The following is a 123967-nucleotide window of genomic DNA, read 5'->3' on the forward strand; positions in this document are numbered from 1 at the left end:
TAATAGCAGCATCCTCTGTCTGAAGAAAACAGAAGAAGCTGCTCAAAACATGAAAAAACAAAGAAAGGAAATCATGGTAAAAGATGACAGCAGTCAATTAAATTCTCAAGAAAACTTCAATATTAATAAGACAGAAAAAATAAACATGATGCTGTTTATGTTCTTTAAAGGATGTGAAGAGCGTAAGAATGTTCCAGAACAGCTACTGAAAACAAAGTAACACCTGCTGGCTCGGGAATTTTTACATCTCTTTCAACTCTGTGAATAATTTAAGATCCTTTGCATATGCTCATACAGCAAAATTCAGTGATTCAGTGCTTTATTCAAATATACACTAAATGCTCTGTTCACTGAAGCTTTTGTGTCTAATTCCAAAATCTGATTGTTTTTAGAGTTTTGTTGATTTTACATGAAGCGTGTGAGCGCGTCTCTGAGGCACAGTCGCTGATTGAGGCTTTGGCAGGTGAATCTTGGGTGGAAACTAACGTGCACAAATGACTTGTTCGTGTGGAAACTTTTGCTGGGTGAATATTTAGTTTGAATTCCTGTGACTGTTGAATTTTCCTTCCAAGTTTTAGATAACAGTGCAAAATCTGTAAAGCATAAAAACAAACCAACTGTTGTTTTTCACTGAGCCATTGCTAACATGATTTTCTGTCCATGACTCTTCCCAAGTTAATGAATATTCCTGAATACTTGTGTATTCTTGCTGAATATTTGATATTTTACATGCACATAGTCTTATTGTCTTTAGTTGTAGTTTAACTTCTTTTTATACAATTATCTCCTGTTTGAAACAACAAAACCGGAGGATCAAACTTACTGGGCTTCACCTCAGATGGACCATTGTGTAGTGTCTGAAAAACCAAACCCCGGGGAGTCGCTCGTGAACTGGTGGCATCAAGAGGTTAATTCATCTTTATATGCTTTTAGACAAACAAAAACAAAACAAGGCAGGCTAACTAAACTAAACAGCAGAACACTGAGCTTTGTAGGGGAGTAGAGTGACTACACAAAGCTGTGAGTGGGATGTACAGTAGAAACTGTTTTTGTTTTCCAAAACTGTGTTGCCTCATCACAGCAGGATGGTTTTCTGCAAAAACACAGACAAACGTTGTTCTCTACTTAGGCGGGTCCATTCAGCTCCAAAATAACAGCTTAGTCTAGTCCAGGTTAGCACAAGTATATGTTTAAGTTTACGTTTTTAACCTGTGATTGAAGCAGCTTGCAGAGATCAACTCCAAAACGTAATAACTCTGACTACTTTCAAGGCAAAAGCAAACTGTGTCACTAATTTGTCACATTTGTTCCTGTAAAGCTTTTAAAGGACTTTTAAAACAGCATTCAAGTCCTGCTTGCAGCATAATGCAGCGCATGATGCAATCAGCACCCACAAGTTCCCCACATGTTGTATTTTAACATTATCGCTGATTTGCTATTTCTCTCTGGAATATAACAATCATTTTCGTAGTTTCATTTATGCATTCCTCTCAGGCCTGCTGCACCTAATATGCAACGATAAGGTGCAAACAGTGGAAAACAGCTAATTTTGCAAGTGCATTTTCAGATAGTTCACTGTGAAAGTGCTGATGTTGTGACATTCAGTGTCCTGACGTCACATCTGTGTTTTGCCTGGAAACACTCTGTGGGGTTAAACCCCGTTTTTGACAAAGCTGACTGAAGTTACAGTCAGCACTACAGTCACCCGGAAAATGGTGGTTTATTTCTGCTGCTGTCATTGTTTCAGGACGGTTTACTATGAAGCGCATGCATGTAATGAGAAGCCGTCAGCCCCTGCATGTGCAAAAAGCTATTGAAAGGAGATGGTTTCACTGTTTAGTTCTGCAAAGCGTCTTTAAAAAGGCCAAAGTTGCAAAAGCACGTGCTCATCTGATGTTCCTACTTTACACCGCGTAGACGAGAGTAATGATCTATATTGGCAGCTCTGTGCTCAGCTTCAGTAGATTGTGTTGATGCAGCAATTGTAACACGAAGCAAATGCAAAACTATCGAAAGCAGTTTAACAGCTGCAAAATCCCATTTGGTTCCATTTATCCAGTTTTTCGTTAAATGCACAAACGTCTCAGTGATATAAATAATAAACAGACGTCCTCCCGTCAAAGCTGCAGCGCTCCTCAGGCCCAAAACTGAGAGACACTGCTTGAAGCTCCACACTTGCACTTTGCAGCATCTCGACTGGCATGCATATATTTCTACTACTTTACATAAGATTATAAACTTCTCCATCACTTTACTTTCTGTTTTATCTTAAACACATATTTGAGTGATATGGTGATGCTCTGCTTATCATGACAGCAATATGAATCCAGAGTACAGTGTTGCTGTTGGAGAGTTTAAATTGATCATGGGTGTGAGAGTGGAGGTAATGTAGCTTGTTTTAAGTGCTTTGAGAGGTAAGTAGAAAACTGATGCCAATGGGTCTATCCCTGCCCTTCCATCCTAAGACATGTGACTGTTTTGTTTCAGTGTTTTTGAATTTGTAGAGTTCGTTAACGACTAACGGACGACTGGTTCCAAACAAAGAAACGTACCCAAGCCTCTCTGCCTTCAGCTCTCCACAGCTTTAAATCTTGTGTTCATTTTCACCAATGTAATAGCTCAAAGTATGCAGTTGCTTTCTCCCCTCTTGTCTTTGATTCCTGCTGCTATAGTTATACTTACAGGATATAATATTTGCTCTTTTTGCACCGTGATATGTTTGCATGATTGCACATGAGCGATTTAGAACAGTTTGCACCAAATGCAAAAGTGCAGAACTGCTTAAATGTAAGATAAGATAAGATAAGATAAGATAAGATAAGATAAGATAAGATAAGATAAGAAGAACTTTATTTATCCCGAGGGAATTTTTGTCGTACACATGCTCAATGCAGCAGGAGAGACAGAGGAGCACAGGAATAAGATATACAACATATACAATAAGAATAGTAGTAACAGTAATATACAGTAATACAAATATAATATCAAATAACTCTAATAAAGTAACAATATAACTATATCCTGAAAAATAAATAACTTAACTATCAGTGCAGGTGATTCTTGACAGTATTGTGCAACTGAATAAAAGAGAGTAGCAGCGTGTGATGAAACATTCGATGAAATGCTGTTGGGTGATGTTGCAGGAGTGCTGGGAGTGGTGCACTGGTGCACAACAAGCCTGAAGAGGATAGCTGTTAATTGTACTATTTGTTTTCCTTAAATGAAGCTGTGACTCTGATGGAGCCAGTTCCAGGGCTCAGGCTGGTTGTTGCTCTGTCTTTATCTACTGAGTGTGCCAAAGAGTGTTTTAGACTTCCACCCATCAGCATTATTGAGTTTTTAAATAGATGTCTGCAATGAGAGAGAGAAATTCTAAATTACTGTACAGAAACGTTTTTAGGTGAGACCCATGTTTTTATAGGTTTCCATTAAATACCAATCAGCCCTGTTTACAGAACTCAGTAAAGTTCTTTTAGAGTCTCATAGAGAATGTAAAATATAATTATCTGATGATGATGATGATGATGATAATAATAATAATAATAATAACAACAATAATAATAACAATAATAATAATAATAATAATAATAATAATAATAATAATAATAATAATAATAATAATAATAACAATAACAATAATAATAATAATAATAATAATAATAATAATAATATGCCTTGCTATGTGGTGAGTCCGTGATCTGGTGAGTGAATGAGGTGATATCTGTGATTACCTTTTGGATGAGCTGCAGTGTGATCAGCTTTGACTGTTCTGAGTGTGTCCACTGTGGATAATGAAATGTTATAAAACTGGAAGAGGAACACAGGGAAGACACGAGAGCTCCACACACCGACCAAACACAAGAACCAGCATCAGCTCAGCAAATATTTCACATGAACCCAGAGCTATAGCTATCTAACCATGTAACACTGTGGCTATATCTTCTATATATTCTGTCTTTCCCAAACATAATGAAAATTAAACCGTGGTTTACGACAAGGCCAGGAACAGTTTTTCATCTCAATATGCCTGTGACCCAGTTAGAGCCGCCTCCGTGCTGTGGAAGACTGATTTCAGAAGTATGAATCAAATTTTCGATTCTCTCTTTGCGACTCTTAGTTGACGTTATGAGAACTTGGGAAACTAAAAATGGATCTAAAAGATGTGAAACTGCTTTATTTTCAGTGAAATTAGAACTTTTGATTCCTTTATGACAGAAAAAGTACTCGTATAACCGTCTGTGTGTAATGCATCCTTGTATTGCAGCTTGTATTGGAGAGGAAAATATAAAAGCAAGAGACAACATAGTAATAAGATAGAACTTTATTAATCCCTCGGGTGGGTTCCTCTGGGAAATTCGATTTCCAAAAAAGCACAGCACCGACAGAAGTTACAGAGTTGTACACACACACATATATATAAATACAGAGACAATATAAATAAAATATACGAAGGGGATAAATAGAATAAATAGGAATAAAAATAAAAATACAAGTGAATTGCACATTTCAAGTATTGAGTCTATTGCACCGTTGACTATTTACAAAAGTATTGCACAAAAGGTATTGTACAGTGAGGTGAAGAGGCACTACAGCCTAGTTGTTCCCCCCTCCTTTGTCCTCCTGTTTCCCCTCCCTCTCCCCTCCAGAGAGGAGTTAAACAGTCTGATGGCGTGTGGGACAAAGGAGTTTTTAAGTCTGTTAGTTCTTGTCTTGGGGAGAAGCAACCTGTCACTGAACAGACTCTTCTGGTTGTTAATGGCCGTGTGCAGAGGATGCCCGGCATTGTTCATAATGTCCATCAGTTTCTTTAATGTCCTTTTCTCTGCCACTGTCACCAGAGTGTCCAGCTTCATGCCGACCACAGAGCTAGCCCTCCTGATCAGTTTCTCCAGCCTGGATGAGTCCCTCTTTGCTGTGCTGCTCCCCCAGCACACCACAGCATAGAAAAGTACTCCAGCAACCACCGACTGGTAAAACATCGGTTCGATCCCCGGGCTCTCTGTCCTGGTCGTTGTGTCCTTGGGCAAGACACTTTACCCTACCGCCTACTGGTGATGGCCAGAGGGGCCGATGGCGCGATATGGCAGCCTCGCCTCTGTCAGGGCAGCTGAGGCTACACCTGTAGCTGCCTCCACCAGTGTGAATGTGAGAGTGAATGCACAGTGGCATTGTAAAGCACTTTGGGTTCCTGGAAAAGCGCTATATAAATCCATTATGATTGTATTGAACTGTACGTCTCACACGCTGTTTTAAAGATCAGTCTTCTGAGAGCACTCCTTATGTTCTAATGTTACTGACTGCTTGCTACCTGCAGGTCATCTGATTTCTCATAAACCTGGGAATAATAGGAAACGTTTAAAGATACTGACTTGTTCACCTGTTAGAAACAGCTGACACTAAGCTGCACTGTGATTATTGTGCCTTTCACTCGGTTCTCTGAGCAAAGGAACTAAGTTAATTGCTACTCTGAGTAACAAGTAAGTTATTCAGCGACCCTGCAGACTGTATAGAAAAGATGGACACAGTCATCAATCCCAGTGGGACTGATGACTGTGTCCTGTTTCAAAGTACTGAGCTCAGCATGTTTGTGCTGCGATGGCCTTTTGAAACTGGTTGTGAAGATGGAGTGAGGAGTGACTCTGCACACTCATACTTGTCAGTCACAAGCTAGTCCCAGCCTAACCCTGCTCTGACATTTGTGATTATTATTTACAAAGCAGACATCCTGTTGTATTCATTAAGACTGAGATCATGACCTTATCAGGAGTGTCTTTTCTTGAAGCCGGGGGTCATTTATTATACAGAAGTAAGAAATCTGGGCCCCTTTTGAAAGCAGTGAGGTCGCCCCCTGCTGGCTCCTGGAAAGAATGCAGGCTGAAGGTCTGTGTCTGCCTGTGTCTACTGTATCTGTGTTTCATGTTTGCCATGTGTCCCTTTGTTGTTCTGTAAAACACTTCCGGTAAACTGGTGCTTTGCTAAGTTAGATATTTAAAGCCTAAATGTAATAATTACTTTAGATTTTGTTTGAATGGGATACTGGATGTGTACGTGTGTTTAAGGTTTCTGGATGTTTCTAAATATTGTTTTAAGTGAAGTGATGACGGTTCCATGCTATTCAAAGTTTATACTGGGCAGTAAGTGCAGGCTATGCCGGGTAGTTAGTCTACCATGATAAACGATAGTGCCGTGAAGATTTCGACCCTTTCTCAGAGCTGAAAGTTTGATTAAACACATTTTAACATTAGACAAGGATTCTCGAGTAAATGCAATACTCGTCTTTGAAATTCAGCCCCACTGAAAGGCTTTTAGACGTGAACCCTACCAGGGCCGGTTCCCACGCTCAGGTCTCACCTGTCACATCATATGAAAAGCTGTGTCAGTTTTACAACAGATGCAAGAAGCACAGTCTTTCTAAATGTTCAGCTTTTGTCTTGTTGATCTACAGAATGTTTCCTCTGAAGTCTTGGAGATGATGAAGATGTTTCTCTGCAGCCTTTGTGGGATTTCTAGCTCATCCAGAGCCCTGGAGTAAGTCCAAGAAGTGTCAGAGGGGATTTCAGGTCATCACGTGGTTTTAAAGATAACAGTTGGCAATTAGATTGTGTGAATACACAGTTTGGGTAATTAGTAATCATGCAGTAATAATGTGTATACCACAGTGAGGTACATGAATTTAAATCTTTGTATATTTATTCATCAGTCAAATATTCAAGAATTAGTTTTAAGACTGCTGCCCTCTGCACGTATCCCAGACTTTTCCTAAAGCTTCCTAACAATACTTGCTAATCAACAACAGTCAGATCCAGATATTTATTACTACATATTGATAGAGCAGAATAAATATTTTCCATCTGCCCCAATTTTTCTTCAGTGTTAGGATAACTCAGTGTTTTAGGAGGGACACAGTGTGACTCACAGGTGACTATCAGTGACGACAGCATGCCAGTGCTGTGTCTCTGTGAATACAGTGATGGACACAAGTGCAGCGACAGAGATCGCAGTTCTTTCTTAGAGGCTAAGCTAGTGGCAGGAAGGTCTCTGAGGCCGCCTCTGAAACCCGAGGCACACAAACTCACTCATGACATGAGAGCGACAGAGGGGAGGGGGTAGGGAGAGAAAGGGCGAGGGTCCTGCAGGACTGTGACATGCTGCACACTTAATCACTAAAACAAAACGTTTTCGTCTACTTTTTGTGAAACACAGTCAGAAATGTCTCTGTTTTGTATGCAAATAAATCTGCTTTCTACATTAGAACACAGGCTCTGCCCAACATGTCAGCTTCCTTCTTGATATACAGCAGCAAGGCACCTTTGTGATTTTAATGGCTGTTTACACCTTTGAGCATGTTTTGGTCCATTCACATATGAATACATTTGTTTTCTGTGTTTTTGAATGTTATGGAGTTCCTCGTTGATTGTAATTGTGTAATGATGAAGAGTATGTCACCGTTTCCTTTGTTGTCCACAGTGTCCACTGTGGCAGGTGTCTGCTCTCTCAGACGTTACACGTGTGCAGTCGGTCATTATGGATTGGTATAAATAATATACAGTAATACTGCCAAGATGTTGTTGATGAATATGATACAGTTTTTTACTGCAATTACTCATTTAGCCCATTTTTTTCAAGGCTGACTATTTGCTGCTTTTTTACTCTCAGTTCTGTCTGAATCTATTCTAACAGCCAAATGTAACAAGACTCTGAACATATGACAGTATTAATTTGATCACATTCCCAGTAGATACACTGACACAGGCTGATAAACTACATCCCATAATGTCACTAAGGGTCAACACCATCTAACCAAGTTATCTGTAAATAAACAAATGTACAAAGTCAGCCCACATCCACTTAAGTAAGCCGATATAACACAGTCTGGTTTTTTTTAACACCTCACATTTAAAAACTACATCTCAGACTTCAGTCTGTTGTATCTCTATGACACGGTTAGCCTTTGTTGCTAACTTTCGAGTGAAACTAGTGTGAAAACTCGTAAAAACATGACCCGGCTGACTGACTGACAGGCTCTGAGCTCATCATGACGTGTATTTTGGACATATCCATCTTTAATCATTCATAATAAAAATATGTTTTATGAAATTCAAAATAAGTGCTGTAAATCTTTCCTGGTGTTCTCAGACTTTTTGTTGCTTCCACTTAACTAAAGCTCAGAGTCCAGCTGCATCTTGTCTTGCTCATAGGAATGATTCATTCATTTATTTTCAACAGAGACAAACTAAAAAATAAATGAATTAATAACATTTAAATGTTAGTGAGTGACGAGAAAAATATGCAAGATTATATTGAGACTTGAGACGTGTCGGTTTCCTGCAGAGCCATGAGCGCACTTATTCTGAGTAATAAGACATTTGTCATCTTCATCAAAGAAAAAAGATACAGTCACTTCTGAGTAAATCCACACACGCGTGAGGCATCTCTGAACTCACGACAGCATAATGTAGCTGAATATGAAGGAAAATTACTCATATATCAACCAAACAAGAGAAGGAAATAGATTTTCAGCACATCAGTCCCAGAAGTGAACACAGTCATTACATAATGGCAAAATGTTCTAAAAATACACATGATTTTTTCTATTTTAAAACATCTCATGTTTATAGCAAAGGTGTTTACTGTGCAACATGTAATGTACATATACTTCACAGTAGTGGGACAGACTTTATCATTAATTAAACAAGTAATACAACAACAACAATAATAATAATAATAATAATAATAATAATAATACATAAGAAAAAAGTAAAGATCAAACAAAATGTTTTAAACTGTTCTTAAATATTTTAACTTTTAACAACCACCAGTGCTCTGCTGAACCACTCAGGGTTGCACTTAGCCACATATTAAGCAAAGCAAAGCTAAAGGATCACTCTTACATACATTTACACACTTACATACACTTACACTCTTACATACATTTTCAGTGTGCACTTCTTCTGTTCTGGGACTTTCTAGGGTTTCTAGGGTTCAAGCTACAGTGAACTGATCTAAAAGCTGAAAGTGCTTTGAAGTCAGAACAGTTTGACAAATTTGTTTATTTATATTTTCTTTTTGTGTTAAGTTTTGTGTATTGAAATATTTTATTTCCCCAATTCTTTGTCTGAAAGTCTGTTGACATTGCTACATAAGTAATGTGTCTAACTGATGGTTTCTCAGTATACATGTAGTATTTTCAGTTGACACCCACAGAGTCATCCAGAGTTGGACTTTGCTTTGAGTACATGCTAAACAGGCAAATCTTCCAGGACCAGAACATGTTACATCTTGGATTAAGTTAATGTCATTACTGTTGTTTCCATTAAAGTTTTTGGCCTTTGGGTGGTGGATGAATGTCCTACAGAAAGATGGGGATTCTAAGCCCAGATTCTGCTCCCTTACCCTGGATGGGTCATCAGTGACCTGGTTAATATCAACAAGTTTAAATAAGAATAATTAACAATAATTCTACTATTATCTGTCTATACTGTTTTTCCTTTTGGTAATTGTAAAAATTGAAAGGTTTAGACAAACAGCCTTGTGATGGTGTTAGGTAAGCCTAACTCATCACGTGTGCTAATCCTAATCCTACGAAGCACCAACCATAAAACAAATGCCTGAAATCCAGACATACCATTAAATGTGCTGTGCATGTCCACGCCGTTTAGACTAACCATCAGAAAACATACAAACAACATCAAAAAACAACTTGGTAAAGACCCCAACAGGTGAATCTTTTCCATACCTACGCAGTAGTCCTCTGACTTGTACTAAATGGTGTTGGCAGCATTCCTAGGTTTAATACTCGTGATATTTATGGATGATTGCCATAAGCAGCAGTTAAGGTTTGGGAGATTTCCTGGGTCTGGTGTTTTCATACACAACACTTTCCATCTCTTCTTTCTTCTGCTTTTTCTAAGGAACACAAAACCGACAGACATATTGTTGTTGTGTGTTTTTAGATGAATACAGCACACTATACACAGAGTTGCTGCCATGTGTGGCTTATTAGATATTTGCATCAACAGGCAGCTTAACAGGTGTACCTTAAAAAGCGTATAGACACACCTACCCTCTGTGGTTACTTTGATATGAATGGCTCTTATTTACTGCATGACTCCTAATTATTATACACAAATTACACACTGTTAGCAGAAATCATAGACAGTATAAAACATGGATGTAGGTCCTGATTTGGAAAAATGAAGTCAGTGAAGTGGCTTAAAGCTGCATTCTATCTGAAGGCCACCAGGTGGCTGTAGCTGTGGTTGCAAACAGACTTCCAGTCCTGTGGAGGAACAGCTGACCTCTGTAAACACTTTCCTGCTGAGCTTCAGTCACTCAATCTGGGTCATGTCTGCTCGTAAATATTATTAATATTATGTTTGAAAGTGGAGGGTTGTCTTTGGTGTGCACCTAGAGCTACATGCTGTCCGTCTCATCAGTGTGCAGTTTCATCATGACCGTTTTTTGTGACCAAATGGAAATGACAGAAATCCTCACATCGAGGCTTCAAGTGCTGTTTTTACACTAGGAAGAAGGGGGTGGGTTATCTCACACTGAGTGTGCTATACAAAAACACTCAACCGCATAAAAACTGCTTTGGTTTAGTTGTTTTGCAAGCTTCAGCTATCTCAGTCATATTTCAGTGGGTTAGCATCTACAAACTGATATCAGCTGAAAATGTCTGAACTGATAAAATCAGCTACGTCTGCTAAAAACCCAGTGAGAAAGCTTTCCGTCTTCTTGGTAATGCATCTGGTTTCTTCTTCATTACCTCTACCGTTGATGAGTTAAAGCTGATGAGCTCGCTATTTTGAATATTACTGCCTGCAAACATGTGCAGAGAGACACGGTGTCGTTTGCAGATATTTTAGGATTTGACCTCTGCACAGGAGCTGAGGAACGGTTCAGCTAATGGCTCTTACAGAATGATGCTCATAAGAACTAATATCTGTCCTACACCACTGAATTTTGCATTCAAGCCCAATAGAGTGATTTGTATTCATGTATACTGAGATTTTTCTAAAATTGAACATGCTCTTTCCCCAGACAACTCACAACTGCTGAGCTGAGAATGTTAAATTATAGCTTACAATCCACAAATTTAGCTTACAGAGAAAAGAAAGATGATGCCTCAGTTCCCTCATTAGCCCAGTCCACTGCACTACAGCTCTCTCCTCATCTTTCAATCAGACACATATGGACAGTAAACTGTGTCTAATTTTCATCCCTAATGTCGTCTGCAGTTTATGAAGTTTCTCGTGACTCCAGCTGTGACATAATGTGGCAATTTGGTTTTAAAATATTGAATTAATGATATGAAAGAAACTTGTGAGGAAAGTAACCCCCTGAACCCAGATCAGTGATAAGAATGACATAAAAAGGCAGAAACCATCTTTCTGAAGTGAATTCCTGATCCAGTAACATGGATAACCTCACCATGTTTTCTACTGTCAGTCACATATAACTTTGACCATTTCTATTTTGTGTCATATGTTTTCTACTTTCACTAACACTGATCAAGAGAAGCAGGCCCAGGAGGCGTCTGTGTACAAAGGTATCTCCATGGTTACCCCATTTTGATCCTTTTACCTGCTTTGGCTACTTTTATGTGGACAAATGAGTGAAATCCATCTTCTTATTCTTACCCATATAGCAATGGTTATGCAGGTGATTGTCAGGCTGTAGACCAATAAAGCACAAGATCCCGCCCACATCACCACCTCTGGGATTAATGGAGGATTGCATGGACAGTCCTTAACAGGTATGATGCTGTCGTTGATTGATGTCCAATTCTTCCCATCTGAAATTCCATAAGAGTACAGTTTATATTATTATCATTATATATTATATTTCACATTCATGTGGGAAAAGTACCTCTGAAATCCTTCCTTGATGTCCCCACCTAAACCTCACTGTTGGTGTGGTGTTTTGGGGTACTTTGTGACCTCCAAACATGGCATGCATGATGGCATCCAAAGAGTTTTCCAGTTTTAGTCTCATCTGACACGACTATATTTCCCAGTATTGCACAGGCTTGTCTAAATGTTGTTCAGCAAACTTTAAATTCACTTTAACATGTTTGTTTTTACAGCATTAGAGTCTGAATATGGGCGGCTGAGTGCATTACTTATTGTTTTCAAAGGAGCTTGCAAAGAAAAGCGTCTGGACTTCTTTAAGTTGCTTGAAGACGTTTCACCTCTCATCCGAGAAGCTTCTTCAGTTCATGTTTTCTTTGAAACGATCATACCTGCTGATCCCAGGTCAGATGCTCCTTGGCTCTCCTGATCATGCTGTTCATTCTGTCTGAAATCTGTCTGGTTGTGGCCAGTTTATGGTGAAATTATGTTCTTTCCACTTGCAGATTATGGCCCCAACAATGCTCACTGGACCCTTCAGTATTTTAGGAAGCAACAACAACTGGTGGGGAGCAGCAGTGAGTAGCAGGGCTGCTTACCCCACTCCCCTCCCCACATGACTGATTTCAGCTGTCCTGACATCCCGTGCCTTTCACACCTCCCTTTCTGCATGTGTTCAATACTTTTTCAATGTCATTTATGATTATTCCTCATAATCTCATTTGTGAGCATCTGTGGTTTCATTTGTTGGTTTGTGTGGACTGCAGATCTGGTCAGAATTCAAAGTTAGCATTAAATTAGCACCTTTAGAAATATATGTACTTAAAACTGGTGACATCTTTCATATTTATTTTACCCGCTGTGAACCTTTAGAGCCTCGTCAGCGGGGAGAAGAGACTTTGTAATGTATTTGTTCTGCTCAGACAGTGTTCCTGTGCAGTGACCTGGATGTGGGGAAGACCCTCTGCTGTCCTCAATACTGTTTGCAGGGACTTTCAATCTTCTGACCACACAGACATACATGTGGTCCTACCAGCTGCAGGGACTCTGCATAACTATGATCGAATAACCTAATTAAGCAGGGAGTCAAAGACTGAGTGTGAAAAGTCTCTTTATCTGAGTCTGTGATGTGCAAAGAGCGTAACCAGACTCCAGGAGGCTGCAACTCACCAGCACTTGTTTTTGTTTTAAGCTTTGTGAGACTCTGCAAGAGGAATTTAAAAGTTTTTGGATTCAGTCTTACCTCACATAATTCTATGCGGCTGTATGTAGAAAATAAACAGAACAGATAAATTATTGAATTACCAGGTTCATAACTGCTGGATTCATTTTTACTGTTTTTTGCACTTAATGTCACTATTTGGCATGTAGGTAGGTGGGAGGTGCACCCGAACGCAGCAAACTCGGTCATATAAGAAACTAGACATGGAACAAACAGAGCGCACAGCATCAGGCGCTCGCACGACACCGAGGAAAACTGAGGACTTGGACATACATGAGGTAAAAGGACAGAGAAGAGACACCTGGGTAACACACAGACTAAGACATACAAACATAGAGACAATCAGACAATTCATGATCTCACACACAGAATGGAAAGCAATGGTTTTCTTAATGAGTTTGTGTGTACGTGTTTTACCGGTCACATTGACTTGGATTCTCTGACAGCTCTGTTTGTATGGTGGAGGATAAATCTTCTCAGTGATGCAGGAGTACACCCCACTCTCACTCACTGTGACTTCAAACTGTGCAGTGTGGTTCTGTATAAAGAAAACAAGCAATCATTCACCATCATTTCAACTGAATTCATTGAATGGAGTGAGTCCAGGTGTTTCCGGCATCTGGCTGGGATGTCACTCAGGCCGAGGAGAGATGTCTCAGGCATGTCCTACCACATGGAGACCCCGAGGCACGTCCAGGAGATGATTTTTCGGTTTCGGATTTTCCAGTGTCCCACCGGCAGTGTTGGTCAAGTTACTTGAAAAAAGTAATCAGTAACTAATTACTGATTACCTCCCGAAAAAAGTAATCCTGTTTCTTTACTGATCACTTATTTTCAAAAGTAATTAGTTACTTAGTTACTTTTTAAAACATGATTTATCCCCTAAATAGGTAATGACGTCTTGGATCTTTCAGCCCAATTCTACTTTTTCTGCATAATCCATCATACAGAATGTAATCAAATGAAAACGTCTCTTTTTAAACTTTAAAACTTTATGCATCAAGCAAAGATTTAATTATCTGCAACATTCTCTGACTGGAAGAAATTTGTTTAACATCTAAACCTATTTTCTGCACATTCCAGCACATAAGATAAAGTAGTGTTTTGTGTTTACACTCAGTCTTTTAAATAGACGCAAGTAAAACAGCAGAAAACAAATAAAAAAGTCAAAGACTCAGCGGTCCTGTTGCTCTATTTTCACCTGTAGAGCAGGAGTGGGGCAGGCGGAGGTTTGCCCTGGGGCAGGTGTGCCGCGGCGGTCAGTGGAAGGATACGGCAGTTTCTCTGTAAATGTCACATTCCAGCGGCAGCGTATTTGGTGCTTTCTCGGGCGTTTAGGGGTTTTTCGCTGTAAAAAGAAGTTTTCTTCCCACGCACAGCGGACACTAATGTTTTTGTCCCTTTTTATGGAATCAAACTCAAAGTAAGGTCAGTACTTCCACGCTTTAAACGCTGCACGCTCATACTCTCTCTGCACTCGATATGTGATCCATTGTTGATCTGCACACAGCTGTTGTCACGAACGTCGCACTCGCTTACGTCACTGTCGTGAGACATTCTCGCAGAAAAATCACGGTTTTAGTAACGCAGTGTGCTTACGGGAAAGTAACAGTGATCTAATTACCTTTTTTGCAATAGTAATCCCTTACTTTACTCGTTACTTGAAAAAAGTAATTGGATTACAGTAACGCGTTACTTGTAAGGCGTTACTGTAATCCACCAGACGAGGTGGCCATAGAGCGGGAGCCTCGTCAGCCATGTTTAGACTGTTGCCCCACAGACCCAGTCAGCAGCACACAATCAGCTCATGCATGGATGCCTCTGAATGTTCACACTGATTGAAATAGAGCACGTACTTTATTAACTAAAAATAAAATATTTACTTTTCTTATCTACGCTGTTTCTGTGACTCCGTCTTTCTCTGAGTTGATTTATTTGAACTATTGTTCAGATTAACTGCTTTTATCATTTTAATATGGCTCATAACATTGAGTTATAGAGCTTTTTTATATGTTTAATTCAAAGGAGCAAGTTTGAAAGAAGCAGAGCTCATTAGGTTCACACATGGGTTAAACATAGATGGTTGTCATGTGCTCAGACTGCACATGTCCACACCATCTCAGCCTCGCCTCTCCAAACTGCTCAACCTGAACCTCTGATGTTCTCATTTCTAATCCTGTCATTCTGGACTCTCCCAGTGAAAATCTTGAAAACTCTGCCACTTCCAGTCCAGTATCCTGTCTCTTTTGTCAATGCCCCCATCTCCAAACCATACATCAAAGCTCTCACTAACATCTGGTAAACCTCCCCTTTCACTCTTGCTACTATTGTTCTGTCACCCTGCCTCCTCTTCACCACTCTTGTGCTCTGTCCGTTGCCTTGGATGGCTGACTTCAGTAAACTCATCTACCACACATGTCTCATTTACCCGGCTTTACACAGGCTTTTTCCAAAATATTAGAGAAAATACAAGAGGAAAGAGTAATCAATAATTACTGCAGTATGCATTAAGTATATATATATATATAATCACACCACCACACAGTACTGACCCACACATACAGTTCTTACACACACACTGGACTTTCTGGACTTTGGTTTTGCACAACACTGGTCACTATATTCTTCATTTCCGGTTAATACTTGTACAGCTGCTGTTATTGTGTATATATTTATTTATATTTAGATTTCTTCATACATTCTTATATAGTTCTATATTGTGTATTGTATTTTGTTGTACAGTTATTTTATTTTCAACTTTAATTTATATATTTATCTTTATCTTATTCTTCCCAGTTAAATTTACCCTTCATTCTAATTTGTGTTGTACAGTTATTTCATTTTTAACCTTAATTTATATTCTATTCCTTCCTAGTTAAATTTACCCTTTTTAATTTTTCATATTTATTTCCTATCTTATTCATAGCCTTTTCCTTTTTTGTTTTCTTTAGGTCACGAGCAGTTGTCCAAGCATTTCACGACATATCGTACTGTGTATGACTGTGTACGTGACAAATAAAATTTGAATTTGAATTTGAATTTATATATATAGTCTGAAAGTGTGTGACACAGAGCTCAGTGACGTCAGTATTATCTTTTTGTGTGTGGTGAAATGATACAATCATGCCAGTCATGCACATCCTGATTATAGGAGAGACGTTACATTTAGAAATTAAAAATAAGTTACATGTGTTTATGTGTATGTCTTAAAAATATACATAACATACATAACACTGATTTATGAATACTGACCAACTGACTGCAACAAGTATAGTAATGTTGCTTAAAGTGCTATTTACAGGGATTTTGCTGTTGATCACGGGTGGCAGTTTCTATACTTGACCTTTATCGTGAAGAAGAAAGGTGATAATGTTCAGCCACACTAAAGACAAATAACTCAAACTAAAATGTGAGTTACCTGAAAAAATAAAAACTACACTTCAGAAAACAAGGAAAACACTGAAAAGACATTGTATATTCACAATATGTATATAATGCTATGCACAACACACACACACACACACACACACACACACACACACACACACACACACACACATATATATATATATATATATATATATATATATATATATATAATATTGTGACACTACATTAATGAAATAAAATGTAATTTAATGTAAAACATTACTTAAATGTCTTTCTGCACATACTGTTGTGGATCTTTTGCATGAATTTTTACATCAATCAGTTGAATTTGAAGTTCACATGTGGGTTTGGGGGTCTGTGGGGGAGGTATGATCTGAAGCAACCACATAAATTGGTTTAACAGTCAGTGAAACTGTAATACAGCTTTCTAAAGAAGTCAGCCTGACATTTAGTTAAAGGAATATTATACCAACAGCCACTGATTACTGTTTCATCCATATGCTGACGTATGATGTCACCAAGAGCCTTTGACTCAACATGAAACAGTAACCCAACACAGGTACAGCTTCTCCCTCCTCAGTTTGTCCTTCCCATCATTTCTTTCGGGGTTAATAAAGTATTTCTGATTTTGATTCTTTTCACTTGCACTGAACGGTTTGCATACAGTTGTCATTGTTCTTAAAACACAGTGACAACAAAGATTGTGATGATGTTCCTATGCTAAGGCCATCACAGTCCCCAGATCTCAACTCCGCTCATACACCTATGGGACATTTTGAAGTCTCAGACAGAGCTCTCGATTTCTGTCATCAAAGCTTCAAATGACAAAGTGTCTTTTTGAAGACAGGGGACGACGACGGGGACCAAAGATGTTCCGCACAAAGATGCGTAATACCTCACAAAAATAGATATAGAGGTCCATGCAGCAATTTTAATTGTCAGCTTGCCATCACATGTCGATGTCACGGCCTTGATTGCTCACAGCTTTCAAAATTCAGTGCATCTGCATTGTGATACTGCACACTGTGAACAAATAGAAACCCCAACTTGCATGGGATCTCAGTGCAGTGCAGAGGAGACACTGTGGTTTTCCCGTGTGGCAGAGATCAGCAGTTCTTGCAATCTGACTTTCATTTCATCAAAGTTTTCTCTGAGACATAAATGAATACTATGACTTCAACATAAACTGTTTACATTACTGTGGTGCATACTGGCTAGGTGTGCTGCATGTGCTCCAGCGCCTATGACACAGAAATTCAACATATTTGAATGATACAAAAATCTATACTGAAAGGTTTTTAATGAATGTCCTTAGTAAGGAAACAGCTAAAGAAAGCTACAAGCTCACACACTGACCTTATCCAGGCTGACTTTACTGATGGGTTTGTCATTGAAGATTAGCTGATATTTCATCTCTGAGGCTTGGATACGTGGACATGGAAACATCACTTTACTGGATTCGGTCACTGAGATGACAGGTCCACCTGATGGACAAAAACAGAGTCCAAGCAACAAAGGATGAAGTTGTGCAGAGGCTACCTGTCATAATGGACAAACAGCAATGCTCAGCGTTGTAATGTACAAGCATGATGTGCGTGCTCCCAGGACCTGGAAGACTGTGAAACCTGAATACATGTAAGCAGTACATTTTTCTCACCCAACCCCGACAATGTTGTAACCCATGCCAACGTGAACTGTTGCACTTTTCTCTGCTTTTGTTCAATGTTCTGCTCAAAGTTAGTATGAACACAAAACAAATAGTAAGTCAGTCAAAATATTTATGAAGCACTTTTAGGCACAGCTCTCACTGACACAGCTCTACTGTGTGCAAATGTACACACCCCACGAGTAAACAGCTGTATACTGGCAACAACAACCAGAGAACAGCAGGTTACTAATGTAGGTACAGTGAATTATAGCAACACACACAGGGGAGGTCCTAGCCTAAAGATAAGGCTGCATCAGTGTCCTTAAAGACACCCCAGTGTTCAAGATGAGCCACAACAGTGCTTCAATCCAGCAAAAGGTGCAGCCTGGTCAGGGCTGCTTTATCTCCCAACTTTGACACTAGTAACAGATCAGTGGTCACTTCACAGATTTAAAGGAGTGTTTTTGTTCCCTACTGGTGGAGAAATAAAACTCCTAGAATGAAAATGAACAAAACAGAGCATTCAGCCTGCCCTTGTTTGATGTCATTGACACAACCTGTAGTATCATCACTGGTTCTGCAAACTTGCTGGAACATGCTGCTCTGACACAACTCTGATGTCCAGCTCAGGTTTGCCACTCCAGGCTCAAATCCCATCCCTGCAGGCACGCTCTGATCTGTGGTCGAACTGGGATTTCTGTCAGTTGTTGTCAAAGAAGAACTGAAACATGAACCAAAACATTTTCAGCTTCTTACCTGGAATTCCCCAGTTTACAATTTTTCAGTCAACAAGTAAAATATGATCCAGGTTACGTTTTAGGAAAACCAGGGTTAACTAGAGAGTGTCGTGCTGCTGTACCCCTAACACACTTTTCAAACCGCTGTATTTTCTTTTAAACTGTGAGTGTTCCTGGACATCAGACTTGATCCTCTCATGACTGTTTTTAACCTAAATATGATGGCACATGGAGCTTCTATGCACGGTGTTAACCTCAGTGTCTTTATACTGTTGGAAGAAACCAGACAGCCCAGCATGGAAAGGGCAATCAAAACCAGGAAGGTAAGAAACCAGAAAATTGAAGCACCACTGACACAACACACTGAATGAAATGTGTCAGAATGTGTGAAAAGGCTCTTTGACTGAAACCTACGAGTATAATCCTTTTGTTTTCTTTATTTGTCCAAACACAGATTGTCTCCTTAAAATCTTGTACTGGGATCACTCAGCAGCCAGTTTCTCAGGGACGCTTCATTAGCACTGGTTGGACCCTTTTGACTTGATTCAACAAGCTGCTGGAAACAGTCCTTGGAGATTTTGGTCCATATTCCCATGTGAAGGCCATTTGAGTCATTTTTACAGTGTACATACATATCAGTGCATAAACTGTGCAGGAATCACTGATTGATCCATGTTTTCAAATCTGAATTTGTTCTTTCTTTAAGTGCTGCTGACACTGTGTATGAACAAACACTGTCTCAGAAAATTTAAACTCACAGTCTTTTAAATTACTACTATTATCATCATTATTTTTTTTTTTTAAGTGTTTATGATTTGTCACACTTTTGTGACCATAAAAGAAGAAGCTTCTGTTTATTACTAAGAGCTTTGCAACAGTTTCTCTTTGTGTTGTATGAAACAATAAAGTAACTGTTGGATCATTCACAGTCATGGTGTTCTCGGTTTACTCTTCTTTATTGCTAGTATCTCTAGTTTTGTATTCTGGACTGTCTTTGTTTTAAGAAAGGATTTGTGTTCATATGTTTATCTGTTTGTGCTTTAGTCCCTCGCCCTGCTGTGCTGATTGTAGTTTTCTTAGGTACCTTTTGTCTCCATGTCTGCTCTGTGGATGGTTTCGTCTTCTCAGGCAGGTTTCTGCTTTAAATAGCTGGAACATGTCTGGCCATTCTCCTCTGAACTCTCAAATTAAAAAGGCAACGTCGCCCAGAGATATTGTCTCATTTTCAGGGCTGTTCTTTCTGTGGTGCAGCACAGTGTAAAAGTGTAGTTATTCACAGTTTTACTGCTATAAAAACCAGCGTTCCTGTGATTGTGTGTGGCAGAATATGACATCTAGGTCATTCATTCTGAGGTTATATACCTCACATCTGATTCATCCAGTATCCAGTCAAAGAGCTGCACTAAAGAATAACTCACTCTTTAGTTTTTCTCGTTTTTTGAGCCCGTCAGTTTGCATAGTTTTCCGAGTCAAGCCAGCTTATCAAACTTTCCCGTGTGAGGGTTTATGTCAGTGTAGATTTGACTTTCTACTGTTTCTCAGAGTGTACATGTTGTGTACTAAAAGTTATTTGTGAGCCATGTATTAGTATTTCATTTGGTGTCCCACAGTATGCAGTACAAGAAAGAACATTTTGTGTCCATAACAAACTCGCTTTATAACCACTGCAAAGTCAGTAAAAGCACAAGAATCCGACACGCGACAGCTCTGTCATTCTGAAAGTCGTCACATTGATTAATACACTCACTTATACAAATAACTGAAGTTATTTCACAAATTCACTGGTCTTACCTGAGCATTCTGTGCCTTCTCCATCACTGAAGCACACCATCACCACCATCCACAGAGCCCTCAGCCTCATCTTGCTGTCCTCTGAAGCTAAGCTGCCCGTGTTTGATGCTGGTCTGTGACGAGGACAGATTTTGTTTCCTGTAAGGTGTGAGGGGGGTTATCACAGTCCTCACTACGTGAAAGCTATTTGCCACGTGCTAACAAACACCATGTTCAGTAAAGAGAAGTGAGTGACTGTCAGGTAGGAACATTTCCTGTGTGAAGCTATGAAACCATAGAAAACGAATACCCACGTGTCCCCACACACACACACGCACAGTTACAGTTGCTTTTGTTTGTTTGTTTTGTTTTTGAAGCAGTGGGCACTGAAACTAAACCTGCACTTTGTTGTTGTAGCTGATACTGGCTGTCAGTCAGCTTTTATTCGCAGAGTAACAAAAAAGAACACAAAACAGAGACTTTTGATGTGATCCACTTTCACCCAACTGTGTGACTTGCTGTGGTCTGTAGTTCTCCCTCACCCACTAACTGCATGTGTGTTTTGTTTGTCTCGCATGTGTGTGAAAAATCCATTGTATGTGCAAATGTACACTTTCAGACTGGATATGTTTGTTGGACGTGTTTATATGGGTGTACATGTTGCTGCAGACTCACCTGTAAACTGTGTGTGTGTGTGTGTGTGTGTGTGTGTGTGTGTGTGTGTGTGTGTGTGTGTGTGTGTGTGTGTGTGTGTGTGTGTCCACATGTTTCACTTTCACACATTTTTTTAATTCTTTTAAGAAATTAAAACAAAATGGAAAAAAGACCAAATCTGTGGGTTTTGAAAACCAGCTTCAATGAAAGAAACTGACACAAATGAAAAGGGGGGCCCATATGAACCTATCTCTCTCTCACTTTCTGTATTAATTAATTAATTAATTAAAAAGGTAGATAGATAGATAGATAGATAGATAGATAGATAGATAGATAGATAGATAGATAGATAGATAGATAGATAGATAGATAGATAGATAGATAGATAGATAGATAGATACTACCAATTAAGCATATTAGGTGATGTGCATCTCTGTAATGAGAAGGGGTGTGGTCTAATGACATCAACACCCTATATCAGGTGTGCATAATTATTAGGCAACGTCCTTTCCGTTGGCAAAATGGGTCAAAAGAAGGACTTGACAGGCTCAGAAAAGTCAAAAATAGTGAGATATCTTGCAGAGGGATGCAGCAGTCTCAAAATTGCAAAGCTTCTGAAGCGTGATCATCGAACAATCAAGCGTTTCATTCAAAATAGTCAACAGGGTCGCAAGAAGCGTGTGGAAAAACCAAGGCGCAAAATAACTGCCCATGAACTGAGAAAAGTCAAGCGTGCAGCTGCCAAGATGCCACTTGCCACCAGTTTGGCCATATTTCAGAGCTGCAACATCACTGGAGTGCCCAAAAGCACAAGGTGTGCAATACTCAGAGACATGGCCAAGGTAAGAAAGGCTGAAAGACGACCACCACTGAACAAGACACACAAGCTGAAACGTCAAGACTGGGCCAAGAAATATCTCAAGACTGGTTTTTCTAAGGTTTTATGGACTGATGAAATGAGAGTGAGTCTTGATGGGCCCGTGGCTGGATTGGTAAAGGGCAGAGAGCTCCAGTCCCACTCAGACGCCAGCAAGGTGGAGGTGGAGTACTGGTTTGGGCTGGTATCATCAAAGATGAGCTTGTGGGGCCTTTTCGGGTTGAGGATAGAGTCAAGCTCAACTCCCAGTCCTACTGCCAGTTTCTGGAAGACACCTTCTTCAAGCAGTGGTACAGGAAGAAGTCTGCATCCTTCAAGAAAAACATGATTTTCATGCAGGACAATGCTCCATCACACGCGTCCAAGTACTCCACAGCGTGGCTGCAAGAAAGGGTATAAAAGAAGAAGAACTAATGACATGGCCTCCTTGTTCTCCTGATCTGAACCCCATTGAGAACCTGTGGTCCATCATCAAATGTGAGATTTACAAGGAGGGAAAACAGTACACCTCTCTGAACAGTGTCTGGGAGGCTGTGGTTGCTGCTGCACGCAATGTTGATGGTGAACAGATCAAAACACTGACAGAATCCATGGATGGCAGGCTTTTGAGTGTCCTTGCAAAGAAAGGTGGCTATATTGGTCGCTGATTTGTTTTTGTTTTGTTTTTGAATGTCAGAAATGTATATTTGTGAATGTGGAGATGTTATATTGGTTTCACTGGTACAAATAAATCATTGAAATGGGTATATATTTGTTTTTTGTTAAGTTGCCTAATAATTATGCACAGTAATAGTCACCTGCACACACAGATATCCCCCTAAAATAGCTCAAACTAAAAACAAACTAAAAACTACTTCCAACAACATTCAGCTTTGATATTAACGAGTTTTTTGGGTTCATTGAGAACATGCTTGTTGTTCAATAATAACATTATTCCTCAAAAATACAACTTGCCTAATAATTCTGCACTCCCTGTAATATTTCTAATAAATACAAGTAAAGGATAAGTCCGTTTATAATTAACAATGAACCAGTTAAGACGTTATATCCACAACAGTGAAATTCATTTGGTGAGTAGTTGCCCTGTATGTTAGTACATGTACTAACATACAGGGCATGTCAAAGTTGTAACAAAGTTGCCTCGTGAAGAATTAACACGCAATGTTAAAACATTCAGTTTTTCAGAATTTACATAAGTGTTTCAGTAATGTGGATTCAGTTCAGCCACATAAATTCACACGGTGCCAGTTTACAGCAAGAGTCGCTTCAACGTGCTTTGTTGATGATCCCTATGAGCAAGCACTACCTGCAGGTGTGGGGAGGAAGACGTCTGCTCTGTGGAAAGGTTAATAATGTGGTTATGCTTCCATCTCATGTGTTGAGTTGATATTTAAAATATGCATCTTCATAGACGGGTTGAACACACACACACACACACCACACACTGTGTGTACATGTGCAGCCATTAACCTTCCCTTGTTCCTCCAGTGACGAGCTCACAGCTTTGTGCAAGGGGATGAAAATAAAATGTCCCGACATTTCAAATTAGCAGCGTGGGCTGTGAGTTGGAAAGCTCGTCAAAGTACTGAGATACGTAATGCACATTTAAAAAATATACATATATGTAATAAGTGGGTGGAAATCTTTGATTGCTTTTTCCATTGTCTTTCTATTATAAGTCAACAGAGGAAGCCAGCAGGGGACGTCCCGCTCCCGCTGAGCGCACCACCAGGTTAAAGTTCCACTGCCTGCTCGTCTCTGTTTGTCTAATCTGCGGCTCTTTGTTGGCTTTGGCTTTGGAAAATTGGTGTTCTTATTTGGCATGCAGTCTCTTTGCACCCCACAAGTGCAGGGTTGAGCTCTAAAGTTTGAGCAACAATAAAAAAGTTAACCCCATCAGAGATTTATAGCAATGGCTCTCTTCAGCTAGTTAGTGCCAAACACAGCATGCAAGTCTGTGGCTGAGAGCTGCAGCTTGTACCTCCTCCTCTTCCTTCCTCTCTGCAGCAGCCCCAAGTGTTCTGCTGTAAAAAAAATCAACTGTCTTATTGAAGCCAGCAGGTCTCCCATTTAAAATGGTTTAATTCCATCATTGTAACACTGACAGGTGGATTCTTGGGATTAGACAAAGTTTTTTTCTGTGAGTGCAAAGAAAATGAAATACAGCTGCTACATTGTTAAACTCGGTTGTGTGTGTGTGTGTGTGTGTGTGTGTGTGTGTGAGAGAGAGAGAGAGAGAGAGAGAGAAAAGCTAATTTAGCATCTTTTACCCAGCTCGAAATCACAGCATAGTCGTGTCCAACCGGCTCTAATGTTCACCAGCTGGGCAGCACCTTTATCTGGGTGCAGTGATGATAATAGTCAGATGTGACTTTGTGTTCACAGGTTTCTTCGTGAGGCGCAATGAGGACATTTTCACTGTCCACTGGTTGGACCTGGCTGAAGCTCAGGAGGTAGAGTGGGTCATCCACTGACTGGAAGACTGGTGGGTTGATCCCTGGCTGCTCCAGTTTGCATGCCAAATATGCAAATATCAATGGGCAAGAATCCTCTTAAGCACAGGAAAACATGCGGCCTGTTGTATAAAGTGCTCTGTGCGCTCCGGGAGAAAAGAAAAGCAATCAGCCCATTTAACGTTCAAGTCATGTGTGAGGGCGTTCATAAGGGACAGGTGTGCGAGTCTCTCCCATCGTCTCGTGGACCATAACTATGATTTGACACATGGAGAATGTTGTGCTCTTTGTAGCAAGCTGGTAGCTAGAAAATAATAATAATACTAGTAATATTTTCATATTGGCTCCTGATGGGACTCAGCAGATAGTCCATTGTGAAAAATGCACCATGTTTGACTATGATGATGATGCTTGGCAGTACAAACAGAAAAAACAGTAACTAATAACTTTCTGTCACACATTGACAGAGAAATGTCAAAAGGAAGAGTAGAGTGTGTTTGAACGCTGTGATACAGGTGTTACAGCACCCTCTGCACTCCTGGCCTTTCTTTGCTTTCACACAGATCTTTGAATTTTGCTGCGCAGAATGACGAGTCAGCGCAGTCTGACAGTCTGACACTAGAGGGAGCTCTCTGGAAACTCATTTCAGTTCTACATATTTGTCCTATGGAGAGAGCCATGATTGTTTTCCGCTAACTGACGTACCTCCTGCAGACCGTGCTTTGAAGAAAGCATAATATTTTTTCTTTTGTACATATAATGATTGATTTTAAGTGTGCTAGGTGTTAGACCCTTTAAAATAATAATAATAATAATAATAATAATAATTGTTGGGTTGTGTTAATATGAGCTACCAGACATACCAGAAAATAACGTATTATTATTATTTGATCCTGTCGGGGTCTCCTTTTAGTAAATTAAAATATGAAGCTTGTGTGGATCTGCATACATCACTGTGTGCACACCATAGATGGACTGGCCATCGGGCATACCGGGCATTTGCCCGGTGGGCCGCTGGCGATTTTTTGTTTTTATGGGCCGATGGATTTTTTTTTTTTTTTTTAGGAAGGGTATATATAATGAAAGGTGTTGGATTGGCCAATTGGTCATGATCGACTCTGGGCTGGACCAATTACAGCCGAGGAGGCCGGATGCACCCTCCCCCTTGTTTAGCAATCACGTGATTTTCGCGCATTGCATACCGGGAACTCGTGGCAAAACAATCCAAGTACCGCATCAAATGCAAGCATTTGCAGCACCGCAAAACGTTCATTCTCCGGTTCCAATACCTTCTTGTTTCTTCTTTGCCGCACAAAATAGGAATGTACAAAACAAAAGGAGAACAATGCCGGTCCGTACAAAGACAGACTCGACGAAAAGTCAAAGAAAAGATACACAGCAAATCCAGCATGTCCAAATTAACACTGTCGGATTTGATTTCAACACTATTAAAGTGTCTATATGGGTCCACACCAGAGAGTGTTAATTTAACTCTTTTTGGAGAGTTGGTACGTCAACTCTGATTTAGTGTTAAACACCAAATCTGTCTGAAGTTGATAATTTAACACTTGGTGTTAAGAGTTTATATATTAACTCTCAAAGAGTATTTTAGTTTAACTACGTAAGAGTTATCTTCTAATTCATTCTAAAAAGCAGGAATTTTACTGTTCTGAACTTCTAGAAATTTCTTTTGGAAATAAACATTTACTAAAAAGATGCAATGGTTTTTGAAAAACATTTATTCTGAACTGTGCACCACAATTTCAAAACATTTTCTGAAAGATGTAACAGTATACATGTTCTCACTTTCATTAGAATTTTGTTTATCAAAAGGTCTGACATGGTAAATGCAAATAACAGCATTCTCATCATTTATTTCTTCAATACAATATGCATGTCCTTCATTCATCCCTCTGTGGAACTTCAACGCACTTCTGCTCTCCCCCATATTCCATCTTCACAAGCATATCCTGTGCGGAGATTGAATAAAAATTAGTTGACAGTAATTAATGGCACAAATAATCCAGTAAACAATTGCAGCACAGTAAAAAAAAAAAAAAAGGAATCCTCTTTGAGCCATTACTTGTGTAAAGTATTTTCCCAAAAGACAAAGACACAGGCAACAGGTAATACTGAACTAAATGTAAAACCTCAACCTTTTTCATTTTTACCTAAACCGTGTGCACAAAACTCTGGAGGGATCTATGCTAACGTAGAATCCAGTCAGGACGTCAGCTACTGCTGTTTGCTCGTGTTTTTTTTATTTTTTTTTTATGGGCAATCGTTTTCAGGCTTCAAGCAGCACCATTATACCAACATTTCACATTCTAGACATTGTTTTAGGTGTATTTGACCAAAAGTTTGACTGAAAATTCACATGCAAGCTTTTTTTCAAGGCTGTGGTATTTGCCCGCAGACAATACCTTTCAGCTAGCTAAAACAGAATATTATGCTATCAGCGAGCAACATGGCTAATGCCTTTCACACAGCTTTGTCTCAACTCCAAAGAGCCACAGAAGTAAAAGCTCATAATAATAATTGAAACAATCTTTGAAAAAATGACTTACCAAGCATGGCAAACAACTCAAATATGTAGAGCAAAATGTTCTGAAACGGCTTCACTTCAGCTTCGATTGGAGCCGTGCTGGGGGCGGAGTCTGTGAATTTACTCTGTTGGTGTCATAGCCCGTCTAGGAGTTCAGAGTTAAGAGGTCAAGAGTTAATGTTTCCATTGTAACACCTCCAGATTTGACAGAGAAACACTCATTTTTAACACTCGATTTTAACTACTATCATTTTACACCTCAGTTACATTAAAAGAATGTGACTCTGCTTAGAGTAAAATTAACTCTACTTTTGCAAGAAGACTATTAACACCGAAACATTTAACACTTTTGAATTTGCTGTGTACGAGGAAAAAATCAAAGGAGTGAACGGGTCAGACCCTTACGAGCACACAGAGTGGACAAAAGACGTTAGCGTGCTGCCCAACTTTCACCACGCTCAGATTTATAATTATACGGTTCTTGGAGTGAGTGCATACACTCATGAAGTTTAGTAACTTCAGGTCACTGCAACAAGCCCAGGTACAGTTTACCGACGGATGGGTGCAGGACCTTGAAATGCACCGTGTAGAACGAAAGACCATCGTACGTATCATAAGTTTACCAGTCTCACAAATCGTCTTCATAAATACACATTCGTTAACCGTTTATTAATAGGACCTTTGAGCTCAACGGTAATTAATTAGTAGTGGAAATAATTTCTGGTACAGAAATGTAGCAGTGACAATAATATTGTATGCTGTAATCGCACTGGACAATTAGTGATACAAAACAACTGTTTTATCCTGTGAATAAAAGTATATGTTTTTGTCAGTGTACCATAATAACAGAAGCGAAACACAATATTGTGTCAGGACAATTCACTATTTATGCACAATAAATAAAGGAGCATAGCGCGACAATTTCTGTTCAGCGCCAGACTTGCTTGTAACCTATATCATCAATTATGTTAAGAAAAATGATGTAATAACTACTACAAAACTCTGACCTTTGTGGGAATGCTTGGAGCAGACTAACATGTGAGCTGGAGTGTTCTGAGACGTTATATTTGGTATATCCAGACCATCCGTTGGCTCTTACTTCGGAAACATGGCTTAAAAAATTTCTCTTCAACGACGTAATCCGATTAAAAAAAACGATCTCTTTACCCGTCGGCTTCCCGTGGCTGTCATGCGACCGGCTATTGCAGTTAATAATACAACAGCTTCTTGACATTTTTTGGGTTTCTTATTATCGCTGTGTGACTGAGTTCAATTGAAAGCCTGCGTGCGCTAGTACCTCTTGCCACAAGTTCCCAGAATCCTTTGCTGTTTTACCCCTGAATGACATCACATTTTCAATCTTTATCCTGGTGGGCCGGTCTCTAGTCAAAATGCCCGGGCCGATTTTTTGTCCCAGTCCAGCCTTGGTGCACACATGCACACAGTGATGTATCCAAGTCTGACCACGTGGATGTAAAAAGCTTCTTAAATCGGACCAGGTGCCTATTTTGTGTGTGCGTGGTACATGTTGGCCCATTATATTATATTATATTATATTATATTATATTATATTATATTATAAACTTTTCAAACAGATGACATGAGAATAGAATAGAATGAACTCATCAGCACCGATTGGTTAAGGCTGATTTAAGGGTTGGGCAGGACAGGAAATGAGCCACCGGGAACGCGCAGTGTGAGGATACGCGCTCCCACAAGTTTTTTTGGGATCCGGTGTAGCGTCAAGTCAAACTGCAGAATACCGGAAGTGAGGCGTTTTCGGCTTCACAGTAAAAGCTTAATTCCTATTTGTATGGTCCTTATATGCACTTTATTCTCAATCCTTAAATCTAAAATTTGATATACAGAGAAAAAACAAAAACTTCCTTTTTTATGTAATATACACTGGTCTGTGTGGAGTCTGGAACTGGATTATTTCCCTCAGTTTAACTTCTACAATGACAAAAAAAAAAAAAAAAAAAAAAATCCAATCTAAATTGAGATAAATAAAAAATAGAACCTAAAAGTGTTTAATATTGTGTAGCCTAGCCAAATAAACATGAGAAGTGGCATTCTCAAATGTCAGTACTAATAATAATGCTTTTTTTTCCCTAAGGCAAATGAGCTACAATTAATATACAAGAGAGTAGCCCGCTACCACAAAGTTATCATTACAATGTAAACACATAAATATGACATAAATATGTTATCATTATTTATTGTCAGTTATTAAATAATAATAATAATAATAATAATAATAATAATAATAATAATAATAATAAGGGCTCATCTTTCTAGTTTTATTGTGAAAGTCACGCCGGAAGTGCTCCGAGTGCCAGCCTCCAGTATCAGCAGCGGTGTTGGGATTCAGTGTAGCAGCAAGGGAAATCAGTGGAATCTGGGCTATCTGGGAAAAGGGCAGTCGGTGAAAACCGGCAAGAATCCCGGCGAAGTGTCCACCGTGACACCGCAGAAGCTCCCGGCGGACTCCTCGGTCCCGTCTCCCGCTGCTGGCTGCGGTTTTTCCTCCCTGGATCCGCACAGTAAGTAGCCCGATTCCTCGCTCACCTAAACGCATCTTCATCGCACCGCATTCACCCTTTCCCTCTCTCTCGGTAACCTTTGTGGATCAAGCACTAAAGCGGCTTCTCCTGGCTGCTGGAACACCGGAGCTTTTTCGTTTTGTGACAAATGCATCACGATTTCCATTCGTTAACATCCGCTGCAATAAGAGCTAATTAATTCCGTTAGAAGCTGCATGTGTGCAAAGAAAGGAGAAGGATGTGAGGGGGGGGGGTGACAGAAAAAAGGCACTGGGGTGTCTGCATGTGCACACACGGGCTCGCTGCTCGTAGTGTCACACTGCGCCGGGGCCTGCTGCGCACACACTCCCGGCCTGTATGCGCAGGGTCGCCGGGGAACAGCAGCCGGCTTGCATCGCCTTTCCAGGCGGAATATCGGCGTAGCTCCGAGGCCAGGCATGCCGGGCTGACGCGAGCTAGGCGTGGCCTTCATATAGCATTACACAGATATGGGCGTGTCCCCCGCAGCTGCCTCACAACTCACTGCTGTCCTGTTAAATCGCATCCACATATTACGCGCATTGATGTGATTTGAGCATCAGTTTCCATTTTCGTGATGTTTTGTGTAATAAGCAGACGAAGGCTCGCCCCGAGGCTTCTTTAAAAGTCCTTCCAAACGCAGCATCATTAGACATGCAGGCCTGCCATCTGTCTGTCCTCCTCCCGTGCACCGTCAGGGTCTAACTTCCTCTCTTGTCTGTCCTCCTGCTCACACTCCTGTCCGTCTACACTGACGGACCCAGCAGGGTTAGAAGTGGTGGTCAGCCATTTTTTATGTGTGTTGCTGTAAGCTGTCAGGTGTTTAAATGACGTGACTCCACTCCTCAGTGTTGGTGGTTACGGTGTGTGCAGTGTTGTTTGTTTTTGAGTCCGTAGAGATGTGCAGTGGTATTAGGAAATGCTAGCAGGGCGGTTAGCTGAACCCACAACTGTACAACACACAGATTCACATGTCAACAACCGACCTTTTGGAAGCCTTTCCTGCACAGCCAGCCATATTATTGACACTAAATATAGGGGCGTGGTTTAGTTGTGTTACAGCCATTAGAGGTGTGGCTTAGCAGGCGCTGATTTGATACAGCTTCCAACAGGCCATGTTAATAATAATGCTAAAATTACACAAAATGATCTTATTTTTTAATATAATATGCAGGCACTTACACAATATTTCTGCCAAACCACAGTTATTGTGATTGTTTTTTTTATAACCAAGAAGAATATCATCAGTACTTTTTATCACATGCTGGTATTACTATTTGAATTGTATGTTCCATGCTGGTGTGCATGGCTGAATGCGTGTTGTATAAAGTGCTGTGAGTGCTCAGGTAGAGTAGAAAGCGCTGTATAAGAACCAGTCTGTTTATCATGACCACTTCAAAAAGTAGTGAGATGGCAATGACGAAAGATCTTCCTTTTGAAGTATCCAATGGTTACTCATGTCTGTCTTTTATATACAGTCTATGAGAGAGAGCAGAACATGGAGCAGTTTCTCTGATTAACGTGGTTACGGTTAATCTTAAACTCCTGAGTGCAAACCAGACCGAACAGGCAAACAGCTAGAAGGGCAAACCTGCAGCTCCACATGGGAGATTGTTCCAGGAGCTTTGCTGGGAAGATTTCAGGTATGAACATCCTGACGCGTTCACTTGCCGTGCTCGTCTCTAAGGTTCTTCGACAGGCTTCCTCCTGTCGTTTCAGAGCGTCCGTGTCGAAGCATGTTGGTTTTTGCTGGTCAGATGCTCCAGCATCTCCATACAAGACTCATGTTGTTTTTCCTGCTCGTGTCTCCGTGGACCTGTTGCTACAGCTGCACACGTTTTTACACAAGTCTCTCCACAGCTACAAGATCTAAGCTTCATTCACTCACCATTGTAGTAAAAGGAAGGGCTGTGGCACACACTTTGTACCAATGTGTGACTGAAGATGTAGGAGCAGTGTAGTGTGTTCAGTCACAGAAGCCTGATGTAAGTGTACTGATGTAGTGCAACATGAAGTTGTACTTACAACTGATTTTGTGGGAATGAGACTGTGATCACAAACTCTTCTTTAACTGAGGAGTTAATCGCGTCCACTCGTGACACAAGACAGGAAATGATATATAAAGTATTCAGAATGATTTCACCACACTAACAGCTTTAAACGTTTCTCATTCAAATGTGTGATGCCTCATTTCAACCAAATGTTCTTAAAACCACTCGTAAAGGCGTAAACGTCTGGAACTGGGCTCGTCAGAGCTCCAGTCTAATCGTTCTGGCAGTTTTGAGAAGTCCCGCCTCGATAACGCGCTCGCGTGCGGCAAAGTGGGGCAGGATCCCGTGTCTCCGGGTGGTGCTGAGAGTGAACTGGAGTATAAAAATCTCAGATGCCCTAATTCCACTCAAGGCTTCCCCAGCTATGTGTGACCAGCCCCTGGACTACACTGTCCACTGTGCCCTCACTAACATGCTGATTTAGTCGCCTGGCGCCTTTTTAAACAGCGTGACACCATTTTTGATGGTTTTAGCATTGATGCAGTACGAGTTGCTGCTTATTGCTGGCAAGGTGTGGATTACATGTTTAAATTGTTTAAATATCGTGAACATCATTTGGCTAACCATTGCAGGGCTCTCAAAATTTCAAAATCCCTGGTAGCCCTTCGGGCAGGGACTCTTCAGTTTTTGGTAGCCCAAAATAAATGTAAGTAGCCCGAATAAAAAAGAGAGCAATTTTTTGATTGATGTTTTGTTTCCTTTACAATATTATACTTTAAAGTATAATATTGTAAAGGAAACAAAACATTCATCAAAAAATTGTTGAAACACAAATTACAACATTGTATAAAAATTACAATCATCAACTCAAACACTTGGTTCTAATTGAACAGAAATTTCTATGAACTTGTAAGAACTGTGTAGGACATGAATCAGTCTGTGTCAGATCCTGAATTTGAAATTTCCACTGAAGTCACGGGTAAGAGGCAAGTGGAACCAAGATCGAGGCCGTTTGCTTTTTGAAGTTTGCACAGACTGCTGCATTGTGCCAGTGGTAGTTCACTCTTTGCAACATAGTAGCTGTTCTAAACTGATTTTTCAGGTTTATTTTTAGTATGTTATTTGCAATTGGTGTTTGTTCTGGGAAAGATACTGCAGACTGAGCAATAATGCATTTCTTGCATTTCTCATGGGTTCTAATGGGGGCCTTTCTTAAAATGACTGGTCCCAGTAACAAAGGCGCTTGTCGACTCAGAAATCGAGAGAAAACCAACAACACAGCCGGCAGAACATTATGTTATTTACACGGGTGCACATAAGTGGTCCGCATGTGCGCATTCGCTGTCAAAATAAAAGACGCGCACCAGATAAGAAGTTGCAGCGCGCGTTTGCGTCCATATAAAAGGCACTGTTTTTGTCCTAGAGTGGGATTTTCACGGCACATTCTGCACCACATCTCTGTGCGTTCATCATTTGTTTGAAGCTAGCTCACCTCCTGCAACCACTTTTCCAAGAATACGTGCTTCTTTTGTGGTTCGGACTCCTTCTGACATTTGTTTGGAGGTGGAGGAACATCACAGTAATTGCTTAAAGGAGCGTCTTCGACATCTTTAAGAGTTCTAAACAAATGTCTGTCCTCCTCCTGAAAATCTTATGTATGCAAACACGCGTTGCAACTTCTTATCTTGTGCGCGTTTTTTATTTTGACAGCGAATGCGCACCTGCGGACCACTTATGTGCAGCCCTGGTTATTTAGCTCGTCATGTTGCAGCCACAGAAATTCTTTTGTCCATGAAACCATAAAGCTGCACTTTCTTTTTGCCTTATAGTCTGATTTGTCATAACTTCTCCGTTTTGTGGTAAGCTTTTCTTTGGCTGTCACTTCTTCACCCTGACCTGTCCTATTTGGCTCAGCAGAACTAAAATATATATCCTGCTGCTTTTACACACGCACTCACATAAGCTCAGCGATTCTCTGCGCGATCAACCTCTCACATGTTTAAGCTGCGGGAGATTTCACTTGTCATGTTTGCATAGTAAGCTAACGATTAATAAGACGATGTCAGAGGAATTGGTGCACAAATTATCATCACTCACAGATCAGTGCTGTCGCTCTCTATACACAGTTCGCGCGATTGCAAAGTGAAAGCAAAAAAACAAGCGCAAATTCAAACACGATTTCAATATGTCACATATTGACAGTGGCTCACCGATGCCAATGACATAATTACCCAGCTACATTTCCGAAAGAATGCAAAAGCATTGACATATATTTTTCCTTCCTACAATAGCCCGACGGGGAGGGCAGAGAGAGATTTTGGTAGCCCGACTGGAAAAATCACTAGCCCCGGGACGTCGGGCTAGCGATTTTGCGAGCCCTGCATTGCAGTTAAACTCACCTAATTACCAAGCGCATAAACATTATAAACAATAATATATTGTTGAGTAATCATCACTGCTAATAAGTATACTGGTTGCTTTTCTTGGCAAACCAGAACATGAACAGGCTTCGCTGATTTGGTGCAAGGAGCATGTTGCATAAAGCACTTAATGCTGGGCTCACACTCTGCAATTTTTGGCCCATTTTGAGCTGATTTTTGAGTCGTGCGACCTTTTTGGTGATCGGCCCGAGTTTGCCCTTCATCGTGCATCGTGTAGTATACGTGGGGCAACGACAAGCGATTAACACCTCACGACCAGCTCCCGATCATCAATCGCTTGGTCGGGAGGATTTCAAACTTGTTTGAAATCCTCCCGACCGTCGTGAGGGTGTCACCACATGTCGGTGAAAAAATCGCACAGTGTCTGCCCAGCTTAATGAAGCAGCTGTGAAAACCTGCGCATGTGTGGTACAAGTACAACCTGGGGGGAGAAAAGGTGATGTTCTTTATTTCCCAGATATTTTGATCAAATATTACTGATAATTATACTGCATTGCACAAAAGTGTTGAGGCTCTCTTCAATATTTTGCTCCCAACCAGTCAGAATTTCCTGTAGTCTTTTAAAGCAGTGTTGAGCTGCCAGGCTTCTTGGGACATTGGCTGCCTTACCCACCTCAGCTCACCAAGGCAGTACAGGCACTGCCTTTTAATCCAGTCCTTGTACCCATGAATCATCCAAGCATAAAACACCTAACTAGAGAGAGATGAGTTAGTGTTGTGTTTACATGTACCAGACTTAGCAGTTGTGTCATTAGCTTGATTTTGTTCCCATTTCTGTGGTTGAATCCATGAAAAATGCTCCAATGGAGACACTTTGGAAAACTGCACCTCTTCCTCCTGTAACTATATACACTATATATCTATGTGCACTGAACAGATATATTTTAACTTTCATGTAGAGTCTTAAGCACAAGACATTTTGCTTCACCGAGGTTTATTAAGGTTTTACAGTAACAGGGCAGGTAATGTAAGGGGAGAGTTCTCCGGTAACTAACCTTCCCCAATACACACTCAACGTCTTTGAGTGTTACAATGTTACCAAAACAGTAACATTGTAACAGAGATCCTGAACACATCACGATAAAATATCATACGACGATATAATCACACACACACACACACACACACACACACACACACACACACACACACACACACACACACACACACACACACACACACACACACACACACACACTTTGAACTACACTGAAGTGTTTTAAGAACCTATGTAGTTATAAGATTATATATTAGTAATTAGGATTAATGTGTGGCCTTTGACCATGCTGTGACCTATTGTCAGAAGGCAAAGCAAAGGGCTAACCTGAGGGTGTCCCCTTGGGCAGGGCCCTCAGCCAGGGCTGCCCGTACCCTGGCCTGTACCTGACCCCTGCAGCTGTGTTTGGACGGGTGGGAAAGTTACTCAGCAACAGGGGGCGGGGATACTGATCCCTATATATCAGGGGACCAGAGGACACCCCCAGCACTCGTTTCCCCTCTGCTGATGCTCTCTGTCCGTCTCTGTGTTGTTCTGCTGTCTGTGCTTAAGGCTGTACACCCCGGGGTTTTGCTTTGCTTGCTTTCTGCTATGTAATTCTCTTGCTAAATGTCTGTATGTATTTTTCCTGCTGTTCATATGATTCAGTGTATTAAACTCTGTTCCAGAGCATCTTTTTAAGTGTCTTGATTTTAATTGGATCTAAAGAGGTTGGATCTCCACATCCTTGGTGGGAGAAGGTTATCAGGATGGCTTCAAAATTTACGACCACAACCTCAGACACTTATTTCTACTGTTAGGTTTAGAGGTGCTGGCCTCTCTTTTACACCAGCGTCACTACAGTAATGGGGGTGGGGCAGAATGCAGATGGTATGGAGATCCTGTTAGACTGTCGGTTCGAATGAATCAGATTGACTAATAAATACGCATGGTGGTCAGAACAAAACAGTCCGGTACAAACTGCAGCAGATGTTAGTAAATGAGGTCCAATGATCTCAAACATGCTGCCAATGCAGTAAAACATACATGGGTTGAAAATAGGGCTGCCATGATTACTATCAAAATCGTCGACAACTAACTTAATAGTCGATGTGTCGTTTGAAGCTTTGTAAGATCCCGAAAGATACAGGAATAAGTAGTAGGATTTAAGAGTGTAATAACGGACTGAAACAGAAGATGGCAGCACTGCATGTACAAGGAGTCCAGCTGCCGTCAAACCCCGAAGAAGAAGAAGCTGTGTCCGGTATCGTAGCTGTGTCCAAATTCAGGAACTGCATCCTCCTGAGCCCGCATTTGTAGGCCGATTACGTTACAGCGACACGACAGACTGTCCAAATTCGAAGACTCCTCCAAATGTGGCCTTAGCCGTGTAAACTTCAAATATCTGTTCGGTTTATCAAGACATCACATATTTGCAAGAGCGCTCCGACGTTTTCGGAGACGTCTGTTACCGACCAGCTCGATAGTGGGGTTCAAGGCTCACTAGAGCACAGCGAGAACAGCGGACTCCCTGCACATCATTTTCAACCCCCCGCGGCCTTTGGCTACTCAGGTTAAGCATGATATATAAGTCATTTAGATAACTTAAAAATGTTGTTGTTTGGCTTTTTTCAGTATTTGTTCCTGAGTAAATCGGTTTGGCTGAGATTAAAGTTATAGTTTTTACACAGCTGAATAAACGTCAAGCAGAGAACTGATTATCAGAAGTGTGAGACGGTGGAGAATATACTCCTGTTATATTTTAGATAGCAAGGAGCAGACGGCTGAGTTTATTAAACTTCACCAAAACAATCTGCAAACTATCATCTTGATTATTTTTAGTTAGCACAGACCTGAAACACTTCAAGCTGTAAGCTAATGATAGTCAGTGTTGGTGAAGTTTCTTGAAAAAAGTAATCAGTAACTAATTACTGATTACTTCCTCAAAAACGTAATCCCGTTACTTTACTGATTACTTATTTTCAAAAGTAATTACTTAGTTACTTAGTTAGTTTTTAAAAACACGATTTACAACCTGAATAGGTGATAAAGGGGTAGATCTTTCAGCCCAATTCTACTTTTTCTACATAATCCATCATACAAAATGTAATCAAATGGAAAAGTCTCTTTTTAAAACTTGTTTTATTAGTTTTAATCTTTTAACTTTATGCATCAAGCAAACATTTAATTATATGCAACATTCTCTGACTGGAAGAAATTAGTTTAACATTTAAACCTATTCCAGCACATAAAATAAAATATTTTTTGTGTTTACACTCACTCTTTCAGATGCAAGTAAAACACAGCAGAAAATAAATAATTTTCTATTTTCACCTGTAAAGCAGGAGTGGGGTAGGCGGAGGTTTACCCTGGTGCAGGTGTGCCGCGGTCAGTTGAAGAATCCGCGAGTTTCTCTGTGAGTTTCCCATTACGTCGTAGCGCACTCGGTGCTTGCTTGGAAGTTTAGGGGTTTTTCGCTGTAAAAAGACGTTTTCTTCCCACGCACAGCGGACGCTAATGTTTTTGTCACTTTTTATGGAATCAAACTCAAAGTAAGGTCAGTACTTCCACGCTTTAAACGCTGCACGCTCATACTCTCTCCTGCACTCGATATATGATCCATTGTTGATCTGCACACAGCTGTTGTCACGAACGTCGCACTCGCTTATGTCACTGTCATGAGACATTCTTGCAAAAAAATATCACGGTTTTAGTAACGCAGTAACGCAGCCTTCCTACAGGAAAGTAACGGTAATCCAATTAGCTTTTTTGCAATAGTAATTCCTTACTTTACTCGTTACTTGGAAAAAAGTAATCGGATTAACGCGTTACTGCCCATCTCTGCTGATAGTTGTATAAGAGCAGATGCACGCTGGTGCAATAAGCCGTACGTTTTACATGATCTGATTAGTCGACTGTCAAAATAGTCGTTTGTGGCAGCCCTAGTTGAAAAACCAAAGTGCAGCTGTGTCATTCATGGTCTGGCCTCCTCTGCAATCTAACAGAACAAAAAGCAGCTGACATCCAAAGAAGAGCTTTGGAGCGCCCTTCAAAAAGCTTAGAGAAATATTTCTCAAGACTATTTAAGCAATAACTGGAAAGCTTGCCTTAGAGTTCAGGCTGTATGGACGAATGAAGGCGGTCATACCAAATACTGACTGTCAAGCTCAACTGTTTCATACTTGATATTTCCATGGATGTCTGCACATGTTTCAGTAACTGCACCTTTTTCCCATTTTCCTAAAAAATCGAAAGAAATGTGGGAAGACTTTTGCACAGCACCGTACCTGCTTTACATCTTCACCAACTGCCCAACAATAAACTATAATACACATAATAACTGTAAAATGATGTGGTACATAGATTATAATTTAACATGTAATGAGGGCCGTAGGTCGATGATCGATTTTGTAATCGTATCACCAGACCTGCGACCATATGTTCTGGACACTCGGGTAAAGAGAGGGGCTGAGCTGTCAACTGATCACCACCTGGTGGTGAGTTGGATCAGGTGGCGGGGGAGGACGCTGGACAGACCTGGTGCACCTAAACGCGTAGTGAGGGTGTGCTGGGAACGTCTAGCAGAGGCCCCAGTCCGCGAGATCTTCAACGCACACCTCCGGCAGAGCTTCAACAGCATTCCGAGGGAGACTGGGGACATTAAGTCCGAATGGACCATGTTCAGCGTCTCCATTGCCGAAGCTGCTGCATTGAGCTGCAGCCGCAAGGTGGTTGGTGCCTGCCGTGGTGGTAATCCCCGAACCAAATGGTGGACACCAGAGGTGAAGGGAGCCACCAGGCTGAAGAAGGAGTCCTATCGGGCTTGGTTAGCCTGTGGGACTCCGGAGGCAGCCGACAGGTATCGACAGGCCAAGCGGAATGCGGCTCGGGCAGTGGCTGAAGCAAAAACTCGGGTGTGGGAGGAGTTCGGAGAGGCCATGGAAAAAGACTTTCGGACTGCCTCGAAGAGATTCTGGCAAACCGTCAGGCGTCTCAGGAGGGGAAAGCGGTGCTCTACCTGCACTGTGTATAGTGCTGGCGGAGCGCTGCTGACGTCGACTGAGAAAATTGTCAGGCGGTGGAAGGAATACTTCGAGGACCTCCTTAATCCCACTGACACGTCTTCCGAGGAGGAAGCAGAGTCTGGGGATGAGGGGAATGACCCGCCAATTTCCGGGGGCGAGGTCACTGAGGCAGTTAAACAACTCCTTGGTGGCAGAGCCCCTGGTGTTGATGAGGTCCGCCCCGAGTTCCTGAAGGCTCTGGACGTTGTAGGGCTGTCCTGGTTGACACGCCTCTGCAATGTTGCGTGGAGATCAGGGGCAGTACCTGTGGACTGGCAGACCGGGGTGGTGGTCCCCATCTTTAAGAAGGGGGACCGGAGGGTGTGTTCCAACTACAGGGGGATCACACTCCTCAGCCTCCCTTGGAAAGTCTATGCCAGGGTGCTGGAAAGGAGAGTTCGTCCGTTAGTTGAACCTCGGATACAGGAGGAACAATGCGGTTTTCGTCCTGGGGCCCGTTCTTCGTACGTCGCTTACTACATCCAAGATCAAATGACACATCCAAGATCAAATCATCGCGCTAACCGTGAGCTCGCTAATCCGGTTCCCCGAACACACCTGCTGTTGACGATTACTACAGCTGGACGCAGGAATGTGACATCACTGGGTGTCGTAAAAGGGGCTACGCATCGATAGTAGAAACATTGATCGGCAACCCGCTGATTGGTCGGCGAAAATGTCGAAGGGGCGTGCTCGGTATTTTCCGGCAGCAGAGCAAGAACTCATGAGTGAGGGATTTCAGGAGTTTCAGAGTTTAATTAAAACGCAAGAGAACACTGCAAAGGCTGCAAAAGCAAGGAGAGAGGGCTGGCAGAAAGTTGCTGACAAATCAAACTCGTAGGTAATTTAATAATAATAATAATAATGGATTGGATTTATATAGCGCTTTCCAAGGCACCCAAAGCGCTTTACGATACCACTATTCATTCACTCCCACATTCACACACTGGTGGAGGCAGCTACGGTTGTAGCCAGGCTGCCATATCGCGCCATCGGCCCCTCTGGCCAACACCAGTAGGTGGTAGGGTAGATCTATCATATGACACTATATTGTCCAATATCATATGGCATTATATTATATTATAATATGTTATATTATATCCCCTTTCACATTAGAGCCACAACAGGACCCACAAGAAAATGGGAACAAGTAAAAGTGGAATACAGGAGTATTCTACAGAATGGTAATATTTATCTCTTAGATTGCTTTGCGTCTCTTGGCAAGGTAATACTGGCCTGTAATACTCTGTTAGTTTGTTCATAACAGCAACCAAGAAAAGGGCAGAGGAAAAAAAGACAGGTGGTGGTCCTGCACCCCCTCGTCAACAAGTTGGTTAAGTAAATAATACCCTCACGGGAATATCGATATCTCTCTATGAGCACACTGTCGCGCTGAGGTAAAGGATCCTGTCTGTCCCGCAATATACGCTGAATTCTGAGGACTCTCCTTATCAATCTTGCACCTTCCGCAATGGGTTGGTCGCGTATACGGACAGGACATGGCTGCGACAGGCTTCCCAAATCCACCTTCACTTTTATAGCCGTGGTCTCTCATCTTGATTACACGAAGTAATTTACAATTACTACTCTGAAATATGAATTACATCTGTAATAATCACATACATGTAATAGAATGTTAATAGTTCATTTCCCTTTTTTAGGAAATGACCTGTATGTATCTGTGTGACATCAATAAAAGGATCAAGTGCTGCATTACCTTTAGTTACATTGATAATATTTATTTATGGTGAAACAGTGGAAAAATATCGCTGTTGCTTTCGTATAAATGAAGCGGACATACCTGCGTGGCCGCGATCTAATCCTGTTTACATAAAGTAAACCTGCTCCCGAGCAGGTTTACGCTTACGGCTCTGTTGCTATGACAGCAAGTCCCGGATGAGCTTCGGGGAACCGACTGATCCAGGATCACGCGAAATCGTCAACAATCAAATCCGGCTAACCTACTTAGCGAGGTACGAAGAACGGGCCCCTGGTCGCGGAACACTGGACCAGCTCTTTATCCTCTCGAGGATACTTGAGGGTGCATGGGAGTTTGCCCAACCAGTCTACATGTGTTTTGTGGACTTGGAGAAGGCATTCGACCGTGTCCCTCAGGGTGTCCTGTGGGAGGTGTTGCGGGAGTATGGGGTGTCTGGCCCATTGCTACGGGCCATTCGATCCCTATACAACCATTGTAAGAGCTTGGTTCGCATTGCCGGCAATAAGTCGGACTCGTTCCCGGTGGGTGATGGGCTCCGCCAGGGCTGCCCTTTGTCTCCGGTTCTGTTCATAATTTTTATGGACAGGATTCCTAGGTGCAGCCAAGTGGCGGAGGGCTTTCGCTTTGGTGGCCTCAGAATCCCATCTCTGATTTTTGCGGATGATGTGGTTCTGTTGGCTTCATCGGGTGAGGGCCTCCAGCTCGCACTGGAACGGTTCGCAGCCGAGTGTGAAGCAGCGGGAATGAGGATCAGCACCTCCAAATCTGAGGCCATGGTTCTCAGCCGGAAAAGGGTGGAGTGCCCACTCCGGGTCGGGGATGAGTTCCTGCCCCAAGTGGAGGAGTCCAAGTATCTCAGGGTCTTGTTCGCGAGTGATGGGAGAAGGGAGCCGGAGATCGACAGACGGATTGGGGCTGCAGCTGCAGTAATGCGGATGCTGCACCGGTCCGTCGTGGTGAAGAGGGAGCTGAGTGTAAAAGCAAAGCTCTCAATTTACCGGTCGATCTACGTCCCTACCCTCACCTATGGCCACGAGCTGTGGGTAGTGACCGAAAGAACGAGATCGCGGATACAAGCGGCGGAAATGAGCTTCCTCCGAAGGGTGGCTGGCCTCTCCCTTAGAGATAAGGGTGAGAAGTTCGGCCATCCGGGAGGGGCTCAGAGTAGAGCAGCTGCTGCTCCACATCGAAAGGAGCCAGCTGAGGTGGTTCGGGCATCTGACAAGGATGCCCCCTGGGCGCCTCCTGGGTGAGGTGTTCCAGGCATGTCCCACCGGGAGGAGGCCCCGGGGCAGACCCAGGACACGCTGGAGAGATTATATCTCTCGGCTGGCCTGGGAACGCCTTGGTGTTCCCTCGGATAAGCTGGAGGAGGTGGCTGGGGAGAGGGAGGTCTGGGCCTCTTCGCTTAGGCTGCTGCCCCCGCGACCCGGCCTCGGATAAAGCGGATGACGATGGATGGATGGGATGGATGGATGTAGAGCTGGGCGATAGAACGATAACGATATGTATCGCGATATAACTTTTTCTCGATAGAAAAATTTAACTATCACGATAGACCTCGCCGCTCTTGTCCTCTTAAAAAAAAAAAAAGAACAGCCATTCCAAATTACGTAGCGCAGAGCCGAACCAATCACAGCCGCAGCGTCACGTCATGTGACTTGTTACGTACAGCACAAGTGCCAAGCCGCACATGTGTATTTGTTTGGGAAGCAGCCAGCCACCGCACCGCCCGGGTAATGGAGGAAATGAGTGTGCCGACTAGAAAAATCAACCGAGCGTGACCGAAGGTTACCGAAGAGAAAACAGATGATGGTTCCAATGCCATAGAGATTGTCGAACGGAAGAGCCATAGAAGTTCCGTAGTGTGAAGGTATTTTGGCTATTTCAAGTCTGACAAAAAACAGAGTAGCGTGCACTGTAAATTGTGCCGAAAGCAAGTCTGGAAATACAATAAACTGGTGCATGCGCTACGTCCACACGTACCCGGGTATTTTTGAAAATTTTTTCTATGCGTTTGCACCTTTCGTCCACACGTAAACGGCGTTTTTGGTCACTGAAAACGAAGATTTTTGAAAACTCAGTTTTTGCATTTACGTGTGGACTAGAAAAACGGAGAAAACGCAGTGTCAAAGGTTTGCGCATTTTTTGACGTCACACTGTGCGCCACGTTATTGTTTCGGTGAAATGAATTTCTACAATACTGTTACTGTTAATTCTACTCTCTGCAGTGTTTAAATGCTTACATATACACACACAGTTACTGTCCCTCCACACATACGGCTCTGTTCTGCTTCTATGCCCCAGCTTTGTTTACTTTTTCCCACCGAGGCTTCTAGACTTCTGATTGGCCAACATTTCTGCACGGTTAGGAATCTAGCGCCACCTGCTGCTTTGGCATGTTCATAGCAGCGTTTTCCTTCATTTCTGCCTTTATGTGTGGACGGGATTATTTTTTTAAAACGAAAACGGAAAATCTCCGTTTTCAAAAATACCCGTGTACGTGTGGACGTAGCCTCAGTCTCTGACTGGAAGCGCTAATTCGTCATTCGGCTTTTGTCAGACTAAAGTAACTGTTAAAACTGTTTGAAAAGCTAAGCTATACAACAAGGAGAGATTGAGAATTTCCTTTTAGTTCTCAGTTTATTTGATATTGACAAAAGTTAGTCAATTTTGTCTGTTCTTCTGTAAAACAAACTAAGATTTATTTTTAGAATTAATATTTTGTTTCTAAGTGGAATTGACAATTTAGTAGTCTGTTTCGTTTGTTCTATTTTGAAACTTAAACGCTTTAGCGGCTGCCTTTTGTGTAGTTTGCAATATTTGCCTTTATTTATCTGAAAAAGTCTCATGTTCCTTAAGTACATCTACCCTGTTGAACTTATTATGGGAAATAAATATTTAAATAAAAACAAGCTGCTGATTATTTCACATTTTACTTGTGAGCAACGGCACATTTAAATCTTACAAATGTAGTTATTTGGCTTATATCGTGATAGATATCGTTATCGCCTGAAACGAAAAAAACATATCGTGATATGAAAAAATCTTATATCGCCCAGCTCTAGATGGATGTAATGAGGGTAAATGTATGCGTTTTGATGACGAATGATGTCAAAGCTGATCTAAACAGTTATGTTTTGATTGGCTGTTCCCATTCCACGCTTGTATCCACTGTGTAACATGCATTTACAGCATGATGGGCTGTGCACCGTTAGCACAAACAGGAAATGGCACTAGACTTAAGTCAATCAAAGCATGGCTTTGGGATGTCGTGGACAATTACACATTACAAACAAACATGTTTGTACAAAGATGACGTTAGTTCATTCACGAGGCTTTCCAAACACACGGCCACATCATTAGACGCACGCTGACAGTTCTGAGGAAATTAAATTTCCACCATGAATGTTTGCAGCATGGAGCGAGGACACATCGAGTTAACCTGTTATTTCTGCTGCCTTGAGGCCTTTGCCCTCGCACCTTCAAAATAAAAGAAGGATCTGCTCTAATGTATTGACACAATGGAAGGAGCAGGTTGCTGTTCGATTAATAACGCAGACGATGAGTTTGTTTCTTTTAGCTCTCTCCGGTCGTCTGTTGCTGCTTCCACTGTGCGTTCTCATTTTGTTCCAGTTGGACATGCATTTGATTGGAATCATTATTTTGATGAGAGCTCTCAGTGACTGTGCGAGGCTCTGCTTGGTTGCTCAGCAGCACTTAGACCTCTGTTATGGGAATTAGCCCATCTGCGTTTCCGAGCAGCGCAGAGGCCTACGAGCACAGAGTCGACGTTTGGCCTCGTGTGCTTCCTCTGGCATCTGTATCAGCTGCTCTACTGCAGTTTGTCAGTATATTGCCACTGGAGGCTAAGAGAGGTCAAACTAGGTCACCATCTGATGTTTTTGGGGTTTTTCTTTTGCATGTCTGTCCTCCTCTAGCCAAGTGTATGGAAAAGTCATCCCTCCTTCTCTCAGGAAATTCCATCTCATCCCAGGGGTGAGACAGACAGAGGGTGTGACGGAGCAGCACAGCACATCAGCAGGGACACTTTTCCAGCACATTGAACTGTTTGTGTTTAGACAGTTTACCTTGGACTAAGGGAGTAAGAACTCCAGTTTGATTCACACACTGCAGGGACAAAAAGCACTGGACCAAACCTCTGAATCTTTGAATTCAGCTGTTTTCAGTCCCACTGCCACTGGTGTAGAAAATCAAACAGCCAGCCACGCTGTCTGCCTTCACGAGCTGCTGTGAATGTATCGAGATATCCCATAGTCAGCTGTAAGTGGTGAAGTTGAACCGTTTGGAAACGTGGGATTAGTGCTGGGCGATATGACGATATATATCGTGTGGACATTTGTCTTCTATCATTTCTAACATCCATCCATCCATCCATTCGCTTCCGCTTATCCTTTTCAGGGTCACGGGGGGCACTGGAGCCTATTCCAGCTGTCATAGGGCGAGAGGCAGGGTACACCCTGGACAGGTCGCCAGTCTGTCGCAGGGCTAACACACAGGGACAGACAACCATTCACACTCACATTCATTCACACATTCACACCTAGTGACAATTTGGATTATCCGATTAACCTATCCCCACAAGCTGCATGTCTTTGGACGGTGGGAGGAAGCCGGAGTACCCGGAGAGAACCCACGCAAACACGGGGAGAACATGCAAACTCCACACAGAAAGACCCCGGTCTGATGGTGGAATTGAACTCAGGACCTTCTTGCTGTGCAGCAACAGTGCTAACCACCGTGCCACCGTGCTGCCCAGTCCTTGATCCGAGGTACGTTATGCCCGGTCGTTAGTAAAGTCGAGTTGCCTCGCTTATACGATGCATGCCGGGCCAAAGTAGAGCAGGATGTTTGCAGTGTCGTGCATTAAGCCTTGGCTGCTGACCTGTGGACGAGCAGAGATACGCAGCCCTACACGAGCGTAACCATCCGTTTCATTAACAAAGATTGCACCCTCTTCTGCTGTTTACGGACTGCGAGGTGGTGTATCGTGATATATATCGTTATCGTGATATAAAATAATTCATATCGTGATAAATATTTTTTCCATATCGCCCAGCACTATGTGGATCTCAGCCATGAAGTTCTTTGCTTTAAAGAGGAGAAATAACAAAAAGCAAATATGATTGTGTATCATGTTAGCCCTTTGATGTGCCATTATGACAGCCGAGGAAGGCTCTAGGACCTGCAGTCCTAAGCAGCTCAATAGTTCTTTAACCTTAAAGCTGTCACCAGACTACAGCGGGTCACTCCTGAGGCCGTCATCAACCCAACCGGAGCTCTGACGACAGTAACAAAAGGAAAAAATGTCGCTCAAACTCCCAAGATATTGTTCATAAAACAAAGGTCACATGGTTAGAAACCTCAGAGCGGGACTAAAGTGGACATTAACACCACCCCTCAGACGTCGCGGTGCACGTGCAGATGTTTCACCTTTAACAAAGACATGATTTCATGCTAAAGCACCTCTGACATCGTCTTTCCCACATATTTCAGCTGTTTGAAGTCTGATTGGAAATGTCCTTGTGTGCACACAGCGTGTCATAAATGGCCAAAGAGTGAGCTGCAGGGTATTGTTACACACCACCTGTGCGTGGTGCTGTGTCAGTGTGAAGCCTGCAGCCACACATTATCACACAGCGGGATTATGGTCAGCACCCAGAGAGGCTACATGCTGTCTGCTTGGTCACAGCTTGGTGGAAGCAGCTTCCTCCTCAGCTATTTGTTTTCCACTGGTTGTCAACAGCAAGTCTAAAAGTAGACATCAGTCCACTGATGGTATCTGCCCCAATGTTACACCCACACCCACTGGTGATTGTGCGTGTTGTTGATGTTGGTTGATATTGTTTCAAACCCACACACGGGGTTTCCACGTTAACCCCTGATAAGAGCTGGGTTTTTCCTGCTCGTTAACTTTGAGGCTGGTTTAAGACGAGGGTTGGACGACCGAGTTATGCATGAAGTGTTTAAGCTCTGAACATATGGATTTATGAAGGCAGTGCAGTGATGAAGCTGCACGTGTGTGTGTGTGCGCACACTGGTAGAAGTAAATGGTTTTTACTGTTTGTTGTTGAAACAGGCAGCTGGCAGCTGAATGCAATGACTCAGCCTGTGTGTGTGTGTCTGTTTGTGTGTGTTTCTCTGCCTCCCACATAGACACACACAGTATTAATGGAGTATCCAGATGAGTAGCAGTACTCTGGTCTCCAGTGTCTCCCCTTAGTGGACAACTTTGTAAAGAAAACACCCAGCGGGTAAATCAGAGACTGGTACAATGATCCTTCCTGTACTTGTTAGCAAATCTCAGTGGTTTTTATTGGATTGTGCGTAAGGGAAACACGTACACGCCACTCAAGGTTCAGAGGTCAGGGATGCCGTAGAGAAGGCTGCTGTTGGTCTGAGATAGGGCTGGGCGATATATTGAGTTTTTTAAAAATATCGATATATTTTCATATGAGATATAAGATGTGACAATATCGTTTATATCGATATAGTCTATGTTACGTTATAATTAGCCGCAGGTTTGCCTCTCTTTCGTCCACTTTTGTCTCTACGCAACGTTACTCGGCCTCGCCTCTCCTTCACTGAACACAACTCCCCCTCCCCCATAGCTTCACCTGCAGGCAGCGACAAGATGAAAGCGGAAAATCTCCGTTAGCGAGTTACCTCGGATCGCCCCGTGCGTGGGGCTGGACGGCGTCAACGTGTTAGCGAGCTAACCGCGCTAACGAGCTAACCGCGCTAACGACATGCAGCCCGAAGGGGCTGCATGGCCTAAAATCCTTTCATTTTCTCAAAACTCGACAGTGCGCCTTATGTATGAATTCTGGTTGTTCTTACTGACCGCGAACCGATTTTATGTGGGACACAGCGCTCAGCAATCTGTCAAAAAATGTTTTAATATGACTTTGCTAAGCTACGAGCTGCACCGCTTGATGGATTGTCGGAGGATTACGGCTACCGAGGAGGAGCCTCGCGGAGTCATACGTACTGTGTGTGTATAAGGACCACAAGTGGCAACTGTTCAGAGACGTGGTGCAGCTGTGAAATCTGTCTCTTTGTTACTATGCTCGGCGTCTATTAGTTTACATTTTGACTGCACAATTGTGAGCTTTTTGTTATGCACAAAAACAACATTGTTTTCTTTTATTTATGGACCATGATTATTTAATAAATGCTGATAATTTATTTATGAGTAATTTCTTCATGTACATCTACGCTGTATGTAAATAAAAGTGCCCGTGTGACAGCTGGGACACAGTGTGACTAGAACTCTTTTTGTTCTTAACTTATGGCTTTAAAAAAAATATCGAGATATGAATTTTGGGTCATATTGCCCAGCCCTAGTCTGAGACACATTCCTGTCATAGTTTCAGTGGCTGAACAACACGACTCCTGGAGAAGAAACAGACTCACACAAATCAAAGTAGAACTAAGACAAATAAGGTTCAAACATTAATACTGCATCAATCTCTAATGTGACAACTAGAAATGTGTTTTTGTAAAACCCAAAGACGTCCACATATAACTGAGCATTAAAATGGTATGAAACACCTGACACAGGAAGCTCAGGACATGTTGCTGTGGAAAGCAATGGTTAGCTGTCTGAGGTATCTTAGCAAGAAAGTGAAGCTGCAGCAGCTGAGTTTCCAAAAGGTTTCAGTACTTCTGTGACAACGACAGCCCGTCTCCACTGGTCTTTATCCACCGTGATGCTGCCGTCAGCCACAGATGTCAACAAATCCAACTCGAGCATCAAGAACAAAAATGCTTTCTTTTTTATATTCTGGAGTTTAAATGGTTCCAACCCCTGCATCTGACAGCTCGGTGCTTATTTATTATAAAGCTGTGGCTTCTAAATAATAATAATGGATTGGATTTATATAGCGCTTTTCAAGGCACCCAAAGCGCTTTACAATGCCACTATTCATTCACTCTCACATTCACACACTGGTGGAGGCAGCTACGGTTGTAGCCACAGCTGCCCTGGGGCAGACTGACAGAAGCTGCCATATCGCGCCATCGGCCCCTCTGGCCAACACCAATAGGCTGTAGGGTAAAGTGTCTTGCCCAAGGACACAACGACCAGGACAGAGAGAGCTGGGGGATCGAACCGGCGACCGTCCGGTTGAGCTTCCCAACCCCCTGAACTATGGTTGCCCCACAGCAATGCAGCACAGCAGCATGTCCTGTACTGTCCTATAATGTGAGACACGTGGACAGCGAAGTGTTGGTATGGATGTGTGTGACGTTTGCAGATGTGTGTAGTCATCTGCAGCAAACGCTGAAGTTCAGCACCGCTGTGTCTCTTTAATCCCACACAGATGTGGAGACAGATGCAGGCTGCTGTTGCTGTATTACTGCACAGCCCTCATTCTTGGAAAATTGAATGTGATTTCTTCTTCTCTCCTTTTTTTCCTTCCATGTTTATCCCCTGAGCTGCACGACTCTGCCAAGCCACTCTCTCTCTTTCTGTTTCCGTCTCGTCTTTGTGCGTCTATGTCCCTCGACCCTCGCGGAGATCCAGGGGCCGGCTGTGCAGCTGGGGATCAGGACTATCGTTCTGATTGCACTGAGTGGAGCCTGACATTGTTTCCTTCTTTTTAAAGCTCGCCTGGGGAACAGTGGAAGAAGCATTCAAATGCTTTACGTCAGATTCAAATTCAAGAAAATGCTCATGGCCCTCACAAGGAGGCGGAGTCTGACACGCAGTAAAAACAGGATCAGCGTTAAACCCTGAGAAATGACTGGACTCAGAATCCAGTCGGTGCTTTCTGCAGGCAAACAAAACAAGTTTTAACTAAATGCACGTAAACATGTGCATGTGCCTGCATCGTAATAATTCCCTGTAAAGTCATTTCCAGCACAGAAATCTCTGCAGTGACTCAGTACGTGCTTTATTTTTCCAAATTTCCAAATTCAGTGGAATTTGGCTCAAGCCAGATAACACACACCAATGAGTTAAACTGCAGGAATGTCTTAAAGACATAAAGACCTGGATGGCCGCTAACTTTCTGCTTCTTAATTCAGATCAAACTGAGGTTATTGTACTCGACCCTGAAAATCTTAGAAATATGGTATCTAATCAGATTCTTCCTCTGGATGGCATTACCTTGGCCTCCAGTAACGCTGTGAGGAACCTTGGAGTCATTTTTGACCAGGACATGTCCTTCAACGCACATATTAAACAAATATATATTATTATTATTATTATTATTTTTATTTATTTATTTTTTTATTTATTTATTTTTTTTTACTATTTAATTTGTAAAAATGTGTATACACACACACACACACACACACACACACACACACGTAGGAAAATATTTAGTATACACATCCAGAATGCATACACTATTATATATTGTACATATATTTATTAGTTTCAGGTTGGCCATTCTTGTATTTTGCTCGTTTGTGTTGTTGTGTTTGCACATCTCTGTTGCTTGTGGGGCTCGCACACAAGAATTTCACTCGCATGTGCTGTGCCAGTGTGCCTGCACATGTGATGTGACAATAAAAAGTGATTTGATTTGATTTGATATGTAAGATTGCGTTCTTCCATTTGTGCAACATCTCTAAAATATCCTGTCTCTTAGTGACGCTGAAAAACTAGTTCATGCATTTATTACTTCCAGGCTGGACGACTGTAATTCATTATTATCAGGATGTCCAAAAAACTCCCTGAAAAGCCTTCAGCTGATCCAAAATGCTGCAGCAAGAGTCCTGACAGGGACTAGAAAGAGAGAGCAGATTTCTCCTGTTTTGGCTTCCTGTTAAGTCCAGAATTGAATTCAAAATCCTGCTCCTCACATACAAGGTCTTAAATAATCAGGCCCCATCTTATCTTAATGACCTTGTAGTACCATATCACCCTATTAGAGCACTTCGCTCTCGCTCTGCAGGCCTACTTGTTGTTCCTAGAGTATTTAAAAGTAGAATGGGAGGCAGAGCCTTCAGTTTTCAGGCCCCTCTTCTGTGGAACCAGCTTCCAGTTTGGATTCAGGAGACAGACACTATCTCTACTTTCAAGATTAGGCTTCAAACTTTCCTTTTTGCTAAAGCATATAGTTAGGGCTGGACCAGGTGACCCTGAATCCTCCCTTAGTTATGCTGCAATAGACGTAGGCTGCCGGGGATTCCCATGATGCACTGGGTGTTTCTACACCTCTCTGCATTGAATCATATCTGTTATTAACCTCTGTCTCTCTTCCACAGCATGTCTTTATCCTGTCTTCCTTCTCTCACCCCAACCAATCACAGCAGATGGCCCCGCCCCTCCCTGAGCCTGGTTCTGCCGGAGGTTTCTTCCTGTTAAAAGGGAGTTTTTCCTTCCCACTGTCCCCAAAGTGCTGCTCATAGGGGGTCATATGATTGTTGGGTTTTTCTCTGTATCTACTCTACAATGTAAAGCACCTTGAGGCGACTGTTGTTGTGATTTGGCGCTGAATAAATAAAACTGAATTGAAAATTAAATTGAATGTATTTATAAAATATATAAAATTCCAACATTTGTTTATCAGTTTTAATCTCTCCCTCAGAACATGCTATATCATGTTTAGGTGGAATCTAGCGAGCTAACTTCCTGCTAACTTCTAACTTAAACTGAATAAATCCTGTTTTCATGGATGTTAAACTGATTTGTTTCACTAATTTAGGTTTTAATAAGCTCACGTTCAAACAGGACAGAATGCTGCATTTACAAAACAGTGACTATTCCATTACAGAAGATTCCAGAGAAAACTGGAAAAGGTTCACTGCTTCCTGTACGCGTCTTTTTCTGCTTTGCTGTTAACGTCGCCGCCTGTTTCCCCACATCTGCAGATCTCTGTACAGGGAACAAGGAAACTTGGATTTACTGAGAACAGCAACAAACTCTGGAGGTTAATGCGTTCGAATGACTGGATCGCAGGTTGTAACTTGTGAATGATGCAGTGAGTGATGGTCAGATAAACGTCTCCCTATCATCACCAAGCAGCTCCTCTGTCAGGAATGTCAGGTGCTTAAAGTGAAAGTCATTCTGATTGAAATTTGTCTTCTCTCTTAAACAATCTCCTTTAACTGCGTTCTAAACATGAGCCATGCCGTTGGTCTGCACTGTGGAGGCTGAAAGAGCTGAGCATCAGGTAACAGTAGGTTTGTTTGGTTTTACAGACACGGCGGCTACACTTTAACTGACCTGTGAAACACGTCTATTATGAATGTGAGGAGTCTTTTTCTCAGGGTTTTATTTGATTTCTGATTTGGGCAGAACTGAAAATCAGGAGTAATACTTGGAAGTACAATTAAGTATTTTACATGTAATTAATTAATTTTGCATGATTGTTACGTTGTAAACAACATTTTACACAAGTGATTATTTAATGTCCATTATTAAAAAAAACCTGCAAAACATAATAATAATCAGACATCAGAAACAATTTGTGCTCCTTTGAAACACAAACCAAATGTGGCCGCCGCCTCGTTTTGTGACGCGCGAGAGCTTCTTCAAATCAGTTTCCTGTACGCTGCTTGAAAGTGTTGACCCTGAACTACATCTACCATGATGCATTTCGATTGTGTGAACCCCACTGCCCCCGGTGCGGCGGGTGAGAGGGAGAACATGTAGTTCGACGCGATGTACCGCCGGATCTGTTATTTAAATACAGACGTGTATCCATGGAAACGTCAGAATCTCCGCTGGAGCCATTTCAACGACCACCAAAAAGCTAAAACGCCAAACGATTAAAGAGCAGCTAAACAGATTCCGCCGAAAAATGGAGACGCCAAGCGCGGCTCCCACGTGCAGGACGTGCCCACCGAGTGTGGAAAGCCCACAGATTCTGAAAATCCAGATTTCGTCACTGCTGAACCAAAAGCAAACGAGAGCAAAACTTCATGTTTGAAAAACAGAATTCCCTCTCAGTGCGGCTGTTGCTTCCATCACGGTCGCACTTCCTGCACAGCTCTGTCCCTCAGTGTGCCTCATTTCTGCTGTTCAGTACCAAAGAAACACCTAGCTGTGTCTCTAATAAAACCTCTGTACCTTTGTGAAAAAATGCTTTTATGACTACAGTTCAAAGAACAACACAAACATGGGCAGTGTGGGCGCTGAGCTACCACAAGTTCTTCTGTAACTTTATACGTTTATTTCTTCCAGAGTCGAGCTGACAGATTTGTTTCTGTGTCACAGCAGGTTTTTTGAACAAACAGTTTAGACAAACAGTTAAATATAACAAAGGAGGGTTTCACTGGTCCACTCCAGATCAAAGTGGGCTGTGGGCCGTCATAGATAGTTCGTAGAGTTAGAGCTCGGCTCAAAGAGAGAGCAGCACTGATGCTCTTAGTTTGAAACTCAGTGAACATGTTTTCACTTATTCACTGAAAATGATCAGAAGCCGCTGTCAGAGGGAAACGCATCAAACTGTCCTGCGGAGTGGGCTACGTGACCCACTGGATACCCCAGTACACCCAGTGGACCACCTGCTGGATCCAGCTGCATAAAGGGGTCTTGGTTTGACCTCCCACACATCATAGCTGGTCTCACTACCATCTTGTAAATCTTTCCTTTCACTGTTTCTAACAGCCGTCTCCGCCCACTTCACCCTGGCTCCGCCCTCGTCTTGTGTGCGGTCAATGTTTTTAGATACCAGCGGTGTTTAAGCTCGCTACCGCTCTTCCACCAGCCTCCCTGTCATTCTCGCGCACACACGCACGCACACACACACACACACACACACACACACACACACACACACACACACACACACACACACACACACGTATGATGATGGTGTGAAAGACTGAGGTTACCTCCTCACAGGCAAACAAATCGCAGCAGCGAGTGGTGCAGTGTGTTTGTGTCCCGTAGCCGTTCATGTCTGAAGCAGAAGACGTTGGAGAGCACGTGTGTGGCAGCGATGCACGTGTGTGTGTTTGTGTGTCTGACTCGAAGAGCTTGTGTTGATTGTGTGTGTTAGCTGCTCGCACAGAGTGTAGAGGGACAGATAGGTTTGTGTTTGGGGTTTGCTGGCTGGTCGTCTTGATGTAAATGCTGACAGAGCTGTGTGTGTTTGAAGACTGTGTCCATGCTGCCTGTTTTCCGTACAGGAAGCAGTGAAGCTTTTGTGTGTTATGGCTCGCAGTCCTCCTGGAACAGCCACTGTTTTTCTGTGCTCACTCTATCACATGTGAAAACACACAGTCTCATAGGCGCACCACGGCCAAACCAAACCGCAGCTACCTTTTTATATCCAAGCAGCTCTCCGCCACAGATGGAAAGTATGTGAGCCGTCCTCCTGTCTCTGTGTGGATCCAAACACTGTCTGGATGGACGTGGAGCGACGCTCAGACCTATGCTGCTCGTGGCATTAGCCAACTTGATAATTATGGACTTTTTCTGTGCAGTGAATATTGAGAAACTAAATCCAAGAGTTAAGTCTGGCGGCCTTTTCACTGTGGAGTTGGAAGCTCAAATCCTCCGCTTGGTTTGAAAAAATGTGTGGATGGAAAGAATGAAAGAGGAGTGTGTTCACCTCCTCCAGCAGCTGCTCTGTAGGTGTCTTCAGGCAGGAACTTCTTCACTATGTTAAAAACAGCTTCATGCACTCTTTTGCTGTTAAGCACATCTTTATTCTTCTGATGCAGAGCGGCTCAGCATAGAGCACTGGTGCTGTGCTGGGCCATGATATTTCCATCAGCTCCAGTGGTAACATTGAGCTTGTCTCTATGATGGTTTAGTCAGTGCGTGCTGGTCTTCTCCATAATCACAAGTACCTGGGTCAGTATCAAAAGGCCTTTGCTTCTGGTAGATCAGGGTTAACAGGTTAGGTTAAAGCTGATGTTGGAAGCAGCACTAGGGTTTGTGCGATCGTGTTTCCACTGCGTGTCAGGCTGTAGGCTGGATTCCAGGTTAAGAGGTTGGGTGGAAAGTATCACCAGTATTCTAATTCCCTTTTTATAATACAGTGTAATATAATGCTACACAGACTCGGGTATGTTGGTGGTTACCACTGTGAGCTTAGGGGCAGGAAGAAGGGGAAAGGAGCAGGGGTGACTGTGTGGTCTTTGGGTTGCTGTTGTGGCGAGGACCGCGGTCAGGATCAGACCCATCAGCTGATCTCCACCAGGCTGGGATTCGAGCTCGACTACCGTCGCATTAATATCAGGGTCAGGGTCGTCACCTAACAGGGTTTAAAACAGTTCACTTATTAATAGTCATTTCTAATAATTGCTCTCAGCTCAGGTCTGCGCTGGCAGACAGGGGTGTGGGACTCATCGCTTACGGCGAGCGACGGGAAGTCAACAGCCCTCGGTGGGGGTCCAGGTGACCCCGAGCAATGCAGAGACAAACTGCAGGCGAGCATTAACTTTCTCTCTTTTACTCATCTCGGCTGGAGTCGGACTAAACAGCAAGCAAGTCGGGACTTTTACAGCGAAAATAAGAAAAAAAGCGTCATAGGAAAAATAATTTCTATACTTGTTAAAAAATCCCAGTTATCAATGTTTCCATATTATTTGGATCACATATTTAGTGAACAACAAGTTTGGAGGAAACAGGCAAGACCGCCATCTGGCCTAATGCATTTCTTTAGGTGTCATCATGCCCCAGTGACAGTGCAGCTATTATCCCTCACTGGTCTGTTTAAAGCGTCCAGATGACCTGTTACAAGTTCTTTTGCAGACAAAAGCAGAAATGAAGGAAACCTCTGCTCTGGCTTCCTCCCGTACTTTAAAGACATCTGTAAATCAGTCAGGTTAGACTGGTTACCGTGGGTGTGAGTGAAGTGGGCAGGATCATCCTAATCCTGTATGAATATTAGGGGTGGGGGAAGAAATCGATACTGTGTTGCATCGTGATATTTTGTTTGCTAATAATGTATCGATACAGGGACAGCAGAAATCGATATTTTGTTACAAAAAGGTTTTTGTGCTCTGACTTCAGAGCATGTTGATCCTTTTTCTGAGCAAGAATCCTGACATTCCTTCACTGTCCAAATGTGTTTAACTGTTTTTGGCAGCAATAAACATGACAGTTTACTTATTTTAATTTAAGACATGTTTTATTTTAATTAAGTTTAAAACTTTTTTATTTAATGTAAAATTATATTTTGTTTTAATTTACTTTCAAATTCTTCAGTTGCTGAAGGGGCTGCATAGTTTCCATAAATTGCATAGTTCAGAATAGCTGTAATTGTACCAGATGGTTGCATTCAGTTAAGTTGGACTAGACTGTAATACAAACCGTTCAGTTTGTCAACAATAAAACTGAAATGAGAGAAAGACTGAGTGTGAGACTTTGATATTAGATAAAATGAATATTGATAAAGTTTACCTTTATGTACAGAATCTGAATATCGCAGAATATTTTTAAAAATTGCAATAATATCGTATCGTGCGTTAAGTATTGTGATAATATCGTATCGTGGGATGTATGGTGATTCCCACCTCTAATGAATATGTCTGAAAAGTCTATACACTGCTTTAAACTGAAGCACTTTAAGTGTTCATGATCTCTGCGTTTGCCCGATTATCTTCTATAATATCACATTTCTACATTTCAATGAGTCTCACATTTTCCTAACAAAACAGAAACAAATGGGGGCTCAAGACTTTTGCATGGTCCTGGGTCACTGGGATAGTGCGGTGAAGCGGGGCCTGGGGCCTGTCGGTGAACTTGTTGGAACTGAACCGCTCTGGTAGATTCAGCTGAGTCAGATTCGGTGTCTGCTTTGTTAATTATACGATTAGCTGCAGGAATCTGTAGAAGCCTCACTTCTGTGTTTGTATGTGCCTGAGCACGTTTTTCACTTGGTCAGTATTGCTTGCCTTTCCCCGTCTTGTACTTGTGTGTGTGTGTGTGTGTGTGTGTGTGTGTGTGTGTGTGTGTTCTTTGTACAGTCTCAAAAAGAGACAGAAAGTAATCGGGGGGGGGGGAAACCCACTCTGCTGTGGTCATGGTGTCTTCACCCTTTGCCTGTTTTTCTCACATGTTGAGGAGGTTGTCCTTGGTTCCTAGTTGTTGTTTCTGGCAGGAATCATTTCAGCTGAGGACCGAAGTGGAAAGTTTTATTGTACGTTTAGCTTGGGTGTCACAGTGTACATGTAGAAGCAACATTTTTAAACACTGTAACGCAATAGGAGCTAAAATGATCTGTTTTTGGAGTCCTGGCTGTCAGCACAGCTGTGGACACTCAGGGTGTCCTCACCTGTGGAACCGTCACTCTGACCGTGTGATACTTTACACTGTGCTTTAGTCCAGCATTATTCTGTGATGTTGTTAATGAAGGTTTTACACGAGTTTGTGTGTTTGTGTGTGTGCGTGGGTGTCCATGCGTGTGGGTGTGTGTGTGTCTGTGTGCGTGTGAAGGCCGTCCTCCTTCTGTGAAGTAACATTTCTGTTTTCCAAAAAAGCAGCTGACAGGTTGTTTGTTAAAGTTTCATATTCATGGTTCAGACGCTGTTTATTTAACTGATGGATGTTAGGCTACGTCACTCTGCAGGTCTTGATGCTCAATTCAGACTTTTTGATCAAATCCGACAAATTTTTTTTGTCTGCTCGTTCACACTACAAATAAAATGTGACAGCAGACGCGCTCTAGTGTGAAAATATCGTTCACACTGCAGGCGAAAGCGCATCAAATCCAACTTCTTTGACCCTGTGCGAAACATATCCGATCATGGTGTGACAGTGTGAACGGCACAAATCCGATCATTTTAATCCGATCTGGGTCACCTTTGTATGTGGTGCTGAATCCGATACATATCTGATGTTTTAGAAAGCGACTGCTGTTTGAGAAGACATCGCGAACGCTTCCCGACCATCCCGTGTAGATGTCAGTGAAACTGCTGGGAAGACAACGCTGGAGAAACATGAACATTTTATTTGTTCTGTATAATCTGCAGATTCTGACAGAACTAGAAGCAGCGCTCCTCTAAAACAGCAATAAGCATCATTATTAGGCCAAATGTAAATAACACAATAACTTTATAACTTAAAGCAAAATTGGGAAACGTAAAGTCCGAAGTCTTTATATTAAGGCCATCAGTCAAACAATGCTGTTGGTCTGGGTCTAAACAGAGCGCGTTGTGTGTGACGTCTTCTTTTGCGCATGCGGCCGCTTTGAGCATTTTTTGGTTTTTTTTAAACAGTGCATTGTGTTTTGCGTCCTGATTGGCTGTAGACCCTCGTCAATCACTCTCCTCCATGCTGTGTCTCCTGTACAGTACAGGATGTGTTCAGCGTGTCAAATTTACATCAATCTTTGATCAGCAGCAGCGTGACTCTGAAGTTTTCTCCCCAACAAACACAACAATGTCGACGAAACGTCGTCACCTGCGGGTGCCTTTGGTTTCATTCTATAACACTGGGCTTATTTTTCTACAAAGGTTTGAACTTTGAGAGTTTAAACAAGAGAGAAACGTGTGAAAATGTTCATGCCTGTCTGAGAAAAGTGCATAAAGTGTGTAGTGAGGAGTTTTACAGCCTGTAAACATCTATATAATAATTGAAAAAAGATGTGGATTTCATCAATCTGGATTATTTTTAGACGGTAACTCTAGCGATAAATGAGGGACCGCTGTCCTGGCTGACTGACATTATTAGCTTTGTCGTCGTTATTACCGTGTTGTTTGGAAAATACGGCGCACTTAAAATCAATCCTTTGATTTTTCTGAAAGTCGACAGAGCCCCTTATAATCCCGTGTGCCTTATGTATGAACTCTGGTTGTGTTTACTGACCTCAAAACGATTTTATGTGCACGGCGCTCGAAAATCTGTCAGATGTTTCAGTACGACTTTGCTGAGCTACGAAGCCGCACCGCTTGATGGATTGTTGGAGCATTACGGCTATCGTAGGCGGAGCCTCGCGGAGTGATACGTGCTGTGCTTCAACATGATATTACCGTATTGTGTGTGTATAACCTCTTTGTAAGTTTTGTGGATGTTATACATGGTTATGCTGAGGATGTGTCGGCCAGTTTCCACTGGAAACGCCTTTTGGTTAAACTGTCAGCGAGGAGTTTGCACTGTTACGTTTTTATAACTTTAATGCAGATAAAAACAGCTGCTTGTTTAAGTGAAAATACACTGATGTTTGTTTGTTTTTTTGCACTAATAAAGTTGTGGAGTTGTAAAGTATTTTGTCTCGTGTCAATTATATCGTCAGTTATATTGTTATCGCAAATTTTCAAACGTATATTGTGATGAATATTTTTGGTCATATTGCCCTGCTCTAGCTACGTCCACACTAGCCCGGATAGATTTGAAAACAGCGTTTTTGTCTGAGAACGCTCCGCGTCCACACTAGCGTTTTCAGTCGTTGTGCGTCCACATTGCAACGGCCGGAAACGTTTACGTTCCAGTCCTGCGCAAAAGTGAGTGAGAATTAAAGAATTTGAAGAAAAGCTATCTGGTCATTTACAAAGTGATATTAATCCTTTTTAGGGTCAAAATTGAGAGCAATCAAAACAACCGCTGTATAACGCCCTTCGCTATCTTTGTTTAATTGGTCACATGACTGCATCACATGACTAAAATGCGTCATCGTTTTAGAAAGTCTGCGTTTTCGAGTCTCCACACTGCGACAGCAGCTCCGTTCTGAAATGTGTGCATTTTCGAGAGCGTTTTCAAAACACTGCGTTTTTCCTTGAGGAAAACGGCGTCTCAGTGTGGATGGGAGGCCAAAACGGAGAGAAAACAGTGTGGACGTAGCCTCAGTGTCTTGGCAACTAGTTAGTCGCTGCAGCTGCTTTCAGTCGATCTCTGACTGCAAAAAAATAAAATCAATCTAATTCTGAGGTCAAACATGAGCAGTCCAAATCCTTTCTTCCTGTTGTGGAGCAGTCTGCCCAGGCAGGCTTGCTGACCTCCTTCTTTGCTCTTCTTCCTCCCAGCAGCAGTTTAACCCAGCAGCTCAGTGACATTGCATTAAGTGCCTGAGGTGTTGACTCTGTGTTTGCAGCATAGCGAGTGCTGTGAATCTCCCTGACAGCTGCAGTGTGACCACTGCAGCATCACTGTAGGACTTCTTGAACAGTGCTACGTTGGTAAATCTAAAACCGTTCAGCTCGGCATCAGCAGGCTGTCACAGTCAGCAGCCGGCCTTCAGATTGCAGTGCCTGGATGTACACTGAGGTGGCATTGTCCTCCACGCAAGGGGGGTTACCGCATGCGTGAGTGAAAACTGTGACTTGGGACAAACTTTTCTGTCCTCATTCAAACTGTGCCGACACAGATTCTAGTTAAGAAAGTGCCCGCTGGAATATTTCAGACTTGATATGACAGCTAGCTAAAACAGCAACAGGTGCTGCGCTTGTGCCGATGGTCACCAGTGGAGAAATGACACTGTGGCACTGAGGAAATACTGTTTGCTGTGTCAGCAGCCATATTGGATGTAGAGGAAATAATACCCTGACACAAGAACAGGGTTTCCTGCAGTGCAGGTGTCGGCTTACTTCCAGGAATCTTGATATTTTGCAACAGCAGTTAGAAAATCAGAAAAGTAAATCCATGTGTGTCATTTTAATCCAGCGGCAAAATGATTTTTCATCCATGTTTATGTGATGTTTAAAAAAACTTTGAATGTTTCCAGTTTCCTTCTGTCTGATTGGATGTGCCCTCTGGCAGCACGTACCCATCTGAATAACGATTTAAGGAAAAAAATGGCACGCAGCCGATGGGGCATGTGTGCTCGTCTGCGCTGCTCTAAATAGGTGCGTTGGGGGTTTCTACCAGCCCAGCTTCTCACTTTCAAACACGTCACACGCACACTGGTGTTTTTATAGCTACGAGGATGCTTGCTGACACCCCCGAGTCCCTAAACCCAAAGCAGGGATTATTCTTGGTTGGACACCAACAGCTGCACGCGCCACACGTCAGCTGTCATTGTGTTTGGCTTCTTTGAAGTGTGTAGTGCGGTGTCTTTGTGGAGGGCATGCCAGCATTGACATAGAGCCGCTGTCTAATGACACATCTTAGGTCCTTGCAGGTCCCTGTGATTCATAAAGGCCTAATGAAGTCTAACCTCCACAGCTGGACTAGTTCAAACTTGCACTCTTTCCAAATAGCGTTAGAGTCTGTGTGTCAGGGATTTTCTGAGGAACGGCACACGATGGTCTGGAAATGAGCTGTCGACCTGCACAATGTGTTTATTAGCTTTGCTCTTATTTTCTTGGAATACTTGTCAAAGTCATGCATTTCACTGCATGAACTGATTAGATGTGGAGGGAACATTTGTGTAGCTGCTAGAAGAGCCAGCTCGCTTTTTCCTCTGGTTTCACATTTTTGTGTTGTGCGTCTGTCCCTTTGTCACAATGTCTCAGAACTGCTCCGACTGCTTGGACGAACAGCTGGCTTGATGATGTTTTTGAATTATGACGTGATTGTCAAACATCAATATCAAAAAGCAGTAACAGTGAGAGGAGGCAGACGCAGGACGTCAGGGAGCTGCTTACACATGTTGTACACATGTACAAAGAAATCCTTCAGCTAGTGGCTGTCGCCCTGACAGTGGCAGCTTTCCTTATAAATGACTTTAAACGTTTTTCTCCTTCACACACATTTAAACGTGAACAGCAGAGAGATTTCTACATTCAGCACAGTGTCAACGTACGCTCCAAGATTAATGTAATCAGTTTAGTGTTCAAACAGACTGAGAGCATTAGCAGCCTGGCAGCTGCTGGGTCTGAGCCGACCTCTGGCATTTCAAGTCTGTCTGCTGTGATTCTGTGTGTTATGCTTGTATTTGTAGCTCAGTGTGTGTTTGACATCCTTCAACAAAGTCCGATCAGCTTTACTGATGTATCCTAACCATGAGACGGTCACCCCAGCTACTACAACACTCCTGAACCTGCAGCACATCTCTAATAACAGCGTTGTTGTTTTGAATGTGACTCACTAATGGGTCACGTACAAACATGCTGCATCATCAGAATCCAGTGGGCGGAGCCTCAGTCCTGAGGATGTTTGAGGAAGACTGGAGGAAGAAGTCCTGCATTAGGAGTGTTTCAGTTCCTCTCTGCTCTGCATTCATAACATCAAACTATTAAGTCCTCTTAAAGTAATAAGGTTTATAATAAAGTCCTATTATGACTGAAGTAGTAACGCCATTGTTTCCAGAGAGCATAAAGCCTCTGCCCATGTTTCATAAGACTTTTTAATGGGGCCCGTTTGGCAGCCGGGAGTAACCAATCAGGACAGGCAGAGCTTTAATATTACAAGCATATTAGCGATCCCTTCACGGCCATAGGTTGGTAACACAGTGTTGTTTAACCTTTGCCTCTGCACCTGTCAGTGTTTTGAAGTCCCCAACAGAAAACTGTCAGGTACATGTTCTGCTTTGTGCTGGTGGGAGTAGAACAAGATATTTATACGACTGATTTTCAGGTGGTTCCGTCTTTAAGTGTCAGCGTGAGGTCCACGTACGTCAGGGAGGTCGTCATGAGAAACGGCACGTAACAGACCAATCACAGTGAGGGCAGGAACGCCAACATATACTTTACATCTGTGGAAGAGAATCTGTGGATGAATTTGGAAAAACACCAAAAAAGGTCTCAGGATCTGTTCATCTGCCAAACATGGTGGAGACGATGCACGGCTGTTGGTGGGAATGGACTGATGTTTGGCGATGCAATGGAAATATGACATGTATGAAAACTATTCAAGCCAAAGAATAAATAAATGAGTAAACAGAATGATGAGTGGAAAAACCCACAAACTATTGAAGTCAGCTGGAGCAACGGCAGAGCATCACAAAGAAGGAGTCTTTAGAGACGTCCATGTTCCAGACTTTAAATGAGCTGTTTGGAAACACTGTTATTGGCTAATGCTTTCTAATGCTTTCCAATTGCAACACAGCAGGATGGGGAACTGTTTTAAACGACACATCAGTTTTTAATTCCTGAAAGATATGAATGCCAAGTGATACGGCACAAACATGGGTGTGCAGCTGAGGTTACCACTTTAAGGAAGAGCACACGAAAGCCAAAGGTCATCCAGACTGAACTGTTTGATTTGTTGAACCCTTTAAACAGTCCCACACCAGTGTACTGTGCATCACTCCCATGGGTTTACACAGTGGATTATCTACAATGTCATATAGCTTTAAAAAACTGGGTAACACTTCCTGTTAGATGGCTGCATGACTGAATGCTGGTTCACTCACTGTTGAGTGACTCTTATGCTGGCAGATTAACAGTACAGGGGGATGCTTTGGCCTCAGCCTTTGTTATATCCCCATGTTGTGAGACTGACCGAGTTACTCCCCTCTGTCAGTCTCTCACATGCTCCCATTCTTCTCAGCACACAGACTAAAAGTGTCTTTGTGTTCAGAACAGCTTGACTACACGCTGAAGTTTGAACACCTTTTTCCAAACGATATGACCTCAGCTGGTGTTTTGAGGATGGTGGCAGAGAGCACTGCCCAACACTCGGTGCTTGCTGTAGGATATTATAGACATGCTTTTCATCAAAACATCCTTCTCATCCGGAGAGAAGTGTTTAAATCTAGGATAAAAGTTGTCTCGACTTCCGAGCGACTCGCTGTGACTGTTGTGCTCCAAAAACAACCCTCTGATTGTTTCATTGCTGGGAGGTTACTGACCTGTAGATGAGATGGAAGTTGCCGACTCGTCTGCGAGCGCTCGATAAGTAAAGTAGACGACCAGAATCTGCTGGTGACCGGAGCAGCTGTGAGGTGTATTTTGATAAATGGCCTGCATTTGTATAGCGCTTTACTCAGTCCCTAAGGACCCCAAAGCACTTTACATATCCAGTCATTCGCCCATTCACACACACATTCACACACTGGTGATGGCAGCTACGTTGTAGCCACAGCTGCCCTGGGGCGCACTGACAGAGGCGAGGCTGCCGGACACTGGCGCCACCGGGCCCTCTGACCACCACCAGTAGGTAAACACGGGGTTAGTATCTTGCCCTTGCATGCAGCCAGGAGGCAGCCTGGGATCGAACCACCGACCTTCTGATTAGTGGCTGACCTGCTCTGCCACCTGAGCTACAGCCACCACCAGACCTCTTTTCAGTCAGTTTCACCTACACTCAACAAAAATATAAACGCAACACCTTTGTTACTGCTCCCATTCCCCATGGGATGGACGTAGAGACCTAAAATTCATTCCAGATACACAATATAACCATCCCTCCCAAACAGTGGTCACAAATCAGTCCAAATGTGTGGTAGTGGGCACATCTGCTATATTGAGATAATCCATCCCACCTCACAGGTGTGCCACATCAGGATGCTGATCTGACATCATGAGTAGTGCACAGGTGTACCTCAGACTGCCCACAACAAAAGGCCACCCTGGAATGTGCAGTTTTGTCTCACAGCAAAATGCCACAGATGCCACAAGCAATGAGGGAGCGTGCAATTGGCATGCTGACAGCAGGAATGTCAACCAGATCTGTCGCCCGTGCATTGAATGTTCATTTCTCAACCATAAGCCGTCTCCACAGGCGTTTCAGAGAATATGGCAGCACATCTAACCGGCCTCACAACCGCAGACCTCGTGTAACCACACCAGCCCAGGACCTCCACATCCAGCAGGTTCACCTCCAAGATCGTCTGAGACCAGCCACCCAGACAGCTGCTGGAACAATTGGTTTGCACAACCAAACAATTTCTGCACAAACTGTCAGGGACGCTCAACTGCATGCCCGTTGTCCTCATCGGGGTCTTGACCTGACTCCAGCTCGTCGCCGTAACAGACTTGTGTGGGCAAATGCTCACATTCGATGGCGTCTGGCACGTTGGAGAGGTGTGCGCTTCACGGATGAATCATGGTTCACATTGTTCAGGGCAGATGGCAGCTGAGAATGTCCCAGTTCTTGCATGGCCAGCATACTCACCGGACATGTCACCCATTGAGCATGTTCGGGATGTGCTTGACCGGCGTATACAACAGCGTGTACCAGTTCCCACGAATATCCAACAACCTCGCACAGCCATTGAAGTGGAGTGGACCAACATTCCACAGGCCACAATTGACAATCTGATAGACTCCATGCGACGATGTGTTGCACTGCATGAGGCAAATGGTGGTCACACCAGATACTGACCGGTACTGGGTCCCCAGACCCCCAATAGCGCAAAAAACTGCACATTCCAGGGTGGCCTTTTGTTGTGGGCAGTCTGAGGTACACCTGTGCACTACTCATGATGTCAGATCAGCATCCTGATGTGGCACACCTGTGAGGTGGGATGGATTATCTCAATATAGCAGATGTGCCCACTACCACACATTTGGACTGATTTGTGACCACTGTTTGGGAGGGATGGTTATATTGTGTATCTGGAATGAATTTTAGGTCTCTACGTCCATCCCATGGGGAATGGGAGCAGTAACTAAGGTGTTGCGTTTATATTTTTGTTGAGTGTAGAAACTGCGAGCAGCTTGCCACAGTCAATACTTGACAACTGGTCAGGCAACACACATGTTTACTAGTGACCAGTGGTAACTATTTGCTGGCTAACTGGTCTCTAGGTCGATGTGACTGGTGGAGTCATGTAACACTGCTGATGGGGAAACATTGTTGAGCGTTAGTAAAGGGCTCCTCCTCATTCATAGCGTACAGTTAGCATTACATGTCATCATCGATGAGGACGTGGACATCAGAGTTAACTTACCCTACGGCAGTGGGAGGGGATTAACCTCTTTACATTTACCTGGTCACCAGCAACCCATCTGGGGTGAGCAGCAGGTTTAGCTCAGCATAACCAAATGTAACAGCTGACATGATTGTGTGAGCCTGAGATTAATGAGGTTAATGAACAAGCTGGAACGTTCCACATGTGACAAACACTAAACTATAGACGGCTGGTTTTACACTTCCTGTTTATTCATGTTCATGAGCTGTTTTGTTAGTAACTGTGCCAACAGCACTAAAATAAGACACGCTCCACATGTAAGCTTCCCAGGGAACAGTTGCTGGGTTGAATGCCGCTGATGTGCCCGTGAGCACTGTGTTGCTCTTTGTTCGCTCCAACAACAGCCTCCTTGTTGCTTCAGCTTTCAGCTACTGATCACATGAGAGCTGCTAATGATCTTATACAAGTACGACCGCAGCGTTGGTTTGTTCGGTGAAGTGTTGACGTTTTTATACATTTGTCCACTCAGTTTGTGGACACACACACACACACACACACACACACACACACACACACACACACACACACACACACACACACACACACACACACACATCCATGTGACAGGTGAGCAGTGTGAATCTGAGAACACACACGTGGTTTCACACGTTGTGTTTGTGTGTGAGGCCCGATCACAGCACGACTGGGTCGGAGGAGCCCAGTGATGCTGTGGCTGGTTCAGCAGGTACACACAGAGGCTCACAGGGTGAAGATGGAGGCCGGAGCGTGGACGGAGCCTGCAGCAGGGTCTTCAAATGTTGGGGCCTGTCAGTTATTTTTAGGTCACACACAGGCTACACTCAGCACGGTAGATGCACACACTAGCGCCACCTGCTGACAACATATCAGGTGTGTAGACAGCCACTGTGTGTGTGTGTGTGTGTGTTATCGCATGTAGCGGAGCTGGTCGGGCTCTCTAAGCCAAAGGTCTTCTCTGTAGTGACGCTGCTCTCCTCTGCACCACATTCAGGCTGTAAGCAGGTCCCACACACCCACAGCCAGCTGTGACAGGACCAGCGTGCTTTCAACAACATGTGAGTCTCTGTCCATGTGAGGGAAGTCTGCTCTTGTACTTGATGCCTTTTCTGTCTGTGTCTGCAGGCTGACTGGATCATCACTGTGCTGCGCTCCAGCTGGACTGAGCTGTTAGCAGACCAAAGGTAACTGGCCTGAAAGCACGTGAGCCCTTTGAATCACGGACACATGCATGTGCCGACTGGTTTGAATGGTTCACTTCACACAGCTGTTAAGAAAAGTGATTTAGAAAATGATTTCTAGAAAAAATAAAAACAAATAGAAGAGCTGCTACAACAGGCTGCAGGCACATGGTCCAACCGTCCTCTGCAGCCATCAGCGTCACATCAGCAGAGACAGACTCCCCTCTGCCTGCTGCCTCTGTAGAGTGCTGCTCCACACATGTACACCAGCTCCAGTTCAGACCCTGTTTCATCAGGAAGGATAAAAAACTGTGCAGCCCCTCGTGAGTGAGGGAGCAGCCCAAAGTACTCCTCTCTGTTTCTGTCACATGTCCAAAAGTCTTTGAACTGCAGTCTCATAGTTGATCTTAAAATTTGTGTTAAGAGTAAGTGGGTGGCGTCCAACTGATGGTGCAAAGTTCTGTCGTGAGTTCCAAAATAAAAAAGGGAACAGCAGTCCCACACCTGCTTTGAGTACTCCAGGAGAGTAGACTCCACTGTGAGCTCTGTGGACAACTGAACAGCTCTGTAGTGAGTGGCTCCAGCCTTCACCCACAGCCAGTTCTGAGTGCTGGTGGCAGGGCTGTGACCAGAATCTCATGTCCTGATATAAAACATCTATCGTCCGATAACAATATAAATGTAACATTTTCTGTAAGTTCTGTGAATCTCGGGCAGCTCGACTTGCGTGAAGTGTTTCCAGCTGGGCGTCGTGTAGCTGGAGTCGAGTGTTTTAACTGATGCATGAAACGATACATTTTTAGACAGAAGCTGTAACGGTTTCTTTATATTTATTACACGGCGTGCTGCGGGGAAAAGCCTGTTCTAATGTTGGAGTCTTTATTTTTATTTTTTAGCACCTGACGGCTCTTTTTTACTTCTCATCTGTAAATAATCTGCTCTTTCACGTGATTCAGTTTATTTTGAAAAGTCTCAACAGGATCTTGAGCTTTATTCTGGAAGTGGACATGCGATGGTTTTACCATCATTGTTGCATAAAAACAGGCGCTTGTCCGTCCGTAGTGTGGTTATATTAAATATAGGAGAAAGAGAGAACTTTAAGAAATTAATAATAACTACAGTGACATCAGAACATGAAAACATATTGCTGTAAACAGTTTATTTTGAGACACCACGAAACAAACGATAGCGTAAAATGAAACGATGTTTTTATATCGTCATCTGATATATATCGTTGTATCGAACAGCCCTAGCTGGTGGTATAAATCTGTGAACTCCTCCTAGAGCATGAGGTGTGTGTGTGTGTGCGTGCGGTTTAGGAGCCCTGAGATCACACAGCGTGTTCATTATGAGGCTGCTGCTCTGATATCTGTAGTTTCACACAAGTCTAAATGAACCCACTGCTGCACACACATGTGTACCACACTGGTGACATATCAAAGTGTGGTATGACCCACACACAGTGTGTGGTTGTGAGGGAGTGGTTTGTGTCAAAATACATGAGTGAAGTTAGATCAATAGTGTTTATTTCAATTCTTTTTAATATAGATGTGAACTAGCGTATGTAAAGTATGAATCCCAGTGCACTGGGAGTATATGCATCTGTGCGCTCTGTGAGAACAGATGAGACCACACCGGTGCCCGTGTGATGACTGTTTACAAACATCAGGCAGCTGTGACCGATCACATGATCAAACGTTAGAAAAGCTCTGCATGTCATCTTCTACAGGCTCAGCTCATATGCACGCAGGATTTTTAAAGTCACTCCATAACTAATACAAATCTTTCAAAGTCAAGGGCAGAAGTCAAGTTGTTAGGAAATCTTGTGAATGCTGTAACTAAAGGCGGGTTTTTAAATTCTCCTCTTTTTTTGTTTTTCAAACCACAAATATTTAGAAAACTCAAAGGTAGCAGAGATGTGGGAACAGCACCCAGCACAACATTTAACTGGATAATATTCAGCTGCATGCAGGTTCATCAGAGCACAGGTGAAGACCTACAACATCCTGAATATAACAAGTGGAACTATAACGGTTGTCTCACCACGTGGTGTCTGACGTACAAACTCCACATACGGTGGGTGAAAGCATGCAAGAGTAAAAGGTTTTTCATGTTTTCGTCCTGTTGTGAGTTCTTTAAGCCAAAAACGATAAACTACAGGAACACAGCTTTGTGTCTTTGCAGGGTCGGGTTGTCTGTGTTGGTCATGTTGTTGTAGTGTCACTGTGCCTGTATTCTCACCTCAGCTTTCAGCCTGCTTGTGTGCAGGCGAATTACTCAGGGCAGCGAGTGTGCACTTACTCAGTCGTACAGTAGAATCAACTTCCTGCTGCCTCCTGTTTGTTTCTATGGGAGCAAAAATAGATCTCATTTGTTCTTTGTGTGCGTGCATGTGTGTGTGTGTGTGTGTGTGTGTGTGTGTGCGTGCGTGCGTGTGTGCATGTGCGTGTGTGCATGTGCGTGCATGTGCGTGCGTGTGTGTGTGTGTGTGTGTGTGTGCGTGCGTGCGTGTGTGCATATGCGTGTGTGCATGTGCATGTGTGTGTGTGCGTGTGTTTGCGTGCGCGCGTGCGTGCGTGCGTGTGTGTGCATGCGCGTGCGTGCATGTGCGTGTGTGCGTGCATGTGCGTGCGTGCGTGTGTGTGTGTGTGTGCGTATGTGCATGTGTGTGTGTGTGCGTGTGTGTGTGTTTGCGTGCGTGTGTGTGTGTGTGTGTGTGCGTGCGTGTGTGTGTGTGTGTGTGCGTGTGTGTGTTTGCGTGTGCATGTGTGTGTGTGTGCGTGTGTGTGTTTGCGTGCGTGTGTGTGTGCATGCGCGCATGTGCGTGTGTGCATGTGCGTGTGTGCATGTGCGTGTGTGCATGTGCGTGCGTGCGTGCGTGCGTGTGTGTGTGTGTGTGTGTTTGCGTGCGTGTGTGTGTGCATGCGCGCATGTGCGTGTGTGCATGTGCGTGTGTGCATGTGCGTGTGTGCATGTGCGTGTGTGCATGTGCGTGCATGTGCGTGCGTGCGTGCGTGTGTGTGTGTGCGTGTGTGTGTTTGCGTGTGTGTGCATGTGCGTGTGTGTGTGTGTGCGTGTGTGTGTGTGCATGCGCGTGCGTGTGTGTGCATGCGCGTGTGTGCATGTGCGTGTGTGTGTGTGTGTGCATGCGCGTGCGTGCGTGTGTGTGTGCAGTATCATGTTACATGGCTGCAGCTGAGCCCTGTTGGGGATCTGCTGGGTCTTGAGGTTCGGACGCTCACCATCATTTCCACCACACACATGCGCACACGTGTCCGTTTGCTTGTCTCTGTTTCTGTGACACAGGGTTTGTCCTCCAGCACGACACCTGCAGACACAGTGGCCACTGCGTAACATGTGTCTCTGGCTGTGATACGCAGTGTAAGCCAGCAGAAAGGCTGCAGCAGCACAGCACTCGCTCTCTCCACCTCCCACTCTTTCTCCGGATTCATCTCATCTCCCTTCCTTGAGAAACAGAAGCAGGTGTCGATACGAAGCAGGGAAACAGAAAGGAAATGATGTAATGCCTGCTGCGGGTCTCGGGGGAAGTGATATCATTGTGCTGGATCAGCAGGCGGCCCCCCCGCTCGTCCTCTGCTTCCTCTGCCTCCCACCATCCTTCTTCCTGTGTGATATGAGCTAAACCTGTGCTGTGCAGAAATTACACTCTGGAAACTGTATTTACGTGAAATCTGCTGATGTAATCTGCTGTTGCTTTTGTACGTTGCTAAGAGAATCAAACAATGTGTGTTATATTATTAGTGACCTTTTTACAAAGCACAGGAAGTACAGGATGGCCTTTTTGGTCTTTCGGGGTAATTTCCTGCATCCTGTTTGAGCTGGTGATGATGTAACAAAGTTAAAGATGGCTGAATGAGGCGAATGACATCGGTGACAGAACGTCCCCCTGATGGACGGATGGCCTTTCCTGCTGAAACTGAAATAAAAAACTAATTTCATTGTTAAAAAAAACCCTACATACTAGTCATTTGGTTTAACCTACAAATACACCCTGATCAAAGCTGCTCACACCAGCTGTTTTATTGTTTCTAACATTTGTAACTCAGTTTGTATTTATTCAGGTCAGAGTCCGGATGAGATGAGAGTCCAAGAGGTGAGCAGAGGTTAAAGTAGGAAACTGGGGAGCCACTGGTGTAGAGGTGAACGTACTCGCTTGTTCGATTGCAGCTGGAGACACAGATTCCCTTCTGGGGTTGAAACCCCTCGGCCTCATCCAGATAGCAGCTGGTGTCGTCTGCATAGCAACGAAAACGTCTTATCTAATAATATTAGCTGGATCGATAGAAAAACGACGTGTGTCTGTGGGTGGACGTGGCCATCGACGACATCCCCACACCACCAGCAGCATGGACGGGATGAGTCCATGCTGGTCTTACTGGACAAATGTCACAGCAGAAATTCAGACGCATCACACCAGGAAACATTTCCAATCTTCTGTTGTCCAGTTTTGGTGAGTCTGTGAATTTTTAGCTGTGAGTGTGGTGTGGACGTGTTGCGCATGCAGAGAGGCTCTTCTTCATGCTGTGGTCGTACTGAGTGTTAAAGTTACTTCCTTTTAGCTCAGACCTGTCTACCAAGTCTCCTCTGCCCTGTGGTGCTAACGAGGGACCTGAAATCTCAGACCATCTGACACCAACAACGATGCCTGAGCTGCTGCCGTTTGTTGATTAGATATTTGTTTACATGTTGTCATGGTAGCGAGTTTTAAAATGACCTCCGAGCTGTGAGGGAGCTTTTGAAAGGAGAGCGAGGCTAATAATCATCATGTCGCCTCACCGCGCTGCTGAGTGTTGTGAACTAATGACTCTGAGTGTGCTTCCTGTGCTGTTAGCAGAGCTGCAGACGACTCTGGCACCATCACAACGATGCACATAGAACCAGAGTAAACAGAAAGCATCCTTCCCCACACTCTGGGGTAAACGTGTGTGGATCACAGGAAGCCTGGCTCGCATCAGTCTGACTCACAGCTGTGCCCGATGCCTCGTATTTAACCTTCACTGTAGTAAATGATGCTAACTCACAGCTGAAACATGGCTGGTTTCCATGTTAGACAAACTGGGAGACTCCCAGTATACACGTCTGTCATATGAAGGCAGCATTGTGGGAGAGCCTCACTACAGAACCAGCGTTAGACTCTGACACACACACACACACAGTGTAAAATCATTCACACTGATCTCATCGTCAGCACGATCCTCTTTGGCAGAAATGTTAGAGGCAAAGTTAAGAGAGGAAGTGAGGAAGAGACATCCCGAAAACATGACTCGAACAAATCTGCTCAAAGATCCTGGATTTGAGACGGAAGCATCACCTCTGTTTGCTTTGAATCAGCTTTGACTCTAGACTTTAGTGATACCGTTTGCATTTGTCCATGATCAAACCCATCAAACTGGAAGCTCTTGTATAGGGTGAACTATTTAAGCTACCCTAGCCCAGGGACCCCTTACTGGGGATAAAGACTTTCCTAGGACCACCCGCCCCGCTGATAAAACTCTTCAATCATCGTTCTGATGGAAGCAAAACTCGAGGTAACTGTTTCTAATTTTAGCTGGTTTGGTTTTTGCATTGCTTGATTAAAATATTTGTCCAGTGTCCTAATTGGCTCAACCCTGGATGATGCACAAGCTATGACTCGCGGACCGCTGGAGGTCCGGGGACCGCAGTTTCAGATGTGCATCTTCTCTGGACCGACCCGGCCCTGACTGAAATATCTCAAGAAAAAGTGAACTGTGCTTGTAAGTGTGGTAATTAGACAGCGCTGTGCGTTTGAAGCTGTTGAGGGAGCCTTTTAGTGTGAGTGCACCATCAGCAAGCACCACAGAGGAACGAGTCCCACCCGGATTTACTCACTGCTGCGTTTCTCTGGACCTGATTTATAGCTTCGCTTCACAGAAACCCAACAAACCCAACAAGCAGGCCTAAAAATACCATCCTCTGTGAGTGTGTGTGTGTGTGTGTGTGTGTGTGTGTGTGTGTGTGTGTGTGTGTGTGTGTGTGTGTGTGTGAGTGTGTGTGTGTGTGTGTGTGTGTGTGTGTGAGTGTGCGTGTGCGTGTGCGTGTGTGTGTGTGTGTGTGTGTGTGTGTGTGTGTGTGTGTGTGCGTGTGTGTGTGTGCGTGTGCGTGTGTGTGTGTGTTTGATGTCCTGATATAGAGCCGTGGGAACGAGCCACATTGAATGCACTGGAGCTGGAGGGGTCTGTAAAGGCTTTTCTGTTGTTGCTCTGTTATGGCAGCAGACCAGTTGTTGCGCTGCCACAGTTGGAACTGGCCAGTACAGATGCAGCATTTTGCTCAAGGGCACTAAGACAGCAGCTGTTGGTGAAGTCATGAAGGACTGGAACCCTCTGTCTCCTCTTCCCTCCTTTTGAACTCGTCTCCTCTCATCGCTCTCTTCATTTCATTTCTTTTTCTCCTTTTTTCACTTTCAGTTTCCTTTTGTCATTCCCCTGTTTACTCACCTCCTCTTCACTCATTTCCTTGTCTCCTTCCTCCTTGCCTCATTTCCACTTATCTCTTCTCACTTTGTGTCGTTCTCCACTTGTTCCCTTTCTCTCTGCCTCTCCTGTATCCTTCTGGTGTCCTCACCTTTTTCCCTCCTTCTCCTTTCCTTTCGTCTCTTTAGTCCTAGTGTGCTTATGAGTTTGTTAAGAGCACTCAGACTCTGCATTGTTGCTGCATAGTGCAATTCAATCACAGAAAACTGGAGGGCAAGCAGACGTCCAGAAGGAGCCTGACATTCGCTGTCTGAGGCCGCCCTGGTGCGTCCTAGAGGGAGATGGGCCTTTGTATCCTCAGACATACAAGCCTGAACACTGGCTCTACAGTTTCAGGTCTGGGAGGGGCTGTCTATGTTAGCGTTAGGAAGTCATCTTTCTGCTCTCGTCTGTTATTTAACGCTGTGGGAGAGAGGTTTAGGCCCCTCCCGTCTGTAATGATTTGTAGTGTTTGCCAGCTGGTTACAGGGCGTGGCGTCGTTGGAGTTTGCTGGAAACAAGATAAAAGCTCTCAGAGGTCGTTGTGCTGTCCGTCTCATCTCACAGCATCTTTTGTCTAAATGTCCAAAAAATTAAAAAATGTCAGTTTTATTGCGGCCAAAGACGTGCAGTAGGATTCAGCGCTGAACGCAAAGCCAACACTGACCTCAGCTCGCTAATATGCTGAATGATCCGATGCAGCTTTTTGCTTTCTGTCTTCATGAAGACACTTTGTTGGTCTGCGTTGTGCTGAGAGCCAGAAGGTCGATACAGACTAGTGGACTCTAGCTAGCATTAGCTTTGAAATAGCAACTCTCTGTGAGTAAGTACAGTTATAATAAGAACGGGCACAGTTCCTCGTTAGAGACAACTCAGGGTGAGCAGCGTTCTCAGCACCAGTGTGCTTAGACACCTGCCTGCATGCTGAGCTGTGCATGCATCGTGTAACAGCGCAACGTTCACACTGTAGTGACGTCCTGCTCATGTGAGGGCGCTGTCGTCTCTACAGGATATCGAGCAACACTGTCTCACTCCCTCTAAATTGTAACAGACAAGTGGGAGAGGATGGGGGAGCGAGGGAGGAGGGGGACAATAAACGAGGGAGAGACATGAAGAAGGGAGGATGGGAGATGATTGCATGGTTTCATTGTGACACACAGGAGGAGTGTGGCTACAGCAGCACAGTAATTACTGTTTACTTTGGACACACTCACAGACACACACACACTTACAGCCCATCACAATGAGTTGCTGTTTCAGCTGTTTGACTCAGAGCTGTTTTTAAGGCTCCACCTGAAGGTGCACTTGACAGCATGCCGATGCTGGAGGGTGGAGAGAGTACAGCCAAGCTGGACGCTGACATCGTGCTCTCTCATCTTTTTACACGACACTTACATGTAGCCGTGCAGTGCAGTCATACCTCCTTCATGATGTGATGACAGATATTTAAAAAAGTAAAGGCACCAGCCGTTTGCTGTTTTAAATCAGTCCCAGTCTCCTACTGTACTGGTGCACAGCAGGACACTGGTGTTTTGATTTTGGCGTTTTTAAAGCCAGATTTTGTGATGTCACTGTGAATCTGCTGACTCACTGGCTAACAACTGGTCAGAAGCAAGAACCGAAGCAACGATGACTAAAATGTACAAAACGAACTGAAAACAAGTGAGATAAGCCCAGGCTACGCCTGCAAGCCCCTCTGAGACCCCACGGCCTTACCTGACATCATGTCACACGTCAGGTGTTTCCATCTCAGTTCAGACTGATCTGTGAGAGAATAATGATCACTGTCTCAGGATAAAGAGTCATAGGATCGAGAAATGTCAGCACATTTCTGGAGTGAGAAACTTGAGGGACAAATATGTTTGCCACCGAAATACTCGAGGGGAAAAATATCAGGTTTTTATTGTTTCTATCAGCCGACACAGGAAAAGAGCCACAGAGTAATGAAGACAAAAGCACCAGCATGAGCAAGAATGGCAACGACGCCGTTGACTCGCCAATGGACTCTGAATCAGGCTTCACACGGACCCTCTGGTCACCATTTCTTTATTATTATCTTTATTCATATATGTATTTACTCAGTGGTTTCCTTTTGCTTTTTACAAACTGTCACGATCGGGCGAATTACACACAGTAGTTCGGCGTGCCCGTGTGGCGGGCTGGCTAGACCCAAACATGGCGAAGGCTAGCAGTGGGTTGGAACAGACACGCAGTTATTCTAGTAACGATCAGTGCACGAAGCGTGGCTTCAGAACTGGCGTTACAGACGGAGAGCGAGTGGAGCCGGGATGAGAAAAAGGATCGAAGGGAAAAACACTCACGGTTGCTGAATCAGGCGGAGACTGACATCGGCAAAATTTCGGAGCTCCTGACATGAAGAGAACAATGTCTGAGCGGCGAACAGGTGGGTGGCGTCTCTCTTTTAAACCCGGCCCCGTGATCAGCTGATCACCGGCTGACACAAACGGTGCTGCCAGAACGAGCCATAGTGGGCGACCAGTAGCCTGACACAGCTCCTCAGCCTGCTGCTCCTGGTGTGAAGCTAAGCTAACATCCAGCAGGGACGTGCTCGTGTCCGCTGATCCCAGAATGAGTTTGGAGACTCTCCGGAAAGAGGCCGACACACATGGTGGTCAAATAAGTGCTTTGTACATGCAACTGTTCTCTACTAGCATTGTAAAGATGAACATGAAGCACGGTGACAGTCTGCCTGGTATCTTTGTAACTAATATTCTAATTGGTGTGACGCCGTTGACTCACCAGTGGACCCTGAATCAGTTTTTGAGTGTCAGAGAAAAATAATTGTAACAGCACATTTAAGACTTTTGATATTGATTCCAGGCTTATTTTTAGACGAATGAACTCTTTGTGCAGAAATACCTGATGATTCATCCTTAAAACTATCCTGACGCAGTTTCAATGTACGGCAACAGCGTTGTGTGACAGTGTGGTCTTACGTCTTCTTCCTCCATTTAAAATATGTGGTGCAGTGACCAGATGTCAGAGCATCAGATAAGCTGAACCCAAGCTGAGTCAGACCTGATGAGAGGAGACTGTCCAACCTTTGGCTGCATGGAAACAGCAGATTGTTGCAGAAGAGTGCAGCTGTGAGAGCTTTCACAGCGCTCCTCTGGTCCCTCAGCAGCCCCAAACCACACACACACACACACACACACACACACACACACACACTTGTCTAAATGACAGACCTTGCTAACCACAGGGATCTAATTGTAGCAGCGCTCCTCATACCCGTGTGTGTGTGTGTGTGTGTGTGTGTGTGTGTGTGTGTGTGTGTGTGTGTGTGTGTGTGTGTGTGTGTGTTGGTTGGCTATGTATCTCCATAAAGGGGGCAGAGTGGTGACGAGTAAGCAGCGCTCCAGGAATAGCATACTGTGCCCTGGGCAGCACTGTGGGGTTGTCTGGGTGGAGAGCTGGAGGAGCTGCTTATAGGAGGCCTGCAACACTGTCACTGTTGAGTACAACTCAATGAGCTGTATGTGCAGCTTCACTTCACAGCTAATCTTTACCAAAAGACAGTTTTTTCACATGTACTGGAAAAGAAAAGAACAGTGTGTAATATCAACTATGATGATTTCATTTACCTTCAGTGTGACGTTAGAAACGGCAGAGTCGAGATCCCTACAGTCAAAATAAGACTGTTTTCCTTTGCATTGATGTTCAATTTACAACAGTCGTCTCAAGGCGCTTTATGTTTGCGTGTGTTGATCTTCTCTGTGGCCTTCTGCCCTGCTATGAGCTGGTCTTAGAAGTGTGATGTAGGGAGAGAGTGACTCCTTCTGCATGCATACATGCCAGAGGTGGGGAGAACAGCTGAACAGCAGTTAGGGTGGCAGTGGGTTTCAAAGCAGCTTGTAGATGCAGTTTGAAGTTTCTCTTGCTGAAATATTCATGAGCTTCCCTGAATAAAATGTTGTCTGAGCATGTGTTGCTCTAAAATCTACTGATGCACCCCCCGTACTATCAGACCTCAGGCTGATGACAATCCCGACGGTCCCGCTCCTCTTTAGTCCGGAGGACACGGCATTCGTGTTTTTTTTTTTCTGAAAAGAATTTTAAATTTTGATTTGTCTGACCTCAGAGCAGTTTTCTGCTTTTCTCTGGTCCACCTTAAACGAGCATTGGCCCTGATAAAAGGATTTCTGGATCAGGCTCTTCTTTGTATGACAGACATTTGACCTCCACTCATGGATGGCACGATGACCTGTGTTCACAGATGTCTGGAAGTCTGAGCCCATGCAATGATTCTATGATTGAATCATGTTTTAATGCAGTGCTGCCAGAAGGACCAAAGATCATCCACATCCAATATGGAGTTTAGGCCTCGTGTCTTCCACACAAAGATTTTTTCAGATTCGCCGCACTGAGCATATTATGTAGTCGATGAAACCCAGTCGTGCTGCTGACGTGTGACCAGTTACAGTTACATACAAAATGGTAAATGGCCTGTATAGCGTCTTACTAGTCCCTAAGGACCCCAAAGCGCTTTACACATCCAGTCACCCACCCATTCACACACACATTCACACACTGGTGATGGCAGCTACATTGTAGCCACAGCCACCCTGGGGCGCACTGACAGAGGCGAGGCTGCCGGACACTGGCGCCACCGGGCCCTCTGACCACCACCAGTAGGCAACGGGTGAAGTGTCTCGCCCAAGGACACAACGACCGAGACTGTCTGAGCCGGGGCTCGAACCGGCAACCTTCCGATTACAAGACGAACTCCCAACTCTTGAGCCACGATCGAGACAAAGGTTCCTCCAGCTGATTTCAGCACCACTTACTTTCCGTCCTTATGCTTCATTCCAAACTTTTTTTGAGCCGACTTCAAAATCATCATATTTTCAATGAAATAATAAAACATGTCAGTTTGAACATTTCCGCTGTTGTTTTATGAAATAAATGTGGGTTTTTGAGAGCTGCAAATCATTTCTTTCTATGTCTCTTTTCATTTTACACAACTTTCCAGTTTTTCCTGCATTGGGTTGATATCACATCATGTAGCCAGACAGTCTTTGACGTTAGCGGGTCCACCATGAGATGCTAGGTTAGTTGTATTCTTGGTCTGAGGGCTTTCCCATATTCTGTATATGCTGTGTTAATATGGGTGTCGTGAGTGTCAGTGCAAATAAAACAAGGTATGATTATTTTAATGTGTCATGATACCTTTCTAATATTGGTACTGTGTTTTTATGCTAGCTATCTTCTGACTATTAGCTTCTGACATAAATGCTCATGTGATACTTGTGTAACTCTGGCGAATAAAAGCAATTATTTCTTAGAATACTCTTCAAAGTTAAGCGATTCATTCAGCTAAACTGTTGTCAGCAGTATTTTTATTTACCAAAGAAATGAGCTTGTAGTTGGAATTAGCCTGATGACTAAATCGATGTTTGGTTGCAGGTCATGGTTTTACTTTGATAAACCGTTGGAGCATTGGTTTCATTACAATAAGATGTGTTTGCTGCTGGTTGTCAGCAAAGTATTTAACAGCTGCTGCGTGTCTCTGATCTGTTTCTCAGTATATTTAAATAACTCTGAGAGACGTTAATCAAAGCAACGCTCCCTCGCTCTCTGTCTGGGGACACAGACAGTTAATCTCTCTTAACCTTTCCCCGGTATTTTCATTTCTGGCTTCGGACTCTTTAGTTCTGTGGAAACAAACCGCTCCAACTCTTCCTGTGAATAAGACTCAAAGGGGTCGAGAAATTAAACAGTTCTCTTTAAGTAATTTATAGAAAATGTTGTTTTTGACCACAATGTCAAACATATCAAGATGGGCACAACAGAGACTGAAGGTCAAAGGACCAAACAGTGTAACAGCTGACTGCAGTTCTTACTGGCTCACACTCGTCTTATAGCCTCATCATTTAAACTTTAGTCCATTTACTGGTTATCTGTAAGAGGGTCACTAACCATCATTTGGGCTTATTAAAGGCGTGCTGGGGCAGGGATTATTTCCTGAGACATTTTAATAATTCCAATCTGAGAGATTATCAGACTACAAATATATTCTGAGCAGCTTCTAATGTGCATTTGAATTGTTGGAAAATCCCAAAGGAAACGATGAACGTCTCAGGGACGTCAGAGTCCATCCTGTCTACTGAATCCAGCTGGACTCTTTGAAGCCGGATTCCTGCTGCCCGTCGATTTATTACACGTTAACCACTGAATTTGCAGCTTTCACACAACAAGCTTCAGACAGGGTTTAAGAAGGGTGTAGTACACACTATTGACCACCAGATGGAGCACAGAGATCACAGGTGCAGCATTAATGAGCATGACTCTTCTTATCCTCAGATGGATCAGTTGTCAGATGAGGAGGTGGAGGTCAGAGAGGAGGAGGAGGAGGAGGACAGTGACAAGGAGGACCAGGACCTGGATAAGATGTTTGGTGCCTGGCTGGGAGAGCTGGACAAGCTGACACAGGTACACAGAGCATGAACAGTCCGTGCTTATCTGTGTTAGAAATGCAGCTGCATGTAAACACTCTCCTTTCTGCTTCGCCTGCCAATCCAGAGCCTGGATGACGGTCGCTCAGAACGGCCACCTCAGGAGAAGCCTCCGCTCAGACAGGAGACCAACATAGCCAACTTCTCCTACAGATTCTCCATGTATAACATCAACGGTCAGACATTTTATTTTTATTCTCCCTGTTTTCCTTTTTCCCCCACAGGACGATGCAGCCCACACCTTACTGTTTCCTTAGCAATTAAATAACAACCAAGTCCTAATCAGACGTACACACATCATCAGCAAGTGTGCGTCTGTAAAACGTTTCAGCAGCTCGCTCCTCTGCATTTTAAAAGCATAATAAAAAAGTGCTTTTCTCTGTCGTATGTATTTGCCCTGATGTTTGGTGAAAGATAAACTCTGTCGGTACATTTCAGTTACCATAAAGCGTGTTGTCATTCTAGTCTATAATGAACGACCTTCTGCGTACAGGTCGCTGACCTTTCTCTGTTCTTGTTCAGCCATGCCTGCTTCCTCCTCTTTGTTCCTGCCTCACATCCTTCTGTCTCTGCAGAGGCCTTGAATCAGAGGGAGAATGTGGATCTGGATGCTCTCATGGCCGACCTCTGCTCCATCGAACAGGAACTCAGCACCGTCAACGCCAAACCAAACAGCTCTGGTAGCATGGCCCGTCTGGGCATAACCGATACCAAGGTACGCACAATCGTCCCTCTTGTCGCTGGCTGTACGTTTACCGACTGCGCCTCTTACGCTAACGCTTTCTTTTTTCTCGTCTCTCCAGGTTCGCCAGAAGCCCCCAGCTGGGCGCAGCAGCAGGCAGCAGCCAGCAGGGGGCAGCAGCGGTGCTGCCGGCAGTGGTAGTAACAGTGTTAGCGGTGGGGGTGGCAGCAGTGGGGCGAGCAGCAGCAGCAGCAGCACCAGGGCGTCACCGGCCGGCACCATCAGAGCTCCTGCTGGGCAGCAGGGGAGACCAGCCCTGGCTTCTAACTTCAGTCTGGATGACATCACAGCCCAGCTGGAGAAGGTAACAGTAAAAAGTACACATTTGATTTTATTACAAAGAAGTGTTGGGACTCAACTCAACCCTAACTTGATGCAGAGAGAGTGAGGGGAGGGCAGCTGGAGGCTGAGCCCTGTTTCTCTGAGCTGTGGTCACGTTCTTCTGTTTGTTCCTGTCATAGTCGTATCACAGACATCACAGTGCAACAGTTTAACACACAAACTTCACAGCACAGATAAAGACGTGTGCAGCCTGCGACAGATGTAAGGCTGGTCTCTGTGGACTGTGTCAGCTTCCTAACAACATTTGGATGCTCGTGGCTGATGTGATGGACAGCTGTAGCTGCAGGCTGATGCAGCTTGTACCCGAGCTGCCAGCTTGGTTGTCTCCACTGTCACCTCGGTCACCTCGAGCTCCAAAAAAATAACATGGCTGTGGACATGTTGATGCTTCAGAACCCACAGGTGGCGTCACAGTGACCACATCCATCTTTCATGTTCGCTGTGCTGCCATGAACGTCATCTTTGCCACTCCCTTCATTCCCGTGGCCTTTAAACAGCTCAGGGTTCAGGTTCCAACCAGCACTTGGACCAGTTAAGGATGTTAGCGCTGTTTCCTCTTTAGCGTGATAAGCCAGACGTGTGACTGACCAGCAAATAAAGGCCTTTCCTGCTTTTCTGGGGGGGGGGTCGGTCTCCAAATGCTTCCTAGTTAGTTTTTTGCGTGTGCAGATGTTAGGCCTGAACATAAGACAGTCCTGGATACACACCTGGATGCCCTGAGGATACAATAAGATGTGACACAGCCCTGATATTAGTGGGTAAAACTTTAAGGGCGGATTCATCGAGCACCACCTGCATCACCTGTCAGTGATGACACATCCACAGCACCACCAAAGTGCTCCCTTCCTGCAGACGTACTCGGTCTGTCCTCTCATTTCTTCTGTTTGTGTCTCCTTCAGGCTTCGCTCAGTATGGACGAAGCTGCTCGTCAGACCTCCTCCCACTCTCTTAGCTCAGCCTCCTCCTTCGCATCCTCAGCCACGATGCGAAGGCCCGGATCCTCTCAGAGGCAGCATCGACGCACGGGATCGGTCGGCACGGTCAGCGAACACGAGGTGAGAGCAGAGCTTGTGCTTCATCACAACATCAGCGTTACAAAGGCAACAAAAGAAACGAGAAAGACAGAAGTAAAGCGGCAGCAGGAGGATGGAGTCAGCTCAGTGAACTGGTCATCGGTCTCAGATGTGAGCGCGATGGCTCTGCACTGTTCTGCAGGCTTTATAGGAGGAACTCGAGTCCCGTAGACTCGGTTTCTGTGTCCTGGCTGTGATCACGTGGAGCCGTGTCATATAAAATAAAAGATATTTGTATGTTTAATGAAAGCAAAGCAACAGTTACACAGCGGTGCTGCTTACAGTGTCTGTCATCAAGAGTTCTGTTACACAGAGACTGTAGTTGGATGAACGCTCGTTTCATGGGTACCTAAACCTTTTTTATAGCAGACACATTCCCGGGACGGCCTTCGTTCTTCTTTTCAGTGTTTTGAATTAGAAACCACTGTGACTCTCAGTATTTAAATAGCCCATCAAGTCATTTACTTGTAGACTGATCTTTAGAGACGTTGATTCGTTTGCAGTGACCACAGTCTGTTTGAAATGCTCGCCATGGTTACTTGCAGGCTGGACTGGGTCTACCTCACACTGCAAAGCATGAGTAAACATAAGTGCTGACTTGTGCTCAGGGTTAGTGTTTAAAGACACTCTGAGACGAGCAGCTAGCAGCTTGTTAGTAGTTAAACAGCAAACTGCTGTCTGAGCACATCATCTCAGCGTTTTAAGCTCATTAGCGTATTATCTCTACGGGCTTGTCCAGCGTTTGTGTCCAGCTGGTCTGACGATGACAGGGCCTCTCTGCTCCTTCTTATGTCTTCTGGTTTGCCACTTTAGGCACGCTCGATTGTCCACTCGTCACGCTCCTCCATCACCTCAGCATCCGGAGTTTCCGTTAACTCGGCTTCTTCCATGGACTCGCTGGACAGCGTTCTGTGCGCTGACCCAGACGGCCAGCAAGTGACGCCCCCAGCAGAAGGAGCCGGTCGAGGTCATCCCAACACAGAGGTACACGGCTCTCTGTTTGTACGGTCCTGTGCTGCTGTAGCCGAACATAAGATACCTTACTGTAGATAATGTGATGACCAGTAAACTCACAAACAAGGAGGTCCTTTGGTTGGTTACAGGTTAAAAGTACAGATATTCACTGCCTGGCATTACACCTGCACATCACACAGTAACTGCATTTACACGACACACACACACAATTAAAGAACATGCGGAGCGCTCAGGAAATCCAAACACAGCTAAGTTCTGTTCATTTAGTTTGCTCCTGCAGTTTTAGTGGCTTGAGGGTGAAAATACGCTCATAACGAATCATATGCACGATATTATTAATGGATGCATACATCACTCTAGTGTTGCAGCTGGAGATGAGTGTAAAACGTGTACACTGCAGTTTCAGAAGACTTCCAACAGCATGGACGTTTCCACAGACTGTATGTAAAAGATGGACATTATGACAATAACACCAATAGCCTTAAACATGGATTCTAGCAGCCCAGCAGGAGGCAGCATAAATGCAGTTGTCCTTACTTCATGTGTGACTTGGGTCAACAGTTCCAGGTGAGGTTACTGGTTTAAGGCCTCCTTATTGTTACTGCAGCCTCGTGTCTGTTCAGTAAACTCAGACTGACGATAAATGGATCAGAGACTGTTGTGTAGCTGTCAGTCTGATTCATGTTCTCCTTAAAGACAAAGAAAGCTGAAGCCCTGACAGCCACACAGTGTGGAAGTGTACACTATACAGCAGTGTGGGTGAGCACTGGGTGAACCCACACTGAAAATGATCATTGGCAGCTGCCGATGGTTCAGATGGGACAGGAGGCTGTGGTTCATGCTGCCTGCCAAAGTTTGACGACAGAGACGGTGCTCTCAGTGAAAAGGAGCCTTTAACCCCCAACGACCAACCAGCCGTCTTTTTCCATGAGACTCAAAGTGTTTGGGACCAACGATGCAACGTCACCCTGTCTCCTCTCCAACAACACAACCTTGTCGGCTGTTTGTTACTGGTGTGTGTCGGGTTATGCTTTGTGCTGCTTCAGGCTTCGTCCTCGCCTCTTTTATAATCCACACTGCTCCAACAGAAAAGCTTCAGTGACGCGCACATGCCACCACAAATAACAGCTTCTTCTTCTTCCTTGCTGAGGAAGTTGAACCTCCAACCTTGTTAGTGCTGTCACCTTGTTTAACAAAAACCAAACACACCCTGTTACTGTGAGGAAACGGGGCTACTGCTCCAGTTTGTCTGAGAGAGCAGAGAAGAAACAATATTAGAATAATGGAAGAAGCAAGAGTGCGTCAGCATGTGAGAGTAAGACATGTTAGCAACACAAACATCCAAATACTGAGAGGGCTGAGGAAGAAAGACACACAGAGGAGGAAGAGGAGAAGTGCTGTACTGTGTTTGCCGGAGCATTTCTCCCACAAGCTCATTAGAAAGTGGGACTCGTGCAGTCTAATCCCTGAGGCTCTCACTCTGACCGTGGGCAGCAGAAATAACCCCGTCGCTGGACTCAGTAAATTGAACTTTCTAGTTATGGCTGCTCTCGCGTGGACGCACAAAGGTTAGTCAGACATGAGCTCTGAGTTAGTGGGAGCCTGACTGTGGTTCAGTTCAGGACACGCCTGCCTGTTTTCTTTCACCACACAGCAGAAATATATTGATGTTGAATGTTTGAAAGTCCGATCGTAGAAACACAGTTAAGTCAGTATCTGGGCAGTGACACATCATCAGCTTTGATAGAAAACAGTGACCCTGTGATTGAAGCACACGAGCTGCAGGAATCGAACTTAAGCATGAATATAAAGCATGTTTCAATACTTGGATGAAATCCTTCAGTCTTTGCCTGGAACTCGTGAAAACAGTCACGTTGTGTTTCATCACGCTAACAGCAGCAGCTTTAAATGCTAACGTGTTTCAGTGCAGAAGATTTATATGTGGTGAAATTAAAAGCATCATTTTAACTAAGTGCATGACGTCACGTTACTTTAGATAAAACAATCAACTGTCAGCGTTTACCTGCTAGTCTATAGTGTAACGCATGGAGTTGTACTGAGACGCTAACAGTGTTGTAACTGGTGTGTATGACTACACAATCAGACACCTTTGGGTTCACCACGCACTCTGGTTAGATTACGCTGAGTTAGTAGTTGTGATTATTATTAGTCTGTTATCGTCTTGTAAACACACTGAGCTGCTCTAACGGCACCAACAGTGTCATAATTCCTGAGAGCTGTCCATTCAGAATATTTAACATCCCAGTCATGTTTCCAGCCTCGCCTTCTACATGTGACAGGACACACCTGATCTGCTTGTTTCTGGGTAGCAGCTCTTTTTGTCACACACGCTGTGGACGGGTCAGTTATGTGTGTCTGACCTAAATATTATTTTTAATCTGCGGCTGTCACGACAGACCTAATGCTTTCTATAAAATAGTTTCTAGAGATTGAAGCAAATGTGCAGTGATCAGATTATAAAGATGAGAAGAGAGAGGATGGGTTCGCATCATTTTAACATTACCCCAAAATAGCAGGTCAAAGAACCTGTGTCATTGTTGAAAGTGCCTCCTGGTGTGTGTTTGGTCAAAGAGTTCACACTCGGTGCGGTGGCTCTGATCATGGACAGGAAGTCTCACCACGCCACAGACGTGTCTGCGGTTTCTTTCTTAGCTTTGCCTTTAAATTCGAGTAAAACTGTACATTTAGTGACTCAGTCGTAAACACTGTTTTACTGCACAGCTGCTGCGACTCACTGTACTCGTTTCTGTTTACATGATTTAGCCTTGATGTCACGTTTCCCACATTATTACCCAAACTGCAAACTAAACAGTTTGTCCTTGAATCCATTCAGCATGTTTGGCACCATTTTCCTCTCCTTGATGGAAAACTGCAACCAAAGCAACAGTCTCATTGTGCTCCTGTCTTTATTGTGGTCTTTAGAGAATATGTGCTGACATTTGCAGAGACACATAAAACCTGAAAGTCTCCACTGTGACACCGATTGCCTGACACTAAGTGCTCTTTGCCATCACCGTCGTGGTGCTGTGACACCACAGCGTGTCCATGTAAGAATACCCTGCTACATGCTCCATGTTCAATAAGAGACACACTGGTTTGTATTAGCTAGTGTTGGAGCCCATTACTGGACGTCTGTGGGACTGCTGCTTGTGTTGCCTCCTGCTGACTCTGAGAGAATGCAGGTTTGATGTCATGCTTTCAAATCCAGAAATGACGACACAGACCTTTTACAGAGAGCCACAAAAATCAGCCCAAAGTCCTGAATTAACTGGTGTCTTTGCACTTGTAGTTTCCTGAGCTTTGTGGTCATGTGACTGTTTTGTAGTTTATTTTAAAAGCCCTCAAACTTCACCCAGGGTCCGTCCCACATGATGACATGATTTGTTAGTAGAGTCTGCTCAGTCTGGTCTCTGCAGACAGTTTCTACATACTGCTGCTGCTGAGCTGTACAGGGAGTGCAGAATTATTAGGCAAGTTGTATTTTTGAGGAATAATGTTATTATTGAACAACAACCATGTTCTCAATGAACCCAAAAAACTCGTTAATATCAAAGCTGAATGTTTTTGGAAGTAGTTTTTAGTTTGTTTTTAGTTTTAGCTATTTTAGGGGGATATCTGTGTGTGCAGGTGACTATTACTGTGCATAATTATTAGGCAACTTAACAAAAAACAAATATATACCCATTTCAATGATTTATTTGTACCAGTGAAACCAATATAACATCTCCACATTCACAAATATACATTTCTGACATTCAAAAACAAATCAGCGACCAATATAGCCACCTTTCTTTGCAAGGACACTCAAAAGCCTGCCATCCATGGATTCTGTCAGTGTTTTGATCTGTTCACCATCAACATTGCATGCAGCAGCAACCACAGCCTCCCAGACACTGTTCAGAGACGTGTACTGTTTTCCCTCCTTGTAAATCTCACATTTGATGATGGACCACAGGTTCTTAATGGGGTTCAGATCAGGTGAACAAGGTGGCCATGTCATTAGTTTTTCTTCTTTTATACCCTTTCTTGCAGCCACGCTGTGGAGTACTTGGACGCGTGTGATGGAGCATTGTCCTGCATGGAAATCATGTTTTTCTTGAAGGATGCAGACTTGAGCTTGACTCCATCCTCAACCCGAAAAGGCCCCACAAGCTCATCTTTGATGATACCAGCCCAAACCAGTACTCCACCTCCACCTTGCTGGCGTCTGAGTGGGACTGGAGCTCTCTGTCCTTTACCAATCCAGCCACGGGCCCATCCATCTGGCCCATCAAGACTCACTCTCATTTCATCAGTCCATAAAACCTTAGAAAAACCAGTCTTGAGATATTTCTTGGCCCAGTCTTGACGTTTCAGCTTGTGTGTCTTGTTCAGTGGTGGTCGTCTTTCAGCCTTTCTTACCTTGGCCATGTCTCTGAGTATTGCACACCTTGTGCTTTTGGGCACTCCAGTGATGTTGCAGCTCTGAAATATGGCCAAACTGGTGGCAAGTGGCATCTTGGCAGCTGCACGCTTGACTTTTCTCAGTTCATGGGCAGTTATTTTGCGCCTTGGTTTTTCCACATGCTTCTTGCGACCCTGTTGACTATTTTGAATGAAACGCTTGATTGTTCGATGATCACGCTTCAGAAGCTTTGCAATTTTGAGACTGCTGCATCCCTCTGCAAGATATCTCACTATTTTTGACTTTTCTGAGCCTGTCAAGTCCTTCTTTTGACCCATTTTGCCAAAGGAAAGGACGTTGCCTAATAATTATGCACACCTGATATAGGGTGTTGATGTCATTAGACCACACCCCTTCTCATTACAGAGATGCACATCACCTAATATGCTTAATTGGTAGTAGGCTTTCGAGCCTATACAGCTTGGAGTAAGACAACATGCATGAAGAGGATGATGTGGACAAAATACTCATTTGCCTAATAATTCTGCACTCCCTGTATAAGTAAACTGAACTGAACTTGTGAGTGCAGGTGTCCGTGGGCAGTGTGGGTTGTTTTTATGAAAACAAGTTTTTGCATATGACTGTCACATGATATGTGTCTTAATCTCTTGATATCTGCAGTAACCTTGTATTTGTGCTACATGCTACAAAAACACTTTAAGATGAAGAAAGTTAAAGGTGTAACCTTTGAAGCTTTTTGAACTTATAGGCGAATCGGGGAAAACTGCATATAAACAGGTTGTAGTCAGGGCTAACCTCACATGGGTCACTGGGATGTAATATCCTTCCATTAAGAGCTGATCAGTGCTTTAATGTGTTTGCTGTGTGTGCAGTTCTCCTCCACAGGTTTCCCTCTCTGATCTCTGCCTGACCATTGAGCTTTCTGCTAAACTACCACGTTCAACCAATCAGCAGCAGATCGATTCACCGGCACTCTCTCTTTCTTTTTCAAGCACTCGTATTTGGACAGGGAAACCTCGCTGATTTTGAGAAACATAGCGGGAAAACCTTCTCACCTACTGACCAAGGTGACACCCCACATACTTCTGCACACTGCCCCTCTGCCCTCATGCGTCAGCATCCATCCTCTCCTCCACCTTCTTCTACATAAGTCAAATAAACATGCATGTGCACGATAAAACAAGAGTTTTGGCGATGTGCTTGTTAACTCTGTTCACCTCGCTCTTTGCCTTCCTTTTCTAACTCTGTGCTTGAGCCTTGTTTTGCACAGCTTTGTGGATGCTGCCCGTTGCTGTTCTGATGTTGCTGTGTGTGCGTCTCACTCAGCACCTGCTCGGTTTGTGTTTGTCACAGTGATGCAAAAGCTGGTTTGCCTTCAGTCGTACCTGCAGCCAAGTGCAGAGACACTTTTGAATTAAGGTTTGCTTCATGTATGAGTGAAGGCAAATGCTGCTTCACTGGACGTGTGCTACGTGTGACATATGTGCGTTTCACTGGTGTACCAAGTCTTTGAAGGTGAAGACCACACAGGACAAAGTTGTCATAAACTCAGTATGTACCTGCTAATATGTCATTATTTCTGTGTGCATGTTGAGTTATGAAACCTCGCCTGATGTGAAACATCCACTAAAAACCAGTGAGCGTGTCGCTGGAGCACACCCCACCTGTGTGCTTTTCTGTTTGCCCTGTTTGCCTGTAACTGTAAAATCTTGGGGATTGTGAGGATGTAGGATTACTTCTGATAATGAGACCAAGCACAGGTAAGCAGGTGTGACAGCCAACTCTTCTGTGTCTGCTTTTACAAGCTCCAACCAGCCCAGCCGGTGTTGGACGCTGCATTCCAGTAAAAAACACTAAATGTGTGTGATAATATTTCATATTTCATCTTGTGGCATAGCTCGGGCTGAATGTGTGAGCGCTCTCCTGGACAGTTTAGTTAGCTGCTGTTAGCAGAAACCACGGTCCACAGGCTGTCTCTGTGCTAACGAGCGTTTGCAGCCAGCAGCAGAGACTGGTGCTGGTATTGATAATGGGACCAGCTACCCGCTATATAGAATAGTTACTGGGATCAGCATCCCGGCTGCTGGTGGAGATCAGGCGTTCCCGGTTTATTTTCAATAATTTTTTTATTCTTTTTTAAACTCGTTTTTCTTCTTATGTTATTTTTTACCAACATTTTCACGTCTTATGTGTTTTACTGTTTATTTTGAACTTGCACTAACTGCAGTGGGAGTTGTATTAACACTGAACGTGGACGTCCGTGGACGGGAGCGTGGCAATCGTAGCTGTCGGAGAATCTGTGGTTCTTAAGCTGCAGGTTGTATTTGTGTGTATTAGGAAGGCCAGCTTAAATACCAAGCAAGTAAGGAGGCTTTATCCTGATTGGATCGGCAATGACAGGATTTCATTGGAAGAAAAAGCAACTGTGGCACTTTGATTGGATGTTACAGGAACGTGCCAAATTTGCAGGGGTAATCTCCTTTGGAGGACAGAGGGGTGATTCCCTTCCTAGGAGCATCAAACGTAGACACGTGCACACAACGCAGCCAGCTGCCCGCAAAAACTCCAATTTGAGGAAAAAGGAATATCATCCTAGAAATCGACTGCATCAAACAGCGTTTAAAGCTGGACGTTTACATAGTGCTGAATGATCAAATTATACTTGAAGAACTTTCTAATGATGCAGTATCTCATTGCATAGTATTTGTACTGTTCCTGGCTCTTGTGTCTAAGAATTCAGTGAATATACTGGAACAAATGTTTTACCAGTGTTCTCACACCGCTGTGGGTCAGACCGTCTCGCTGCTGCCTCGCTGCTGCCTCGCTGCACTATTCCTGACTCTGATTCACACAACATGCTCGAGCTGTCTCTGGGAAGATGGAAACAGTCCGTGTTTTCTTTTCATCTGTGTCCCAGATTAGAGGACGCATAACGGCCCCGACCATCCAGGCAGATTATGAGCTTCTGGGCCAGTCTAATTCCTGCAGCAGTGATTGCACTGCGGGCGTAATTATCTGCAGTCATTAGACTGTGTGTGTGTGTGTGTGTGTGTGTGTGTGTGTGTGTGTGTGTGTGTGGATGCAGCAGGTCTGCATACTGTTTTTGTGTCAGTGTTACACTGCCTCAGCAATAAGTCCACCCACACTCTGTTCACACACTGCTGGCCCAGTTGTGCAGTTCATCTGTGCGCTGTGTTTTGAGCTGCAGCACTGAGGGGACTCATCCTAGAAAACTTCAAAGGCAGAAGATCTCTCCCTGAGCACAAGCTCATTTTAGCTGCTTCATAATGTAGGCCAGCTGAATATGTGTGAGACAGAGAGACGATGATTATGCTGCAAGATGGAAAACACAGTGATGTCAGAGGTCGGCGTGTTCAAGTATTCAAAAATGAAGCTTTGTTAGCTCTCTGGGCTTTCTTTGGGCATTAGCTGTGGTTTGTCTGACTTTCAGTCAAGCCATGCATCAGACCGTTAGAGCCACTTGACCCTCTCTGAGTTAATCAAGCATCAAAACGGCCCCAACTGAAAGGATGAAAGAACCAGTTTTAAATATGTCCAGAGACACTTTGTTACTAACAGCCCATCACAGAAACCCACCATTTGTTTCACTGGCTTTAGTCACGTCCTGCCAAAGGTTTGACAGGAGCCCTAAAACTGATCCACCAGCAGTGAAGACATGGCCTCAGTGGAACGGTGGCTGTCAGGCCGTATCGGTTCAGTCTGTGCACATTTGGTTTCATTTGTTTCTTGGCAAAAGATAAAGAAATGAGGGGTGGCTCAAAACTTTTGCACAGTGCTGTACCTCTGAATGATTGTCTGCTTCCATATATGTTTGTCACGACAGTTAACTGTGGAACCAAGTGGAATAATTAAGGCCAGTCAAGTATGGGCACTGGATTATGAAGCTCTTTATGAGCTTAGGCTGTTCGCTTCAGTGCTGCTTGGAGAATTGTGTGCGTGTGCGCGCGCATGTGTGTGCACATCCTTCGGTGTGTTTTGGGGGGGGGGGAGGGGAATGAGGGAAAGTGGCTGCTAATCTCCTCCTCCTCACCACATGGCTCCTGTTTTCATGCAGCCTGACTGACAGCAGAGCGCCTCCATACTCAGACCCCTTAAAACTGGATCCAACTCAAAGAGAATGTGAGCAGTAGAGAGGTGAGGTGAGGACAGCAGCAGGAGAAAAGTGAAGGAGGAGATGACAGCAGGAGTGTGAGTCTGTGAGGAGGGGGCATGAGAGCCTGAGATAAAGAGATCAGTGCTCTTCCATGTAAGCTTGCACAGCAGCAATGCCCCTCCCCCCAGCTGGGTGCATCTCTCCCTCCGTCTCCTCCTCTCATTCCCTCTGTCTCGCTTGGCCGGGGAGGATGTGACAGGACAGGGTAGCATCTTTCACTCTGGGATTGACTCAGTAAGTCTGATAGCTCGTTGATACAGGAGGCTGTTAGTCTGCAGATCAGCTGATGGTTGCATCAGCATGAGCGTACGCGGTCAGTCTGTTTGATTCCAGGTCTTGTGCCTGAAGCTGCTCCGATCCACCGTCTTCCTCCTCCACTCCTTCCTCTTCCTTGTTTTGACGTGATAAAGCGGCGTCTGTCCAGGCTGAAGTAGCGGCGTGCGCTCAGTTTGGATAATCCAACAGCCGTGCATTAATCCAGTCTCATTTTCCTGTGCTGTCCAATAACGCGCTGATGACGATGATTAAAATGAAGAGACGCAGGAGGAGAGGCACGCCTGCCAGCCAAACTCTTCCCGTGGTTCCTCGTAGTTTGGGCTCCTGAACAGCAGCTCTCTGCGGTGGCGCTAACCTGTTCGACTCTTTCTACATCAGCGCATCCGAAGCCTGGTGAGACGGGAAGCTGGCACACAGCCAGCTGGGAATGCATCGATCCTACCCAAACATTAAACGCCGGCATTTCCTGGAGTTGGACTTCTCTTTAATTAAACCTCGCAAATATTATTTGACATCAAGCAGACACAGAAGTGTTGGCTGTTTGAGGGAAACAAACGATGAACTCATGTTGGAGGAGTCAGGTAGGTGACGGGCTCGATGCTGAGTGACTGCTGGTTTGCACTGACTGACCGGTGTGTGTGTGTCTGTAGGAGGAGCAGGCTGCCAAACTGAAGGCAGAGAACATCCGACTGGCCCTCGAGAAGATCAAGGAGGCCCAGGTGAAGAAGGTGAGCCACGCATTTGTTGTCTGGTAGCTGCGTCTGCGGCACGTGCTCGCCGCACTTCATTTTCTGGGTCAAGTCAGTGTTACTCCACACTGAAAGCTCTGGTCAGTAACAGCTGGGGTCAACATGCACATCAAACACACACGCAGACACACACTGAGCACTCTACATAATGACCGCTGCAAGTTAAGTTCCAATCCCAGAGAGAGAGAGGAGGGATTACCAACCTGGATTTACCCCACACACACACACACACACACACACACACACACCCAGCTACCTGTGTGTGTGTGTGTGTGTGTGTGTGTGTGTGTGTGTGTGTGTGTGTGTTGAATCATCTGTATGTTGATCCTGCACAAAGCTCCAGAAAAGTGATCTTTCAGCACCATGTCTGCAAAAGCCCCATTAGAGAAAGAGGCAGATGTATGAACAGCTGTGTGCACAAAGCCCATAAAATCACACTCAACCCATCGCTCACGTTTTTTAATAATACAAGAATGAACACTTACTGGCTGCATAGAACTGGCTCTATACGAAAGTGTGATATAAGGTGGCTTTTGAGATGAGGTTGTTAAAAATGTAATCATGTATGTGGCGGCGCGGACCCACCACAGAGACCAGATCACGTTTCTGCTTTGGAAACTGTCACAATTACAGTGAAATCTTTATTTTGACTCAAACGCACTGCTATCACTGGTGATTGGTGGTGATTAACACAAAGAGAACCAATCACAACAGGCCGTAATTCAACCTGACAGCAGCCTGTCTGGACTTTACCAAAGCCTGCAGGAGCTGTGCTCACCCCAGCTTCTGCCAATATGAATGTCAGAATCTACGTGCAAGCTTTCTTACTGAAAACAGTGTATTCAGATGTTTTCTAACATTTGAATTCAGTTCATGATGCACTGTTTTCGGTTCTCTGACATCACTGCGTAGATCAGGGGTGGGCAACTCCAGGCCTCGAGGGCCGGTGTCCCTGCAGGTTTTAGATGTGTCCTTTAACCAATACAGCTGATTTAAATGGCTAAATTAGCTCCTCGACATGTCCTGAAGTTCTCCAGAGGCCTGGGGCCCGTTCTTCGTACGTCGCTTACTACATCCAAGATCAAATGACACATCCAAGACCAAACCATCGCGCTAACCGTGAGCTCGCTAATCCGGTTCCCCGAACACACCTGCTGTTGACGATTAGTACAGCTGGCTGAAGTAATGTGCGATCACTGGGTGTCGTAAAAGGGGCTACGCATCGATAGCAGAAACAGTGATTGGCAACCCTCTGATTGGTTGGCGAAAATGTCGAAGGAGTGCGCTCGGTATTTTTCGGCAGCAGAGCAAGAACTCTTGAGTGAGGGATTTCAGGAGTTTCAGAGTTTAATCAGAACCCAAGGGAACACTGCAAAGGCTGCAAAAGCAAGGAGAGAGGGCTGGCAGAAAGTTGCTGACAAATTAAACTCGTAAGTAATCTAATAATAATAATAATAATGGAGTGGATTTATATAGCGCTTTTCAAGGCACCCAAAGTGCTTTACAATGCCATTATTCAGTCACTCTCACATTCACACACTGGGGGAGGCAGCTACGGTTGTAGCCACAGCTGCCCTGGGGCAGACTGACAGAAGCCAGGCTGCCATATCGCGCCATCGGCCCCTCTGGCCAACACCAGTAGGCGGTAGGGTAGATTTATTATATTATATTATATTACATTATATTATATTATGTTATATTATATCCCCTTTCACATTAGAGCCACAACAGGACCCACTAGAACATGGGAACAAGTAAAAGTGAAATATAAGAATATTCTACAGAATGGTAATATTTATCACTTATATTGCTTTTAGTCTCTTGGAAAGAGACCCTGAAATAATCTGTTTGTTTATAACAGCAACCAAGAAAAGGGCAGAGCAAAAAAAAAGACAGGTGGTGGTCCTGCACCCCCTCGTCAACAAGTTGGTTAAGTGAATAATACCCTCACGGGAATATCGATATCTCTCTATGAGCACACTGTCGCGCTGAGCTAAAGGATCCTGTCTGTCCCGCAATATACGCTGAATTCTGAGGACTCTCCTTATCAATCTTGCACCTTCCGCAATGGGCTGCTCGCGTAAACGGACAGGACATGGCTGCGACAGACTTCCCAAATCCACCTTCGCTTTTATAGCCGTGGTCTCTCATCTTGATTACACGAAGTAATTTACAATTACTACTCTGAAATATGAATTACATCTGTAATAATCACATACATGTAATAGAATGTTAATAGTACATTTCCCTTTTTTAGGAAATGACCTGTATGTATCTGTGTGAAATCAATAAAAGGATCAAGTGCTGCATTATCTTTAGTTACATTGATGTTATTTATTTATGGTGAAACAGTGGTGGAATATCGCTGTTGCTTTCGTATAAATGAAGCGGGCATACCTGCGTGGCCGCGATCTAATCCTGTTTACATAAAGTAAACCTGCTCCCCAGCAGGTTTACGCTTACGGCTCTGTTGCTATGACAGCAAGTCCCGGATGAGCTTCGGGGAACCGAACGATCCAAGATCACGCGAAATCGTCAACAATCTAATCCAGCTAACCTACTTAGCGAGGTACGAAGAACAGGCCCCTGGTAACGAACTAATCATGTGATTCAGGTGTGTTGACCCAGGGTGAGATCTAAAACCTGCAGGACACCGGCCCTCGAGGCCTGGAGTTGCCCACCCCTGGCGTAGATGATGGTAAACCTGAAGAGTCTAGAAAGTTTGCACTGTTTCGCAGCATACAGAATGACATACACCGTGCTAGGAGATGGGAGAAATATTCATATAGCAACATATTTTATCATTTTCAAAAAAAAGGAACAAGCCTATACTAATGCTAACCAATAAATGAACGAGTACTGTAAATATAAAGTAATCACGTTTGTAACTTTCTGGAGTCATTTCAAGAAAGGCTTCAATAAAACGAGTGTAGCTAAGCGCTGGTTTCAGTGTCCGAGATTTAATTAAAAACAAACAATAAATTGTGAAAACAAGAAGCTGAAAACAACGATACTATTAGCTTATATAAAACATTGTGTTAGCCATTCCTCAACCCATAAAAAGCTAACATTAGCCAGTGCGCTAGCCTAAAAAGAAAACGTTAGTTGCTAGCAACATTAGCCTGACTAAGGTTAGCTTACGAGATGTTAGCAGCTCACATTTAGCCGTGTTACGTACTCTGCTCTCTCCTCCTGGTCCTGCTCACAGCTGGTGATTCGTGTTCATCTGTCAGACGAGAGCTCAAAGACCATGATGGTGGACGAACGGCAAACGGTCAGACAGGTACGGCTCCTGCTGGTGTAGTCATGCAGTTAGTTTAAAAAGCAGTAGAGTATGAGCACAGCGCTAATCTCACAGTTGGTCCCTGTCTTTAGGTTCTGGACAGTTTGCTGGAGAAATCTCACTGTGGCTACAGTGCGGACTGGTCACTGGTGGAAACCATCAGCGAGTTGCAGATGGGTGAGTGCACGTGCACACAGAGGCTCTTCTGTCTGCTCATGACGTCATGTGTACTCCTGTTTCCTGAAAGCAAACACAGGGAGAGAAGTTACTAAAAAATTATATAATATGTTGGGTTTTTTAATGTGCAGCTCTGCTAAAAGTTCGTGTTGAGGGTCCCTGATGTGTACAAACTAATGCAAACCCTTCACACAGCACACACAGAGGTTTCCACCACAAACGCGTTCCAGTTCAGTCCTCCAAAATCCCAAATACACGTCCGTCTGACAAGTGGGCCAGAAATGGGAAGGGAAAGAGGAGCATAAAAATAAACACACACTCAGCAGCATATTAAACATATCAGGTCCCCATAAGGAGAATCCTGTGCTAACGGCTGTCTAAATGACTCGGGTAAAGTTTGTAGCATGCTGCTTGTTGTTTTTGTCTGCTTCCACTTGTCTTTGCACTAGGATGATGTCGGAGTAAATGTGCAGTCATATTCGTTGTGTTCCCACTAGTGCTGTCAGCCTTAATCTGAAATGACGTTAACGCCACAACACGGCGAATCTCCGTTAACGAGCTACCGCAGATCGCCCCGTGCGTGGGGGACGGCGTCAACACGTTAACGAGCTAACTGCGCTAACACACAGTTACGCACATCCACAGTATGTCGGATGTGCCATTGCGTGGCACATCCGACATACTGTTTTACTTTAGTCCATGACGCGCTTACCTTCAGGGTCATTCGTCACATGAAAACCAAAATAGTTCCAAACGCCAGATCTGAATGAGGGTGGGGGAGGTTCAATTTGCCATGTTGCAACGAGAGCTTAACTTCTGTCTCGCTAGCTTGCCCTGCGCTCAGTGAATCTGCGTTCGACTACTCCGCCTAGGCTGCACTGTCGAGCGCAGATCCACTGAGCGCTCAACACAGACAGCATCGTCAGAAGGAAAGTTGATAAAATAAATTACAAATTTTGTATTGTTCAATACATATGCGTACCGAACCCAAAGCACTGTATCGAGCGGTTCAATATCCATACGAGTATCGTTGCACCCCTAATATACATATATACATATATATCTATATATCTCACAGATGGAAAATGCAGTATGAAAGTACAGCTGGTGGCTGCAGTGGACACTTAGATGACCTCATCCCTAAACACCAGCTGTTGTGATCCACAATCAGAGCCTGAGTCATACTTTTTTAAACTGTTCCCATATTTACACATGGACACTACGTGACGTGTCTTCTTTTTGACGTCCCACGCTGCTGCACCTACTTCCAGTCATACAGTCTTTGTCTCCAAAAGTTGGTTCTGTTCATCTGGACGTAGCGTTTTGTGGGAGAAACGTTTCGTCATCATCAGGTGACGTCTTCAGTCTCAGCTGACTGCAGGTTTCAATCTTATAAACAGGACATTTGCACAATGACTGAAACCAGCCCACTGAAGGAACAATGGGCTGGGAGGTCAGTTCCTTAATCTTAATTATGCAAATTCTCACGACCATTGATCAAAACCCGCTGATCAAAGACCATTGATCAATGGCCATGAGTCCCATTCACAGAGAGTTGGGGAATGGCTGCAATCATACAGTCTTTGGGAAAACATGTTGCAGGTGAAATTCTAGGCTCAGGCACTTATTTTGGGACAAAAATATGGAGCGTTAAATCCGTGTTTTGATCAGATATGGCTGATGAGCAGTGGTTGACAGATATTACTGTTCGGTCCCCCGTCACTGTCACATCTGGTTTAGCATCACTGTAGCTCCGTGTTCAATGTGAGCTCTTAGAAACTGAACCTGGTTTTATGGGTCATCAATCAACAAGAGGATTCTTTTTAAAATGCTCTTACCTGTTGTTAGATGAGTGTAACGTGTTCGTGTTCACCGTGTGAAGCAGACTGGGATTTGTGATCTGGTGCTACCAGACTTTAACCAAACGAGTGAAGCTCAGTTCTGCTGTTTAGCTTAGATTTGTAATTGTGTTCAGTGATGTTTCGCCATCAGTGACAGCACAGATATTCAGCTGCAAACACACACACTTCCTTTGGGGGTTGAACTGCGTGTATGTAGCACACACTGTACTACAAGCTTCCACTCAGTTTAACACACACACACACACAGTCTGTTTGTAGGTCCAGTGCAGTGATGCGTGTGATCTAACCTACATCTTCAGGGCTTCTGCTGAATTGCGGTCAGCAGTGTTATGAAAGAGAGCGGGACGTCAAAGTGTGTTTGATCACATCCAGCTGAATCTAAAGCTTCCTTGTTTACACAAATCCACACGTCTCTCAAAGCTCTGCTTACAAACACAATCTGGGGTTAGATTTAAATCCAGCTGTACTAATTAATCAAGTAAGTGATGCTTTCCACGTCTATTTCCACCCACCACCCCCCTCACATTCCCACACCGCCACCAGCACCCTGCTGGGCACCCTTTAGCAATAAATTGACTTCCTGTTTCAGACCTGAAGCTGATGTCGCTGTGCACAGCAGGAATGATCTAATGAGGATTCTTCTGCTGATTGAAGGAAAGCTGACGTGTATCAACAAACACGCCTCTTTAATCACATGTTAGTATTCATAAACTGGTCAAAAAACTCCCATCAAAACATTTTTGGGTTGTTATTGTAGGAAAATTAAAGTCTCCTGTTTTGAGATTTTAAACGTGGACGTACGGAAAGCTGAAACGTGTCAGGGCGGCGGGGACATTTCCAGATCTTTAGCTCGTGTGAAACACTTTGTGCTTATCGTTTGCTTCATGACAAAATCTTTGAAAGTGTTAGTGGTGGACTAGCAATGATTTTAATGCTGCGGTCTGGACTTTGACTGTATGCAGAGCGGATCTTTGAGGATCACGAGAACCTCGTGGAGAACCTGCTGAACTGGACCAGAGACAGCCAGAACCGCCTGATGTTCACTGAGCGCATAGAGAAGTATGCTCTGTTCAAAAACCCCCAGGTGAGACATATGCACATGTAAAGCACCCTGCAATTATGACCCAATGTTCAAAAGTTCAGGAATCGGCTGATAAGAATCAAACGCCGTCGCAGAGACACGCGTGACAAGCCGCCTTGTCACGCGTGTCTCTTCTTGGAAAGCTGGGTGTCAGAGGAGGTGCAGAAGCTTCCAGGCAAATCTTGTAAAAGGTAACAGGTGATGAGCAAGGTGGAGAAGTGGCATGTTGTCCCTCACAGCGCCGCAGGACACCGCTCTCATTCTGGCATGTTGCACCAGCTCGGAGTGCTCCTCCACATGCAGCATAGTGCAGGTCACAGCGGGACTTTTTCCTGAACATTAGGGTTGACCTTAAACCAGAAGTTGGACAATAATGAGCCGATTGCTGCGACTTCTCGACTGAACCTTCTCTTGGACTTCCAGCTCCTCACCTACCCCTTCTTTCTCATGCTCACTGTCTACTGCAGAACTACTTGTTGGGGAGGAAGGAGACATGCGAGATGGCCGAGAGGAACAAGGAGGCTCTGTTAGAGGTCGGTCTCTATTTTTATTCTTTTTTTCCTCATCAGATTCCCTTCTGTTGGGTCCTTACATGAAATGCTAAACATGTAGAATGTTTAGCATTTAGCATGATGGTTTTAATTTCAGGCGAAAATAAAAATGGTGTTTTTGTATATCAGGAGTGTTTCGGGGGCAGCTCAGTGTCCGTCCCTGAGATGGAGGGTGTCTTATGGCTGAAGGAGGATGGCAAAAAGTCCTGGAAGAAGCGCTACTTTCTGCTGAGGGCTTCGGGCATCTACTACGTTCCCAAGGGCAAGGCCAAGGTGTGTAATGGAGGCAGCACTTTGTCATACAGTCAGTGTTTGGGTGCAAAGTTGTGAGATACGTGTGTTTGTGCAGGCATCCAGAGACCTGGCGTGTTTCCTCCAGCTGGATCATGTTAATGTCTACCTTGGTCAGGACTACAAGAGCAAGTACAAGGCTCCCACAGACTACTGCATGGTGCTGAAGGTAGGTGGACATGATCTTCCACTGCCATCTAGTGGTGAAAAACTGTAGTGACGCTTGGATGGGTCTAAAGCTAATAGTATCCAGTGAGTTAATGCAGCGTGTTTTTGTAGCACCCTCAGATCCAGAAGAAGTCACAGTACATCAAATATCTCTGCTGTGACGATGTCAGAACGCTGCAGCAGTGGATCAACAGCATCCGCATCGCTAAGGTAAACGTTTCACAGTCTCCCTGTCGTATCACACGACGGCTCTAATCGGAGATGATTCACTCGTAGTGTATGATGTTGGTGCGGCTCACAGGCTGTGGGACACAGGACCATGCTGGTGCACCATGAAAAACTGGGAAACTATTCTGGATATGATGTATGAAAACAAGTATAAATTGAAGAGTTTGCCCGTGTTTAGGATGCTGTTGTTTATTTAAAAACAAACAACAACAACTCCTGTTTTTATTGTTAAATGATGTGCTCTAATTCTTTTCCATGGTCTAACACCCTGTGCCAGCTAACTTTGCCAAACTTTCAGCGCTCTGATTGCCTGTGTGCTCCTTTTCTCAGCCTAGCTGTTTATAAGAGTGTGTAACCTGAGACTAAAGTCCACAGAGCTGTGACTGTGTGTGTGACAGCCCACAGATGGGATCTAATAAGCACGCCTCATACTGCCTGCTATTACTTTGTCATTTTCACTTATTCACTACTGATTTATGATCGGCGTGCTGTTACTGACACCTCCCCCCCAAGTGTTTATTCCTGCCCACAGCCTGATGCACATGGGGGGAGCACTGTGGGGACGCTGTGTACTTGCTGAAGCTGCCTTTCTTGTGTAAAGTGTCACCTGTGTATGTGTCCATCAGTACGGGAAGCAGCTGTACATCAACTTCCAGGAGGCAATGAGGAGGTCGGAGGCAGCCTATGATTGGTCCTCCCTGTCTTCGTCTTCCATCAAGTCTGGATCCAGCTCCTCCAGCCTTCCAGGTCCGTGTGCCTCCTTTGGTTGAGATCACTGGCTGGTAGGGCGGGGCTATATCATACCGTTCATGGTAATACTGGTGTAATGTTGGGAAACGCTAAGAAAATGAAATATCGTGATAGAATATGGGTAAAACGCACATACACAGTGCCTTTGTTTACATACGCACATGGCGGAGAAAGTGGATCGTTGAATGAAACAGATGAACCTGAACTGGTTTGTAAAAATGCTGCAGCTTCACTGGTGTGGAACTGGTTTAGCTTTCGTCCCTCAGACACACAACAAAGCACTATTTTTGGTAGCGCATGCTAGCGGGCCGTCGTTATTACCGTGTTGTTTGGAAAATACGGCGCACTTAAAATCATCCTTTGATTTTTCTGAAAGTCGACAGAGCCCCTTATAATCCCGTGTGCCTCATGTATGAACTCTGGTTGTGTTTACTGACCTCGAAACCATTTTATGTGCACGGCGCTCGAAAATCTGTCAGATGTTTCAGTATGACTTTGCAAAGCTACGAAGCCGCACCGCTTGATGGATTGTGGGAGCATTACGGCTATCGTAGGCGGAGCCTCGCGGAGTGATACGTGCTGTGCTTCAACATGATATTACCGTATTGTGTGTGTATAACCTCTTTTTAAGTTTTGTGGATGTTATACATGGTTATGCTGAGGATGTGTCGGCCAGTTTCCACTGGAAATGCCTTTTGGTTAAACTGTCAGCGAGGAATTTGCATTTGCACTGTTAAAGTTTATATAACTTTAATGCAAAAAACAGCTGCTTGTTTAAGTGAAAATACACTGATGTTTGTTTGGTTTTTTTGCACTAATAAAGTTGTGGAGTCGTAAAGTATTTTGTCTCGTGTCAATTATACCGTCAGTTATATCGTTATCGCAAATTTTCAAACGTATATCGTGATAAATATTTTTGGTCGTATCGCCCTGCTCTACTGGCTCGTTCATACACAGCAAAATCTCCAGTGTTAAATGAACACTTTTGACAGTGTTATATGTTTAAAAGTAACCTAGTCAGTTTTGCAGATTAACAATGGCTAACACTGAGCAGTGCTGATTTTCTAACACTGGAATATTTCTAACATTTTGAGTTATTTTCCAGTGTTAGAAAATCAGCACTGCTCAGTGTTAGCCATTGTTAATCTTCAAAACTGACTAGGTTACTTTTAAACATATAACACTGTCAAAAGTGTTAATTTAACACTCAACAGTGTTGTATTTAACACTCAGAGGTGTGGACCCATATAGACACTCTCTAGTGTTAATTTAACACTGGAGATTTTGCTGTGCAGTGTGTTGTTATGTATTACATGTGAATGTATATCTCACCTACAGATAAACACATTAGGGCTGAAGGAGCACTCAGAGCCTGATAAACATTGCTGTGGAAAGATCCCTGCAGCTGGATTCTTTCAAACATGAGCTAAAAGACACACTAAAAGCACTGTCATCAGTTTCTCAATGTTTTGTTAACCCTCCAGAATCCCAGTCCAACCACTCGAGCCAGTCAGACAGCGGTGTATCAGAGATGACATCATCGGGCCACACCCGCTCCCAGAGTGTCGTCAGCTCCATTTTCTCTGATGCTTGGAGGAGAGGAACACAAGGAGAGGTGCGGTCATGCTCACAGTGTGTTCCTCCATCATCTGTTTGCTTGTGTTCTGCCTTTGCCCATGTTTCCCCTCTGCTTTCCTACCAGCGATCAAAGATGAAGGGACGTATGCCAGTTCCACTTTGTGCAGGAGGAGGAGGGAGTGGAGGTTAGACAGGAAGTGATGTAACCGGCATGTTAACAGCTTGGCTGCAATCTTTAAAGCACTGGTTTTATTTGAAGTGACACTTGAGCTGCAGTTGTATAAAAATGGACAATCATGACATTGAACAGTTGAGTAGATGTGACAGATGTGACAGATGTTTTCCTCGACTTTAGGCCTACGATGCTTCCTCCAGCATTTCTGTGCATTAGTTTGAAGGCCTTGAAAAGCTGTTAGTGAATCACAGTCTGTGGTAAATCATACGTTCATTAAAACCCAAACTGTACGAGTCTTAAAAAAGCTACAGTAAAAACAAGCAAATGTAGATGTTGCAGATGTGTAGTTAGGATTCAGGACTTTTCGTTGGTCGTCAGAAAGCAAGTAGCTGCGAACACAAAGCTAATCATTCAGAGTGTTTGCAAGTCAAAGATGTTCTTTTTGCTGCTGCGCTGCAGCCAGTGTCATTATATCATGTAATGTAACACAGGCTTGTTGCCATTACTGTACGTGGAGTGGTCACGCTCACGGGCACGATGACCCCAGTCAGGTTAGAGTCAGGACCATCCCGCCAGCTTGTCTCTATGGTAACACGTATATGTTGGTTTCCACCTGTTTTAAACGGCTGCAGCTGACCTGTTGGATTTTCTTCCTAACCTCGTGGTGTGAATGCCCCCTGCAAACATTTAATGAATGACACTGTTTAACTAAAGCTAACCAGACATGTTTGAGCCCGGCTCACGGTGAACATCGTTGAGTTTGATGCCAGATCAGAGGCCAAACAAAGAGTTTGTAAAGAAAGCTGGAACGAACGTGGAACAGCAGCTCAACCACAAACTGCCTAAGACGCGTGTCAGAGGAACCTGACACCTGCCCAGAATATGAAACGTGTTAATAACATTGAACTCTAACGCTAATAATAATGTTGAAATATGCATTGTTTTTCTGTTTTGATGAACAAGTCCTAACTGACTTGGACATGCAGTGATTCAGCAGTGTATTGATTTAATGAGAAGGTTTCCACTGTTCACTGCTAGTATGCTGACAGCCTGCTGCTGGCCTTACGTGCCCCTCTGCGCTAAAACGTTAACATTATAGTAACTTCAGAATCAGAGAAACTTTATGAATCCCAGATGGAAATGGAGCAGCAAATATACAACAAACAACAAGAACTCGTATTATATTAGTTTAGGAACAAAGTTACAATAGATAAATATTGAGATAAATAGATAAATATATAGAGATATAGGAATATATACATATGAATATAAAAGGACAACTTGTAACATTTTATACGAGATAAAATCAGTTTGGGGGATTTAACAATAAACTATGTTGATACAACTGCAACAAATCAAAAAACTGACTGAAACGCAACAAACAAACAAGGCATGTTTTCAGTTTTATTGATATAGTGTCAAATCACAACAACGAGGTGCTTTATATATAAGACGCTCCAATAATACAGAGACAATCCCAACAAGCAGACAAACCCCTGTGAGCCAGCATTGGGCGACAGTGGCAAGAAAAACTCTTTTTAAAGGAAGAAACCTTTAGCAGGGAGGAAGACAGGAAACAGAGCACTGTGGAGGATGTTAATGATAATTAATGATTAAATACAAACTGGTGTATAAACACATATTTAATAATATTTCTTTGCAAGCTCCTTTGATTAATAACAAACACATTCAGTACCTTTGTATGTAAGGCATGTTAAGACCTCACACGACTGGATTGTAATGACTCTTCAGTGAATGTTTGTGTGTGTTCTCTGCACTCGTTTGATGTTTCGCCTTCTTGTGGATTTTTTCATTTTTAGAGCTTGTGGTCATTTTTTCTTTGTTCCCTCCTTTCTCACCACGTCTTTATCCTGCATCCCACTCCCCGCTCTGATCTCTGTCTCTGCAGATGATGAAGATCGACCCGATCAGTAGACCCATCCCTGTGCAGATACCCAGCCTCTCCCCCCAGCCGCTCCCTCTCTCTCAGACTCCACCATCCCGGACCAGCTTCACTGACAACCTCGTCCCATCTGAGGAGTCCTCCCCGTCACCGCCGTCGCCTCCCGCACTGCCCCCTGTAGCGAGCGTGGCCCATCAGCCGGCTCCTCCCGCCTCATACGTGAAGTACAGCACGCTGGCTCGCCTGCAGAGCCAGAACCAATCCAGAACACAGCAGGCGGGTGCCCCCCCACCCTCGCTTTCCAACTACAACACCCTTCCAGCTGCCTACAGCACCTCCCCTCAGCTACCACCATCTCCTCCCCCTCCTCCTCCACCCACGGCACCAGCGCCGGGCTCAGCCATGGCAGCATTGAAATTTGGCCCTCCAAGCCCATCCGCTCTTCCACCACCACCCCCACTGGAGGAGGAGCTGGCACAGGAGCCCTCCTATCTCCCACCCCCTCCTCCCCCCGAGAGCCCGGATGCCAATGGGTTGCCACCCCCACCACCTCCAGAGCCCATCCCTAGCTCATGCACTCAACTCTCCAACACGGGCCTCCAACAGTTCCTGGCACAGAAGTTTCCCAACATGGTGTATGACTTCAGCCCAGCAGTGCCTGATGATAACTCTCCCCCACCTCCTCCTCCACCTTCCACTGAGCTGTCTCCTCCAACCTCCCTGCAAGGTCTCCGACCTCTGTCACCTAACGCACCACCTCCTGCACCTCCCAAAACCTTCACTGGAGGATTTCCCCCTCTCACTGCTCCCAAACCCTCAGGCCCCTCTTCCCTTCCCATCGCACTCTCACCTGTGTCTCCAACGCAGCCACAAGTTGGACACGGATCATTTAAAAAGCAGCAGAGCTTCTCCACAGGACACTCCCCAAATCAGCCACCTCCCACTCTGCCAAAGCAGCACAGCCTTTCCTCCAAAAATCTTGCCATCTCTCCCTCTTCCACCTCCTCTGCTGTCTCCATTGCAGCTGCTACCTCCTCTTTGGTCAAACAAATTGTCAATCAGTTCCCAGGAAACCCTGCCCCTAACTCCAACATGGAGGGATCCAAGATCGCTGCCCCTCTGTCTCCTCCAGCAGTTAAGGCCAAACCAAAGTGGCAACCTGGCAGTGTCGTGGCTCCACAATCCCCAGAGTTCCCGCCACCTCCTACCGACAGCTCCCTGGGAGAGTTCCCTCCTCCTCCCTCTTCTTCTTCGTCCTCCAAGACAAGTTCGCCCATAAAGAGGTCGCCTTCCTCCTCGTCCACGGGATCCTCCAAACGGGGCCCTCCACCTGCACCTCAGAGAGCCTCCTCTATCCGCTCCAGTTCATCAGGAGAGACCCAGGAGGAGAGGCCCAAGACGGTTGAGAGCCTGGTTAGCAAATTTGGCCAAGCTCCTCAGATGGGCACCTCGTCGAGCTCCTCGTCAGCGACAGGGTCACCTTCTAAAGACTCTTCCTCACTTCCTGCTCCGCTACCCAAACCAGGGAAACTGAATCTGGCGAACCTGCCGCTGGCACTCCAGGGACTGCAGACCGGGCAGCACCACCAGCCGGCTGACTTCCAGTGTCCTCTGCCCCCACCTCCTCCTTCCCAGCCTCCTCACCTCGATTCATCCCCAGACTACTTCCCACCTCCCCCCAGTGACTCTGAGCTCTTTCCTCCTCCTCCTCCTCCCCACCCATCAGATTTTCACCAACCCCCAAAAGTGGCAGTGGTAAACCCCCAGCCCCAGATGCAGTCACACCAACATCCGGCAACCTCCTCCTTATCCTCGTCATCATGGAAACAAGGGTCACTGAAAAAGGGGGCGGTCCTTCCTCCAACACTGAACCGGCGAATGAGCAACACGGCCCAGTACGATAATACAACATCAATGCCCCTCTCACCACCACCTCTATCTCAGACCCCACCCCCATCACTGTCTTCTTATTCCTCCTCACCTGTTCCCCCCACCTCCCCCAAATCAGTCGCTCCAGGCTCCCTGGCACTAAAGTCTCACTTCCTGGAAGACCTAAACCGAACCCTTAAGAGGAAGTCTGTGTCTCGCCACGGCTCGCTTACCTCCTCCCACCTCATATCCTCCTCCAAGATGGAGCTTGTGGGCACCATGGACGACATGGCACTCCTCCCCCCTCCTCCACCTGAGCTCCTGCAGCAACAGCAGCAGCAGGGAGTCCGAGGACACTCTCAGACTTTATCTCGCCACCACGCACACTCCCACTCCGCCAAACACGCCAACATCTCAGGCTATGCAACGCTGCGGCGAGGCCCGCCTCCTGCTCCGCCGAAACGGGACCAAAGCACCAAACTGACCAGTGAGTGGTAAGGGAAGGAGGACGCTGTGGGTGGAGCTTAAAGAACTGAACTCAACAATTTGGTGTAATTGTTCCTGAAGAGAAAATAATTAATGTCTCTCTCCTTATCCGTCTCGCTCCATCCTAAACCATCCACCCTCGGACTCTGAGGAAGTAGCAAGTGTCCTACTCTTAATCTCAGACCCTGATTGTTAATATTAACCTCATTACTCTTATCATTAACAATACATGTTTAATCCAATAAGTATGAAATATGTATATATCTGTATACAAGCGAAGCAGAAAAGTCACCTATCGAGCTTTTTTCACAACGTCTGTGCAGCTTAATTGAAACGCAACAAGAGACAAAGACTTTAACGGCAGCAGAGACCTTTTGCTGCAAAACAACAGGTACTGCATGGAGCAGTGGCAGTGATGTTACTGATCAAGGAAGGGAGGGGATCATTGAAGGACGGCACAGTGTGTAAATGTGTATTGTGAACTGAGGGGGGGAGGCAGGCGGGGAGCCCTTAGAAGGAGGTTTGCCATTTATTTCCAACTGTTTTTGTGTGTTTTTATATAAGATTATTTAATACTGGAAAGATATTGTTGTTATAGTTATTTTAAGATTTTAAGACGTGTCCGGAGTGAATGAGTTTGACTGGGGATGGGTCTGCCTTCTTCTAAAGATCTGGGCTGCCAAAACTATTATACAGCCAGTTCCTCTGGGTTTATATTTGGGTCATTTCTAAATAAGTCTCTTTTGTTCCACTCTTAACAAACCGCCAAGTAACTAGCAAACTGTTTAGGGTTAGGTTGCATTTTAGCCACATGTTAAACAAGCCGAGTTTGAGAAACGAAAAGATGCTACTTTTGAAATCAAGTCCCTCCATAGAAAGGAGCAGATGTGAGGTTCATGTTACGCAGGTTCACCAGTTCACCAGTGCTGACTCCCAGGGCGTAAAACCAATCGGTTGAATATCTGCTGATTGAAAACATGTTGTATGTCAGGTAGACATTCAACCAGGGATGCTGGGCACAGATTATAAACAAATTAGGACTGAGATTACATCACACGAGTATATTTGCGCCAGTTGTTTTCTCGTCTTCCCTCTGTAGAGGCCATCGGGATAGACCTGGACTTCTTTTCTCTCAGCTGTCTGTACTTAAGTGTTATGATGAGTCAGGTTCTCTGAGCTCAGCTTTAGTGCTCCAATATCAAAGACGTCCTTTTAATGACAGACACAATCACCACATTGTTGTTGGTGGGCCTCCCTCAATGTTGTAGAGGTCTTCCTGTTAAAAGGAAGTCATCCCCCCCCGCTGTCACCACTGTCCTCACAGAATATCGTCACACTGTAACGTCTTTGCCCGCACAAGTACAAGGCACTCAGCCACTCGTTTTGGTCCTATTGAATAAAAAGTTCATTCATTAAGTTCATTATGTAAATCCTTGTCATGCTGTGTTTATCAGGTATACTTGTAACTGACAAGTCCTTAGCCGAAGAGCGTTTCACAGTCAGACCTGCCTCTCTTTCATCAAATGTGCTCATGCAGCCAGCTTCAATGGAAATGGGTTAAATGGAAATTATAATGTAGACCAGAGGTCCCCAACCTTTTTTGCTCCACGGACCGGTTTATGCCCGACAATATTTTCGTGGACTGGCCTTTAAGGTGTCGCGGATAAATACAACAAAATAAAACTAGTACCGGTACCGAAAAAAGAAGATTTATTCATAACACACGTGAAAAGACCCAGGAAAACAGAGTTAACGATAAAAACGATAACAAAATGACGCTGAAAACCGATAAAAACCCTGAAAACTATACATTTCACACCTGAGCCTCAACTCTCGCGGCCCGGTACCAAACAACTCACGGACCGGTACCGGTCCGAGGCCCAGGGGTTGGGGACCGCTGATGTAGACTGATGCAGCAATCTCACAGTAAGAAAACCACCCCGCGTGTGACTAATGTTTGAAGTCCTAGCACCAGCTGATGCTAGCCTTCCATGTGTAAGCTGTGTCAGTGTCAGTAATTAGTTTTTTCTGGGTCATGGCTGAGTGAAATTTACATGCTACTTTCCCACTGTGCAAGCTGGGGTCAGGGTGGGGGCGAGATGCAGACAAAGTACATAGAAAAAATCCAAACATGAAATAACCTGGTAAAATATGACAAAGATGCTGCCCAAGCCTAACAGTCCACCAATGAAAGAAGACTGTACGAGTGTGTGTTGTTTTAACTCTTCAGTCACTTTGTTAGTTAGCGAAAGTGTGCGACCACTAAAGTAATCAAACACTAAAGGATATGCTGGGAACAAGTGCCTGAAAAGCAACATGCTAACTGTTAAAAGCATTGTGTTTACATCACGCCCTGACCACCCTAAAGCCTGGACTCGTATGATCTGTGACATACTCACTAGCATCTTTGTGTGACGATGTAGCCAAAAAACACTCATCTCGAGCTTTTATGGGGCAACAACCTGATAGGATGACCGAGAGTAGCACAGCTCTCTGTTGGCCTTAATGTTCCATTGCTGGAACGTGCTTTTGAAAATAACAACAGCTTCTATTAGGACAGGTTCAGGTGCAATTAACTCATAGAACCATGAAATGCACAATTTCACTTTTCTATTTACTTTTGCGCCCCCTGGTGGTGTTTTTTTAAAGAGTAGACGGGGCTTCAGTCAACTGCAAGTCTTTTGAGCCCTGTTTAAACAGTAACACTGTTCACACTGAGCCCTGATGTTAACCTTTGGAGTTGAAATATCTATCAGATTAAGGTGACAGCTCTGTGAACTGTTCACCTACAAGATTCACTGGTTGCAGGATCCCACCCACATGTACAAACATTTGGGGTTAACGTTTGGTTAAAATAATATTTTGGGGGCTGTGGGAAATGATTGCGGATATTTTTCAGCACTGCCTGACACGAGGAAAGAGCACCCTGTTAAAAAAATACACTTCTCTGGTGCTAAGAGTGTGGATACAACCCATGACACTAGTCAGCTATCGCAGTTAGCCTTTGTAAGTCAGTAGATAAAGTCACACATGAATGACTCTGTTTTTAGCAACATGTCTTCTGGTAGTAGTCAGAGGGTACATGTGGTTAGAGTAGCAGCAGGACGTTTCAGGTCAGTCAAGTCGTTCGTCTCATCCTTCCACTCTTATAGTTACTGAAACTTGCTCTGTCATTTTTGATAAAGTTTTTAAATCCATTTTCTGATCTTTCTTTTCTATTTCATGTGCCGCTTAACCTCACTCTGTCTCTACCTTCCAGTTTTTAATCCTGAATGAAATGATGAAAATCCTCTGCATGACATGTCACCACCACTGCACCAGCACAGATGCCAAAAATATGATATTCCTGCCCCAGTTTGGCAATCATCTCAGCTTTCAGTTGTTTTCCCCTCCGGTTTGTAATTATGGTGAGAAAATGGTTTAAGTTTGTTTTAACATTTCAACCACCTGTTTTGTGATATTGTTGGGGAGGTTGGAGGGATTCACCTGAGAGAAATACTTCTATAACCCACTGCCCTGCAGGAAAGTACTCACTCGGTGTGTTTCAGCGACACTCGAGATACAGTTTGACGCTGATTGATGTCTTGAAAATGTCTTGCTCAAGGACACCCAGCAGAGCTGTTTGGTGTCACGACTGCTGTTGCATTTAAAATAAAGGAGAAATGATTCAAACGTGTGCACATCTGAACGTTTGTACACAGGTCTGTAAGCCGTGTTAGTGTGTGGATCCATGTTTCTGGCAAGCTAGCAGAACTCCATCATGAGCATGCCTGTTAGAGGGTAAACTGATGCAACGAAATGCACACAGTGCTGTATGCTTACAGTGTGTGATATTACATTTATGCTGCAGTCTTTGTTTATAAAACATCCACAAAATGAGTTGATCAAGTTGATCAGCAAAAAGTGTAGTTTGTCTATAGCAGGGGTGGGCAACTCCAGGCCTCGAGTGCTGGTGTCCTGCAGGGGTTTTTTTGTTTTTAAACCTTTATTGAAAGAAATTCTCATATACAAAACAAGTCAAGGAAACAGACCAGAATTGTAACAATTTACATTATAAAGATGGTGAAGCAAGTCATAACTTTACTGGGAGAAAATAAAAGTTTCTACGGTAAAATAATAAGGAACATGGACCTTTTGACACAAGTAGGAACATTAGAATAGCAAGTACTTTGTGATTTTACAGCATAGTACAGCAGTCTTTTTATTCATATTTGAAATAAGCTTGAGTGACTTAAAATATTGACAAAAGTAATTCAAGAAGATGGTAAACAGAGGAGAGGCATCTTCCACTTACATGAATGAATAAAATACACAGCACTATTACAAAACTGACAACATCTGAGATTTCAGAGTCCAGGTTGTCCATAAAGTAAAGAACATCCTTAGATGTGAAGGAAGGTGTATTGGAAAATCTGAGTGAAACCCAACAGAGTATTTCAAACCAAAAAGCATCAACATACTGACAAGTGAAAAATAGATGCTCTAATGTTTCTGGATCGGAAGAACAGAAAAGAGTCGGCCTCTAAATTAAACCTTTTATACAGGAGTTCTCCAACTAGATAAATGCCAGATAAGAAGTGTTTCTTTCATTTTAGGCACAGGTGGCTACTTTAGGTAAAAAGAAAATGACTTTTCTTTCAACGTGTTATCGAGGTCATGTCTGACATTGACATTATAGTTACAGAATACTGTTTGCTTACAGGTATTAGAGATTAAATTGTTTGTCCTTTATTGAGGTATTACCTATCGTCAGTGAAGGTGAGCATGTTCTTATTAGTGAAATCTTTCAAGTATTCACGATAAGATTTAACAGTGGTGTGGGTATCGCTTTACAAACATTATAATTATTAAATGAAACGTCTATTTTATATTTATCAATAAATTCTTCATAAGATAGCAAGTTTCTGTTTTTATCAAGCAGATCAACAACAAACACACACCGCTATCATACCAGTCTGATTTAAATAAGGACTCTTATTGATGACTATGACCCTGTTATTCCACAACACAGAATTGCGGGTGAAAATTAGTTTCCCAAAATTCAAAGCTTGCTTATAGAAACTAGACAACTTAAAAGGAATCTTAAACATTTCAAAATCACATCTGAGCATAAAATCTACCCCGAGCTTATTAAAGAGTTTGTTTGGATTATAGCACCACATAGATTGAGGGAAATGCAGTCGTTCATCCATCTGAGCCTGAACGCAGCAATAATGGATTCAAAGTCTAAAGCTTTCAAGCCCCTGTTTTCATAGTCTTTAACTAATTGTGATTTGCGTATATAATGTGTTTTATTTTTCCAGATAAAGCTGAATATAATGGAATTGGTTGCTTTGAGAATGAAAGGATTTTATTAATTGCAATAGAGACCATATTTACATTCTTTAGAAATAAGGCCGTGTCATCAGCAAATTTTAAATTCTTTATCAAGAATGTTTATTCCTTCCAGATCTGAAGAGAGTTTGATATAAATGGCATTTCGGCTGCAACAATAAACAATAACGGGCTAATAGGGCATTACTATTAGCCACGATTCATTTTAAAACTATTAGAAAACCCTTGATCGAGTGCAATCATAGATGGACTGGCCATCGGGCATACCGGGCATTTGCCCGGTGGGCCGCTGGCGATTTTTTGTTTTTATGGGCCGATGGATTTTTTTTTTTTTTTTAGGAAGGGTATATATAATGAAAGGTGTTGGATTGGCCAATTGGTCATGATCGACTCTGGGCTGGACCAATTACAGCCGAGGAGGCCGGATGCACCCTCCCCCTTGTTTAGCAATCACGTGATTTTCGCGCATTGCATACCGGGAACTCGTGGCAAAACAATCCAAGTACTGCATCAAATGCAAGCATTTGCAGCACCGCAAAACGTTCATTCTCCGGTTCCAATACCTTCTTGTTTTTTCTTTGCCGCACAAAATAGGAATGTACAAAACAAAAGGAGAACAATGCCGGTCCGTACAAAGACAGACTCGACGAAAAGTCAAAGAAAAGATACACAGCAAATCCATCATGTCCAAATTAACACTGTCGGATTTGATTTCAACACTATTAAAGTGTCTATATGGGTCCACACCAGAGAGTGTTAATTTAACTCCTTTTGGAGAGTTGGTACGTTAACTCTGATTTAGTGTTAAACACCAAATCTGTCTGGAGTTGATAATTTAACACTTGGTGTTAAGAGTTTATATATTAACTCTCAAAGAGTATTTTAGTTTAACTACGTAAGAGTTATCTTCTAATTCATTCTAAAAAGCAGGAATTTTACTGTTCTGACCTTCTAGAAATTTCTTTTGGAAATAAACATTTACTAAAAAGATGCAATGGTTTTTGAAAAACATTTATTCTGAACTGTGCACCACAATTTCAAAACATTTTCTGAAAGATGTAACAGTATACATGTTCTCACTTTCATTAGAATTTTGTTTATCAAAAGGTCTGACATGGTAAATGCAAATAACAGCATCTCATCACTTATTTCTTCAATACAATATGCATGTCCTTCATTCATCCCTCTGTGGAACTTCAACGCACTTCTGCTCTCCCCCATATTCCATCTTCACAAGCATATCCTGTGTGGAGATTGAATAAAAATTAGTTGACAGTAATTAATGGCACAAATAATCCAGTAAACAATTGCAGCACAGTAAAAAAAAAAAAAAAGGAATCCTCTTTGAGCCATTACTTGTGTAAAGTATTTTCCCAAAAGACAAAGACACAGGCAACAGGTAATAGGGGAGAGTGAGGTAAGATGAGCCACTTTTTACTCATGTTGCCCTGGATGTGAGAAAAAATGACACAGAAATAGAATGATAACATATTCCTTTATTTCAGGATGTCTCCTTTCAAATGTAATGATCAGAATCTATGTCTGATGACGCTGCCCAAAATAATGACCTATTAAAAAAAAATGCTCCTTTGGCTCAACTTGCCCCAGATTAGGGGTAAATTGAACCTAGTCAGTGGGTAAACTGAGCCATCTTGGGGCAAACTGACCATGTAGTTTTTAAAATGTAAAACTGATCATATTGTGAAAAAAACAGTTGTAAACCTGTGAGAACAAACCTGGAAACTGGTGGTTTCTAAACACCACCACCACCAGTTCAAAACCATTTATTCAAAAGAACTATTCAATATTCCAATGATCAAGGTTGCAGGGGAATATGAACTGTTGCTCCCTCCTTGCAGTTCCTCCAGCCTGTTGAGGTTGAGGTAGCTTCTTCAGCACATCCTTGCGTGGGAAAGATGCCTCATCATTTTCCTTGAACACAAACGTGGGTTTCTTACTGCTAGTGATCCCTCGGATTCTTCTGAGAAATCTGGCACTCACTTCGTTGTCTGCAAAGCTGTCAACCAGGCCAATGTAATGGTGGCTCCTGGATTTGGATGCAAATCTTACGATGACAAAGTCACCAACTACCAGGTCTGAGACATCTGGTTCACTTCTTTCATCGCTGGAACTCAGCGTGTCAGAAGTGTACTCAGAAGTGTCTTCAAATGGGATGGGAACATCACTCTCCTCAGAGCTGCTTTCCACTGCAATTTTTGTCTGGGTTTGTTTCCTCTTCCACATTCCTTGCTTTTTGTGGATTATTTCTTTTTTGCCTTTCAGTTTATTTGTCCTTTCTTCATGGGCTCTCTCTCTCAATTGCCTGCTTTTCAGGTGTATCAGTCAGGATTCGTGTCTTCACACGCTTTCGATTTGTTTGTTTCCTGGGCTGCTGACTTTTGGGTAAGGGTAGAATATCAGTGGGAGACACATATCGAGCATGGTTGGGGTCACTTCGTGAACCACATGCATGTACAGGGTCTGGTAAAAATCTGGAACTGCTCTGCAAGCTTCTTGATATGCTCTGCTAGCTCCTTCTCCACCTCCTCAGAGAAGACTCTCTTTGCTGAAGCTGTTCCACTATAGCCAACCGATTTGACCTCCTATGTGTCCCTCTTTTTAATATATCTCCTGAGTGTTGACCTGTCAATTTGTCTTTCTTTAGCCACTGATCTTATGGACTTTCCTCCCTTGACTTCACTCGCTGCCCTTTCAATCTCCTCCAGGGGTGTTGAGCCCCAGCTGGTCTTCCGTCTGTAGGTCCTTGGCATGATATCTTTTCTATAATAGTTAACATATGACAAATACAACAAAAGGGTTCAGTATACTGAACTAAAATACTATTTAATAAGTCAGAGCCTTAAATAAATTTCAGTGCCTTATGGTGGGGTAGGTTGAACCATTGGATCAATTTACCCCATAGCCTTTGGCTCACTTTGCCCCATAGCCACCATTTTGAAAAAAACGGGCTAGCTTAGCAATTTAGGCTAATCTTTAGAAAACTTCTTCAGATGATATTATATTTTAGAAACCCACCAACATGTATAATATATCATTTTAGACACAGATACGTTTGTTTTAATATTACAGTCAATTTACCTGATATGCAGAAATTTTACTTTGACAAGCAAAAAACATTTTTTTGTGTAATACAGACTTACCCCTTCTCCAATGTGCTCCTCTTTAATATAGCAGGATGGAAATGATGAGTGCTTCCTGGATTTATGGTCACATGACAAAACATGTACACAGTTACCTAGATACAAGGGGTGGTTCAACTTACCCACTGGCTCATCTTACCTCACTCTCCCCTACTGAACTAAATGTAAAACCTCAACCTTTTTCATTTTTACCTAAACCGTGTGCACAAAACTCTGGAGGGATCTATGCTAACGTAGAATCCAGTCAGGACGTCAGCTACTGCTGTTTGCTCGTGTTTTTTTTTTTTTTTTTTATGGGCGATCGTTGTCAGGCTTCAAGTAGCACCATTATACCAACATTTCACATTCTAGACATTGTTTTAGGCGTATTTGACCAAAAGTTTGATGGAAAATTCACATGCAAGCTTTTTTTCAAGGCTGTGGTATTTGCCCGCAAACAATACCTTTCAGCTAGCTAAAACAGAATATTATGCTATCAGCGAGCAACATGGCTAATGCCTTTCACACAGCTTTGTCTCAACTCCAAAGAGCCACAGAAGTAAAAGCTCATAATAATAATTGAAACAATCTTTGAAAAAATGACTTACCAAGCATGGCAAACAACTCAAATATGTAGAGCAAAATGTTCTGAAACGGCTTCACTTCAGCTTCGATTGGAGCCGTGCTGGGGGCGGAGTCTGTGAATTTACTCTGTTGGTGTCATAGCCCGTCTAGGAGTTCAGAGTTAAGAGGTCAAGAGTTAATGTTTCCATTGTAACACCTCCAGATTTGACAGAGAAACACTCATTTTTAACACTCGATTTTAACTACTATCATTTTACACCTCAGAGTTACATTAAAAGAATGTGACTCTGCTTAGAGTAAAATTAACTCTACTTTTGCAAGGAGACTACTAACACCAAAACATTTAACACTTTTGAATTTGCTGTGTACGAGGAAAAAATCAAAGGAGTGAACGGGTCAGACCCTTACGAGCACACAGAGTGGACAAAAGACGTTAGCGTGCTGCCCAACTTTCACCACGCTCAGATTTATAATTATACGGTTCTTGGAGTGAGTGCATACACTCATGAAGTTTAGTAACTTCAGGTCACTGCAACAAGCCCAGGTACAGTTTACCGACGGATGGGTGCAGGACCTTGAAATGCACCGTGTAGAACGAAAGACCATCGTACGTATCATAAGTTTACCAGTCTCACAAATCGTCTTCATAAATACACATTCCTTAACCGTTTATTAATAGGACCTTTGAGCTCAACGGTAATTAATTAGTAGTGGAAATAATTTCTGGTACAGAAATGTAGCAGTGACAATAATACTGTATGCTGTAATCGTACTGGGCAATTAGTGATACAAAACAACTGTTTTATCCTGTGAATAAAAGTATATGTTTTTGTCAATGTACCATAATAACAGAAGCGAAACACAATATTGTGTCAGGACAATTCACTATTTATGCACAATAAATAAAGGAGCATAGCGCGACAATTTCTGTTCAGCGCCAGACTTGCTTGTAACCTATATCATCAATTATGTTAAGAAAAATGATGTAATAACTACTACAAAACTCTGACCTTTGTGGGAATGCTTGGAGCAGACTAACCTGTGAGCTGGAGTGTTCTGAGACGTTATATTTGGTATATCCAGACCATCCGTTGGCTCTTACTTCGGAAACATGGCTTAAAAAATTTCTCTTCAACTACGTAATCCGATTAAAAAAAACGATCTCTTTACCCGTCGGCTTCCCGTGGCTGTCATGCGACCGGCTATTGCAGTTAATAATACAACAGCTTCTTGACATTTTTTGGGTTTCTTATTATCGCTGTGTGACTGAGTTCAATTGAAAGCCTGCGTGCGCTAGTACCTCTTGCCACAAGTTCCCAGAATCCTTTGCTGTTTTACCCCTGAATGACATCACATTTTCAATCTTTATCCTGGTGGGCCGGTCTCTAGTCAAAATGCCCGGGCCGATTTTTTGTCCCAGTCCAGCCTTGAGTGCAATACTACTTGTTATATCTTTGCACAACATTTTCACTACACTAACAAATCTGGGACCAAAACCCACAGACTCCAGAGCTTTAAACAAAAAATTATGCTCCAAAGAATCAAAAGCTTTAAAGAAATCAGGAAATAAGGCTATCATGAGGAATTAAATAATTGTAATCCAACATATCTAATACTAAACGGGTATGATGGTGGATATGACGTCCTTTTATAAAGGCTGACTGTGTCTCGTCTATTATTTGAGTTATTCCTGTTTTTAATCTGTTGGCATAAACATGAGCTAACTTGCATAAACTAGTCCTTGTTTGGTTTAGGAAGTAAAGAAATTATTCCTCGTTTCATAGTTGGAGAAAGCATGTGATCATTTATACATTCATTAAATACCTCTAGTAATCTTTAATGTCACAATGTCTGTAAAATTCAATTGTGATTCTGTCGGGACCTGGTGATTTACCACTCGCCATTTGGGAAACAGCAGCATCCAATTCAGCCAAAGTGATTTCAGACTCATTGAGAATTTTAAAGTACGTATCAATTTGAGGATTTTTCCCCGGATAGAACTAAAAAAAGAATTGGTTTCTGAACTGGAATAATTTGTAGTGTAGAGGGCTGAATAGAAATATTAATATAATTGTTTATTAATATAGTTTTTGATAGTCTGTTGGTCCAACAACAACAACGACAATCCATTTAGCCCTTGAACTAATGAAGGCACATTTTGCTTTGTCTATATAAAGTTCATCTGTACTACATCTGGTTTAGTTCTGTAGAGTTTTCCTCTGTCAGACATGATATGTCTGTATTCATATAGCACTTTACTAGTCCCTAAGGACCCCAAAGCACTTTACATATCCAGTCATCCACCCATTCACACACACAGTCACACACTGGTGATGGCAGCTACATTGTAGCCACAGCCACCCTGGGGCGCACTGACAGAGGCGAGGCTGCCGGACACTGGCGCCACCGGGCCCTCTGACCACCACCAGTAGGCAACGGGTGAAGTGTCTTGCCCAAGGACACAACGACCGAGACTGTCCAAGCCGGGGCTCGAACCGGCAACCTTCGAATTACAAGGCGAACTCCCAACTCTTGAGCCACGATCGCCCATAAGACCTACAGTTCAAAATAGCACCCCTCTGACAGAAAACCCATCTGTTCTCTGATTGGATTGTTAAATTTGTGATTGACATGACATTGACCAATCAGCTGAAAGGAAGAAAAATAGGGTCAAAATTCATACTTGTAACTTGAAACTAGAGTGCAGTTTCACACATATTTTTGGCTAAGTCCACACACAAATCTTTTTACACATACAAAACTGATTTACAAGTACAAAATATGTATGACCACAATTTGAGCCCATAAGTTCCTTTTGAATTTGATGGCACCAACATAAAACATTGAGGAGAGCCGTGTTTAGCATAGTGTAGGACCCACCCGTCTTTAACATCTGAGAACAGCCGTCGCCTGGTGTTTGATGATGTAGACAGTTTTTTGCAGCTTGGTGAACCTCTGCCAATCTTTCTCTCTGAGAAACTGTGTATGCTTAGTCATGTTACTGACAGAAACACTGTGGGGATGTGGTCCATTAGAAGCCAGCAAAGAGAGCTGAAGACAGGCAAGCAAAAGAAACTATTTCCATGTTTTGCAGTTATATGGACGTTTCCTTGTTAAGAGAGTGTAACCAGGTTAGTTTTACAAATCTCACCTCAATGTGACAATCATAAGTTTGACAACTGTTTTGAAAATTGGAAGGCTATGTATGTACAGTGGGGCAAAAAAGTATTTAGTCAGCCACCGATTGTGCAAGTTCCCCCACCTAAAATGATGACAGAGGTCAGTAATTTGCACCAGAGGTACACTTCAACTGTGAGAGACAGAATGTGAAAAAAAAATCCATGAATCCACATGGTAGGATTTGTAAAGAATTTATTCGTAAATCAGGGTGGAAAATAAGTATTTGGTCAATAACAAAAATACAACTCAATACTTTGTAACATAACCTTTGTTGGCAATAACAGAGGTCAAACGTTTACTATAGGTCTTTACCAGGTTTGCACACACAGTAGCTGGTATTCTGGCCCATTCCTCCATGCAGATCTTCTCGAGAGCAGTGATGTTTTGGGGCTGTCGCCGAGCAACACGGACTTTCAACTCCCGCCACAGATTTTCTATGGGGTTGAGGTCTGGAGACTGGCTAGGCCACTCCAGGACTTTCAAATGCTTCTTACGGAGCCACTCCTTTGTTGCCCGGGCGGTGTGTTTTGGATCATTGTCATGTTGGAAGACCCAGCCTGGTTTCATCTTCAAAGTTCTCACTGATGGAAGGAGGTTTTGGCTCAAAATCTCACGATACATGGCCCCATTCATTCTGTCCTTAACTCGGATCAGTCGTCCTGTCCCCTTGGCAGAAAAACAGCCCCATAGCATGATGTTTCCACCCCCATGCTTCACAGTAGGTATGGTGTTCTTGGGATGCAACTCAGTATTCTTCTTCCTCCAAACACGACGAGTTGAGTTTATACCAAAAAGTTCTACTTTGGTTTCATCTGACCACATGACATTCTCCCAATCCTCTGCTGTATCATCCATGTGCTCTCTGGCAAACTTCAGACGGGCCTGGTCATGCACTGGCTTCAGCAGCGGAACACGTCTGGCACTGCGGGATTTGATTCCCTGCCGTTGTAGTGTGTTACTGATGGTGACCTTTGTTACTTTGGTCCCAGCTCTCTGCAGGTCATTCACCAGGTCCCCCCGTGTGGTTCTGGGATCTTTGCTCACCGTTCTCATGATCATTTTGACCCCACGGGATGAGATCTTGCGTGGAGCCCCAGATTGAGGGAGATTATCAGTGGTCTTGTATGTCTTCCATTTTCTGATGATTGCTCCCACAGTTGATTTTTTCACACCAAGCTGCTTGCCTATTGTAGATTCACTCTTCCCAGTCTGGTGCAGGTCTACAATACTTTTCCTGGTGTCCTTCGAAAGCTCTTTGGTCTTGGCCATGGCGGAGTTTGGAGTCTGACTGTTTGAGGCTGTGGACAGGTGTCTTTTATACAGATGATGAGTTCAAACAGGTGCCATTCATACAGGTAACGAGTGGGGGACAGAAAAGCTTCTTACAGAAGACGTTACAGGTCTGTGAGAGCCAGAGATTTTCCATGTTTGAGGTGACCAAATACTTATTTTCCACCCTGATTTACGAATAAATTCTTTACAAATCCTACCATGTGGATTCATGGATTTTTTTTTCACATTCTGTCTCTCACAGTTGAAGTGTACCTCTGGTGCAAATTACTGACCTCTGTCATCATTTTAGGTGGGGAACTTGCACAATCGGTGGCTGACTAAATACTTTTTTGCCCCACTGTAGGTGTGGCTGCAGATCAGGTGGCAGAGCAGGTTGTTAATCGCAGCAAACAAACAAGCATGTTCACAACAAGGTAAGACAAAGTATTTGTTTTTATTGAGCTCTTTGTAGGAGGTGGATCACTGCAGCATCACAAGAAAGAAACACTTTCCTTTTGGTGTGTTATGATGAAGACTTGTTTAAGTGCTTTTAAATGATGCATGCATAAATCATCAGTTGAGACAAAAGACAGGCATAGCTTCCAGGTCTGGAAAGGTAAACGATACAGGAACATTATTTTAAGTGACTTCTGTTTGTGTCTGTGAGGAAATGAGCCTCCTTACTCTGTGACCTCAGGAGAGTCACACAGCACAGTCCTGATGACGTTATGCTTTCAGTTGTCAGATCTTATCAAATATAACATGTAAACTTTGTAAATGATGGTGATTACTAAAGTTAGAACTGCTGCAGGGGTGATCCCGAGGATGTTCAGTGACCAACAGTCTGTGATGGACAATTAGACAACGCTGATGAGCCTTCCGTCACTCATCAGGCCACAACACCAACTTGGTGGAAAAAATCCTTTCAGCTCGAGTTTTCACAAAAGGATATTTATAGGTCATATTAGAGTGGTCACACAAATCCAAGGGAATGCTTGTAAATGTTAGAGGAGCTGGTCAGACGCTGCTAATGGACAGCTGAGGTTGGAGGTCTGGTTCAGCTTCAGTATGCCGTCAGTGTCGGGGATCCTGCTGCTCCATGCAGGGAAAACACACAGAAAAGACGACACTGTGACTGTTAATAAAGCCTGCCCCCCACTTCGAGCTGCGTAGCTGTTGATATATGGGCTACACCGATTTGTGCTTGTTGCCAAAATAAAAAAAAAAGAATAATCATTATCATAATCAATAATAATTTAAAGCTTCAGTATGTGGAAGAAGAAACACTCAAATCGTGTGTTTGTGTGGACAGAGAGCAACACAGAGACTCTTCATTAAACATCAGACAGTTGTGTATTGTGTGTTGGATCTTGTGTTTCCATTCAATTGTTGCTGTGTGTTACCAATACGTTGATCCACTGAGACTCAGTGTAGATGTACAGAGCCTTTTTGTCCGTGCGAAGCACCATCACATTCTCCACGCGCAGCCTTCTCATCGCTTTCTCTCCATCCGCAACAAACACCTGCAGAGTGACACATGAGCCTGCTGAGGTCAAAAGGATTTGTTTCCACAACGGTACAAAGTCCAGGTCTCCAGCTGTTTTCCTCGTCATGACAACTGCACGTGGGGTGAAAACATTTATAGCTCCTGTGTTTGGACCAAGGATTACTGCCGCTTTGATTGACAGCTGTCACAACACGAGCAGTCATGCAAGAATTGCTTTGTTTACAAATTAGAAATTCGATTACAGCCTAACTGAACATGTAACTGAACAAGCACATGAACCTCATGGCATGCAGAACTATTCTGTGACTTGTTTAAAGCTTACTGGTGGCAGTGGTTTCAAAATGAGGAATCCAGAGCTGCTGGGTCATCATAGCTAGAATCACATTTCATAGAAGGTCCATGGTAAGCTAGCATGTGTGAATTCTGGTCCATTTGTCTGTGTTGCTGTGGGTGTGCTGCTCCACACTCTTTCAGATCCAATAAAACAAAAGTCTTGCTTTAAAAAATGCACTGGGATGAGATGGTGTAAAGATTACTCCCCAGCAGAGTAATACAGTTTAACCAGAGTGTGACACTGACCGTGTGCACGCTGTCCACCAATCGTTGTGGGCTCTGAACCTGTGAACAGTTGCATGTGGCTGGAGGACCTGGGTTTCCTGTTTCTCCCTCCATGCCTGGTAGGATATACACTAAGAAAACACAAGGCATAATCAGCTTTCTGCCAACAAGTTTATATTTTAAGTGGTTTCAACAAGGCCATCATGTCACAGCTTTATCCTTTCTGGGTATGTATGACTGCTCCATGCTTGCGTCGTTGGCCTGAACGACATTGCCCTATTAAATAATGTGTAACTAAGTAAAACTTTATTTATATAGCACCTTTCTAGATAAAAGATCAAAAAGTGCTTGACACAAGGATGACAAAGTATAAAACAGAAACAGACAAAATGCAGCTCTAAAAAGAAACTACCGAGTCCACACATCTTACGCTCAGTGGGAGAGAGTTCCACAGTCTGGGAGCCACAGGGGCTAAAGCTCTGTCTCCCTCAGTTCTCAGCCTTGTACACTGAATAACAAGTAGGCCCTGATCACATGACCTCAGGGAGCTGCTGGGGACACAGGGCTGCAGACCTTTAATGATGTAAGCTGGTGCTTGTCCATGAAGAGCTCTGAAGGTCAGAACCAGAATCTTGAAATGGACTCGATGGGGAGCCAGTGCAGCTGTATCAGCAGCGGTGTCACGTGTGTGAATACTTCGATGGTTCGCCTTGCTGCAGTGTTTTGGATAAACTGCAGACGCTCCAGGAAGTTTTTGTTTAAACATGTAAACAGTGATGAAATGAAGTGTGAACTAAAGTGTGGTTTTATACCGATTATTACGCTGCATGAAAGGATTATTACAGGTTATATAAACCTGCAGCATTAAAATGGTTCTTGTGGCTTTAGTGGTTGTGCAAACATCTGGAAAAAACAATGTCACACAATAAGGCGTGATCAAAGACACAAAAAGTAATTATATACATTTTTATACCGTGTAGAGATGTAGATGGGAGTATTCTCTGTAACATAAATCATTACATTACAGAACATAGTTTCTTCAGCACAGTTTCATGCCTCCCTGATGCCGTCACTGTCTAAAAAGCAGTTCCTAACCTCAATCAGACTTCTCTGGTGAAATGAAATTTAAATACAACTTTATAAATCTTCATCTTCTGTACCAATATCATGACTATATATTTACATGCACTTTAAAGTAGCTCAAAACTGATACACGTGTTGTCACAAACCTTGTCCAGGAAGTCCAGGTTCTCCAGTCTGACCATGACGCCCTGCATGACCAAGATGACCTTGAAACCCTTTGGGCCCACGAGATCCCTTCGGCCCCTGCACACAGTGATCACTCCATTCATTTGGTTTGCATGCAGCAGACAAACTGAGGTACAAACTTCTTACATTCAGCTATATCCTATTAAAGGTAACCAAGCAGCAAATGTCTGTGGACAGTGAGAGGTAAGAAGTTTCACATCAACAAAATGATATTTAGAAAATAGGTGCCTTTTTAAATATATGAATCTACTAAGCAGTTTTTCAGATATG

The 123967-nt window shown here is 43.7% G+C and overlaps 2 protein-coding genes across 4 annotated transcripts; one reads left to right on the forward strand and one right to left on the reverse strand.

The window, feature by feature from the left end:
* Positions 1 to 8783: 8783 nt before the first annotated feature.
* On the reverse strand, positions 8784 to 20899 carry LOC113007926 (uncharacterized). 2 transcript variants are annotated; one of them, XM_026144992.1, is made up of 5 exons: positions 20641 to 20899; positions 17821 to 17948; positions 13492 to 13612; positions 11643 to 11797; positions 8784 to 9906 (listed from the first exon to the last, which is right to left on the reverse strand). In XM_026144992.1, exons 1-5 carry the CDS (start codon positions 20708 to 20710, stop codon positions 9832 to 9834), a joined length of 549 nt encoding a protein of 182 aa, XP_026000777.1. In that variant the 5' UTR covers positions 20711 to 20899; the 3' UTR covers positions 8784 to 9831. The 2 variants fall into 2 exon arrangements, with proteins under 2 accessions (XP_026000777.1, XP_026000775.1); XM_026144990.1 differs by lacking the exons at positions 8784 to 9906; positions 11643 to 11797 and having other exon boundaries at positions 12242 to 13612.
* An 8538-nt stretch (positions 20900 to 29437) lies between these two features.
* Positions 29438 to 108282, forward strand: raph1a (Ras association (RalGDS/AF-6) and pleckstrin homology domains 1a). Of its 2 annotated transcripts, XM_026143828.1 has the most exons (20): positions 29438 to 29691; positions 66668 to 66726; positions 79542 to 79670; positions 79761 to 79869; positions 80269 to 80408; positions 80497 to 80739; positions 81677 to 81832; positions 82664 to 82834; positions 88244 to 88318; positions 92352 to 92429; positions 95659 to 95733; positions 95826 to 95910; positions 98735 to 98856; positions 99321 to 99386; positions 99534 to 99677; positions 99754 to 99864; positions 99975 to 100073; positions 100718 to 100838; positions 102326 to 102456; positions 104504 to 108282. In XM_026143828.1, exons 3-20 carry the CDS (start codon positions 79542 to 79544, stop codon positions 106862 to 106864), a joined length of 4416 nt encoding a protein of 1471 aa, XP_025999613.1. In that variant the 5' UTR covers positions 29438 to 29691; positions 66668 to 66726; the 3' UTR covers positions 106865 to 108282. The 2 variants fall into 2 exon arrangements, with proteins under 2 accessions (XP_025999613.1, XP_025999612.1); XM_026143827.1 differs by lacking the exons at positions 29438 to 29691; positions 66668 to 66726; positions 88244 to 88318.
* The last annotated feature ends 15685 nt before the right edge of the window (positions 108283 to 123967 follow it).

This window comes from Astatotilapia calliptera, chromosome 16, assembly GCF_900246225.1.
Source record: "Astatotilapia calliptera chromosome 16, fAstCal1.2, whole genome shotgun sequence".
NCBI lineage: Eukaryota > Metazoa > Chordata > Actinopteri > Cichliformes > Cichlidae > Astatotilapia > Astatotilapia calliptera.

What these genes read in the sequence shown, in the direction of transcription:
- raph1a (XM_026143828.1), top strand. Translation starts at nt 79,542, where the DNA reads ATGGATCAGTTGTCAGATGAGGAGGTGGAGGTCAGAGAGGAGGAGGAG. An exon ending in GCACGGTCAGCGAACACGAG is followed by an intron (nt 81,833 to 82,663) that starts GTGAGAGCAGAG and finishes TTGCCACTTTAG; the next exon opens with GCACGCTCGATTGTCCACTC. An exon ending in ACAGCATCCGCATCGCTAAG is followed by an intron (nt 100,074 to 100,717) that starts GTAAACGTTTCA and finishes TGTGTCCATCAG; the next exon opens with TACGGGAAGCAGCTGTACAT.
- LOC113007926 (XM_026144990.1), bottom strand. Translation starts at nt 20,710, where the DNA reads ATGAGGCTGAGGGCTCTGTGGATGGTGGTGATGGTGTGCTTCAGTGAT. An exon ending in AGAAGGCACAGAATGCTCAG is followed by an intron (nt 17,949 to 20,640) that starts GTAAGACCAGTG and finishes TTTGTCCATCAG; the next exon opens with GTGGACCTGTCATCTCAGTG. An exon ending in GTAAAGTCAGCCTGGATAAG is followed by an intron (nt 13,613 to 17,820) that starts GTCAGTGTGTGA and finishes TTCTTTATACAG; the next exon opens with AACCACACTGCACAGTTTGA.